At 35.8% G+C, this 131423-nt stretch overlaps 39 protein-coding genes across 39 annotated transcripts; 16 read left to right on the plus strand and 23 right to left on the minus strand.

Moving 5' to 3' along the window:
* Positions 1–1101: 1101 nt before the first annotated feature.
* Positions 1102–2862, minus strand: MONOS_13254 (uncharacterized protein; the record flags this gene model as incomplete). The annotated part of the gene is made up of 2 exons (XM_067865942.1): positions 1102–1661; positions 1773–2862. The coding sequence occupies 2 exons, from the start codon at positions 2860–2862 to the stop codon at positions 1102–1104; spliced, it is 1650 nt and encodes a 549-aa protein (XP_067719663.1).
* Positions 2863–4418: 1556 nt separating this feature from the next.
* Positions 4419–5321, plus strand: MONOS_13253 (uncharacterized protein; the record flags this gene model as incomplete). Its single annotated transcript, XM_067865941.1, has 1 exon — positions 4419–5321. One exon carries the CDS (start codon positions 4419–4421, stop codon positions 5319–5321), a length of 903 nt encoding a protein of 300 aa, XP_067719664.1.
* Positions 5322–11568: 6247 nt separating this feature from the next.
* On the plus strand, positions 11569–12532 carry MONOS_13252 (uncharacterized protein; the record flags this gene model as incomplete). Its single annotated transcript, XM_067865940.1, has 2 exons — positions 11569–11578; positions 11649–12532. 2 exons carry the CDS (start codon positions 11569–11571, stop codon positions 12530–12532), a joined length of 894 nt encoding a protein of 297 aa, XP_067719665.1.
* Positions 12533–13570: 1038 nt separating this feature from the next.
* MONOS_13251 (uncharacterized protein) lies at positions 13571–14947 on the minus strand (the record flags this gene model as incomplete). The annotated part of the gene is made up of 4 exons (XM_067865939.1): positions 13571–13968; positions 14146–14381; positions 14446–14634; positions 14730–14947. The coding sequence occupies 4 exons, from the start codon at positions 14945–14947 to the stop codon at positions 13571–13573; spliced, it is 1041 nt and encodes a 346-aa protein (XP_067719666.1).
* Positions 14948–15067: 120 nt separating this feature from the next.
* Positions 15068–15850, minus strand: MONOS_13250 (uncharacterized protein; the record flags this gene model as incomplete). The annotated part of the gene is made up of 1 exon (XM_067865938.1): positions 15068–15850. One exon carries the CDS (start codon positions 15848–15850, stop codon positions 15068–15070), a length of 783 nt encoding a protein of 260 aa, XP_067719667.1.
* Positions 15851–26720: 10870 nt separating this feature from the next.
* On the minus strand, positions 26721–27089 carry MONOS_18285 (uncharacterized protein; the record flags this gene model as incomplete). The annotated part of the gene is made up of 1 exon (XM_067871290.1): positions 26721–27089. The coding sequence occupies one exon, from the start codon at positions 27087–27089 to the stop codon at positions 26721–26723; it is 369 nt and encodes a 122-aa protein (XP_067719668.1).
* Positions 27090–28434: 1345 nt separating this feature from the next.
* Positions 28435–30870, plus strand: MONOS_15245 (uncharacterized protein; the record flags this gene model as incomplete). Its single annotated transcript, XM_067868110.1, has 1 exon — positions 28435–30870. The coding sequence occupies one exon, from the start codon at positions 28435–28437 to the stop codon at positions 30784–30786; it is 2352 nt and encodes a 783-aa protein (XP_067719669.1). The 3' UTR covers positions 30787–30870.
* Positions 30871–33608: 2738 nt separating this feature from the next.
* MONOS_15244 (uncharacterized protein) lies at positions 33609–34451 on the minus strand (the record flags this gene model as incomplete). The annotated part of the gene is made up of 3 exons (XM_067868109.1): positions 33609–33969; positions 34090–34138; positions 34331–34451. The coding sequence occupies 3 exons, from the start codon at positions 34449–34451 to the stop codon at positions 33609–33611; spliced, it is 531 nt and encodes a 176-aa protein (XP_067719670.1).
* A 482-nt stretch (positions 34452–34933) lies between these two features.
* On the minus strand, positions 34934–36728 carry MONOS_15243 (uncharacterized protein; the record flags this gene model as incomplete). Its single annotated transcript, XM_067868108.1, has 4 exons — positions 34934–35205; positions 35271–35868; positions 36195–36294; positions 36610–36728. 4 exons carry the CDS (start codon positions 36726–36728, stop codon positions 34934–34936), a joined length of 1089 nt encoding a protein of 362 aa, XP_067719671.1.
* Positions 36729–37149: 421 nt separating this feature from the next.
* On the minus strand, positions 37150–37832 carry MONOS_15242 (uncharacterized protein; the record flags this gene model as incomplete). Its single annotated transcript, XM_067868107.1, has 3 exons — positions 37150–37508; positions 37594–37602; positions 37784–37832. 3 exons carry the CDS (start codon positions 37830–37832, stop codon positions 37150–37152), a joined length of 417 nt encoding a protein of 138 aa, XP_067719672.1.
* A 1863-nt stretch (positions 37833–39695) lies between these two features.
* Positions 39696–41181, minus strand: MONOS_18286 (uncharacterized protein; the record flags this gene model as incomplete). Its single annotated transcript, XM_067871291.1, has 3 exons — positions 39696–40778; positions 40873–41012; positions 41112–41181. The coding sequence occupies 3 exons, from the start codon at positions 41179–41181 to the stop codon at positions 39696–39698; spliced, it is 1293 nt and encodes a 430-aa protein (XP_067719673.1).
* Positions 41182–42245: 1064 nt separating this feature from the next.
* MONOS_16728 (uncharacterized protein) lies at positions 42246–42701 on the plus strand (the record flags this gene model as incomplete). Its single annotated transcript, XM_067869608.1, has 2 exons — positions 42246–42411; positions 42514–42701. 2 exons carry the CDS (start codon positions 42246–42248, stop codon positions 42699–42701), a joined length of 354 nt encoding a protein of 117 aa, XP_067719674.1.
* Positions 42702–48045: 5344 nt separating this feature from the next.
* MONOS_18287 (uncharacterized protein) lies at positions 48046–48492 on the minus strand (the record flags this gene model as incomplete). Its single annotated transcript, XM_067871292.1, has 1 exon — positions 48046–48492. The coding sequence occupies one exon, from the start codon at positions 48490–48492 to the stop codon at positions 48046–48048; it is 447 nt and encodes a 148-aa protein (XP_067719675.1).
* A 701-nt stretch (positions 48493–49193) lies between these two features.
* On the plus strand, positions 49194–49619 carry MONOS_12960 (uncharacterized protein; the record flags this gene model as incomplete). Its single annotated transcript, XM_067865626.1, has 1 exon — positions 49194–49619. The coding sequence occupies one exon, from the start codon at positions 49194–49196 to the stop codon at positions 49617–49619; it is 426 nt and encodes a 141-aa protein (XP_067719676.1).
* Positions 49620–49873: 254 nt separating this feature from the next.
* On the minus strand, positions 49874–50092 carry MONOS_12959 (uncharacterized protein; the record flags this gene model as incomplete). Its single annotated transcript, XM_067865624.1, has 1 exon — positions 49874–50092. One exon carries the CDS (start codon positions 50090–50092, stop codon positions 49874–49876), a length of 219 nt encoding a protein of 72 aa, XP_067719677.1.
* Positions 50093–50550: 458 nt separating this feature from the next.
* On the plus strand, positions 50551–51310 carry MONOS_18288 (uncharacterized protein; the record flags this gene model as incomplete). The annotated part of the gene is made up of 2 exons (XM_067871293.1): positions 50551–50570; positions 50617–51310. The coding sequence occupies 2 exons, from the start codon at positions 50551–50553 to the stop codon at positions 51308–51310; spliced, it is 714 nt and encodes a 237-aa protein (XP_067719678.1).
* Positions 51311–53015: 1705 nt separating this feature from the next.
* Positions 53016–53300, minus strand: MONOS_18289 (uncharacterized protein; the record flags this gene model as incomplete). Its single annotated transcript, XM_067871294.1, has 1 exon — positions 53016–53300. One exon carries the CDS (start codon positions 53298–53300, stop codon positions 53016–53018), a length of 285 nt encoding a protein of 94 aa, XP_067719679.1.
* A 3315-nt stretch (positions 53301–56615) lies between these two features.
* On the plus strand, positions 56616–57020 carry MONOS_18290 (uncharacterized protein; the record flags this gene model as incomplete). Its single annotated transcript, XM_067871296.1, has 1 exon — positions 56616–57020. The coding sequence occupies one exon, from the start codon at positions 56616–56618 to the stop codon at positions 57018–57020; it is 405 nt and encodes a 134-aa protein (XP_067719680.1).
* Positions 57021–58715: 1695 nt separating this feature from the next.
* Positions 58716–59025, minus strand: MONOS_18291 (uncharacterized protein; the record flags this gene model as incomplete). Its single annotated transcript, XM_067871297.1, has 2 exons — positions 58716–58739; positions 58801–59025. The coding sequence occupies 2 exons, from the start codon at positions 59023–59025 to the stop codon at positions 58716–58718; spliced, it is 249 nt and encodes an 82-aa protein (XP_067719681.1).
* A 4307-nt stretch (positions 59026–63332) lies between these two features.
* On the plus strand, positions 63333–64752 carry MONOS_12958 (uncharacterized protein; the record flags this gene model as incomplete). Its single annotated transcript, XM_067865623.1, has 2 exons — positions 63333–64132; positions 64224–64752. 2 exons carry the CDS (start codon positions 63333–63335, stop codon positions 64750–64752), a joined length of 1329 nt encoding a protein of 442 aa, XP_067719682.1.
* Positions 64753–64882: 130 nt separating this feature from the next.
* On the plus strand, positions 64883–65818 carry MONOS_12957 (uncharacterized protein; the record flags this gene model as incomplete). Its single annotated transcript, XM_067865622.1, has 1 exon — positions 64883–65818. The coding sequence occupies one exon, from the start codon at positions 64883–64885 to the stop codon at positions 65816–65818; it is 936 nt and encodes a 311-aa protein (XP_067719683.1).
* A 128-nt stretch (positions 65819–65946) lies between these two features.
* MONOS_12956 (uncharacterized protein) lies at positions 65947–66210 on the plus strand (the record flags this gene model as incomplete). Its single annotated transcript, XM_067865621.1, has 1 exon — positions 65947–66210. The coding sequence occupies one exon, from the start codon at positions 65947–65949 to the stop codon at positions 66208–66210; it is 264 nt and encodes an 87-aa protein (XP_067719684.1).
* A 507-nt stretch (positions 66211–66717) lies between these two features.
* On the plus strand, positions 66718–67821 carry MONOS_12955 (uncharacterized protein; the record flags this gene model as incomplete). The annotated part of the gene is made up of 1 exon (XM_067865620.1): positions 66718–67821. The coding sequence occupies one exon, from the start codon at positions 66718–66720 to the stop codon at positions 67819–67821; it is 1104 nt and encodes a 367-aa protein (XP_067719685.1).
* A 12636-nt stretch (positions 67822–80457) lies between these two features.
* Positions 80458–82382, minus strand: MONOS_10264 (uncharacterized protein; the record flags this gene model as incomplete). Its single annotated transcript, XM_067862698.1, has 2 exons — positions 80458–80491; positions 80674–82382. 2 exons carry the CDS (start codon positions 82380–82382, stop codon positions 80458–80460), a joined length of 1743 nt encoding a protein of 580 aa, XP_067719686.1.
* A 1285-nt stretch (positions 82383–83667) lies between these two features.
* On the minus strand, positions 83668–83997 carry MONOS_10263 (uncharacterized protein; the record flags this gene model as incomplete). Its single annotated transcript, XM_067862697.1, has 2 exons — positions 83668–83673; positions 83725–83997. 2 exons carry the CDS (start codon positions 83995–83997, stop codon positions 83668–83670), a joined length of 279 nt encoding a protein of 92 aa, XP_067719687.1.
* A 3070-nt stretch (positions 83998–87067) lies between these two features.
* MONOS_10262 (uncharacterized protein) lies at positions 87068–87775 on the minus strand (the record flags this gene model as incomplete). Its single annotated transcript, XM_067862696.1, has 1 exon — positions 87068–87775. One exon carries the CDS (start codon positions 87773–87775, stop codon positions 87068–87070), a length of 708 nt encoding a protein of 235 aa, XP_067719688.1.
* A 350-nt stretch (positions 87776–88125) lies between these two features.
* MONOS_10261 (uncharacterized protein) lies at positions 88126–88983 on the minus strand (the record flags this gene model as incomplete). The annotated part of the gene is made up of 1 exon (XM_067862695.1): positions 88126–88983. The coding sequence occupies one exon, from the start codon at positions 88981–88983 to the stop codon at positions 88126–88128; it is 858 nt and encodes a 285-aa protein (XP_067719689.1).
* A 225-nt stretch (positions 88984–89208) lies between these two features.
* Positions 89209–89871, minus strand: MONOS_10260 (uncharacterized protein; the record flags this gene model as incomplete). The annotated part of the gene is made up of 1 exon (XM_067862694.1): positions 89209–89871. The coding sequence occupies one exon, from the start codon at positions 89869–89871 to the stop codon at positions 89209–89211; it is 663 nt and encodes a 220-aa protein (XP_067719690.1).
* Positions 89872–94724: 4853 nt separating this feature from the next.
* On the minus strand, positions 94725–95105 carry MONOS_10259 (uncharacterized protein; the record flags this gene model as incomplete). Its single annotated transcript, XM_067862692.1, has 1 exon — positions 94725–95105. The coding sequence occupies one exon, from the start codon at positions 95103–95105 to the stop codon at positions 94725–94727; it is 381 nt and encodes a 126-aa protein (XP_067719691.1).
* A 3902-nt stretch (positions 95106–99007) lies between these two features.
* Positions 99008–99575, plus strand: MONOS_10258 (uncharacterized protein; the record flags this gene model as incomplete). The annotated part of the gene is made up of 2 exons (XM_067862691.1): positions 99008–99180; positions 99281–99575. 2 exons carry the CDS (start codon positions 99008–99010, stop codon positions 99573–99575), a joined length of 468 nt encoding a protein of 155 aa, XP_067719692.1.
* Positions 99576–100715: 1140 nt separating this feature from the next.
* On the plus strand, positions 100716–101925 carry MONOS_10257 (uncharacterized protein; the record flags this gene model as incomplete). Its single annotated transcript, XM_067862690.1, has 5 exons — positions 100716–100776; positions 100842–101075; positions 101151–101249; positions 101340–101696; positions 101921–101925. 5 exons carry the CDS (start codon positions 100716–100718, stop codon positions 101923–101925), a joined length of 756 nt encoding a protein of 251 aa, XP_067719693.1.
* Positions 101926–105658: 3733 nt separating this feature from the next.
* MONOS_10256 (uncharacterized protein) lies at positions 105659–106794 on the plus strand (the record flags this gene model as incomplete). The annotated part of the gene is made up of 2 exons (XM_067862689.1): positions 105659–106399; positions 106486–106794. 2 exons carry the CDS (start codon positions 105659–105661, stop codon positions 106792–106794), a joined length of 1050 nt encoding a protein of 349 aa, XP_067719694.1.
* A 2734-nt stretch (positions 106795–109528) lies between these two features.
* Positions 109529–110092, minus strand: MONOS_10255 (uncharacterized protein; the record flags this gene model as incomplete). Its single annotated transcript, XM_067862688.1, has 1 exon — positions 109529–110092. The coding sequence occupies one exon, from the start codon at positions 110090–110092 to the stop codon at positions 109529–109531; it is 564 nt and encodes a 187-aa protein (XP_067719695.1).
* A 2192-nt stretch (positions 110093–112284) lies between these two features.
* Positions 112285–113136, plus strand: MONOS_16261 (uncharacterized protein; the record flags this gene model as incomplete). The annotated part of the gene is made up of 1 exon (XM_067869174.1): positions 112285–113136. One exon carries the CDS (start codon positions 112285–112287, stop codon positions 113134–113136), a length of 852 nt encoding a protein of 283 aa, XP_067719696.1.
* A 1607-nt stretch (positions 113137–114743) lies between these two features.
* Positions 114744–115400, plus strand: MONOS_16259 (uncharacterized protein; the record flags this gene model as incomplete). Its single annotated transcript, XM_067869171.1, has 1 exon — positions 114744–115400. One exon carries the CDS (start codon positions 114744–114746, stop codon positions 115398–115400), a length of 657 nt encoding a protein of 218 aa, XP_067719697.1.
* Positions 115401–117660: 2260 nt separating this feature from the next.
* Positions 117661–118767, minus strand: MONOS_16621 (putative Poxvirus D5 protein; the record flags this gene model as incomplete). The annotated part of the gene is made up of 1 exon (XM_067869516.1): positions 117661–118767. One exon carries the CDS (start codon positions 118765–118767, stop codon positions 117661–117663), a length of 1107 nt encoding a protein of 368 aa, XP_067719698.1.
* A 351-nt stretch (positions 118768–119118) lies between these two features.
* MONOS_16620 (uncharacterized protein) lies at positions 119119–119949 on the minus strand (the record flags this gene model as incomplete). Its single annotated transcript, XM_067869515.1, has 1 exon — positions 119119–119949. The coding sequence occupies one exon, from the start codon at positions 119947–119949 to the stop codon at positions 119119–119121; it is 831 nt and encodes a 276-aa protein (XP_067719699.1).
* Positions 119950–122799: 2850 nt separating this feature from the next.
* Positions 122800–123366, minus strand: MONOS_16260 (uncharacterized protein; the record flags this gene model as incomplete). The annotated part of the gene is made up of 1 exon (XM_067869173.1): positions 122800–123366. The coding sequence occupies one exon, from the start codon at positions 123364–123366 to the stop codon at positions 122800–122802; it is 567 nt and encodes a 188-aa protein (XP_067719700.1).
* Positions 123367–127219: 3853 nt separating this feature from the next.
* On the minus strand, positions 127220–128098 carry MONOS_16423 (uncharacterized protein; the record flags this gene model as incomplete). Its single annotated transcript, XM_067869328.1, has 2 exons — positions 127220–127584; positions 128014–128098. The coding sequence occupies 2 exons, from the start codon at positions 128096–128098 to the stop codon at positions 127220–127222; spliced, it is 450 nt and encodes a 149-aa protein (XP_067719701.1).
* Between the last annotated feature and the right edge of the window lie 3325 nt (positions 128099–131423).

The raw sequence follows: 131423 nt of genomic DNA on the forward strand, positions 1-131423 counted from the left end.
AACTGCAGATCAAAGATAAATGCGTTCATAAACAAAAAACAAAAAATGGAGTACGATCATGATATTATATATTGAAAGATGAATGTATGTCTTTGTGTCATCAAACAATAACTGCAGGAGATGAAATTGTAAATGCACTATCGATTTGAAGAATCTCTATTGCTTCAGGGGTATAAAGCTTATATGTTGGATAAATTTTTCAAATAATAATGTCACATATGTCCGAATGGCCACTGATTTTTGAAGAAGTGAAATAACCCTGTGCACTCGGTGCACTTGGTGCATTAACATATATTCATCATATAAATATTTATGAATCGTATATGTTTATTTAACAAAAATGAAAAAATATAACTAATATTGGAATAAATAATGAAAACAGTTTTGATATATTTTTTGATTTAATATTCCAACATGTATTTCATTACGAATTTAACATTAGACATATCCAAAGGAGTTTCATCAAAATTTTTGAACCAAACTCTGAAGTTATCTTGTTGAAAGAACTGTTGATATTTATCTCTTTCTTGAAATTCATTACAATATTTAACAAGAGAATCATTATCTTTATCTACATGAATGAAATCCCCATGTAATGAAATGTGTTTAGGCTCTTCAAGTGCAATAGTATTAATTAAACTTGAAGATTCAATGTTGTTTAATTCAATTTTTCGAATCAGTTTGCACCATAAAACATGAAAATATCTTTTTCGTTTTGAATTAATAAACGCTTTTGGAAGATTAGTGATTAAAGTTGATGTGTGATATCTTTTAACAGGAACACTTATATCATAATTTATATCTTTCCTCGACGAAATCGCTGGATGCACTTCATGCGCAGTCATTTACTGAAAATTATAATCACAAAGCATTTCAAAAATGAAATTTAACATGCATCGATTCAGGTGTTGGAAGTCTTGGAGGATCTACATTTTTTATTCCTGCTGTTAATAATAAACACTGAAATGTTTTGACAATTGTTGATATTATTAATGTTGTGCAAAGGACAATTTCAAATAACATTTATGAAAATCTAAAATGTATTACTCACTAATGTTTTATATTATAGATAAAAATAAAAAAAATATATAATTGGTTGGTTTATTCTTCTAATTCTCCAGTTGGAGTATATCCTAACGCTCTTAACACATCTTCTGCAGTATGATCTTTAACATATTGAACGTTTAATCCATCTTTAAGACTAAAAATCCAAAATGATTGTTGAACCATGTTGAATAGAGGAGCAGGAGGATGTCTTGCAGTTTGAGTGAGATCATCTCTAACGTTGTAATAAGTATCTGTTTCTCCACTGTATATGGGAGTTCCTCTGAGTTCAACAGAAACAGGAGTATTTCCAGTGTGAATTCCATCAAAACAGATTCCAGTTCCACCACTTCTCTCACACTGTGTAGTGAACATGAATGATGTATCATCAGTAGTTGGAAAGAAGATTTCTGAAGCATTATTTTTGACACTTGTGAGACTCTCTTCATACTCCTCAGTAGCAGGGTGTAAAGAATCAAGATCTGAAGCATTAAGCATCATCTGGAAAAACGTTGCATCTGTAGTATTTAAAAGCTTTTCAGGGAATCGTCTATCACCGATGAAGAGTTGGAGCTCTTTATATTGAGGGTTATCAAATGCAGTCCAATGACGAGTATCTTTTTATATTAGAGTAACTGTTGACATCACATGATTAAAGTATAAGTTGTCATGGCACTGTTGAAATCCTGAAGGAGAAGGAGCACTTCCTAATCTTTTTGTCTCAATACTTTGTGAAGGAACAACAAATGGATGAGAAGAGAAGTATTCAACAAGATTTGTTAAGCATTGAGAAGACACACTATATCCCGCAATAGAGATCTTACAGTCTTTCGTCTGGCAGAATGTGACTGTGGGAGTAAACTCAAAAATAATAGTTTCATAATTGAATCTATCAACAGTTCCTTCAGCAGTTAAGTCATCATTAAATACAAACTGACGTGAGGGACAGTTTATTTGTGTGAACTTCTTTGCATACTCAAAACATGAATCAGGAGTGGTAAGGATCATCTTCATTATGCTATAGTAGTTTTGTCCTTGTGAAGATTTGAAATTGTTTCTTCGTTTTCCTACAGTTTTGATCATGGACATTTTTGGAGATACTCGACAGTGAACAAGTGCTTCAGGTTTTATGGTGTATTTGAGTTTCAAATTTCCGAATAAACGATTTGGATAATCAATAAATCCTGAAAACAGTAGATTATCATCAAGAGGAATAGATATTGGAATATCAATATCAAGATAAGATCCTGCTTTAATTAGTGTTATCGGAACGTAGACTCCACAAGCAGAATTATCATATTTGTGCACGTTATCATATAAAGAGTGTATATGTTTTCGATTATCTTTCTCAGTTTTTGGCTTGATTGTGTTATATATAAATGATTCAATAGTTGCGTTGGGCTGACGAGTTGAATCAATAATCTTATCTTCTCCATGAACCACACAATAATCTGAGATAATATTTGATCCTGATCTCAATCCGATGAACATAAATTGAGACTCAAGCAGTTTCTTTCCTGCTTGTGAGATCACATTATCGCGTGTGACAAGATCATGAGAGAAATTAATTCTTGCAGAAATGACTGTTGTAATAAATGAATCGTGAATTTGTGTGACATCCACATTTGTGTTAGTCATCGATATGTTTATTTCATGAGTGTAATCCAATGGAAGTTTTTCATCAGGAATAGCTTCTGAAATAGAATAATAGTGTCTTCCATCGTTTATTGCAGTCATTTTTGAATAAGTTTTTACTGCAGCCTCTATATTTCCAACAGGCTGTAACCCAAATGCATTTGTAACATGCAGATTTGACATTTCGTATTTAATAGAAGATAAAAACTTGAAGAATATAATTTTTTATCGCTATCAAAATATGTCAGCTGGAATTTGGAATAAAATGAAAAACTTTTTCTCGAATACATTCAATTCTGTGAAAAATGGTATTAAATGGGAAACGATAAGATATTGAAGCTTCTTGTTCGACCTGTTTTGAATACTGTATCACCATTCCTTCCTGGCCCTGGAAAACTTATTAATAACGTTGTCAACACAGTCAGTGATTTTGCTGATAATGCTCTAGGAAACAGAAGCAGAAACAACTCTTACGATCTGCAAAATTCTAACAATTCAGGAACATTAAACAGATGAGGAGTAATTAATCGAGCAACATCGAGTACTTCAGATATTCGAAGGCAAGGATTGCTTAACAGAAGAGTTCAACAATAAAAATAAAACTATTAATAAAATCCACAAAAATATTTTTTACTTTATAAATGTAATTTTTTATTTTTGTATTTATTATTTGTTTAAAATTGATCTTCTTCGATATCCATCTTGTCAGAAATCGCTGTTGATTAAGAAGACGAAGAAGCTGACGATGAACTTGTGCCTTGATTAGATTTGATAAAAATTTCTATAAAAGGATTCTGAAGATCCGGATTTGTATTTATTAATGGCACAAAATTTGTCAAAGGATTTTGAGAAGTGAATATCATTTTTGCAATTGAATCGTTGTTGGAGAATATCTTTCAATGAGAACATCGAAATCGTCATCAGTTAATCGAGAGTAGAATGCTTTCCAATACTTCCTGTGCTTTGATATCACATTTTCTTTATCGATAAACATATTGTAAATACCGATATTTGGATTGATAGCCATCATCATATCATGAATCAAACACTGTCTGTATATTACTGAATTAATTCTTGTTTGATGCTGACTGTAGGTGAATTTTTTATTTTCACATAATTTTCTCACCTCATCACTTGTGTTGAAACTTAATTGAAACTTCTCAAGGATCTGTGAAACTACTCTCTTTTTGAAATCAATATCCATTCTGTCAACTTGTCCTTTATGAAGATTCTTCAAATAATCAACATATTTGTTCTCACGTCTGTCATTCAAGTTTGGATATTTATCAATATAATTACGCATAAGTTTTCTTCTCTTGCGCTCATTTCCTATTGTATATCCATCAACAGCATATACATCGTTATTAGGAGTTTTCCAAATGATCTTATCGGGAGTATCAGGATTGTTATCATGATCTATTGAATCGAAACTCCAATCTTTTCCTTCTTTCCAAAGTTTATTTCGTATCAGATAGTTTTTCCCTGACTGTTCACTCATCAGATCTTTAATATATCGTATTTCCTGTTGTTGATCAAGCACAATATGTTTCAATTCATCCATTCAAAGTTTTGCTTTTGGACCACCTGCATGTGCCTTTTTTCTATTGGTGGGATCTGATGAAAATAGTGAAATTCCTTTTTTTGGTAACTCAAGCAGATTTAGATTGTTAAACATCAATAGTTCTTTTATACAAGATAAAAATGTTTTTATCAGATTTAAATACAAAATAATTATCATTATGAAAAGTGGACTAATTCTAAAAGAAATCAACTCGAGATCCTTAGAGACAATCGTGAATAGAAGAAACAGGGAGGCAGAATTGGATATCACACATGAGATACAATCAGACATACATCCAGATCTGTTTTTCAAACGCAATTTTGTAAATTTGCTTGTCGGAGGAAGAGGAAGTGGAAAAACATATAGTGTATTGAAAGAATTAGCTAAAGTGAGTGCATTTGATGAATTATATCAAGAATATGATGTCACTCCTGAGTTACATTTTGGAGGCTATTCATTATTTGTGTATGTGTCTGACAAGAGCAGTGATCAGACATATGAAAGGATGAAGAAATTTTTTGAATTTCCAATTGTGCAAGTGAGATATAATGAAGCTTTAAAAACACTAACTGATATCAGTAATGCCAAAGAACTCTATCGTGATATACGCAATAGAAAACAACAGGAAGAAGCAGTTGTGAATGCTGTATTAGAGACACTGCATATAGAAGACTTTTCTCAACCTGTTCATCACACAGCAGTTTTATTTGATGATTGCATGGAGATGTTCAAAAAGAAAGATGGGATATTTAGGTTACTGTTTGAGAATAGACAGCCTATGATCACATACTTCTTATGCTTTCAAGATCCGAAAGGAATATGCTCAGAAGGGAAAGCTAATTTGGATACTCTGTGGATATATGGAGGATTCTCTAAATTGAAGTTCAATTATGTATATTTTCAGCTGCAGACTAATCAAGATCGTGACACTCTATGGGAAGGCTACAAAAATTTAAACAGAAGAGATATCATGCACTTCTCATATGATTACGATGGAACAAAAATAAAGACTATTATTGATGCTAAAAAGGATGAGAACAGAAGAACAGCGATCAACGTGAGATATGTTAGAAATCTTTAAAGCATTCTATTATTTTTCAAAGTTTCGACAACGATTTCCATTTGTTTAGATAAAATATTGATTGCATCAATTATCTCAGAATCGGTAGATATATTTTTCGACAAGTAATTATTTGTAGATTTCTAAAGAAATATCTTATTATTGAGCTTAGTGATTCTTTATCCTTCGATGTGATATTGCTTATTGAGTTTGCATGTGGATAGCTTATTCATCTCTTCTTCATTATCTGTTAGATATTCTTTAAACTCCTGAATTGTTTCAAAAATTTTTATATCAGGTGAAAAAGGTTCTATTATAGTTAAATCTGGTAATTCTTTTTTAATAGTTTTAGCTGTTTTTGACATCTTTTGAAAGAAGATAAAAATATATTTATTCATTTTGTTTTACACAATATTTTTAATAAGCCTCTTCAATAGAAATATATTTAGCATTATTGAGAATAGTTTGGACCTCTTTTAAAGTGTCTTCACTTTCGAACATGTGTTTTGAAAGCATTTTTGTGACAGTTTGTTGAATTGCGTGCAAATGCTATTTGAAGAACTCATTTTGTAATTTGAATCTTTCTTGACTTTATCTTATTTGCTGCAGTTGTTTTGCTTTTGCTTCTTCTTCTGATGCATATAACTTTTTTCTTCCCATTGAATTTTAAAATGAATTAAAAAATATATAAATTATTTTTTAAACTTATAATTTCTATTTTTTTTCCCATTTTTTGAACATATTTTAAATAACTTTCTTTTTTCATAGAAATTAAAAAATATTAAATTTTAAAAAATAAATTCGAAAAAGGGTCCTATTTAATTTTTTAGTAGAACCGAGAGTTTTGGAAATTTTTCAATATTTGGGATTTTGTTTTGTGATTGATTTGATTTCAATAATTATTATTATTGATTGATTAAATTATTTTTTTGTTTAATTTTGATTGTCATTGAGCGCTTTTCATTAAGCACTTTTCATTTATTATTGTGAATTAGATTTTGATTTTGAGTTCTAAATTCACTGCGAATTTGACTGCAGCGCAGCTATGAGCAACTCTGTCTCATATATCGCAAAGAGGCATGATTTATTTGATTTGACAAATGTTTGAAAATTTGTCGCCTCTAACGGGTATTGAACCCTTGACCTTAATTATGAAAGGCCATGGTATTACCCTTAAGTTATGAAAGTTTAATATAAATATGCGTGTTTCAAATTTGCTTTTATTTTAGATAGAAATTAAATGAACTGAAATAATTTAAACAGTTAATATTTTGATCACACTAAAGTATGTGAAAAAATACCTCATTTTTCAAATATTTATGATTAATTTAAGTTGAAATTTTTAAATTTTCTAATGAGATGAAATTTGGAGCCATAATGTGAGTGATTTGTGCCACATTTTTAAACGTGGGTTTAATCACTCGCATTATGTACTTCTGATCAAAACCACAACAGAAAACGAGTGCACAAAGGTTAAAAAACAACAGGAAAGTGACAAACTGAAGAATTGTGTGGAGAAAACAACAAACACAAAGAAGAATACAAAGAGGAATATGAAGAAAAAGGAGAAGAAGAGGTGGAGGAGCTGGCTGTTTGTGTGAAACATCACGAAAGAGAAGGGGAAGAGCACGAGGTGGTCCAACAACCGACGAATTGGATAAAGATTTTACTGGAGATGTGGAAAAATAATTGGAGAGAGAAGGCGAAAGATCTGAAATAGCAGGAGAAGAGAAAGAAGATGATACGCAAAAGGGAGGAGAGAAAGAGGAAAGCGAATAAGAGCCATTGGAATTCCTGTTTTGAGCAATCTCGTCATTCGGGGTTGAAGTTTTAAAGAAGAGAGAAAAGCCACAACTAGACAGATCAGGTGCTGCATTTAGAGAGTGAAGCGGGGTTGACACAAAAGGCAGCTGAAACGCACAGCCTTGGAATTCGACTGATGAATTGAGAAGAAACGAAGAAAAGGAAAAAGATGAAGTAGACTATGACAATGATGGCGATGACGATTTATCGCTCGAGTCATTCTGTGTTTCATTCCTATTTTTTCTCCAACACTTCCTTCTTCATCTGTTGTCGTGATTTCATCCGTTCCAATGGGAATGATGTCTGACGTGATGAGTGCTACCCTCAAAAGCGACAGGTCGTCCTTGCCGAGAGAGAAGCAGTCGTCGATGGTTAACAGCACATCCTGTTTCAGCTGAACGCAGGAAACGAGATGGATGACTTGCTGTGGGATGAAGGGAAATGTAGCAACGATCTGTGGAGTGGGTGTGGGAAAGGACAATAGCTCCGTTGGGGAAGAAGAAAGTTAAAAAGAAGAAGATAGTGAAGAAAGAAAAAATGTTGTAATAGAATAGTAAATATCTGTGAAGCGCTAACAAAAAATTGAAAAATCAACAAACAATTACGGAAATAAAGAAAGTGAAAAGATATCCACAAAGATGTGTGGAAAAGAGAATGCATGACAAAGAAGATATTTTGAAAGCTTTAAAGGCACTTCGGACATAATCATAGAAAAGAAGTGAGATTTTATTGTAAAGAGCAAGAAAAGCAAAATATATACTCCTTCTAGTTTTCTTCCATCACGAATATTGCTTTCAATTTCCTCATTCAGATGTTCTTCTTTTTATTTGCTCATTGATATTTACGCTTCACAAGAACTATTTTTAAATCTGCAGTATATTTATGAAAATATTGATTGATATTTTTGTGAAAATCAAAAAAGAAAACAGATTATTTATTGTGTTTTTTAAAAATTAATTGAAAGAATTGAGAAATGAAAATACTTTTGTCAAAAGGCTAAATAGTTTAAAGAGCATTTAGTGCTTCTGATGATAGGGAATGCCTTCTGACACCAGAGATCCTATTCATCCTTGAAAAGATTCGTTTGCAGCTTGCTTCGCTGCATTGAGACGAAACAAATGAAAAACAGATGTTTGAGTATATTGTTTGAATAGGTCCTTTCTTCGTGATCTCTGCGTAGAACTTTTGTGTATCATCTTCAAATATTAAGCTTGGTGCTTCATTCAAAAAATCCAGAAACAGTTTGAAACATAAATCCCTGATCTCTTTTGATTGATTTGATTATCCTGTTGCAAAGTGTCTTTCAAAACTTTGTCTAATTAGTGTATCCCAGCAAGATGATAAGGAGCACACCACTTGATCGCAAACTTCTTTCTCTTTTCTAGTTCCAGTTGGGAAGTCAAATTGATCTTCTAGTTTGAAAACAGCACCTCCACATCATCTCCTCCACATTCTATTTCATCAGTTCCGTCTTCCATTGCATCTTCAATTAAGTCATGAGAATTATCTCAGAAAAATGTGATGTGAGAATATGTCAAACATGTCGAAGAAAAACTATCAAAAGAAGAGCACGAGGAAGTTGTTGAAGGAAACGAAAAAGACTCATGAATGCTTTCATCTTTTTTCTTTTCGCTTAGTTTGAAGGATCCGGTCATAATAAATTCATCATCTTCTGAATAATCTTCAGCCATGCATAAGCCAAACAAGTCCTCTTCACTAGACTCTGTTTCACTTTCGTCACTTTTGCTTTCCTTTCTTGAAGCTTCAATGTTTTCAAATTCTGAACGCTTGAAATTGGAAACCATGATGATCATGCTGCAAATTTCTTCAATAATTTCTTTTGATTGATAACCTTCATCTTCCTCGATGCCATTTCTTACAACTTTGTCATAACAGCACAATTGTCCTTTATTTTATGTAGTTTATGTGACACATAGTTCAATGCTTCAAAAAAACAGTCATTTGTTAGAGAATAACAAACTGACAGATGTGGTTGTTCTGAAAGAGTTTGAGATGAAGGATTTGAAGCGCAAATGATAGGTGAATGTGTGAATGATGAATATTCCGAAGTTGAAGAGGATTGTTGAAATGAGATTGATTGCTTTGGCTCTGAATTCAACGGTGTGCAAGAAATAGATTTTTCTGCTTCAAAAAAAGAAATTGAAAATTTATTTCGAATGAAATTTTGAAGTCCTGTTGGAGACAACACATACGATAACGATATAAATTCACCAGTGTTCCCGGTTTATATGTAATTATGGAATATTATTATAAAATTTTCAAAAACATTTTTCCATTCTGTTTCTTTAATAAATGAAAGATTTTATTCCATATTGCAAACCGAATGCATTCAGCACCTTTGGAAAGACATTTCCCATCTTTGTTCTTTCATTTTCCATTTCTAAATGCAATTTTTGAATTGGAAAAAGGAGAAGTTCTGTGATCATAATGTTTCTTATTTGATCGAATTTTAATAATTTTTCGAAAAATATCTTTTCTCGGTTTTTTCTTATAAAGTGACAAATAGAATACAAGCACAGCCATCTCGTTTGAATAAATGTCGGACATTTCCGTTTCAAGGATTTTTTCACAGAAGAAGTGCGGGCATTTTTTGCAAATTCTGTAATAATTGTTTTCTGGTTCTTCAGAAAAGGGATTTCAGAAAACGCGTGTACAACAACCAAATTCAACAAATGATTCATACAGTAAACGAAAAATGGAGCAGCCTATAAATTTTTAATTAGTAACTTTTCCTTATTTTCCATTGGAATTGAAATATTTTCAATTGCTTTTTTTTGAGGACTTAAGCCATCCGAACAAAAACAGCGAACATGCGCATTGATTAGTTCCAGTTCCCGAATTACTGTCCAAGCTAGTTTTCTGTACTGCTTTGCATTGTTGCAGTTCGGATATGCTTTCCAAAACACTGATGATGTATTTGGTACCAATGGAGCTATCGTAACAACTATGCACTTCTGATTTCCCACAACACCTGAATCCAACGAAACACAAACGCCCATTCCCCTCAGTGGCAGCGTCACGCTTCTGTTTTGCAAACTCACTGTCATCAATAACCTTTCTTTGTATTTTCTTTCTTGTTAGGAATGGGAAAATGTTTGACGGAGACAATCCTGGATTCATTTGAGATAAATGAATTAAGGCTGTGATAAAATTATTAAATTCTTTTGAAGACGCTGATAAGAAAGATATGTTGCAATGGTTTATTATTTTCGTAAATAATGTCTGTAAATTGGTGGATGTGCTCTGAATCAGTGTTCTTTCTTTGCTTTCCCTAATACGATCGATTTTTTGAAGAGCTTTCTGCTCTTTGAAAGAAAACATAATGCGATTTTCTAATAAAAAACAACGATGATTTCTTATTGCAACGTAACTGCGACGACCACTTGTTCCACATATTTGATTTCCCCGAACATTTGGGCATAAATATTGTTTATGATATTCTTTTGTTGGAGAGCCATCAATGTTTGAAGGAAAAAATGACATCCATATTTGATTATTGATGACCTCTAAAGATATTCTGGTTAAATATTCATTGTTTTTCTTTGTGTGCTTGTAAACTTTTTTTAAATAATCAAAGCAAAAACATATTAAATATTTAGTAACATCAAACTTGCTCCTTTTTCATTTGATCCCACTTGCTCCAGTTTTAGAAAACAGCATCCGTGATTGTTCAATTCTTCCTTTTTTTTTGCAAAAGCCAGTTTCTGATTAAGTGAAACAAAAAATCATGCTTCAATTATCAAAACAAAAGAAGCAAGTTATTAAACGCACAAACTATTTGATTATCCACCAAGGCATTCTGAAATTCACTTAAAAGATTTTCACATTCAAGCATGTTGGGTGTTGACATAAAAATTTGTCAAAGTCAAAAAAAGATCGACCAGTCTGTGACTTGGGCAATTTCCAAAAAACTGATCCGATCAAAACCCATTAAAATGTGCTTTTTTTCTAAAAAAAAAATTATTGATCATTATATATTCAATAATTATTCTTTTGCTTTTTATCTTGATTTTTTTTTCATTTTGAAATAATAAAGTGTATGAAAAATGAACTGTTAAACTTATGAATTTTTAAAATTAATAAAAACTGTATATTGACTTCAATCATTTTCAAAGTCAGTCAATAGTATATTTTTTAAAGTCAAAAGTCTGAAGTCACCCAGGGTTATTTTCAAGTTTTGCATCTATTTATTAATTGGAAATTGATCTTTGCTATGCATTTTCATTCATTATTCTCATATTTATGGGTCATTTTTTAAAAAAAGTTTTTTCACGAGAAACAAAAAGTTATGCGAAAAATCGGTCCATTCAAAAGTTTTTAAATAATTTATGCTTTTCAAGCATCACAAAATTAATCTTTAAAAACAGGAATTGCAAAAGGAAGACAGTTTCACATATGTTCTCTTTTCCTTTTTCAATTGTATCGTCCATATAGCTCCGGAGAGATGCAGCCACGTTTGGCATCTAGCAATTTCTTCGATCAAATTTTCCACTCTTAAAAGCCAATGTACAACACTGCCCCAAGTGTGTGCTGTTCTGTCCAAAGGAAGCTGCTTCCCTCCTCTGCCGCTGTCTCCGCTGTCTTCGCTCATCTCCTTCTTTTCTGGCCTGTCGTCAGCCAAGTCGTATCAGGGCGGGCGATCAGCTGCTGCACGCGGGCTGGTCCCCTTTGCTCTCCGGGAAGCACGCACAACACTCCAAAACTCGTCTTTTACGGCATTTTCTTTGGGGCTGGAGGGAAGAGAAGCGAGAGATGCATACGGAGGAGGAGGAGGAGGAGGTGGTGGTGGTGGTGGAAGAAGCATTGGAGGAGGAAGAGAAAACAGAGAGAGCAAAGAAGAAGATGGAACCGCTGCTGAGACGGGATCGAAGGGGAAGATGAAACTGAAAAGGAAAAGGGAGATACGCCACATTGTGGACTCTGTTGTGCTGGGAAGAGGAAGAGTGGTGGGTTGTCTGGAGAAAGTGCTGCAGGATGAGAGGAAAGCGAATGAGAGAGAGCTGAACGGAGAGGAGTGGATGAAGAGAGAGGCGATGAAGGCAAGAAAGATGGAGGCAGAGGAAGAACACGAAGGCAAAAGGGAACGAAAGAGGAAGAAGGGAACAGAGGAGAAAGCGAAGGAGAAAACAAAGATTGAAGAAAAGGGCGAAAACAAAACGAAAGTTGAAGAAGAAGAAAACAAAGGAAGAAGAAACGAATTGATTGAAGTGTCGAGCGATGAAGAGGATGAGAAAGAGAGAAGCAAAAAAGAAGAGAAAAAAGATGAACATTTGAAAGAGAAAGGAAAAGAGAAAGATGAATTTGAGGAAGTTGAATTGAGCGAGGAAGAAGCAATGCTTGTTGAATCGATAAAACAGAACTGGGTTTTATTTAATCAGAATGCATCATTATATGCATCATTATTATAAGATGAATTGTGAATTGATTTTTTCCGAATGAATAAATTCAACTTATTTGAATGAACTGAGTTTTTCTTAAATGAAGTCATGTAATTTTAAATGGTTTAGGTGACACTTAAATTAAGTGCGAAACACTTAAATAAAGTTTTTATGAAAATGTGATGAACACTTATTATAATATTTTTATGTTTAATCTTTTTCATTATCAACAAAAAAATTGAAAAATTTAAAAAAACAAATATTTTTCTGTATTCTAAATCAATATTTAAAAAGTGTCTAAAAATGATTTTATTTAACAAAAAAGAGAGAGAAATGAATGCAAATATCATTTTGTCATCATTATTCTATTCCATTCCAACTTAAAAGTTCTTCAATCGATCTCTGTGTAATAAAATATCTTAAACAAAAATTTGTTTCTTTCGATGTTCTCAGAGAATTCAACAACAAACATAGCATATAAATTTTAAGCTCTCAGTCAAGTCGATAGGTTGAAGCTGCTTTCATCTTTGCCACTTTCTCCGTTGAATGGATATATTACATTTTCATTTAAAGATATTTTTCTCAAAGCTACTCAAATTTCTTCTTCATTGCATTCTTCTCCGCTCTCCACCATTACTGGTCTGTTGATTTCTTTGTAGGTCCCATTCAAATACCTTCGGATCCTTCGATATTATATCATAAACTATCTCCTTGTATTTTCTAGCTTCTTTTTTAACCCTTCTTATCGAATGGTTGCAATGATAAATGTAATCAGAACAATTAATAATGTCACAACGAATTAAATGATTTCAATCAATGCCCAAGATGATTTTCCTTCTTTCCCACTATAAGTTATTCTTTCATCTCATTTTGACTCAACCTCGCTTTCGTTCTTCAGAATAAAGGATTCAGTTGAAGCTGGAGATTCGACACTTCCAAATAAGATTTTCACAGACACTTCTGTTTCCTCAGATGCATTGAAACAATTGTTTCTAGAATGGCTGCATGAATCTCTGTTTTTCCTGCAAACTCTTCTGTTTGCAGCGGATCCACCTGGAGATTGTGAACCTAGCCATCGAAGGAATCAACCTGGAGGGATAAGCCACAGGGCAGGAGCAAGGAGCCAGCAAGATCAATCGCAAGGGTGTTGCCTTGCTGATGAGACTTCACTGAAGCCAGCTGCAGAATGAAGAACGGAGAGGCTCTTTCTGAAACAATTCCAGAAAGATTGCATCCCAAGTTCAATACCCAAAGTGATGAGTTTCCTTTTAAGCCATCTCCGCCTTTCAGACTTCGAATGTTCAGCAGCGCATGGTCTGAACAGACGATATTGTTCCTCATGGATGGATAGCTTGTGACATTCGGGCTGTTATTGTCAAACAATCCAAATTGAACGGAGATGCTTCTTCCTGACACAGATAACCCTCCTTTTAATGAATTGGCGATTGAGATGGCTTTCATTGCTCCTGAACAATTGGAAAGATCGATCATGAAGCCATTCCACTTGACCAAATCTTTGAATAAATTTGTGTTCGATCTGGGCTGTTGTGGGAAAGTTTTTCCATCGAATGCACACGATATCATTCTTGCATTGGATTAGCCAGACAAAGAGGAGATGCTCCTTTTGTCTGAGGAAGATATACGTTTGTGGCTTGAGCAGTTATCAAATTCCCGCAACATAGACGAAGACGAAGCAGCCAAGCAGCACGGGCCAAGCGAATTTCTTGTTATGTTTTGAAATGAAGACAGCTTCAAATGGAATGTCGAAGCATTCAATGTCACTCTCACTGCACACCCATCTACAAACACGATGTTTGAAACAGCGAAGAAATTCATCTCAACATCCGTTTCTTGGCATTCAACAGAAACCAACGATTCACTTGAAACGTGAGCATCATTGAATTCCAAATGAATGCCCTGGATGTTTGAATGCCCTCCCGAACCATCTGAGGAAAACACAATCACGCTTGATCCGCTCTGAGTTCCTCTCATCTAAATGTTCTGGAGCTGGCAGTCTTTGCAGTTGCGAAGAATGAGGCCTGATCCCTGAGCGCTGCAATTGGATGCATACACCTGCTGCATGAACAGCTTTGCCAGATCGTGGAAATCCATCAGCACTCCAGAAATAATATCTGTGAAATTCAGAAATGCACACGAGAAATATTCCCCACGACTTGCTGCCAGGCATGAAGAACTGAGACAGAGGCCAGCAAAAGTGCAGTCAGACATCGTCAATCTTCCACCGCTCATTTCAACAATCGAGCAATTCAGTTCAATTTCAGATCCTCCATCAGAAGCTTCTTGAGCAAAGATTGCGTCTGCAATCGACAAGTTGCTATCAGCAAGCGATATAAAGCTGGAATGAGAAGAAGAAAATGCGTTCCCAAACAAAAACGAAAGAAATTCCATTTTCACTCTCGACGAGCACGAAACGAGACTACCCATCTTTCTTTCAATGCTGCTGCTCAGCACAACATTCCCCCTGGCGCCTTCCGCATCCAGTGATTTGATTGTCACATCGCGTGCATTTTCTTCGCTTGATTCCATGGTGTTTTTATTAATGACCTAATTGCTGTAAACAGAAGGAATGATGTGAGTCAGCGCAACATTCAGCGAAATGCAAGGCCCGCTCATCCCACCGCACTTCCGCGAATCAAATGCGTTGCTGGCTGATGAAGACGCAAATATCGTCTCGCTCTGAGACACAACAACAAGCAGCAGCAGATCTTGCTCGTCATAATAATTCTGAGCTGTGCATACCCACATCGCAAACTCACAAACAAACGGATGCTTGAAGTTGAGCTGGAAGAGCACAATACTGATTTGAGATTTGATATATATGCATCTCACATGCAGCTCTCGTCCTGTGAATGCCTTGTAGTTCATGAAAGTTGTGTGTTCTGAGAGGAAAGGAAAATGACCATCGCTCGTGATTGATGAGCAATCCAGGAATATTGCTCCTCCTCTTCCACTTTCTGAGCAGAAACACTCCGAGATAGCAGAAAAACGGCACTCGAAAAAGCCTCCTTCGCTCAGGCTCATGATCATTCCTCCACCTTTCTCGCTTTGGCTGCTTCCACAGTTCTTGATCAACGTGTTTTGCACAGACACGCTGCAAGGCTCGCTGCCAGTGCAGCTGATGATGGAGGGCTCAGATGGAGCATTTTGGAGGAGCGAATGGAGTGTGCAGCATTTCAGTTGCACTGTTGGACTGCCACCTTCATTCAATCTCTGCGACTCGCCTCTCCACTCAGCCTGCGCAAATACTGCCACAATGCTTTTGCACATCGGTTCAATATTGCTCATCATAGCATTTATCATGTCAATGCTGCTTTCATGAGATGCCATCAAAATGTGACTTTTGCATTTGATCGATTGGAACGAGCAGAATGATATTTCGCATGTTCCAGACAAGCAGGAGACGATGCAACAAGGAATGTCTGCTCGAGAAGCGCAGACAAATAGTAATAGAAAGACGATTGAATTACGTTCATTATTCAATGAAATAATGAAGGCTATTTTTTTTTGTTTTTTATCTTTTTCAAAAAGAAATATCAATTTCAAAAATTGGCAGGTTTTTTTCCCAGTCTTTGAATGTAATCGAGCCAATCAAAGTGCAAAAGCTAGTTGTTTGTGTGTATATTGATTCAATCCAATTTGTCATTCAACATAATATCAATTAACTTTATTGAATCTAAATAATAAAACATCATTCATTTCAATATCCACTTTATACTACTTTTTATCCATATTAAACATATGAAAAAACATGTGGATTACATAATTGGAAAGTTCAACAATCGACGGATGAAATGTTGATATATTTTTAATCGTTTGTTGGTGCAAACAATTTTTTACGGTTTAATAAATATTTTTTTCCTTTCGATCTTCGAATGAATTTGTCGAAAACAATAAATATCATTAAAAAAACAACATTAACAATATACAATTCGCAATAGAGTGAATATCCGAACGCAAGGAGCAGGTTTGCTCCTCAATAATGAGTATTGTTCACGATTTATGGGCGGTTTAAGATCTAACTTCGCCAATACTCAAATTCAAAGTTGATCCTAATTGTCCGCAATGAAAATGAAGCAACAACCTGTAACAATAGAACACAGAGACGGCGATGGAAGAGAATAAGATCAATTTTTGAAACTGGAAAGAGGAAAAATTATTATTGAAGAATTTCCCAGTATCTGAGCATGTTTGACAACATCCGGAACAGAAGATAGTGCACAGCTGAAAGAGCCGTACAGAGAGCTGCACATATTGAAGAGATAATATCAATAACAGAAGCTGCAAAACAGAGTGAGATAATTATTTGAATTAGTAAAGCGTTGTGCCACAAGACAATTTCAGAAACTGAAACCACGAGAAATCGTGAGATATATAAACAAAATGAAGATATGATATTCTATAGGTTTTAAAAAAGAATACAACTTCACATTATTTTGTTTATTTATTAGGAATAAGAACAACGTATTGAAGCAAGATATCGATATATTAAGAAAGTGCTTGATATCGCAAGAATTTTTAGAGATAGATCCACAAATTGCAGAGAGATTATTTTGGAGAAAGAATTTCCTATCTAATGAAATTTCAAAATAATATTATATACATATACAATATAGAAGAGATATATTCATATAATGCTGTGGAATTCCAATTTAAACAAAACCAACGAGAAACAACAGAATATTGATAGAATTTGAAAGGAAGAAGATCCGCGCATAGCCGCGAGACAAAGAGAGAAGAGAGAGCCGCGCTTTGCCGCGAGACAGAGAGAGAAGAGAGAGCCGCGCTTTGCCGCGAGACAGAGAGAGAAGAGAGAGCCGCGCTTTACCGCGAGATCATGATTTGATTAAATGAAAGAGGTGCAGAGAATTGATGCGAGAGAGGGATAAATAGAGTATCTGCTTGATATGAAAAGAAGATTTATTGTGAAAAGAGCTGTGCAGTTACGCGAGATACCGATAAATACAATGACGAAATATTTATATTTATATAATGCAAGGATATTTGTAATAATCGATACATATATTACAGCAATGTTTTAATAAAAGGATAATTTCATCACAGTTACAAGATAATTATTTGAAATGAAGCTGTGCATATTCGGGAGAGAGTTACAAAGAATCAAACCGAGTTGGATCTTGAGATAATGAGAAAAGAGAGAGAATAGAAAGTCGTGCTTTACCACGAGATTAAGAGAGGAGAGAGAGACCGCGTTCAATACCAAGACTATGAGAGGAGAGATAGCAGAGAACCGCGCTTCGCAGCGAGATGATAATAGAGATAGAAATCTCTGAAAATCGATTGGCTTTGCAAAGGAAATATTGACAAGCTGTATTACGAAACAATATTAAAACTGAATAAGTGAAATATCATTAATTTATAATTCGAAATGATACGTTTCATTATAAGAGAAATTATCATATAAGGGAAACCGCTAAATATTACTGGACTGAGAAAAAAAAAAAAAAGAAATTTGTGGATTGTCGCGAGATAATAGTGGAGCAACAAAAAACTGATGATCGAAAGAGTTAATATGAAGAGAGAACCGAGTTTGCTGTGAGAAAAGGAGAGAAAGAAATTGAGAGAAATGGCGATTTGATAATACTATAAGAAACAGTGCATAATTACGAGATATGTGCAGATATAGAAACAGCGAAACTTTTCCAGAAGATTGAAGAAGTGAAATCCGCGAAGAATCTCGAGGAGAAGATAGAGCATGTGACCGCGGAAGACCGCGAGAGGCGGATACAGAAAAAAAGCTGAATAGTGCAGCTGAAATATATCAAAGAAGACTTCGCATATCTCAGCAAAAATGCCGATAGACGCACTCAGCCAGACTTAGAAGAAGCGGGACTATGCACTGAGAGTGTAAAAAGTCGCAGAGACATGTCAAACATTAGTACCGAGAAGACTAGATATTATTGAAGACACCATTGCTCCGGTTCCCAGCGGAATTATTTGTAAACTATCCTCTTTAAAAAGGAAGAGAAAGATAGAATTGTTTATTTACGAGATTGAACTAGTCCATTATTGAGAAACATCGGATTGATCTCTAAAGAGATGAGAAATGATGACTAGAATTTTCCCCCATGAAAAATAATTAGTGTTAGACTGGAGAGGAAAATATATAAGAAGGAAACCTTTTCAAGCATGGAGAGAATACGTTGGAGCGAAGGACATATCAGCAGTAATATTGAGTAACCCAAATAGTGAAAGAGATACAGGGAGAGCTCTGCGAAGATTTACAATTCTTGAACAAGCAAAGTTCTGGTGATACTGACCCCCTCATTGAAAAAGATGCCAAGTGAATTATGGCAGAATTTATTGGGAACCAATCGAATACGAATTTTTCAAGTGGAGAGATCAATAAAGCTGAACGAAAAGTATTCGAGTCTATTAACATTTTCAGAGAATTTGAGACGAATGAGAAAGATATTGATTCTTCTCCTAAACTCACGTTAGAGATATGCCGAGAAGTGGAAAACAATATTGATCAATGCAGGAATTAACAATTTTAACAAAATGTGGAAGACACCACATTTAACTCAATAGACACGCAAGCATCACAGAGGAGAGCCCCTATCCTCACAGAAATTTTGTAACGTTTGAGCCAGCTGAGCTGGAGAGATTGAGAAGGTAGTGTTCTATATTGAAAGAGAATGCAGCATTAATAGAAGTGCAGATAAAGATAACATTAAGGAAGACAATAAAAATCGATATTAACAAACATTCAAACTCACTCATCGATACAGAAGAAACGCTCCAACGTGAGTTGGATTTTTCCAGGATTATTTTAAAAAGATGAACACGTGCGGTTGATATTAAAGATGGTGAGCCTGCAAATATGCAGAGAATAAAAGAAGAGTTAGAAGCTATTCAAAAAGAGTATGAAATACACGATCATTTGACCGCGCTCTCGATTAGACATAAAGTTATAATACACATATCAAGAAGAAAATGTTGAGATTGGAAAGCGAGAAAGATACACGCAAGAGGGGAGCAAGGATCAAGAGTGGACAGAAAATTAAAAACATTTTTCTTGTTCAAGATATGAAATGGATCCTGTTGACGATCGACTTTCAAGAACCCCCTCGTGGAGAAGAAGAAAGGTTGGATATAAGTGGAGGAATGAAGGATATGTGAATCGAGAATGCAAATTCAGAGATGAAATATTGTATCAAATATGTATATATATATATACATATATCAGAAGCTGGGGGAGATGAAGATATGAGAAAAGGGAAGAATTTAAAGAGACAAGACTTCCTGAGCTAAGAAGAGAGAAAGTTGAGAGAAAGAACTCAATCACAACACAACTTATTCCGATCACTCGAGTGTCGGAGAACATCCCTCATAATTCCCAGCAGCGGAAGCGAACTGACTGGAAGCAGACACACTGCCTCACAGAGAAAGAAGGGCACAGACCGGAGGAAGAATGGAGAAAGAAGTCAAGGTTATATAATAAAGAACTCAAGAGGAACGAATTCCCGGTCGAGAACACCTCGGAAACACCTCAAGAAATAAAGGGAGTAGAGACAATGGCCGCACCTTCATCCGCAGGCTCTCAACACATCCGCCGCACGATGACGTGCTAGGCAGGAGGGTTTAAGATCATTATATATAAATAAATAAATATAAAATTAAGTAAGAATAAATATTTAAAAAGGGATTTCAAAACTCATTATTGAGGAGAAAACCTGCTCCTTGCGTTCGGATATTCGCTCTATTGCGAATTGATAGAACGCAGTGAGACAGGATTTGATCCGAAATTATACTAACGCGGATGGAGAGACTCAGAGCGGCTGGGTGCGTCAGAGAGAAACATATTTGGAGGAATATGACGAGAAAAAGGGCGAGATATAGAAGGATAGAGGAAAAGATCAACCGCCCGAAGATATTAATGTGCACCTAGAACCTTTTTTGAGAAACATGGAAACAAATAAAAAGTTCAAGCATGATCCTACTCCTTTATAAGATTATTATTGTTTTTACAGAGAAGAATTGAATATTTAATATGCAGTGTGTGATGATTGGTGTTACTCTGCTGATGCAGCAGAAGAGCGGGAGGCAGAGCGCATCACATGCAGTTTTCTTTTCCACGCCTCGCGGAAGCGAGAGTGGTTTTTCTTTCTGCTCCGACCAGAATACTCGCCTCACCGGATCCCTGCACTGACTGCAGGAGAAAGCTCCGAGGGGCAATGTCCCCTGCCCTCTGGTCTTCGTGACCAAGGCAAAAAGGCGAAGAAGGTGGTGAAGTGAAGCGGACAATTCAAAATACACTTATTTTTGTAACCCTGGGTGACGTGGTGACTTCTGACGTGACATTTTTTATTATTGACGGACGTAACAAAAAATACCACGTTACAAATCAAAACCATAATATCGATTAATTGTTTTAAAATAGTTAATGTTAAAAATATAATACATTTTATTTGATTTTTAAATCAGAAAAATACAGAAAAATGTTTTTCTCAAATCTTCCATAATTCATTTTTCACTGCCGTGTAAGCGGTGAACGGAATTTTGACACGTCACTAACGTCAGTGACTCCTGACTCCACTTCAAGTCAGTTTTTCAAAAAAATCAAAAAATGTGGAAGAAGAATAAATAAAACAAATCAAATCAAAGAATTCATATGATTACATTTTTGTCAAAGATGCAACCATAAATTTTTGCTTTTCTTTTCATATTGCAACTATTTTGATGGAAGAATAAATCATAACTCCAAAAAATGAAACCCTATAACACCAATTGAAGTTTATCACAATTGCATAAATATTTGAACTGGAATATTTACCAGGTAGAGACTTATTAAATATTAATCAAGAATTAATGTCTTATTCATTGTTAATCGAAATGAGAAAAGCTTCAAAAACCGTTTTTGAAGATCAAACATCTTTCAAGAATATGCTGAAACTTTAGAAACATTTTGAATCTCCCACTGGATTATTGATGAAAGTTTATTCTGTAAAAGGATTGCCGCAACTGCTTCTTATTTACAATGGATAACCCAAAAATAAACAAGAAAAAATAAGAGCATATATACACAAAAAAATCTGAATGCTATTAATTGTTGAGGTTTGTGATGTTTTAATTGAATTAACCTGTTGTTTGTTTTGACGAGCAATTCGAATTCTCATCAATAATAAAATAATTTCTTCTGCTTTTAAAGAACAAGGTTTTCAATTTTTGTGAACTTTTATTGCTTCTCGTTTTCTTTAATTTCAAATGGTCAGCAGTTACTCATCATCCGCTTCTCTTGGCTGAAATTGTTTGGAATTCACTGTTAAAGCAAAGTTAATGAAGAGACCAGATAAATACATAACGACAAGAAGAGGAGGAGATACAGCTCGGAGAAACGAGATAGCAAGATTCTTTCTATTTATTAAAAGAATATTATGCTCAAACCAGTTATTCACGGTCAATTTTCAAAGAAAAAATGAAAAAAATTAAAGGATGTGTCTTTTTTTAATTGTTTTTGTTTATTCGTTCTATCGAAATGAAGTGCAGTTAATAATTTTGTTCAAGAATAGAATCTGATTTCTGTTTATTTTTTTCCCCGTGAAATTGTGATAAATGCAATAATTTTCATGAATAAAAATTTATCTTTCTCCTTTTTTTGGAATTCACATAATAATCAGAAACCACTAACAACATTTCAGTATAAAAATTTCTGTCAAGAAAATCAAACATTTCACCTTTGCTTGTTTTGACATCTTCACATCCATCTTCTTCCATCCTTTCGAATGATCGTCATTTCAATCTCTTTCTTTTCGCTTCTTCCATTTCTTCTTTCTCCTCTTCTTTCAATCTCGTTGTAATAATTTGAAAGAATTCCAAGCTTTCTCATGTGATCCTGCAATTCAATGTTTGCCTCTGAATTTCCTCCTAAACAGCATAAACAACTCCTTCTTTCTGAAAAGCACCAATTTTTACAGTCCTGTTTTATGCTTCTCCTTTTAAATATTCGAGGCATCCGCCGAGAAAGTCTGGACAATTTTTCTTTGATGCTCGATGCACCTGAACAATGCTGTTGATAAGTTCAACGTATTCTTTATTCCAAAATGTGCATGAGTAAAAAAAATCGAAAATTGTTGTTAACCATCTCCTTAATATAAACTCTTCTTTCTCTTCTGTTACTCTTTTTTCTTCTTTTCCTCTCCCCCAATCAATACATCTCATCAACTCTTCCAATTCCCTTCTTGCCTCTCTCCAAAAGTGCAGCTCATTTTCAATCTCTCTCTCCTTGTTTTTGTTATTGCCCAATCTGTGGATCAAAAACGACTAAGCACATTGATAGGCGAGTAGTGAAAAATTGTGATGCTTCTGATGATATTTAATGATTTCTTTGATTTTTTTCTAAAAATGGTCTTTTTTCATTTCCTTAAAAAAAGTAAATTATATCAATTAAATGAAGAAACGACAATTCAAAATTTATCAATAAACAAATCAAACCGAACACATATTAGAATTGCTCAGAGCCAGCAAAGCCATTTCCACCTCATTTAATGTTTTCTCGTTTTCCTCTTTCCTCGATACAGCGTTCTGGTGCCATGGCATACAAATCGATTGTATTTCTGAAGAAGTCATAACTTATAAAAAAACAGCATCTACAAAGATTAATCAGCAGTTTTTCGTTCTTTCCTTCTTTCTTATAGTTTTCGTCAATTATCATCCTTTCAAATCTTTTCCTCATATAAATTTCTGAAAGGCTTGAGTGATTATTCTTTTCAGCTTATTGCAATATCTCAATTGCTCCAACAATAGAAAGATATTCACAATCGATATTATCATTTTTTCGTTCATCTTTCATATTTTTTCGATGGTTCAGCAGTGAAAATAGAGTAAATATTGAAGATATTCATATCCTTCATTACTTCATTCATTTCTTCGATTTTTTGTTTCTTCCCTTCCTCAATGCAATCACAAGTTTACAAAATAATTCTGACATTCAAAAAAAAATAAACAAATGCAATTATCATGACTTTTATGCTAAATTAAAATTTCGCACCCATGTATTTTTCTGTGTTGTTCAATTTATATCTTTAAGAAGGGAAATAAAATTAAGCATGCATTGCCATTTTGATTTAAAAAGAGAATTTGCATATTCTTTCACTAAATAAATCGTGCCATATTATTAACACAAAAAGCGCAAAAGCCATACCTGTGCCTACACAATTCTTTCGTACACATGCATTTTTTCACAACTATTAATGCAAAACATAGTTTCATTTTTTGTAAATTTACGTTGTAATGGGATTTTTGTGAAATCCAAAATTCTTTTGAAGACGTAGTTTAACATGCCATAATTAACAAAATATTTTTTCTCAAAAAGAAAAATGTTTTTTTTTTTTTTTTTTTTTTTTTTTTTTTTTTTTTTTTTTTTTTTTTGGAAAACTGGTGACGGACGTGACGATATTTTTTCTTCACGTCACCCAGGCTTATATTTTTGTCTAAATGTTTTTGTCTATATTTTCATCTCGCCCTTTTTCCCACGTCATTTTGGGAGGGCGAAGTTTTCACTTAAACCGCCCATAAATCGTGAACAATACTCATTATTTCGGAGCAAATCCTGTCTCACTGCGTTCTATCAAATAATGCATGTTTGTTTTTGCAATCAATTTTATAAACATTTAAGATATATGTTTTTTCAAATATTTTTCGTAACTTAAATGAACTCAGTCTATCTTAAATGAACTCAGTTTATTCAAATAAACCCGATCTATTCGAATAAACAAGAGTTCATTTGAATAAGCCTGGTTTATTTGAATAAAAAAAATCTATTCAAAATTTATCTAATGACAATGTTTTTGTCCTCTCTGAAACAACCCAATTTCTCCTTCCTCCTAAAATTATCCATTTACATCGATGAATATCTCAGAAATACATTAATAAAACAAAATAGCAGCAAACCATCAAGACATACTTGAAATCAGCCTTCAAAGTCACCTCGCGATGCAGCCAAATGTCTCCTCCTCCGAATCTCCACAAATCCACCATTTCCATTTGCTTCTTCAAAATCCAACAATTTTTGAGGTGAATTTGTCAATAATCAATTTCTGGAGTCTTCCCTCCAAAAAACACTTCAATTTTCCGAGTTTTCTGCAAAGAAAGTGAGGCGCATGCTTTCCTTTCAATTCTGTCCCTTTCGGCACAAAACAAAAACCATTTTTCAAAAATTCTGCCCACATCCAACACCTGCACAACGCCTTTATCCTGCACAGTCTGCAAAAGGAAATTGCTTCGATTCTGATCATTCCACTCAAAAAAAGCAGATGATTCTTGAATTATCTTCATTCGTTTCCTTTTTGATATCCAATGAAGAGGTTCAAATACTTTCCATTGCTCCATGCGCTTCTTCATTTCAAAGCCTCGGATCAATCAGCTCCTGTTTGCTAATCAACCAGAAGTTAAAAATAAATATATAAATTAAAAAATTAAATAGTTGAAGATGAAGAAAAAGAAAGAAAAAAAGAAAGAAAAAAAAAAAAGGATGAAAGAAGATTTTTTTCGAGCAGTTTTATTCGCAAATATGTACATATCAGAAGCAAGAACGCAAGGCATAGGAAACTGCAATTAAAGAAACTGGCCAAATGAAAACATAAAGCGGTGCTCGAAAATGTAAAAAAAATAATCAGACGCTTGTGTTTTTCGAACAAAAATAAAAAAAATAAAAAACAAATTAAAGGCAAAAAAATAAAACATGATTCTGCAGAACATGAAAATAAATCAGTTCATTCGAATGCCTCAACGGCTTCATCGAAAGTATTTCTTGTCTTCAAGCAACTCGCACCATTTGATATTTGAACGGTTTGCCTCCCGCCATCCTGGCAGTTCTGCTCCAGCAAATCTTCCCTGCTTTGCAGCCTTTGTCCGTCAATCCATCTGCATCCTTCGGCATGAAATCATCTATCACACGCTCCGAGCAGCTGCGCTTCAATCCAACGGATCCTGTGCGAGGGGCCATTGCCCTTCCGTTTTTGGCGCCAATTCAGGTGTCACATCCCTCCCTTTTGCATGTTCAACCCAATTCACAGCTGCTGCTCCTTTGCCCCTCTGCCCCTCTGCCCCTCTGCCCGCTTCCATTCTGCTTCCCCTCACGCTTGAGCATTTTTAAATGTTATGTCGGTTGTTTGCTGCCAACATCAACTTTTTTTTCCTTTCTTTCTATTTTTGCAAATAATTAATCAGATCAAATCTGGCTAAAAATTTTGATATGGGCGCTTATTTTGATCCTGAAATAAACTGCTCAGATAACATGCATGTTTGCCTCCCAATTGCTGATTTCTCGTGTGGGCAGATGAGCACCGAAAATGGAAGCGAAAAATCAAATGACATCGAAAACAATTGCAAAACACTTTGGAACAATGGAAGACTCTGATCAACAATTTGACAGACATAGCAAGGCGCCCCATTTGAATTTCTCTGAACTTGGAAGCAGACATTGTTTTGATTGGCCAATGAACGTTCGTCTCTTGGCTTTTGAAGATGATTACAGCACTTGTGCAAGCTTGCATGAGCAACGAGAATACAAGTGAGCGATTTGTATGAACACTTCTGATAACTGTTTGCTCCATTTCAATGAAAATTCCTTGAATGAACAAACAAATTTTGTTTTTGGACTGTCTTTCCTTCAATTAAAAATAGAAAACCAGAAAAATTAAAGAAAGATGCTTTGCCTTTGTTGCAGGGAACAACAATTCAGCCCCGAATTCTGTTTTTGCAAAAAGGCAATGGTGAAAACAAGGTCTGACTCGAGAAATTCTCCAAAATCCTCTGAATTCATCTCTTCAGCACGCATAATCCATTCGCAACAACATCTGCATGCCAGTTCAGACTTGTTTTTGTGTTCTCCACCCTTCCTTCTCTCGCTCATCATCCTCTTTTGCCGTCAAGTTCCGCGCCCACAGATGCCTCTCTTCTGCTTCAACCTCTATCAATTCCATCGAAATTTCTCATGCTTCCCTCTTCATGCTCCGAATTGCTGCGCTCTAGAGGACACTCTTTCCGAGCTCTGGTGCTGACGAAGAAGGCGATAAAGCGATGGACAAATCAGGCTAAGAAATCAATGGCTTTCAAACGATCATATTTTCTTTGATTTCTGTCATTGCGTTTTTTTGTCACATTGTTGCTTGTTTCGGGCTGTGAAAGAGGCATCAAGCGTATTAACGATTCCATCGCATGCGCCTCCCTCGGCATCTCATCTAATCGCTGCTTCTTCCAGTGACACTGGAAGTACACTCGGCGATGGGCTTCTTGTTGCTCCTCGATCGCTCTCCAGGTGCAGCGCATCAATCGGCCAGCACGACACGCCGAATAGTGTTACTGAAGACGAAGAAAGCGAGTTCGTCTCAATCATGCTCATCGTCCTTCCTCTCTCCACAACTTTCATCTTCTTCTCTCCCAGCACTAGCTGTTTTCTTCTTCGCCTCCGCGCCTCCTGCCGAGTATTGTAGTTATCGACGCCACCTGTTTCATGCTCGCCACTACCACTGCCACGCCCAGGCATGACCCTGACTCGCTCTTCAAACGAATCTCCTTCGTGGCATTCCCGTAATCCTCTGCTCATGCCGATCTCTCTTCTCCTTTATGCGCTATCTGCCCCTTCTTTTTGTATTTCCTGAAGAACTCTATTCCAATGAAAGCTTCGCTCCCATTTCATCGGAATCTGAGATGTGCTCCTTCTGGAACAAATCACTTTATTCAAAATGTTTGTACCTTTCATTCAGGTGCACACAACGATCGAAGGGATGGTTGGCCAACCATCGTCACTCGCAAAAGAAAATAGAATGTACACCAAGTCTGTCGCAGAGAGATGTTTGCTTATCTGGCTCCATATTCAATCCTCCTTGCCTTGCAGATGCTGAGCAATGAAAAAGGAGAAAGTGAATAGCCACAGCTGTGAATGCTGCTGGAACACTTTGGCAAATCATCTTTCTGGCGCCAGAATTTGTCATTGGACACAAAATGGGATTGCAGTTGAGCTGTCACTGATTATTGCCTTCTTTCTTTTCTGCTCCCACATGTCCTGATCGTGACGCTTCAAAATCATTCAGAGATGAAGATCCTCCAGCATTTCTTGCCTCATAATCATTGGGTTCGCATCACCTTATCTTCGCGCACAATGGAGTTATCTTGTCGGAATATCCCCTCCTTTATGTGTTCATTTCCCATTACAATTCGCCAACTGAAGACGATAAATCAACTGATAGATGTCACAACAAACAGAAAATGACTTCTTTGCCAGTGCACCAACGATTGAAATTGCAATTTGAAATCAATAGAGAGAATGATGACAAACCAGAAATGATTATTGCTCTTCCATTCAAGGCTCATTCTGTTAAAACATCATTTTCTTTTCATCTTTGGATTATATTTTTCTTTTGCTATTTATTTTTAAATACAAATTTCCACATCCTTTGTATTTCTTCAATACATTATAAAAGTGCATTTGTATCCATTATCTCCGTTGATGCTGCTCGTTTTTAATATTCACATAAACGTTATTCGCTAAATATTCACATGTCTGCATAAAGGAAGGATATCTCCTTTTTTTGTGTTAAAAGAGCAATGAATAACAGTTTTTTCTGTCTGATTGACAATAATTAAATGGACTTGATTTGTGGAACAGTCTTCTCAAGCTGATGATGGAGCTCAAAGAGTGCCGAAACATGTTCCATACTCGATCTTGCTCCAATTTCTGTGTTTCAACGAGCTTTCAAAAATGATACTTCTTCTCTCATTGAAATCAATGCGGGTGTTATGAACATGGCAAAATGCATATTATTTTACTGTTATTTTTGTTGTTTGAGACACAAATTTTGTTATGGGTTCAGATTATTTCTTAACGCCCTTTAATTGAAAATTTTTTTGATACTAAAATGGGTGTGTTTATTTTGTTTCACATTTGAATGATGTCTTTCATTGATCAAGTGGTGGGTGAAAAGGGTGAAGGAGGAAAGGTGAAGTTTTCTGATGAAGAGTTGTATTTTATTTTGAATGCTTTTCACGATGCGTGCGCATACTGTGGATCAGGCAAAAACATGGTGATCGTTCTTGGAAGATGTCATATTGGTAAAAGCACTTTAATCAACAAATTAAGAGGAATGGAAATGGGAGAGGATAGTTATGGTGACCTGGTTGTGAAATCTGATTTGAAAAAAATAACAAAAATTGGAAGTGGAATAATTGCAAAATCTATTTGGCCAGAAGCGTATGATTTCGATGAAGAAATCACTTTGTTAGATACCGAAGGATTTCTCGGAGCAGAATTGGAAGTCAAGGAAGAAGTTGTTTATTCACTGATATTACAGTTTTTCGTGAAACGCGCATCAAAAGTTATGGTTGCGTATCTTTCTCAATATGAAAATTACTATAATTTGACAAATGCATGTGATGATATGGTGTTCATAAACCAGATATGCAAAAACAAGGAGTTTCCCATTTTGTTCGTTGCCAACAAATGCAGTGATTTTTGGGTGCATAAAATGAAAATTCAACAGAAGGATTCATTAGAAATTACAGAAAAGGTTCAAGGAAGTTTGATTGGAAAATTTAATGAACTTGAAGTTGCAACTGTTGAGAAAGTCAAAAAGAAGTTTCCTGAAGTCAAAGCAGCACAATCCCTCGAACAAATTATTGGAATTCTTCTGCAAAAAGCGAAAGGAGCAACAGATGTGCAAGGAGAGGAAATCAGGAGAAGCTTGAATCAACTTCAGACACTTCTTGTGTGGAAGAAGGCCCACGCTAATGGCAGACTAATCTACTATGATCCAACACTCGATGGATCTGAGGAACCGATAAAGAAAATGATCAAAAATTTGGATAATTACAAAAGCCCTTATGATGTCAATCTTGATCGATACACACCATCTTATTATTGGTTTATGGATTCCGCCTCATCAATGGCAAAAAAATTGAATTGGCTTGTTCTGGCGATGAGAGGGAGGAAACAGATCCCGAACATTCTTCAAAAGACAATTAATGCATGCCTTGAACTGGCGAAAAGAATCAAAGATTCATATTCAAAGGTGCATGTCAATGTGAAGGAATTGGAGGATATGCTGAGAAGCATCACATTTGAATTTGAAGAATCAATCGTTGAACGAATGAAAAATGAAAATGAAACAATTGAACGATGCAACACAGATATTATTGAATATATGAGGAAGATCAATGAACTGGATCAGTCAGAATTGGTGATTTTAGACTCAATAGAGTTCTTTGAAGATGATAATTATGCTTCGAATGAGGTTTTCATTGAGAGACCAATCAATGTTCCAAATGCAACCTGCTTGTTTATTCCAGGAAATGAATACACATTCAACGATGAGGAAGAGCAGAAACTTTGTATTGAAGATGGAATATTGAGAGGTGCTTTCAAAGCACCAAAAGCGTTGAGGCGCATTGGAAACATTATTGGTGCTGTGATGGGATTGGGTATTCCAACATCATTTTCCAATGAATCGAGTGTCTGTGAAGGAAAAATTGAGATTCGTGCTCCAATGCGTGACATTCCTTCTAATTATCAGAAGATTCAAGAATATCAGATCAAAGTGAAAGAATGCGAAAACAAAATAAAGGAATGTGAAAGAAACATTGATACGTTCAAAAGAGAATTGGATATGATTCAAAAACGAAACGAAAAAACAGAAGGGGAGAAGAAAGAGAAAGAAAAGGAGAAAAGTGATTTGGAGGAACATATAAAGATAATGAAAAATGAGGAAGAGAAATGGATCAGCAGGAGTACAAGATTACAAAACTGTTTAGCTTTTTGCATTGAATGCGACGAACAACACGAGAGACATAAAGAATTTTTGACAAGAATGTATCAATTTGCAAAATGCTCAATATCGATAGTGCATGCAGTAAAAGCGAAAAGAGAGAATCTTGAATCGTTATCTCCATCATCATCTGTGACAACATATTCTTCAGCCACTCCATCATTTCTCAACGCATCTGCCAGTAGAATTGCTGGAATAACATCTTCTTTGATGAAAGGAGAGGCCAAAGGAGAAGGAAATCAACAGGATTACTTACCTTTGCCTCAGCGTGACGAGAACAAGATGACGCTTGCAAGATTTGCTGTAGCGATGGAGGAAATGGAGGCAGTTCCTCAACAACAGACGAACTTTGAACTGAAACGAGATGATGAATACGATCCAGAGCTTGTTTCCAAAGCTGTTAATGAAATTGATATGATTTGGAAAGACGTGTTTGAATGCAAAGGATTTTTGGAAAAGTTCAAAGAATGCGAAAAAATATAAAAGGAATAGCCATTTTCTATATAACACAATGATTTTCATTCTTCTTTTTATTTCTCTTTAAACAAAAAAAAAAAAAAACTAGTGTGATTTTTTTTGATCAAGTTTTACAAATAATATCCAAAAACTTATTAAATTAATCAAACAAACTAATCAAAAAGTGAAAAAAAAAGATACTTAAGCTGTTAAACAAAGCTTATAAAAGGGAAAAAATTTTTTAAAGAACTTCAAAAAATGCAACAAATTTCTTAAAATTAAATAATTATGCGTAAGATGAAATGAATGTTTAATTTCTTTGTCTTAAAGGCAAAAATCAAGTTTTCCATGCAGCTATGCAGCTTCACTGATTCAGAAACTGAGATTGTGTTGTACAGGAAACTACAATCAATGGGAACAACTGGTTCAATTTTGTCATTTCTCTTTTTATTCTTTATGTCAAATGCAGTTAAAGTTTGCTTCTCAATCCACCATATCTCTTTCTTTTATTTCTACTCAACATTTCTAAATTCTCTTTTCGAAAATGCTGCTAATGTTATCTTCATCCACATCCAACGCTTTCCCATCGTTTTTCTCGCAACAAAACACAAAACTTCAAAAATTCCTGCAAACCTCCTCTTGAAACGCATTTTCCTTTTCACAAAGTTCTGCCAGTTCTTTGTGATCTAGGTGGTGAGCGAAGGAGGAAGAAGAGGAAGAGATAGAAGAATAAGTGTCTTGTGTTAACGAATCCCTTGTCGTTTTTGAAAAGGAGCCCTTGTTCGCCTTCATGCAAAACAGCACCTAAAAAATCAACTCGGTTGTTGGACATGGCAGAACAAATGTATCCTTGTAGTATTTCGATAAGTTTATATTTCTCAGCTGATATTTCTCAAACATGTGGAGGATGAGGATTGGGTACTTAACATTAAGGTAATGTGTTGTGTGATGGAGCATCTGAAGAGGGAGAAGAATTCAGAGAATAGATTATTATGCGCACCAATGAGTCGACGAATTTTCTCTCGTGAAAGACAAAACTCATTGTGCGGAATAAATTCTACTCAAAAAGAAGGCACTTCTTTCTCTGGAAATTGCATGAGAGATGAAATGGTGATGAATGGAAGCAAAATTGAAGTGGAAATTCAATCGAAAACCGGAAAGGAGGAGCATTAAAAACAACGATAAAAGAAGGAGAAGGGATTTTTCTGGATTGAAGTTTTGATGCAGAAGAAATTCAGCTCTCTTTGATATTGTTTTCTGGATGCTCAGCAACAGTTGGGAAGAACATGTTTGTGACGAGCGAAAATACTGAGAATGTTGTGAATGCGGAGCGTTTTGCATTTGATTTGACAGAGAAAAGCTATTTCTAGTTCAAATAAGACAAAACGATGATCTTTTCAACGGCTGAAGAAGAAAAATCCATTGATAAAACAAACTCATTTGCTCTTCCACATCCGTTCCGCTGTTCTTCAGAGCTTTCTTTTTTTTCTTCCTCTTTTCCTCATAATCATTATCAGGCTACGTTGCGTCTTTTGACAAGCGCTAATTCAGTTTCTGCTCTCAGCTGAGATTCCTTACCATTTTCCATATCTTCTCGAAGATTCATGAACTTATTGTTTTTTCGACTTTCCTATATCTTCTGTATTTTTCTCTTCTACAAACACTGCCATCATATCACAAAAGCAACTAAATAATCTCCCATCAAAAGCTCGGATCTTTTCCACTTTTCTGTATCTCCACAACCTTATCCATGCTTGCTTCCATTAACACCCCTGTTGACTCTCTTCCTTTTCTTCCTTTTTTGCTTCCCTTTCATTTGATTCTCTCGTCGTCACTCTCATCTCTCCCTATGGCAACTACATCTTTCACTAAACAAGCTACTCATTTTTATGCACAAAACTGTTTTCCTTCCGATTTTCTTCAAATCTTCCCCATTTTCTATCTCTTTTGCTTTCGGCAGCATCAGCAGCAATTAAACAATGGCATGCACAGCTCTTCCCTCCCTTGAAAGTGAGACTCATTCTGAACACTTTATCTTTTCCCTTCTGATCCCACTGCTCTCTCTCATACTCTCTCTCAGAGTCGTTTGGAAGCGCTTCATCGAAGCTTTCTGAGAAATCTATAAGTTCTTTTTAATTTGTTGTTTTGTGAGCGCTGTATATGAGCAAGAGTTTAGATTGTGGAATAAGTTGCGGCTTGGGAGAAGAAGAAGAGGAAGGGAATGAAGGAGAAGGAGCAAATGGTTGAGGAATTGATTATTCCCTCTTTCAAATACGTTTCTGAAAGAAGAAAATTATTCTTGTTGTTGAGGAGCGCGCTCAGTGACTCAGATATGGCAGTTCTTCTCTTCTCATTGGACAATATTCCGCTGTGGCTGTTTTGCGCTGCCTTCTGCTGAAGTGGAGAAGCTGCGTGCGTTCTTCCGGCAGTAGGTGAAACATAAAATGGTGGGATCGGTTTGGCATAAAATTAGTTCTGAGATAATCGATGGAGTCAGTTGCGAAGGTGAGTACAGGAAAGAACGCAGTCGAGACAAAGTGGTCGAATGTCCTTGTGTGCAAGGAGAAGACGGACATGAACACCAATCTTCTTCTTCTTCTTTTTCATCTCTTTCGTAACACTCTTCTTTTCTTCATCCTCTTCATCATCATCCTCCTCAATATCTTCTCCTGTTCTTCTTTATCTCAACAGCTGCATTCAGATTAAGCAAAGCACCAGCAGCTCCCATTTTCGCTATGTCAGTTGCCGTTGGAGACGCCAGGACGCCAACAAGATTCGACCCAACACCCCAGCTCAGTAAACGACGCAGCAGCTCCTATTTCGTTACTGTTGGTTCCTTGTTCGCTTCATTATCCTTCTCGTTTCTCTTCTCCTTCTCCTTCTTCATCCAGCCCTCTTCCTTCAGTAAGCGCCTCGATGATTTCCGACGAGTTGTTCCGCACAATCGCCTGTGGCGAGTACATCAGCTCGGCCAGCTCGTTAAACAGCGCTTTGTCGAGAGAGCTGGCAAACAGCTTGAACGACTTGCTGGTAAGCGAGAGAAGGATGGAAGAAGCCTTGTCGATGTATTCAGCGCAACGCGAGTACAGCAAGCGGAGGATGAGCTGGAGAATCCGGTGGCGCAGGAACACTGAGTGGAACTTGGCACCGTTGGTGATGAACTTGTTGGTCACACAAAGAGAAGAAGAGACAAGAGGATACAAGCGAAAACTGGATGTGAATATAATTGTGTGTTTGTGAATAATTAAATGTATAAGCGAAAAAGTGGGTAAAAAGAAGAAAGAAAGAAAAACTTGTGAACAAAATCTCAATAAATATTTTCTGACAAACCCTATGAAACTGATCAATTGCTTTGCAACATCGTCATTCAGCAAATAACCTTTATTCACTTAGCAAGACAATTGAAAAATCACTGCTATTAGTCCACCATCATAACTATTCATCATTTGAGGGTGAACAAAAAATTTAAATAAAGATAAATAGTTGAAAAGCAAAATACAGATAAAAAAAAATAATTGAAACCATTAATCAAATATTTTTTATTTTACAGAAAAATTCAAAATTTCCATACAATTCTGGTTCGCCATGTGGGTCATTGCGTTTAGACCCCTCAGCTTGAAGATGTCGTCGAAGCCGCAGACCATTAACTGTTCAACAGGAAACGCACAGTGCAGCGAAGGTGGAACGTCCATCGACAGAAAAGCGCTACAAACGACACTGGAACACAGTTCAATCACATTCTGCCACTTCACTTTGAACGAACGCTCTAAGCTGTGCTTGATGGATGGCAGTGTTGGGGAGGGAGAGGAGGAGGAGAAAGAAGAAGAAGAAGAAGATGATGATGATGATGATTTGTTAGTGGATGCAATCGGCGAGAAAGTGATTGCGTTTCGATAAGTTGCTGCTGATTATATCTTGGATTTTTGATTTCTGGCTGATAAGCCGAGCAAAGCGTGATTTCAATTGACACGGGCTTATTCTTCCTTTTATCCCATTCTATTTTTTCTTTAGCTCCTCTTTCTTTCTGAGCCTTTCTAATATCTCTGCCAAATCCATATTCTTCTTCCTCCTTTTCATTTTTCTCATTATCGATGCATTTATCTGTCAGATACAACAATCCCTTTTCATCTTTATCACTCACAAACTCATTTGCACTCCTCTTCTCATCCTTCTTCTACTCCTTCTCCTTCTCCTTTTCACCACCCAGCAGAATCTCCTGGCTAGCCACATGCGCTGCATAGTTCAGAAGGATGCTCTGTGGCTCAAACACATCCCTCGTGTCTGAAACGCTCCTTCTCGCTAACACACCTGCATTGCCCAATCTGCTCTTCCCGAGAATCGCACGAGGGATGCGCAATAAGAAGGAGGAAATAGAAGAACAAGGAGAGGAAGAGGAGGAGCTTGGGTGAGTTGTGCCAAGAGATTTCTGTGTGAGTGAAGAGGAGTCTGTGACAGGAGATGAAGGAGTGAATGGCTTTGGCGGAGTACCAATAAGAACAGAATGGGCAGACAATTGTGCGTGTGGCAAGGGAGAAAAAGGAGCAGCAAATTTCTCAGAGGCTGTGACGTTTTGAGTGAACAGTGGGAAGATGAGAGTGTGCCGACGAGTGAGTAAAACGTCTGCTGATGTTCATCCATCATCGCTTCCTTCTTCTCTTCCCCAATCCCTCTCCTCCTTTCTGTTGTTGACTGCGCTAGCCTTGTGTTGAAAGCGTCAATTTGCGATGTGCAAAACTCGTTTTTCTTCTTCGTCTTCTTCTTCGCTTTTGGCTCTTCCTGCTTTCTTCCTTTCCTCTGCTCTGCGCTCAATTTGCTTCCGAAATCCGCCTTCTTTGCCTCTTCCATTTTAACATGCAGTGCTTTCTCTTCGCTTCTTGTCGATGTCATAAAGCGAGCAGATGAATGCAATGTGCCTCGAAGCTCCTTCCCTCTTCCACCGCCATTTCTCATGCGATGCCCATTCAGTCCATTCAGCGCAGCTTGCGCACCAAATCTATTCGAAGCTCCAAAATATTGCAGGGTGTGTGCTGCAGAAGAGAAGAGAAGTTCAAATGCACGTCCAGCAATCCTAAAGAAGGCATCTACAGCGATGATGTTGTTGAAGATAGCCTAACCAAATGAGATAATTTTTTGTATGGATTATTCAGTTATTGATTGAAAATCTTGCTCACATTCGAATGTTGCGGATCTGATCCAATATGAAGAGAGAGGACACGTCAAAGAAGAAGAAGAATGTGATGAAGAAGCAGGAAAAGAAGGAGAAGAGGAAGAGGACAAAGAGGAAGAGAATGAAGCCTTCTCATGAGACAGTTCAGGAAATGCATCAGAATGCAACGATGGCTGTACTTCTCTTTTCAAATCGCGTTGCGTTCTTGCATGCCTTCTCTCTCTGCCTGCACAGCTGCCTGAATGCATTCCATTCCTCTTGCAAAAACTGCCTTTGCTGGTGTCTGCACAACTGTCTGTCTCTTTGAAAATATATTTTGGCTGTCCTGCTCCTTTCTGATCTCTCTCCCAATCGCAGCAATGGTTGGCCTGATGACAACAGGATGCAAATGTTTTCAATTGTTCCATTAACTTTTTCTTCCACTGCTCAATGACGTGAAAACTGCTGTATCATCAGAAGAATGAGAAGAATAACAAGTCAACGAAGAAGAAGATGAAATATCCGATTAATTGTGATGTGCACAATAAAAATGTGTTGTATCAGAGGAAATGGAAGATAACATTAATAATTCCTCTTCGCTTTCACCTTCTCTCTCCTTCCTCTTTCTCTCCCCCTTCTTCATCTTATCTCCATCTTTATTTCCATCACTTCCCTTCTCTCTGTACGCACGCCTACTCCAAAACCCCTCTTCCATCAGCGCTTCTGTCTCTTCGCTCTGTACAACCCACTCCTCACACAGCTTCCTGCTTTCCACATGATACTTCGGTGAGGCCTCTGCTTCCACTTCGTTCAAAAATGTCATTCAAACAGACAATACAATACGATCACATTGGCACTCCCCTCCCCTTCTTCTTCAATTTTCCCCTTTCCCAACACTCTTTCGTGCACTGCTGTCACAACATCTCTTCTTCTCGCTCTTCTCTGGAATCTTCATTACAATCAGCCTTCCCATTGCCTCCTCTTCATCTCTCTTCCATCTTCCTTATCATCATCTCCTCGATATGCTCTTTTCGGTTGTTTCATCGCAATCTCCAAAATGCACCTGAACTTCATCAGCTTCTCATAGAGCTAGTCGCCACACGCCTCTCCAACGAAATACACCGCCAGCGCAGACAGAACACATGGCATCACCACATTCGGCATATACATCACATTCACAAAAAAAAAAGAGCAGATAATATTATGTACTTCACAGCCTCCAGATGCTCTGCTGCCACATGAGCTCAAAAGATCGTGGTGCAATGTAATTGACCAGATGCTGCAGGGTGCAGCGCCTCTCCACATACACGCCCCATCAGCGACCCTGTAGCAAGCAAAGGTATCATTATACCTGCTGGCACATTTAGTGGCATCGACAGCGGCTGGAATACATGATTCACAACCAGGCACGCGCACGTACTCCGCAGCTCAGTCCCACATGCCTGCAGCCCAACATCAGTCGGTATATCTTCCTGTGGTAGTGCCTTTAGCTGCGCTGTGTCGTCTGTCCCAATGACTATCCCTGTAGAGAACACAAACGAAGAAGTCGAAGAAGAGGCAGAAGTGTGCGCAAATGTTTCTATTCGTCGGGCTTCGATAATGACTAAAAAAAAAAGAAGATGCATAATTTCACAATAAAATCAAAAGAAAATACTAAAAAAAATTATTGAAAATATATTAATTCATGCCTTTGAATGCTTCAGAGCCAACGTTTTGAATTGAAACAAATTTATTATGATCGATTCAATTTTCTTTCTTCGCTTCCTCTTTCTATTCGGTTGAGTCACAATCATTAAATCCCAAGACAACTTCCCTGATCAACTTCCTTCCTTCATTCTTCCCCCCCTCCTCCTCCTCCTCTCTCTCTCTCATTCACACTTCTCACTCTTCCCAATGAGCTGCAACAAATATCTGCTTGTGAATACATTCACAAAATGAAAAGAAAGCAGCTGCTTCGAGGCAAGCTGTTACAATACAAAGTGGAGGAACATGCAATCAATGAGGGGAAAAATGTGAGAAGGAAGAGAGAAGGAAGGATAATGGAAGAGTGATGACAGAAGAGAAACATGCTGAACGTGCTCTGATTCCATGCAGCAGCCTCAAATGAAAAGAATGGAGGCATCTCATTCGCCAGGCAGTGCAGCTCGAAACTGCAATTGAAGAGATGGGCAAACAACAGAGAAGATGCAGATATCCGGAAAGAAGAAGAGGAGGAGGAATTGCAGCAGAAGATGTGCTTGATAGCCATATGTGTGCTACACAAACAGAAACACCAAATTGTCAATACAAAGTTTGCTGTTTGCAACAATTACAAGATCTTTCAGCAGTAAAATCCAGTTGCAGTTGGGCAGAATGTTGTTTGATATCCGAAAAGGATTCAATAATTGAATGTCTCGTTGTTGGCGTTTCTCCACTCTTTTGAAACAAAAGCGGAATCAGAAATTGAATATCGTCGCTTTCTATGTTTGCCTGGCGCAGTCTGAGCAACAGGAAAACCTTATAAATAAAACCGATATTTTGGTAGTCTCATTTTTTTCATTGAATTGTTTCCATTTTTTGTGATAAATATCCTTCCCTTGATATTGCCAGCCACTTTCCTTGCCAAAAAACTGCTCCTCCTGCCTAACATTCCAAAATGCTACATAATATTGTGCAGATTTTGTCCTTCACAGAATTCCATCCACTTTTTGTCTTCATTCAACAAAACATCAGTAGAATTTGTTTTCACATCTTGTTCAAATAAAAATCATATATCTTGCGTAACTTCATTTATTTCCCAATGGCTATACAATAATCTGCTCCATTCTCATCGTATTGCTCTCCAAAGCGGAGATTTGCTATTTGACAGACAAGAAAAGTTCCTTTTCTTTGAAAAGGAAGCAAACAGAGCAGTTTTCCAATATAATGAAAAAATTGTAATATTACAATAAAAATTAAATTATAAAAAGTATTAGCAAACTGGTAAAAAGTTGGAAAAGTGAGTGGTTTTAAAAAAATGAAAGAAACAAAACTCCAGCTTCAATCAGAACCATATCTTTTTGAATTTTTGAATATTTATTAAAAAAAAAACAAATATCAGAAAAATTTTGATTTTTTGTTTAATAGTTATGTATGTGATAAGAGTTAGAAAAATGTTTTTTCTGAATTTTAAAAACTTGTATTCATGGAAAAAACTTCTGTTTTCCGCTTCAAACAATGAAGATGACAGAAGGATCAGAATCTCGATGCCACTTTTTTTTTGTTCAAAATGGTTTATTTCATCGATTTAACTTCATATATTACTAAAAAACTGCTTTTTGAAATCTGCAATTTTCGCCCTTTAGCGCGTAATTTTTTGATCTTTTTGCCCTCGAAAAAAATAAAATATAGGGTCGGATCCTTTTTTTCATTCAAAATTGACAATGTTGAGAATAGTCGAATTTTTGAAATTTGTGATTTAAAAATCGTATACGGACAGGTATCATATAAATTTTCTGAAAATAAATTTTATTTGTTTTTTTAATAGCAATGTTAATGTTACTGATGTTTTCATATTTTTCATTTTTTATTTTTTATTTTTAATTATGATACGTTTTTTTGTAATTTTGAAGGATTTGTCATTTCAGAAGAAATTCATTATTCAAATAAAAAATATTTCATTCATTTTAAATGATTTCTTGAGAAAACTGTTAAAAATCAAACTGAAAACATCAAGAGAGGAAGTGAGAAAATTGAAAAAAGAAAAATTCGAAAATAAAAATCGCAAGGAAAAAAAAGTAAAAATTAAAGCAAAAATAGACAAAGAACAAAATCATTCAATCATTTGGTTTATTCTATAAAAACAAATTGCACCATTCCATCCTTCATTTGCCATTGCTTTCCAATATGCTTCATTGAAATGGGAATTCACCTGAGATATAACTCCATCATTGCACTCCAGTAGACTAAGCTCCCCAGTCGATTCATCTCTTCCATCAACAACAACTGCTATAAAATGACCAATAGGCATAGGTTTCATCGAATGAAGGACATATCCAAAGAAATTGTAATCAATCCTCGGAAAGAAAGAAAACTCATGTTTCAGTTGATTTGTTGCATGTGACGTCACCACCATCGATTTCGGAGTGGATCCACTTCCATGAAATGTGATAGTTTTGGGCGGTTGCATAACAGGGGAGTTTTCCTTTGAGCTATGATAAATTGCAAGGATTTTTGGGAACCTGTCAATTTGTGTCCAATACAAAAATGAAGTCTTGCACCCACAATAAGCATCAACACACGGTTCCTCAGTTGATAACTGATCGGTTGCAGACAATGACAAATTCAACCCCTTCACAATCGATGGATGCATGATGGTGAAATAAAACGAAGGATTTTGGTTATGAACACGAACATGAGAACACTTCGCACACAGTTTGAATGAAGATTGCTTCACTGTGAAGTCTTTCTTGATATTGCACCCCTCCAAAAATGCATCGTTCAGAATTGCTTCATATGCTGTTGTGATCCCTAATGGATCAGATTTGCTCCCACCATGTTTTTGCACAAAATTCATAAATGCTGGAGTTCCCCACACTTTGTTTGTCACAGTTCTCCCTCTGATTGCACTGAAAAGTCTTCTGAAAATATACACTCCTCCACGTCTTTTTTTGATATCACATTGCACTCCAAACGATGCCAGACATTGACAAATAGAAGCTAAAGCACATGATGATCCAAAATTTATCAACTCCCTCCCACAATTCACCAACACCTGAACATATGAACGTGATTCTTTTGGTAAAGGATGAGCTGGAAATAGAAACGAAGGAGGAAATTGAAAAAAGCTACTCATTTGTGGAACTGTTGAAAGAACAGAATAAGGATTTCCTAATGCTTCCATTGAAGACTGTTGCTTCAAAGCAACAAACAAAAAAATAAACAAATAATTATTGATTTGCCTGTCAAATTGAATCAGGCAATTTTTGAAAAAAAATAAAAAACCAAACCTCTATTTCCATTTTCATTCCTCCTCCTTTAATATCTGAACATTTTTTATCTTTGCTCATTTTTAAACATTCATCGCTCTCCGTTTCTTCATCGTCGCTTTCTTCTTTTTCAGACATTTGATCAACCGCTTCATCTTCGTCTGAAGATATTACACTGTAACTTGATGAAGAAGATTGCTTCCGAAAAATTGATTGAATTGAATTCTCTTCCTTTTTATCCTTCAAACATTCACCCAAACAGTTGATCTTGTAATTGAAATCTTGTATCAGTTCTTGCTGAGAAAACCACTCAGTCAGACACAGCAGCATTTTTTCTTGGATATACGGGTTCGATTCATTGAACGGGAGCTTCAATTTTTGGACAATCTTATGTAATGGTGCTTTTTTATAAACAAATAATAAAAAAATTAAAACATAATAAATATCAAAATAAAATATTATTAATTACAAAATACAAAGAAAACAAAGGAAAAACTAAAAGCAAACATCCATAATTTTTCATCAGATTATTCATTAGCGAGTTTCCGGGGATCAATTTGATAAAAAATTCGAAGAGGACTTTATTTGCATGATCAACTGACATATTTCTGAAAAAGTTCGATAGCATATCCACATCGTTCATTATGCTTTGCTTTCTCATGCTTGTGTGCGCACGGGAAAATCGAGAACCAGACAACCTCCCACTTGACATTATGAATTTCCTTTTATTGGGTTTCATTAGATTTTCACTAAAAATTTCAATTTGAAATATTTAATTCACATTTATATTTAAAAAAAATAATAAACTCTCTGGATTTGGAAAAAAATCCAAAATCCTTTCATTCATCGAGAAAAAAATAAATTCAATTTTTTCTGTTTGAAAATTAAAAACAATGACGATCACAAAATGACAATATTATCATGTGTCTGATTTATGCCGGAAATGATAAATAACGACATATGTACTTTATTTATTGGAAAAAAACTGTTTTCTGCTCCTTGCACTTTCCCCCCTTTAGCACTTTTTTTTTGATCTTTTTGACTCCTTCGAATTTTGAATTATGGATCTGATTCTTTTTTCATTGAAAAACAATATTATTTATATTTTGAAGAACTTTATATATGAGAATGATATATTTCATAAGACAAGTTCATTTATGTAATGAATTTTTCAATAAACCTTCAATTTAAGAATTCTTTAATTTTTTCAAATTTTTTTCTGATAAGAAATTTTTAAAAATTTTTTCTATAATTCAAATCACGTTAAAAAAATTTTTTAACAATTTTGGAAATAGTCAAATAATGAAAAAATAACAATACATATTTTTTTAAATAAAAAAAATTTTTTTTAGAATAATTGTGATTTTCCATAAGAAAATATTAATTAGAGAAAAATGTCGTTTTCAAAACGCGAATCGACATTAAATTCTCGATGCAATGTTATGTGGCAAGAAATCAAGCGCATCGGTGGAGATGACGTGGATTCGTTGCTTGTCTATCTGTTTTACAACTATAGGCAATCATCTTCAGTAATTGATGATTTACTGAAGTCTTTGAATGGTTTGGTTTTATATTTTTTTGAATTGTGTTGAAAATATTATTTTCACTCTCTGTTATTTTTTTCTTTTTGATTTGTTAATTATTTATTTTTTTTTAAAACAGAATATCACACAAAGCTACTGGTAGACCTGTCTGTAGTGTACAACAACGCTCCGTTGCACACTCAGACAACAATGCTACAAGCGCTTTCCCGCAACACATCATTATCCGATTTACAGGACTATGGATATGATGTCACAGAGGGAAAATTTATTTACGCGAAGCAAACGCTAAAAAAAACCAAGGATTAATCATTACGCCTCAGAAACCTCACCTTCCGTCTTGCAAAAGTGGTTTGTATTTATTTTAATTTTTTTTTGAATAATTTTCTCTGTTTATTATAGGCTTAAATGAACAGGAATGGGAAAAGGGCAATAACTGGATGTTGGCTCATTCAACTGAAGCCTCAACTTCTCTTCAGTCAGCAAAGAAAAAGCAGCGAGCTGAACCAGATTACGCCAGATTTATTGACGAAGCAGCTTGGGATGAAGAAATTATTACAGAAAATTCTTCTACAAATAAAAAACAATCTTCTTCTTCTTCAACATCATCTCAACTCAATAAAAATTTAAAAATTATTTCAGAAAAAAATTCTCCTTCTTCAAATTCTTCTTCTTCTCAAGCTGTTGATGCTCCAATCAACACTCCAATAAGGAGAGAAAGGGGTTTTACAAATAATCTAAATAAAAATACAAATCACAAACGACACTCTTATCCATCATTAATTCCCATTCACAAAATATTCAAATCAAAAACTTCTTCTTCACAAATTTCAATAACAAAAAAATTAAAGGATGAAATAAATATTTCATCATTTTAAAATGATAATGTGTTTGTAAGTGAGCAATTAGTTGATTATGCCACTTCACCCACATTAATTCCACCTCAAGCATTTCAAAATCTCTTTTCTTCATTTTCAAAAGAGAATGACACTTCAACACTTCAACAACAAAGCATTCAATCTTCAAAAAATGAAATATCTATTCAAAATAATTCTTCAAAAAATACTTCAAAAAAGAATGCAAAAGAAAATTCAATAAAAAATCATTCTCATTCTCAATCTTTCTCAAATTCATTAAATTCTTCAAATAAATCATCACAAACAGCAAAAGGATTGCCTAACTTAGGCAACACATGCTATTTGGCTTCTCTTCTTCAATGCTTATCTTCAATCATGACACGCAAACCATCTTTTCTCAAAAAACAAACAGCTATGAAGAACACATCTTCGCGTGTTATTAGTGTTTGTCAACAATTGGCTAAAGATGGAACGGCAGTGCGTTCGTGTGTCCCATCTCTTATTGACAAATGGGAAGATTTCTGAGACCACGGCAAAAGGCAACAGTGAAATGTTACAGAGGCATTTGACAATCTTCACCGACTTCTTCAAAAAAATGAGTTGATAAATAAGGACACCTTCAATCCTGTTTTAATCACTCATTTCAAATGCCAAAAATGCCAAAAAATTTCATCACGTTTCAACGAAGTTTGTAACAATGTTGTTATTAATTCTTCCTCGACTCATAATGGATTATCTTCTCTCTTTGCAACTGAAGTTTTGGAAGGAAAGAATAGTGTCTATTGTGATGCATGCAAGGAAAAATGCTGTGCTGCTCGATGGGAGGAAATGGCTGCATTTCCAGATGTGCTAGCCCTCTGTCACGAATGCACTGACTCTGCAAGCTCTGCTCCTTCAAGAACATAACTGATGGAAACAGATCGCGTTAACCAGCGCACTTTCTGCAAAGTGTTTTCAACAGAAAGTCTTCAACATCTTCAAAAAGATAATCAAGAAACCATCATATATCATCTCGTTGGGCAAATTCTTTTCAAGCGTTTGGATCTACAGAATGGACATTACATCGCTGTGATCAAAAGAAAGAGCGTTAACAACTGCATATGGAATATCTGTAACGACGCTGATGTGACAGAATTGAACATCGAAAATTGGACAAAGGCATGGAAGGATCTTTATGCTCAAGGTTTCACTCCGTCACTTTCATTCTATATCAAAGAAAAAGCCAAACCAACTTTTTCATCAATTCAATTTGGTGGTTCTTCTTCTTCAGAAACATCAAATTTGAACAATTTAAATCACATATCAACAACAACAGCAGCACTAACTTCGACAACAACAACAGCAACTTCATCATCATCATCATCATCATCATCATCGTTTATCACACCACTACATCAAACTTCTTCCATTCCACAACTGTCATCATCAATAACAACTAACTATGGATTGGAAAAACTTAAAGAAAGAAGAAAGAAAACGGGCATCTTTTCTCCCAACGAGAAAAGAGTGATCTTCAAGCCCAAGACTAAATTGTGGAAAGAGTTTTCAGAAGAAACAAATATTAAAGTTTCTCTTTCCCATTTCTACAAACTCACCACCAACTTCTCTAAAGCTAAAAGGCGCACAGATCTCTGTGGCATGTGTGAGAAGTTGGACTATTTGGAAAACAAATTGATATCATCTCAAAACAAAAATGGACTTTCTTCTGCAGAGTTTCAAACACTCAAACTTCTTCGACAACATCGACTTGTTGCAGAAATGCAACGAAAACATTATCAATCAACTGTTAACAATCTCAAAGAGGGAGAAGCAGTCTTCGTCTTCGACTTCAAAGAGAAGTGGAAACTGCCAATCCGAAAGAACCAACTTCAACAAGAATTCTTTAATTATCAACAGGTTTCTCAATTCACAATCATCTCCCTTCAAAAAATAAACAATCAACTAATTAAAAGAACTTTCAACTTCTTCTCCGACTGCCTTTCAAATGATCACAGATTTGTTATTGAGTGTCTGGAATCTGTGATCAAAAGACACTTCTTCACAGACACTCACACTTTTAAGTTCTTCTGCGATTCAGGTCCACACAACCGTAATCGCTTCCTTCTTCACTTCATCCTTTCAAAACAATCAAAACTTCTTAAAAAGAAAAATACTCAACTCAATTTCTTCGCTGAGCATCATGGAAAAAATATCTGTGATAGTGAATTTGGTACGTTAGTGAATGCAATCGACAACAATCTTTCGACTGAACACATTACCACCCTTCATGATTTGATCAACTTCTTCGAAAACAATATGAACACTTCGACATCAGCTTCTTCAACTTCACAATCAAACATTTTCTCAACATCATCATCAAACTCTTCACCATCTTCAACATCTGTCAATAACTTTGAGCATGAGAGGTACTTTGAAGAATATGTACCATCTCAGCAAATTTCATGGCCATCTCTGTCAGTCCCTCACATGAAGGACTATTTACACTTTGAGCGCAAAGGCTCATTTGTCTGTGCTTCAGCTGTTGGATATCTTCCTCAACGCTCTCTGGTTGCCCTCGAATCTTCGACAATTAAAGAAAAGGTTCAACGTTCAAGAAAGTCATTTCACTCTGATATCACATCATCAAACTCTTCTCTTCTTTCTCAATCTTCTCAAGATCTTCTTTCAAGGAGATTTGAGCTTCTTCTTGAATCTTCTTCTATTTGTGAATCTCAAAATTGTTCTATTGGTGTCCCCTATTAAGAAACTAGTTGTTGTGTGTGCTTAGCTGGTCCTCTATCGGAAGGGTGCTGGACATGACTGTTCGTATTAGATATTGCAGCCTTCGGGCTGCTTTATCCGGACCTGGATACGACGAACAGCCTCCCAGGTGCACAACAGTTAGAATCCGATTGTTTTCTTGTGCTTTTTGTCCCTATATTGTCCCAATAATTAAATTGGTTATTTTCCCGCTTATATTTGTATTTATCAAGATTCATTAATGTAGAGAGGTGTGAGGGAATTCATTGATCTTTGAGTGAGGTTTTTGGAAGGGAGAGTTGTTGAGAGTGTGAAATGTTGTTTTATCATTGTGTCTGTCTTTTTTCTTTGTTGGATTTGATCTTTTTGAGTCAAAGAGAGAGAAATATCAGAAAGGGGTGAGTGGATGGAAAACAGAGGGAAAATAGACAAGTTAGTTTTTGAACTTTTTATATAAGAATTCTTTTTTGTTTGGAATTGTCTTTGATACCATGAATTTGTTGAAATAGTGCTATTTCTTCTTATATTTTTCATTGTTCAAAATTGTTGATATTTAGTTGATATTTGGTGATTGTTTTATGATTATGTGATGGAATTATGTTTTTTGAAAGTTATTGAATTTGATTAGAAAATTTCTAACTGTTTTCAATTTTTTAAATGATTAATATCATGAAGTTCTTTTTGTTTTTTTATGTCATTTTGATTGGTGGATGATTGTTATTTTTTGACGTATTTTTTTTAATTTCACTCATTTTTCTACAATTTTCAGAAAAACTCAATAACAAAAAATAAACACATTTTTGTAACGACCACTCATCTAATCATTCAGTAATGCATGAAAAATGAAAAAATATGATACATACACAACAACATTTTTGAATGAAAAAAAGGATCCGACCCTATATTTTATTTTTTTCGAGGGCAAAAAGATCAAAAAATTACGCGCTAAAGGGCGAAAATTGCAGATTTCAAAAAGCAGTTTTTTAGTAATATATGAAGTTAAATCGATGAAATAAACCATTTTGAACAAAAAAAAAGTGGCATCGAGATTCTGATCCTTCTGTCATCTTCATTGTTTGAAGCGGAAAACAGAAGTTTTTTCCATGAATACAAGTTTTTAAAATTCAGAAAAAACATTTTTCTAACTCTTATCACATACATAACTATTAAACAAAAAATCAAAATTTTTCTGATATTTGTTTTTTTTTTAATAAATATTCAAAAATTCAAAAAGATATGGTTCTGATTGAAGCTGGAGTTTTGTTTCTTTCATTTTTTTAAAACCACTCACTTTTCCAACTTTTTACCAGTTTGCTAATACTTTTTATAATTTAATGTTTGTAGTAATGCTATTATTTCTCAAATATATTTTTAATTTACGGCTTTATTTAAAAAATATGTCAAAATACATTCAAAATCTTTATATTTCATGTTTGTTTGTTCAATAGTATCTAATAGTTATACTGTTGGCCTGCATTTATCTTGTGTTACAACTTCAATTTGATAAGATTTTTTTTATTGGGGAATTCTTAAGATTCTGCTTTCAACCGAACCTATTTTCTGGCGCTGATTGAGTTCACTCTGTTGCTCGTGCGCCAACAAGAAGAATGAAGTATCATTCATTCATTCATCTTCTTGGCGAGTTGCAGCTATTATTGAAGAAGTGACATATTTTTTATGTGAAAGTGCTTTCACAGCGCTAAGTTACAAACGCAATGAGACGGGGAATTCAATTGTTTGTTGGCGGAAGACAGCTGCGAAAGAGCAAGAAAGGTAAAAGAATGCTCATGTTTTATGCAGGACAAGGGAGATTTGTTTTGCAGAAACAGAACTGCAGAGAAAGGAAACGAACGAGAACAAAAGATGGAGGTAAGATAAAGGAATGAGAACCAAGAGAGGTAGAATGGAAAATTAGAAAGGTTATTTTGTTCAATCTATTTAATTCAATCTTCTTTTTTTTTTTCAATTTTGAACTTAATAATTATAATTTCAAGATCCTTGCATGATTTTTTATTATTTTTTCTCTGATTCAGATACAGATAACATTAAAACATGGCTTATTTTGATGAAGCAGACGCGTCTGTTGAATATGCTAGTCTCAGCATTGCGAGCAGAAAACAGATGGTGCGGCGTTGGTGTGCGTCCATTTGGTTGGTGATGGGCTGAAACATGGCATGCCGAGAGTTGATAGTCGAAGAACAAAATGCAGGAGTTGATTTGGCCGTTTGAGTGGAAGATGCAGGAGCATCGGCAGAACCTGGCGCGAATGCGGGAGTTTGATAAGCCACGAAAGACATAGCGGACAGCTGGAGCAGAAGAAGTGGTGTCGCCGACGCTGCTACTGCTGAAGCCGCGGGGGGAGTTCTATAAGGAATCGGAGCTTTCGTGAGTGACTGCGGTGCATAAGAAGAAAATTGTCTGGGAAGATAACAAAGTGTTAGTGATGCTGCTTGAGTGCAAGAAGTGTGAGCCTTGTGAAGTTGTGTTAAAGATACGGGAGACATGACGGGAGCTGAACTGAAAGATGGGAGATAAGAATGTGAAGAGGATGGAGGTGGAGATGAGCAAGAAGATGCTTGCGAGTCAGTAGATGGAAGAGAGAAAGTGGAAGAGAGAGAAGAAAAAGAAGGAGATGAAGACAATGAGAACTGCAAAAAGATGGAGGATGAGAGAGAAGAACGAAATTTTGTTCAGCGGAGATAACATAGAAGGGAAATTGACGTCGCCAATTGAGAGAGAAAGAGAAAGAGGAAATAGAGTTGAGCACGAGGGTTCTTTATAGACAGAGAAAGATGGCATTTCCACAAGCAAAGTCGATAGAATGATGCATTTGGAGTTATTTGATCAAGGCAGAACATCTCTTGTTATTCCTTCCTGCGAAGAATGGCTGCTGTCAGGAAAATTAGTGGAACACAAGGACTACTTGGGTTTTATTTCGCAATGAAGATAAGCAGAGGTGGGCAATACGAACTCAATGAGAAGGTGCTAAAGAGGAGATGGACTATTTTCTGTGGAGGACGAAGAGAACGAAGAGAGAAGGAAAAGCGAGCTGAGAGTGCTATATGGCAGCCCGTCAGAAGCATCGAAGTCTGCTTCGAAGAAAAGCAGACGTGCTTGTGATACGTCTTCAGTGATTTTATCATTATCATCTTCCTCTTCTCGGAGCAGCAAGACGTTTTTCCGCGATCCAAAGGATGAATCCAAAATGACAACGAAAGGGAAGAAATGCAGCAAAGATGACATGGTTCTATTCCAAGAAGACGAAGATTATTTCTTTTGGTTTAAGAAAACTACTTCAAACAAAGCTTTGACCTCATCAATTTCTCAATCATCATCCTCTGCTTTGTCTATCTCTCATGTTTCTTTATTGATCCCTCCACAATGTTTCAACAAATACGCAAAGGATCCACGAAGCAGCATTCATGCTTCATTGGAAGGGATGAAGAGGAGGAAAGAGGAGAAGAAGAATACAGATTTTCTCTCGCTGTATTCGTCGCTGACAAGCGAAAGGATGCTGACTCTGAAATCGGAGGGTGACATTGCGTCTACTGATGACAAGTTGTTTGAGGAGGAAATGAAAGATGTTGATGTGGTGAAAGGAGCAATGAATGAAGGTGAGACTGAAATTTGACGAAAGATTGAGGCGAATAAAAGAAAGGAAGCTGAGAGAAGAAAGAGAAAGAGAAGCAGAAAGAATGAAAAACTTGCCTTTTAACCAGCAAAATGCAATTAACACAACGTTAAATGGACCAAATCAGACTCTTCAGTCAACGCTCCAATCAACTTGATCAGCATCCTTCTCTTCTTCTCCTTCCTCCTCTTCCTTATTTTCATCATCTCCTTCTTCGTCATCCACACAAATTTCATCTGATAACAATCAGATTGTCAATGCTTTGCCTTCTTCACCATCATCACTTTCGCCTCCTCTTTCAATATGCTCTTTATCTCCTTCTTCCACCAGCACCCCATCTCCCACCAATCAAATGTGGCATCCTGTTCCTTCTTCCTCTCTTCCATCTTCGCTTTCTTCTGCCTCACAGCGTCCGTTCCCACTTCGTCACTTTGCTTTCCTGAGCCAAAATCGACGGCTAATCCAAACCACATCGAACAAATTGAGTTGGAGAAAGCGATATAGCCGAAGATGGAGAAGATGCAGAAGAAAGAGGCAGAGAAGGAGACAAAGGAGCCACTGGAGGAAGAGAAAGGAGTTTGTCTTAAATCTGAAAAAGATGAAGATTGAAAGAAGTGAATCGAACTTCAAAAGCGAAGCGAACAAGAGGAAGGTGTTGATGAAGGAGCATTTCGAATAGCCTATTGTTGTTTGTGTAATGAAGATTCAGTTAATTTGAGATGATCTATCTTTTGATCGGCAGGCAGTTTATTTTGGAAGCTGTGCAGATGTGTTTCCCAATAAAAGCTCATTTTTGACTGTGGAAGAAGGAGATGATGACATTTCAGAAAACTTGTTATTTTCAAAAGAACAACAAAAGAAAAAGAAAAAGAACAAGAAGAAAATTATGCTCCAAAAGAACATACACATTCGGAGCAAAAGCGAAGTGAAAATGCAAATATGCTTTAAGATGTTTGATTCAAAAACTTATTCTTTTTCTTCTTCTGATCCTTATCAGAAAAACTTACAATTTGTTAGTTTTCTTTGTATTTCACAAGATAATCGTCAAACACAGCAAAAAAAGCGTGAAAGAAGCTTCTTCTTCTCCTTCTTTAATTTCTTCTGCTAATAGTGGTGAAGCTGAAGTTTCGCAGCCTTATTTGCCATTTCCAAGCACATCTGCTTCTTCTTCTTCTTCAAAGCCTCACTCACATTCTCATTCCTCAAAGTCATCTCATTCAAAACCCAGCTCATCAACAACTACCTTATCACCTTCCTCAACAGCTGTACCAACTGCTTCATCATCATCACCTTCTTCTTCAACTTCTTCTATTTCATCTTCTTCATCAGCATCTCAAAATACATCTGTTATCAAACAATTTTTTCATCCCCTCCAGCTACTTGCACAGACACACAAGAAGCACAGCGATCACACCCTCAAACCGATCTCTATTGCGCATCCACGCTCAACCCTCTCGCAAAATGCTGCGGAAATTAAAAGACAAAAGAGGAAGCCAGCAGCAAGTCAGAAGCGAAATTCATCTCTTTCGTCTTCTTCTGCAAAGACTCAACTGACTATTTCAACATTTTCTGCGCATTCATACGCAGTTACATATTCTTCTTCTTTGTTTTCTTCCTCTTCCTCTTCTTCTGTTTCTCAAGAACCACCTTGTTCGCCCCGCCCCACCTTTCCTTCTTTTCTCCACCACTGAGTCGGCTGTGCTGAGACTTGCGGGCAGAGAAGCACGATGGAAGACAGCGTGTTGCTGCTGCCCATTGATGGATGAGGCGTAGAGAAGCTTGTGTGCGATGGAGAAGAGGGGATTTTGGCTCGCATACTGAAATATCCGCAGGAGCTGAGGTTTGGTGAGAAAGGAATGAAGGCACTGGAAGACAGAGAGGATGAGATCTGGGCAAGGATGATGAGAGAGAAAGAGAAAAGGAAGAAGGAAAGAATGGAAAAGGAAAAGAGAGGAAGAAAAGAGAAAGAAAAGAAGAAGAGGATGATAAATCCATAAATAAGCTCAATACAAACATAGAAGCAAGTAATGTTGAGATTAACTTACAAACGTTGCCTTCATCTTCTCTTTCGTAGTCATCATCTTCTTCTTCATATTCTTCAACAGAAAGTATTAAAGAACAGAATGTGAATGCACACACAACAAATGCAGCTGATGATGCTTTTCTTCAACCTCCTCTGAATATTCCTCCTCCTCCTCCTCTTTCCACTCAAGCTCAATTCAATGCCTCTGCTCTCTTCTCAACTACTTCTTCCATACTCCCCTATGCACCTCTTCTTCTTCTTCTTTTTCTTCTTCTTATCCTTCCTCTTCCTCTTCTTCGTATTCCCTTTTTCTGCTTTCTCTTCCCCATCCTCTTATTTTCCCTTCACAACTCGATTCATCTTCATCGTCTCCTTCTCCTTCTTCCCCTTCTTATCTCTCTTTCTCTCAGAGTTAAGAATGACAGATTTCGAGGAGTGTCATTTCATCTGTTTCTTCCTTAACACGAAAGCCTGAAAGCATCGATACGAAAGGCAGAGGAGAGAGATGATTCTTTATGCAGCGCAGAGTGAATTAACAGTTGAGGAGCCACCAAGATGCGCCTGGAAAGATGCCGCCACCTCCTCATTTGAACGAGGCGATCTTGAGTGCTCTAACAGATCAAGCAGATGAGGTTGCAGCTGGCAGTGAGGGAAAATAAACAAATGGAAAGGCTTTAACTGGTGAGCTGGAAGCTGTCGGCATGCACACTCCAACAGAGCTGAGCGAGCGAGATGGCAGTGAAGACGAAATGAATCGTGCTGAAGAAGCTTATTGACTGATAAAACACAGCGAGATGAGAATGACAACACTGAAACCTCCAAAGGCGAGATTCGTGTCGATGAGATGCTCGATGGAGCAGCTGGAGCCATCGTCGAGCAGGAGCAGAGGCTGGCAGCACTGAGGACGGAGAGGTTGGTGTCGGAGGGGAAGAGGGAGGAAGCGGGGAGAGCACGAAGAGCAGGGCATGTGAAGTGGAAGGAATAAACAGATATGTTGGAGGGGCGAAGGGTTCTTCAACAAGAACAAATGAGGGTGGGGTTGAGGCGGACGAGCTGGTCAGCCGCGGAAAAGAGGAAGGAGTACACAGCTAGTTATCCGTCGAGGAGGGAGAAGAGGGAAGAGTGGGCTGATCCAGAGGGAGTTTTCTATTGAGCGGCAGATGCAGAGTACAACAGTGGAAAGGGAGATGCAGGTCTCAAGCAGGTAGCTGCACTGGCAGGCAGAGGTTCAGGTGTCCTGCTCGACGAACATTTAGTAGGCGCGTAAGAATGTGATTAAGGGGAGGAGTCGACATCGATGTTGGGGTCTGTGGGAGGAGTGGAAGGCGAAGTGGAGGTTGAAAATGAGAGTGGGAGGTGGGGGCCGGCTGTGGTCAGCACGAATCCGCTGAGCTCATCGATGGCAAACACCACGCAACCCAAGCCATGTGTCTGTGCCTGGACTCGCTAGCCTCCTCTGGACTCGCTGCGATTTTTACACATCCCCCGTCTCCGCTCCCCTTCTCCTTACCCCCAATCATACACACACTGCACTCCACCACGCTGCTGCTTCCGGTGCACTCGATCTGAGAAAACATTGCGATCGACACTTCGCCCAGTGTTTCGAACTCGCATAGAACAACCCTCCAAAAGCTGATTGTTGTCAGCAAGAAAAACATCCTCTCCACTTTCTTAAATCACCATTGCATCCTCATTCAGGGTTGAAACTGAACCAAGCGGGGCTGTTGAAAAATGCAAAGAAACTTATTCACATATTTGTCCAGCTTTTAAAGTGATTTGCTAAGAGAAAGAAATAGCGCAGAGAAGTATATTTAGAAAAATTGTTGAATGGAATGTTCACCAAGCAAATTAGGCAATGCAAAAAAAGAAAAACAGATGATAAAAAAGATGTGTTCATAATAGTTGTGAGCTTTTTTAGTGAAAAAAGTGAAATTTTTCTTATTTCTTTTAAATTTTTTTTTTTTTTGATTCGAACTTTGCAATTTTCAAAAATAACTTTGATCAATCTATTTAAATAACTTCTTTAAAGTATTATTAACTTCCAAGCCAATATCAACTTCTAATTGTTGTATATCTGATAAATATCGAGTTTAACTATTATATTTTTCATTTGTGTTTTTGAAAATTGTTAATTTTCAACAAAAGTTTTATGATCTTCAAAATTAATTTTAAAATTTCTTTTCAATAATGTTATTAAACTGTTTTTTTCTTTAGAAATAGTTTAATAGCGTATTATTATCATGTTATATTAATGATTAAAATAATGTTTTGTTCTGTTCATTGAAGTTTCTATATTTTTTGAATAATTTTTTATATTATTTTCTAAATATGGAATAAAAACAATTGGAAACAAATAAATATCAACAAATAAATAATAATAATAATATATTGATCTATATTTTCGCATTATTTGACAAAATTATTATCTTATCAACCCCACCCTTAATGAAAATTTTTTATGATCAAACGTCGGAATTTTTTATGATATCAAAAAAAATCACCCATATTGCTTTTTTTCCTATATGTGTTGCATCTGTTTTTTGAAAAAGATTCATAAAAATTCGGTTACGTTTTTCCAGAATTACTTAAGACATGTGGTAGATATTACACAATTACTCAAAACAGGAATTTTTATTGCAAAACATGGACGAAATGTGTCACAGATTTATATATTGATTTCTACAACACGTTTTAAACATGCAAAAGAGGAGATATGATTGCTCTTGCTTTTTCTTTAACTCCATTTGGTTTGAATCAATTTAGGAATGAGCAATTTGCAAGCAGCTATTTCTTGGAAATAAAAAACATGAGTTATCGTTCATTGGGAAAAACTCATTCATATGCAAGTGATCTTCGCTTAATTAATGAAGAATCAATTTCTTCAGGTTCCTTTTGTTTATCAAATTCATGTTCATTTTTCTTTTCTGGAAAGTCAAAAAGATCATCATTATCTATCAACGAAGATAATTTTTCAAGCATTCCTTCTTTTTCTTCCTTGACAACAGCAAACGGTTCAATTGAATCACTAGATCAAATAGTTGATGAAACAAGTTTTGCAGAAAATCAATCCTTGTCAATTTCTGATCATTCAGATGAAAGTTTATGTTCATTCACAAGTATTCATTCACAACTTTCATTACGATCTTTTGAAAAAGCGATATCTGCTGCAACGAAGCCTGCACCAGCAAGTTTTATCTTTAACGATGTTTCTAAGGAATGTCCAAGGGATCCAACAACAAGAACAGAAAGAAGTGTTTCAACCTTTCAAAAAGAAACTGTATTTCTTCATTACTTTCATTGTTGGATGTTCTGGAATCAATTGAGATGGAAAATGCAAAAAATAATAAATAAGATAAGCAATCAACTGAAGAAATTGTTTTTGAAGAAATCTTTGGATTAACAACAGCAGAACTGGAAGCCGAAGATGACCAATTTACAGATTATTCTCAAGTTTGCAAGAATCAAGACAAAAGCACGGATGCGTTATCTTTGCTATCTCATTCATCAGGAAGAGATGATGCTTCAAATACAGCAAACCAAACGGATGAAGAAGAAACGTGTGAAAACAGCTTTGTTGAAGAAGATGAAGAAGCTGATGTGTTAATAGTTGGATCAAATGGAAAAATTACTCAAAAAGCAACTGACATAGTTTCAAAAAACAACGAAATTATGAAAATTTTAAATTCCAATTTTCCATCTTCTTGGGATTTAAGATTGGTTAACGCTTTTAATTTATTTGTAAATCAGTCTTTGAAAAGATTTGATGAAGAAATCAAAAGCAATTGCAAAAGGCTATCCGGAGAGTTCCTTTATCCTATTTGCAGTTGTGACTTGTTTCAAAATCCTCATTTGTTTTATTCTGTTATTGGTACAAAAGGAACGTTTGACACTATATTTGCCAAGATTTGCATGTCCCTCATTTCGTTCCCATGCAGCGAAGCATCATGTGAACGTGTTATTTCCCGAATACGAAAAATAACAGGCGACAAAAGACATTCCATTCATCTGGAGACACTGAATTCTCTTTTTTAATATAGCTTAAGATAAATGAGTCAGAAACTTTTCTTATTAATTAAGAATCATATAAAAATCTTAACTTCATTTTTTTGTTCTTTCAATAATGAAATGTCGTTTCAAAGAAAATGACAAACGGATTGTTCACAATCAATGTCTTGATACTGAAATGAAACACTGAAGCTGTTTTCTTGCCGAGAATGAATAAGTTTCTCACCCACGGCTTTCGTTAATAAGGTTCAATATCAATTCTTAGGAAAACTCTGTGAGATACTAATTTCTTATTCTCAGCCAATGCATATAAAAAGAAAATGCAACAAGGGAAGATATATTTTGTGACATATTAACTTAAATAAATCAAACTTTAAGTATTCTTCGATTGGATCTTAAGTTATCATAAAATTGCTGTGTTCATTGCTTCTTTGTGGATTGCATCATTATGGATCAAAGTTAATTATTCTGAAAATTGACTGTTTTTCAATATTAATATCCAATGTTTTCCTTATGATAATCACATTTCTTTTGATCAGCATCTTTCTTTTTGAGCGTTATTTCAACGAACAAATTTTTTCTTTGATAAAGCCATTTACAACAAACAAACAACGACAACCAATTCTCTTTCTCTTTTGAACTTCCACTTTTTTTATTTACGTTCATCTTATCTTCTCACTCATTCAAATTCAGGTCAATATTCTCTCCTTTCGTTTTTTCATCTTGAATTTGATGTTGCTTCTCCTTTCATAAAAGAACAACTCAATTTTTCCAATTTAATCAAAAGAGAACAAGCTTCATTTCAACATGAAGAACTTTTTCTCATCAAAGTTCATGAAACAGCAAACCAATTCAAATGAGTTGCCTTTCATTTTTCAAAATATTTCATTTTGAAAAATCTTGTATTTTGAAATCACTGGAAAGTTAATCTGAATAATAATGAATGTGAGAATACTGAGAATTATATAATGTCGAAGTTGAAAACAACACAAAAGATGAACAAGAAAGGAAGAAAGGAAGAAAGGAAGAAAGGAAGAAAGGAAGAAAGGAAGAAAGGAAGAAAGGAAGAAAGGAAGAAAGGAAGAAAGGAAGAAAGGAAGAAAGGAAGAAAGGAAGAAAGGAAGAAAGGAAGAAAGGAAGAAAGGAAGAAAGGAAGAAAGGAAGAAAGGAAGAAAGGAAGAAAGGAAGAAAGGAAGAAAGGAAGAAAGGAAGAAAGGAAGAAAGGAAGAAAGGAAGAAAGGAAGAAAGGAAGAAAGGAAGAAAGGAAGAAAGGAAGAAAGGAAGAAAGGAAGAAAGGAAGAAAGGAAGAAAGGAAGAAAGGAAGAAAGGAAGAAAGGAAGAAAGGAAGAAAGGAAGAAAGAAGAAGAAGATGATGAAAAAGAAAAAGTGAAAAATGAAAGAAACCTGAATGGAGAAGCTGAAATGGATATGACTGATAAAGTGGGAGCGAGAATGACAGCAATTGGAGGAGGAGGATTTGAAGATTTGTCTATTTCAGAAAATTGAAGAGGAAGAAAAGAAAAAAGACACAAATGAAACGCAATATGAAAAATAAGATGCATTTTTTATCATGCAGTTAACGATGTGCCTACGTCATCTGCATTTCTGTTTTCAAAGGAGAAATATGAACAGATAATGATGACTTCAACTATCTCTTAACTCATCTATTCATCTTCTTCTTCCCCTTCTTCTTTTTCACCTTCTTTTTCACCTTCCTCTTTCTCTTCATCATCATACTCATCATCTTCCTCTTCTTTGCCCTCTTCTTTGCCTTTCTCTTATGCGGACCACTTACCAGCACCATTGCTCAAGCTGATGCTGAAGATGAAACATGGACTATTTTTCCTCACCATTTTGTTGAACCGACAAGCAAATTAAAACTTTCTTTTTAACTCCTTTTTTTTTCAAAACTGTCATCTCTCCTTGTGCAACATAAGTCACTTGCATCTATCGAAGAAGGATGAAACTGCTGAGAAGAGGAAATTCAGAAGAAGGAAAGAGGAGGAGGAAGAAGAAGGGAATGAGAGAGAAGGGGGAGAAGGGGGAGGAGATGGAAATAAGAGGAATCGGAAGATTAGAAAAAGACGAAAGTGAAGATGGCTTTGATGAAGAAAATAAGAAATGTTCCAAGAAAGAAGATTTAAATAATGATTTTTTCATGAAACAGAAAAAAGCAACAGCGAAATCTCACCTGAATTTAGTGTATGTTTGAATGAAAAAAGTGAATTCGCTAGAGAACGTCATCGAAGCACTCATATAAGATCATTGGTGAAACAAGCGAAAAAGTCCACATTAAAAAAGCTGAGGTTAGCTAACAGTGCTTGTGGAAGAGGAAGTGATGATGATGATAACGATGAAGAAGATGATGAAGGCGATGAAGGTGATTATGTGATGAGGAGGAAGAAGATGAAAAAGAAAGCAGTGAACGCTCTGGAGATTAACAGTCATTCAGTTCGTATATTAACGACTTTGTGACGAGACAGTTCAACAAGGAGTGGTTTCCTTCACACGTAAACCTTTCATTACAAACAGGTTTTACTCAGACGATGTGATGAATGAACTTTCCACATCTTCTTCGATGGCTCCGGTTGACATCAGCTTCATAATGGATTGCGGGATTGCGAACGGAAAGCGGCGGAGTGGTTTTGTTTGGGCGGACAGAACTGGCACACAAAATTGAGGAGAAAAACAACATAATGATTATTTAGCCTGAATGCATTGATATGAGTGTGAGTATTTCAAGGAGCAAGAAAGCAATGAAAATGAAAACGCTGAAAAAGATGTAGTTGAAAGAATACAAATTAAATAATTTTGTTTATCTTTCAATTAAAATGCAGCCTTCAAAAACATATAATTATTTCAACATTTTTTTTATGAATGATTGATTATTCCTTCACAATAAAAAATATATAGACGTATGATATGAGATGCAATTCATTCACAACCACTTCTTCTAAGCTGTTATCATCTCCAAATCTGTTGATTAAAAACAGCCTAGCAGAATGATTGGCAAGTCGCGTGAGGTTGTGACGATCCTGATGATATTGGTAAAAATCTTTAATTTCATTTTAATACAGTTTTTGCTCAATTTCCTTTTTCAAAAAATCGAAAAAATATGCAAGAATATCTAAAAGTGAATTGAAATTCTCATACGAAACACTCACTGTTGGTCAAAGCTGACAATGCAATTTCCACTTCTTTTTGAATTTCCTCGTTTTCTTCTTTCTTCAAGGCAACTTTCAGAAGACATGGTATAAAGACTGTCAGTATTTCATCTGAAAAGGTTCCATCATTCAGTTGAGGAAAACATTCACAAAGAACAGTCAAAAGTTTTTCATCTTTTTTCTTTTTGTCTTCATCAATCATCATCTCTTTCATTCTTTTTCCCAATAATGATTCTTCAAAAGAACATCATATAAAACATTTCAATTCCTTGCTATTATCCAGGAACTTTAAAAATTCAATTGCATTTCCGTACGTAATTTTCTCTTCTTTAATCATATCATCAATTTTTTCTACAGTTCTTCTGTGAAAAATGATTTAAATACTTCTTTATTCATTTCATTAATCATTTCATTCATTTCCGTCTTTTTGACTTTCTGTTCATCGCTTGTACTATCTTCAAGCACAGTTAACAATTCTTCAAAAAATTTGAAGAATAATAATCGATTTCTAAGAATTCAAATTCAATAATAACATCAACCCATTGAAATTCTAAATGGAAATACTTCTTGAATAGCAAAATGAAAACTGTTGTAAAAAAACAATACCATTGAAAATCTTTAATATAGTTTTCGAATATGTTCTAATAGCAAACATCTGCAAAAATCAAAGCTTGCATAGTTAATTTATAATCGATCTTAATACCGTGTTTCTTTGTTTTTGTCTAACAAACAGTGCATTACAAAGAAAAAACAGTTTTTTATTTTCATTTTTTGTAATTATGGATTTCTCAATCTAAAGTTGACTTTTATTCAAAAGAAAAATATATGTGCATTTAAATTATTATTCCATATAATTCATGTGCATTTGATTTAAATATAAAAATAAAGAGTTTAATAATTATAATAATTATAATTAAACTCTTTATTTTTTAGTGACAGACAGCAACATAAATTCGCTTGTCGTGTCACACTAATCTATATTTTTATTTGTTTATTTTTATTCATTTTTATTTATTCATTTTTATTCATTTATTTTTTTTTAAATTTTTTTAAACTTCCATTTTCTTTTGTCATCAAACTTTCTTCATTTAACTTAACCCTGGGTGACTAACTGACTTTTATTTGTTAATTTGTGATATTTGACTGACTCAAAAGAAAAAAATCACACCATTTCATAATGTGATTTTTTGTATTGAATAAATGCATATTAAAATAATAACATTTTTCCGTTTCTATTTATTTCATTTTAATAAACTAATTTTGAAAAAAGTTTATAAACATAGATTTTTGACTTACAACTATGGGGAACTGACGGCACTGCCGGAGATGGATAATTTCGATCAAAAAAATGTCAATGATGTTAGTGACCGGTGGCGCCTTGGAAGAAAGCACTATAGGTGAAGAATTCATTTCACTTGAAGAAGGATTGAAAAATATCTTTTCAAATATTTTCATCGTTTGATATTCTTTTTCGAATCACTTTGAAAGTTAAATTTTTTCTGAAGGCAAATGCTTTCGAAAAAAAGATGGAAGAGTCGAAAAAAGCTCATTGTCAATTAGTAAAACTCGTTAAATGTGGAAACTCAAAATCCGGTCCAGGTTTTGTTTTGTGTTTGACCAATTTTTAATCATTTTTTGATTTCATTTATTCTGAGTGTTTAAGAATTCAAAAAAAATGACGAATATTTATCAAAAATATCCTTTGAAATTGTGAATAATAATTTATGGATTTCTCACTTTAAAGTTGACGAACATGGAGATGCAAAGAATGATTGTTACAGGTATTACATGTGCCCAAATTCAAAAGACGGTTTTCCTTTGTGGTGTATCAGGAAGAAAATCATATCCAAATATCATCAAATATTATTGTCAGTTATTTAAACATCAGCTAATATCAACATTATTAAAGCAGCGACAACAACTTGTAATTCACAGCGAAATGGAATAATCAAGTTGTGAAAAAGCAACAATTACAAGTTAACTTGAAGATCAATCTGTCAAAATGATTAGCAAATGCAACGTTTCATTTTCATCAGCATCGTCAGATGAAATGAATACATTTTTATCTTCATTAATGCGAATCAGTCAAGAAAATTCATCTTTATCACAAACTTCGATTTTCCCATTTCTTTCAAGAAAAAATGTTTTACAGATGGTTTTGAAAAGCAAAACACCAACAAAGCTTGAAAGAATCAAATCAATAACGAATAAAAGCGTTTGCGTTTTACTGGACAGTGGATCAGCTGGAAATGTTTCTTCCACTGTTGTTTCTGTTGCTTCTCTAACATCACAGTCATCTCCATTTTTCTGGGGCCTTTATCCTTGTTGTTATTCAACTGATAAATACTCTTTTATTCAAAAATTTCATCTCAGAATTCCAGTCGTTTGATGTGACAAAAAGAAGTTTTTGTGCAGACGTGTTTTCTGCACAAAAAAGGCAATAGAAAAATTATCAAACGCTCATTCTGAAGAAAGCACATTTGTCGAACATCATTTTGTTATTAAACCTGTACACATCCATTGTTGCAGCCATTTAACTAATCTTGTCATTTGTTTCTGTTTCAGCAAAGTGCCTTTTCTTCTAAAAATCAAAAAGAAAATTTTGCAATTTGCTCAATTAGCCCATAGTAAATCCGTCAGACTTTTATTGAAAAAAACAGCTCCTTCGTTCATTGTTATAATGTAGTGCAGTTTGTTCAATTTATGTTCCTTCATTCGAGAAAAGCACCAAATTATTGAGAAAGAAAAACGGATTTCAAAAGAAGACTAAATTGACATCATAAAAGCTGAACTTTTTCTTATTTCTTTGGTTTTGTTTCATATTCATTTGGAAAGCAATAAAACAAAACTTTGTCACGTTTTCCCGTTTAAACAATGAATTATAGGAATTTACATTGGAATGACAAGGCATCCATTATTTCCTGAAAAGAAATGGAATAATGCAATTTCTAATTTTCTTATCCATATACATAATTATTTTAATAGGCTCTCGAGGTGAATTCATTTCTTCATCGTTTTCTGTGACTCCAATTGGAATGGAATTATGCAGAACATAACAGTTTTCGAATGAATTCATCAACTATTCAAGATTTTTCGATAGATTTTCTTCAGCTATTCAATCAACAAATAAAGCACCAAAAGATAATAAGATCGTTCACGAACGTCAATTTGAAACTCATTCTTTGGACATTTCTGCTGATTCATTGTAGCGGTCTCATTATTCAACATTTTTTGCTGTATCTGAACCTTTCGAATTTCCAAAGGATAAATCAATTTTGTGCAGTGAAGCGCAAATTCATGTCATTCAAAATTTCTGCGAAGACAAATATTCAAAAAAAATGGGGTTCACGAATGTCTTGAATTTATTCTCAAAACGAATAACAAAAGATTTAAACAAAAACGAACGATTATTTTCTGATGAATTCGAACATTTAATAAATGATTTTTATAATTCCACAGAAATTAAGGATTCTTCTGAATGGATTCATGAAGCCCAAATGTTAGAGACAGAATTAGAGAATGAATCGGAAGACGAGTTCGGTTTGCAAGAGGGTGAAGACGAAGCAGTGAACGATTTGTTTGAATTATTTCCCCACAGCAATCATCAACTTTCGGAAGTTCCACAATTAATATTTTTTTACTTTTCTTTTTATTCATCGTATTCATCTTCGTCTCCATATCACTCTTCTTCTTCGGATTATTTCACAATGATTGATGATGCAATTTCAACTGAAACTCGAACAAAAAAAGAACGAAAACAGAACTCAATGGACATGGATGAAGACACAGAATGGCATGCATACATGAATGAAGATGATCATGATGACTTTTCTGACAGATGCAATTTTGATAATGATAAAAATGATGTGGAAATTCTTTTTTCGACAAAAAAGAAAACAAAAATTGTGAAATATTCGTATATTAAAGAGAGAGAGTCAAATCAGATGATTGAAAGCATGATATTGACGTATTTTCTTTCTCGATTGTCATCAAAATTTTTTTTATACTGCCATGAGACCGTTGGAAATTTTGACAAAAAAATAGAAGAATGTCGCAAAATGTTATTTCAACGAATCATGAAAAGAAGCTCATCAAAAGTTGTTGAGGAAAATGCAGAATTATTTTTCAACGCTTTTTTTTCAAATGGAGATCTGCAAACCGTCTATTCTGGGCATTGTCTTGCACAAATAACTTCGCCTTTTAGCGAAGCTTGCTAAGAAAGAGCCATTTAATAAATAAAAAACATTATTGTAGAAAAGAGATGTTTTTTAAGCATGCATACGTTGGAAACACTTCTACAAGTTTGTTTCTTTTTTGCAATCAACTTTTTCATGTTTTCATATTCGCAAAATTTGTTTGCTGAAAAGAATGATGAATACAATGTATATTACTCTTTCGATTTATTTTTAATTAAAAAGCATTAGCTTCTTAATTCTCGAGAACTAATGAAAATACAACTCCTCTTTCTATTTGGGGATAGAGCTCCGTTTTATGGGCTCAGCCGATCAATAATTATAAACAATGAGCGTACTTCAGCCTGGACTCGAGTCGAGTCTGAATTCCTTATCTCAGGATATCAGCGGACCTCCGAGCAGCGTGGGATTTACGCAATCCACCTCCAGCATATTTTCCTCATCAGCCGCGACTATTCCAACACAAAATATTGCAATGAGCCTTGAAAACACATCAAGCCGAGAAGATCACAACGTTACAAACTTGCTCCATCCACCTTTCCAACAATCTTCAAGCTCTTCTCAGCTCCAAATATTTCCAAGTCCAACAACACTTGAGCAAAACCCAATCCATTCTCCGCAAACGACGCAGCAGCAGAATATTCTTCAAACGATAGACACTTCGCAAGAAAACCTGATGGAGAAAGACAATTATCAATCGAACTTCAAATACATTTGTTTCTCGCTTTTCGGAGATAAAACAAAGGATTCAATATTCGAAATGCATTTTCCTGAACAAGCAGGCTCAAATTCCACAATTTACTCGAATTTATCAGCACATCCGTTCATTCCAGAGGCTATCCACCCAATTCAAAGAACATCAAATTGGTGCTACGACGCTCTAGAACAAAATGGATTCAAAATCGAAGAAAAATTGATATTGGCAATAAAAGCGCTTATAATTGGAAAAGATGTGGTAGATAAGGGATTGGACCCAAGTGCAGTTTTGGCTGATTCTTTCTTAATGATGGTTAAAACACTCCAGGAAGCGAGAACACAAAGGATCCAAGCAGTTTATGGGTTCAGAGCCGCAAGGACATTAAAAGAAGAAGATGGAGACCAATTGCTTTCCAAGAGGCAACTTGAAACGTTGAAGATCGCTGAGCCGAAACAAAAATTGCTTCCTCGATCGCAGGGATGGATCAGACCGTACACAAATACATTCTCACTTAAAAACCAGTTTTTTCGGACAAGAAGGATCCCATTTACAAGAAGAAAATTCAGTTCAGTCAGCAGCAGAAGCTCCCAGAGAACCAGCAGAACTTGTAGCTCCAACCAATGGGATCCTCGAAGAAAGTTGGAGGAAGAACAAGACTCTTTCTCAAGAACTGGTCCGAAATAGGGACCAGGAGAATTATAGAGAAGGGAGCTTGTCCTGTTTGGAGAAGTGGAGAGGCACGAGACAAGCTGAAAAAGGAAGTCAAAGCAGGAAATGGTTTTATTGGATCCCAGGAGCAGGAGAGGGAGTGCGAGAAGTGGATAACGGAAGCACTGGATTGTGGAATATTGAAGAGGATCAAGTTCAAAGATGCAAAATACCTGAGCAAACTGTTTTTCGTAAAGAAGAAGAACGGGAAATGGTGACAAATATTGGACTGCAGACCTCTGAACAAAACCCTGAATTAAATCAAGTTCAAGCTGGAGGATCACAGAACTGTGGAAAAGTTGATGGAAAAGGGAGATTTTGCAACCTCATTGGATCTCTCTAAAGCATATTTCTTAATCCCTGTTCGCGAAGATTTCATCCCGTTTTTGGCTTTCAAATTTCATCAAGAAACAATAGCGTTTCAATGCCTTCCATTTGGAATGAAGGATGCCCCAAGAATCTTTACGAAGATCATGCGTTCAATTATAAAGCTGGTGAGAATGAAATGGAAAGTTCGTTGCATCTCTTATCTGGACGATGTCCTCTTTCTTCACAAGGACAAACAGAAGCTGGAGCAAATAACAAAGGAGGTTATGGATTGGTTCTTCAAACTTGGTCTGATGGTCAACAAGGAGAAAAGCGAACTTCAGGCAAAACAAAGATTCAACTTTCTGGGATGGAAATGGGATTCGATTCAGTCGACAGTGGCTCTGAACGAAGAGAGAATTGCCTCCATTGTTCAGAAGTGTCACATGGTACTGATAAACACAATGAAGAGGCGTCCAATCTCAGTCAAAAAATTTGCTTCAATTGTGGGACAAATAAGCGCTGCCAGATTTGTCCACACAGACGCATCATTACACATGACGAACCTTTATCAATGCCTAATGAAGAATGTTAACATCAATGGATGGAACGGACTATGTCGACTTCATTATGGAATCATTCCAGAATTGACATTCTGGATAAGCGAAGTCAGGAAGAGAAAACAAAGAACGCTTCAATCCTTTGGCTCCCCTCAGGTGACGATCACAACAGATGCCTCGCCATGGGCATGCGGAGGAAGTGTAAAGATATCAGGACAACTCAAGAAGATTTTTCACGTCCCTTTGAACAGAGTTGCTCAAAACCAAACGTCAAACTTCAGGGAATTACTTGCAGTCAAAATTGCGCTAGCAAGGTTTTCTCAGGATATCGCAAAACTGTCGGAAAGGAAGGTGTTGATACGCTCGGACAACACATCGGTAGTTTACAACATAAACAGATGGGGAGCAGGAAAGAATCTGCGACCTCTATTGAAAGAGATCAGGAAACTTGTGGAGAGTCAGGGAATCCAGGTCAAAGCAGTTCATATTGCAGGAAAAAGAAATGTGGAGGCAGATGCCCTGTCAAGACTCGAGCAGTCGTGAGATTACGAAATCAAAAATCAGGCTCTTCAGATGGCATTCAACTACTTCAGGATCAAACCGACTCTTGATGCGTTTGCCAGTGCAAAGAACAGAAAGCTTCAACGGTGGTGCGGGCCAGGCAGCAGATTATGTCAGGACTGTCTGAGCTATCCGTGGAAGGGCGAGGTGGTTCTTGCCCATCCGCCAATTCCATTGATCCTACAGACGATGAGGAAAGCGTTGAAGGAGAGAGCGAAGATGATTCTTCTGATACCGGATTGGACGAATCAGATTTGGAGCCAGACCCTACAACTGTGGAAAAGACAATTCATGAAATGGAGATGTTCACGAATGATATTACTTCCAGGGCAGGGTTTGAAGGCGAGAGGAGCAGCGCTTCCTCCGGGAGGTAACCTGGCAATAAGCTTTCCCTAGTCAAGAAGGCGGGTGAACAGTGGTTTGAGCAGGGCCTACGAAAACTTAATGTTCCGGACAGCATGATAATACACATTAAAAACAGTGTTGCCACGTCAACATGTACAACATACACATTTGGATTCGCACATTAAACAAACGCTTGGATCAAGGGGAATATGGGGGAGTTACCGTCAGATCCTGTGATTTGGGTGAGGAAGTGCTTGGACACTTTCATATGCTTAGATAATGAGGGTTTTCCTCCTCAGTGCTTAAAGCAAACAAGGTCCGCAGTGTCGCTATTCACTAGAAGTGCTTTCTCTTTCGATTTAGAAACAATGCCGATAATAAAGACAATCTTTCGCTCAATCATGAGAAAGGAAAAAAAAAGAGCTCCGTAAGAAGAGATATGGGATCCACAGGTCCTTTTTAATTATCTCCGAACTCTGTAGCCCAACGAGACTTTGAGCGTATACTCTCTGACATTGAAATCTATTACTCTGTGTATGTTATTCACTGCGTGCAGGTTTTCAGAACTGGCGAGCATTTCAATGAACGATTCGATAATCTCTGAGAATGCAATTCATCTTTCAGTCCAATTGAAGACAAGACTTGCAAGATCGTTCATCACAGTCCCCAAACTGATGGAGATCCTGTCAGATGTTTGTCCAGTGCGTGCTATATTGGAACTTTGGAACCAAATAAAAGTTTTGCATCCAGGAAGAGACACGTTCATAATAAACACGAGAACCGGATCAAGAATGTCAAAGGATGGAATTCGTAAACTCGCAAAGGAGGCAATGAAGCAGGCAGGAATCAACCCCTCGTTTTGGCCTTACACTATAAAGCATGCAGCTTTGTCTGCTCTCCTTGCCGCTGGAGTTCCGGAGGTTATGGTAGCACACTTTGCCAGATTGTCTCCCACAGCTCACACACCAACTAATTCTAACTTCAAAACAAACACTGCTCAAGTGATGGCCCAGGTTCTGACAGAGCACCAACCATTCCCACAAACGGGGTCTCAAATACAACCTTGGAGTGCACAAATAACTCAAGGATCTTCTTTTGCAAACATCCAAGCTCCAATCCAATCTGCAATAAACGTGTTTCCTGTTCAACATGATACTGTCCTCTCACCTCAACCACATCCTTCGCAACTGCATCAACAACAACCTCAGACGTTTAATTTTCAGCCCTCCTCTCAGTATTTTCAAAGCCTGCAACCTTCAAATTCAATTGGATTATCGCTGGCGCAACCACAAACATTCAATTCCCCACAACTATCTTTACAGGCAAATTGTTCCATTCCAACACAACAGCTCCCCTCTCTCACAGAACAGAGTATTGACATGGACATCGAAGAGTCGCAATCATCGCAGACCGTTGGAGAGGAGAAGGATATTAATAAGGAAAATGAAGAAGTCAAAGAAGTTGAAGATAAACTGCACAATAAGGAAAATATTTGTATAGATCAGGAAGAGGATTCTGAGCGATCATGTTCCCATTCAACTGTCAAGAAATCAAGAAATATTTGCACACGAACAGAGAGAGTAGTAACAAGAGCCTACGCAATATTAATGGAACAAGAGACACAAAACATGCCCAATTAATGATATCCCAAATAGAAAGAGGAGTTGTATTTTCATTAGTTCTCGAGAATTAAGAAGCTAATGCTTTTTAATTCGTTAGAGAACTAATTAATATACAACCCCTCTTTTCCCTCCACAAAGCGAAGCTTTTCCCACCCATGGAACTTACAGTTAATAAAACCTTTTCTTGCATTTTGAAGGTCTTCGTGTTTTGTCGTTATAAAAGAAAGATATAACTCCTCAGTGCAAATTTGCACAGCCTGTTATTGGACGCAAACTTTTTAATTCTTTTTAACTTTTTCATCACATCAGCAAACACCACAAATTTCACGTCACATTGATCGGCTGAGCCCATAAAACGGAGCTCTATCCCAAATAGAAAGAGGAGTTGTATATTAATTAGTTCTCTAACGAATGAATAAGAACATAGAACATTCATTCTCTCCTGGCTTTTAAACAATTAAATTGTGAATAGGCAAAAAATCAGAATACCGATTATTATTTAAAAATACACATGAATGTTTAATTTTTTCACAAAGTATTTTCACATCTTGCTTTTTTGTACTTCGTTCTTTGAAATTTTTATTCATTTCTTCTTTCTTCATTTAGCTAACAGGTCATTGATTACAAAAACTTCGTTCGATTGAAAATCTTTTGAAAAAGCAAAAATGAAAATTTATTTTTTTCTATTTCATCATTTTTTCATTGGTTTTTCAAAGGATGTTGATGTTTTTCAGCTTTGAATAACATTCTTTGAATCTTCGAAACAGTAAAAGAATTGATCCGATCGATTCAATCTCTTCCAATAATTCACTGCATTTCCGTCAGACTTCCCTTTTCCTTCAACTTCATGCAACTTATCATAAACTGTTTTTTTGATCAGCTTAGGCTTTGAGTTTTCCTTGCAAATGCAGAAAATATAAGACGATTCGACTGATTTGAGGGATGAGCCTTTCCATTTGTCAAAAAAATTTTCCATTGTTTCTGAAATCTGTACGACAGAAGCATCCTCGGTAGCCTCCTTCGACACATCTGTTACTAAGATCTATAATAATTGGAAGAGATTAAAGATTGTTCCATTAAGTGCGGCTGCAGTGTCTGTCACGTGCATTCAGCAGTAGCTGTTGCTATCGCGGGCGCAGAAAACGCTGTGGAGATTTGTTGTGGCGGGGCAGGCGGTGCTGTGTGAGAGTGTTGTATGTGCAAACGATGTGGTGCTTTCAGCAATGCTATCGGTTCCGCTGGTTGCGCAGCTTCTGTAGCTTACCACATCGAAGGTGATCACGAAGTCGGGGAGCAAGCGGATCTTTGCTGCAGCAGATGTGAACGAATTTCTGTGGATCTTCGATCAATTTGACCCATCGCCGCAAATATTGCGATCACCACAGTCGAGGCATGGGGAGATGAAGTTGGATAACGAAGTGATGGGACGAGGAGTTGCGGCATGTGAAGTTGGAGATGTTGTGGGGAAGGAATAGGAAAAAACTGTGTTGAAAATTGAAGATGTGATTCTTTTGTTGGATGTGTTAAAGGAGCGCGAAGAGGCAAATGAATGATAAGGGGATGAGATGAAAGGCAGTTCTCCGACAGCACACAAAGAGTTTGTGGAGATATCATAGATAACCAGGGGAAGCTGGGAGAAGCGATGGTGCTGCTTGTTGTGGAGGCGGATGAACTAGATTAGCTGGGGTTTGTGAAGATGGAGGTGAAGGTGGGTGCGGACAAGTAATATTTTGTGGTGCATGAGGAGTTTTGTTCTTTAAAAGCTAATGACATGCAATAGGAGATTTCAAGAGAAGATAAAATAGGATTTCAAAAGTTAACAAATTTGCGACAGAGCAGCCGTTCAACTAACCAGAGCTGTTATTAATGTTTCAGATAGAGTTATCAATATTGATTTTTGGAGCAAAACATAACTTTTGAGTTAATGCAGAAAATAGGGGTACTAAAATTTTTTCATTGTTTTATAGTTTTTTGTAATAAAAATCTAACTAACATTTATTCATGTGTTGCACATGAGTGACACATCAAATTATTAATAATTATGCAGGAAAAATGAAACAAACAATTTTATATTCCAATTTATTTTCTAGTTTTTTTATGTTTTGTTCCATTTATTAATTTAGATATTAAAAGGAAAAATGAAATAACAATAATCAAATACCAAGAAACAGTACGTAATATCATGATTTTCAATGACGTTTCATTTAAAGACTATTTTTGTGTCGTGAATAGCAGTGATGCTTCAAAATTATTTTTTTCGTTAATATTTTGGGTTTCTTTTTTCCATGATTTATTCATTGATACAGTCTAAATTTTCTTCAAACATTAAAAATTGTTATTATTAATCTTATAAATAGCATATGGTTTGATTATTATGAAGAATGAATGATTAGCTTTAAGATTTTTAGGTACCACCATCTTCTGTTCAAACCTCCTTTTGACTGGGAAAGAAAGTTGTAAAATTCAGATTATAAAAAAGCACATCTTATCGCGTCGGTTGATGGATTCATTGAATGATATCAGTCTTCAGAAAAATATAAACTGGTAAGTTTCAATTTTCACGTTTTATTGAATGTGAATCAATGAGGCAAGCAGGAAAAGTCCCTGAATGTGAGGCGTTAATTGTAAAGAAATGATTGTCTCAGATGAGCACGATTCTGAAGATATTAAAGAATAAAAAGAAACAATAGATAATAAAAGTGAATAGAGGTTAAAATATGATTTTTGAGCAATTGTGAAACAGATCAATGGAATTGAAAATGAAATCAAATGAAGAGAAAACTGAAACCAATACTCGACTGAGATGAATTTAGTTGTTTCAAAACACAGTTTTATTGAAAGGAAGTTTGGCATTTGCAAGAGAAGACATCATTTAATTTGACATTGTTGAATATATACAAATATTTCAAATTATAAAAAATTTTTTTAATAATTCAAAAATATAAATATAATTGTTCAAATTGAGTTTTTCATAGTGAATACATAATTTTGACATTTATCTTTAATTACCAGTTTTGTCTCATTTTCGAATTTTTTCTCAATTATATATTTAATATAACAAATATAAGAATGTTATTATATTATTCCAAAAGAAATCCTTTCAATCCATTAAAGACTTTTATTTCCAAATTGAATATGTTGCATTGAAAATTCTTGATTTGGTAAAAATGAAAATAATCAATTACAAAAGAATATATATATATATTTATATTATTTCTTTTGTTGTTTTTTCAATCTATCATTCAAGTTATTCAATAATCTTTCTTTCTTCTTTTCTCAGTTGTTTCCTTTGATCGTTTCTTGAATTCCACTTTCAACAAAAATTTCATATCCAAATATTATCTTCTTTTTATTCAATAAAAAATCTTATCAATTCTTTCAATCCTATTTTCATTCCTATTCTCCTCTCTAAACACGCTCTTTATTCTCTTTCTCTTTTTCATTTATTCTTTTTTCAATCTTCTGATTCTTTTTTTATTAATGCAAATTTCCTTCGGTTGTATAATTTCTCTGTTTCCTTCTTTATTTATCTCTTGATCTCTGATGCCAACGCAGAATGTGAAGAAATTCAATCAGATGAAGTGAATGAAGAAGAAGAAGAAGAAATAGTGTGAAATGTCAATGATGTATTAAATGAAGATGTTGAGTATGGTGTGTGAATTAAATGAAAAGATTGGCTGTTGAAAATTGTTAGAATGAGATCCAATGAATGCCAACGGAGAAATTCATTGATATGGGTGATTATTTTAAAAATCATAACTTTTTTCGGGGTGTTATTTTTTCAAATGTTGTTTGAAATAGGGAAGACCTTTTGTGATCAAATGCAATAATTGTTACAATCGTTTCACAAACATATGTGTTATCTGAAATAAAGATGAATATGTCTTGAATATGCCTGTGCACTTTTCAGTATTCATTGATTAATGTCATAGTGAATTTTTCGAACCGAAAATTTTGAATGAAAAAATATGATTTCAAAAATAACTACACAAATTCTCATTTTTAGGCAATAATCTTTTGCTTCTATATTCTGCTGGGTTGAAACTTCCAAATCCTTCACACAATTCACTTGAACAAATTCTTCATACCATCTCTAAATGAGAAACACATATGATCCCTTTTATGTTCTATCTCTTCAGCTTTCAATATGCTTTTCTCACAGAAATGTTTCTTTCTTCAAAAATAATCCACGCCAAAGCCAAATGAGTTCATCTACAAAATATCTTGAATTTCTTCGATTTGTCATTTTCTTTGAGCATTTTTCTTCCGAAATTTTTATTAATCTCCTGCACCCTCAGTGACTGAATGAATCATAGAAATAATAAATTCTTCAAAAAAACTTCGAACCTCAAACAAATTTATTTTGAGAATTATATCAATGCTTTGTTTCAAAAGGAACGGATTACTCAACAAAAATTCATAATCACTTCCTTTTTCAAGTGTTTTTATATTGATTCTTCAATTTCACATCCAAATCTCTTTTTTTTGCTAAGTCTCTATTTGAATTCGCTTTTCTCATTCGAAGTTTATTCTGGATAAAAAAAATATTCCACTCAGAACTTGTTTTCTTCAATTTCCGCATGCTGCTTAGAAAGAAAAACATACACATTTATTATGTTAGACAACAATATACAAACCGAACAACTATCATTCAATGTGAACGTGAAACTGAAATTAAATCATTTTTAAAATTTGTGTTATTATTATGGTTCATGATCTTTTCTTAAATAGATAAATGATGAAAGTAAAAAAATCATTATTGAGGACAGCTGAATAAATTTATTGAAATGAACATTATGTCGAATTGTCTTCAAAATAAAGAGTAAAATGATTATTTAACACTGACGAGAAAAAAATCTGCTGACTGACGTTGCCATCAATTTTTCAATCCGTCACCCAAGCTAATTAAAAAACAAAACATCTCAAATATAACAATAAAATCTTTTATTTATCTAAAATCAGTGAAATGGAAAAAATAACAAAAAAATGAAGTGTTTTGAATCAAAAAATAACCAAAACCATAAAAAAGTTCAGTTTATTAACAATGATATAACTCAAAACACTCATTACAAAAAGCTCGTTTAAATATGAGCAAGTCTTTGATCTGAAAAATCAAACGAAATATTCGTCATCGACACAATTTTTAATTCGAAATTTGTAAACTTCTTATTCAAAATTAAAAAAATTCAGTATTTGTTAAAAAAATTGTTTTTGATATAATATTATCACTGCCAGAGTGTCAGAAAGTGATTAAAATGCTTTGTTTTTTCATTATCCTAATGAAGGATGAAAAATTCAACCTCTAATATTATTATTTGTTGAAAAACATAATATTTTTTGTTTTTTCAGAAAATAATCATCACCATGGAAATCGGATAATTTTTTAATGAATCTTTCACTGTTGGATTGCAATGAATCGTGATTTGTACAATATTATCATGAAGCGATATTACACTTCCATCTGATGGTGTGTTATGTTGAGACGAATAAGTGTTATTCTCTTTTGAAAATGATGAAAGTTAAATTTAGAAATGCTTGAAGTGGATTTGGAGTCTGTGAAGTAAATATTCAATTAATTGATCATTAGTCCACACATAGTCGTTGAAAAAGAAAGTTGAAAATTCTTCAATGTTAATGGTTCTTTCATTTTCCATTTGTCTATTTTTTAAGGATGAGGAAGACGAGGAAGATGAAGAAGTTTAAATTGAAGAAGGCGAATAAACGATGTGACAAACAATTCTTTTGGCAATTCAATCACATTTCACAGGATATTGAACATTTCCAAAAACATCCCATTTCCACAGTTCACTTAAAACTCTTCACAAAATCTCATTCCAAAATGTTGAACCTGATCCTTTCATCCAAATCACCATACCCGGCCATCCACTGCTCATTCCTCTGCCTTTTCTTCTCCATCGCCCTCCCCTTTCCCCTCACAATTCCAGAGTGATGGCTGCTCTCAGTTTCTTATCTTTGCTATTGTCCTCCTCCATCCACCTCACAAAATTCTCCGAAAACAACATCCTTCTCCTTTAATTCTTCTTTCTCACCCTCATCCAAAAATTCCTTCCCCTCCTCTTTCCCTTCTCATCCTCCACACAGCCTTTCCTCTTCACTTCTCTGTTTTATCGCCTCTCTGGCGAATGGCTTCTCCCATCAAAGCAGTCTTCTCCTGAAAGCCCTCTCGCTCTTTCAAGACATGCCAAACAAAGTGGCTGTGCTGCCAACACACAGCCCGATGTTCCATCGCCTGACAAGATGGAGGGCAATGAGCAGCTGCACGATGCCATCGTGACGAGAGATAACGCGGCAGAGGAGGCGAACATCACGTCGGAGATGCTTGGCCAGTCTCTCCTGCGGAAAGCGCTCCACAGTTACCCCATGCATAATCTGCCACTGTTGCAGATGTGCTGTCATCGCTTGGCAAAGGGGAGCTCCCCGTATTCTTCAGATACCACTTGATGGATGTGACTGTTGTGTTGGCGTGGCGTCAGTGTTTCAGAGGAGAAGAGAAGAGAAGAGAAAAGAAGAGATGATGTGTATCTTCACTCAATTTGCTGACTGCTCAATGATGAAAGAGGAAGGCAGATGCTGATCAGCAAATGGTTGACCACATCGGAAAAGAAAAGACAGAAACAAACATCACTTTCTTCCCCTCTGCTTCTTCCTCTGCTTCTTCCTCTTCTTTTCCTTCTCTTCCTTCTCTTCTCTCTCTTCTCTCTCATTCATCTCGCTCTCTGCTCCAAGCAACGCAAACTGCTATTTCCATCTCTGACTCCACCAATGCCATGCGTTGCTCACCTCTTTCATCTCCATTCCTCAAAAATGTCTCATTACCCACAGGCTGCAGACAGAAGCAAAAGAAGAAGATGATGAAGATGGTTGAACAGCTGACAAAAAGGAAAGCGATGATGTGAATGCAATCTGTCTCTTGCCTTTTCCCTCCCATATCTGTGCAGCCTCCAACATCCTCGCCTTATCATCCCTCTCTTCTCCTCTCTTACAAAAAAGTGGTTGTGAGCGGCTGCTAACACCAAATAAAACATGCTCCACACTCTACGCCAAATCCACTGGCTGTGAGGCAGTGCTTCAGACAATCCCAGAACTGACACCTTCATTCATATGAACATTTCGTTTAATCGGCTCGCCAAATGAGAAGATTAAGATGAAGAATATAGAGAATTGATTAATGGTTTGCGGAAAGGGAAAGAAAAAGAGAAGGAGAAAGGGAAGGAAAAAAATAGCTTAAAGAAAGATGCTCAATTTAAATGCCTTTTGCAGTTGTTGAAAGAAATGCTCCAAACATATATCGTTCTCGATGTTAAATCTCTTTTTTGAATAATGTTTCCTTTTGAAAACTCCACTTCATCAGCCTCAATAGAAATAAATGCCACTTCTTTGCATTGTCCAATCTCAAATCCATTTGATGTTGAATGAATCAGTTTCAGTTCAATGTTTGTGAAATTGACATAATCTCTTTAAAGTAAAAATGAAAAATCTCTGAATGAAAAGAACGTTATTGTGCAATTGTTAACATATTGAATTCCATTTTCGATGCTCAGCAATGATGAGTTGAGAACAGCAGGTTGAATGCTGTTTGACTCACAAACAGAAGAAAAAACAACGAATGAAAGAGATAGCTTCCTTTAAGTTTCATGGATGAAAGAACTTCCCGAATAAGAAAATGAATGGCTGATGTTGAATTTTAATCTTTCAATCCGAACTTTCTCTGAGGTTATAACAACACTTCTCTCATCATAAGATATGGTTGAGTCCAGATGAACCAAAGCAGTCGAGGGAGATTGCAATGAGCGGATGGTCTCATCATGTACATCACATTCCCCATTGATGATCGTCTCCTCTGAGATCAGCAGCTGAGAATAAGATGATGGAATAATATGTGTCATTCCCTCATTCATTGATTGACATGGCGCATTGAACTCTCTGCATTGCTTGCTGTCTTCATAATTGCATGCAACTGAAGACACAAAATTCGTCTCTCTCTGGCATTTTACAACCTTCAACAGATGCATTTTTCATCTACTTATGAATGTGTTGTGCATTTTCATATCCCAAGTTCATTGTCGAAAGGAACTCAAAAATCTGCCACATATTTGATAAGCTCAAAACAAAATGTTTTTTATAATTAATTAGACTAAAAGAAAAACAAATTGAAAACCATCAAATTTTGATGATTTTTTTGTTCATTCCAACTTGAACAAACTATGCCCGCTTCCAGGAAAAGTTGCCATTCATTTTTTGTGTGGAAAAATTCAAATTAAATTTTTCTTAAACAATTATCAGTGTTTTCCATAACTCAAAAAATGAATTAAAAAAATACAATGCACAATTCTTGAAGCATAAATTGCAAAATGGTTTTTTTAAAAAACCATTTTTCATTAAAAAACTTTTTGTTTTATTTTGATAAGATAAAAAAATATATATTTGTTTGTCTCAAAATATTTTCTTTCAAAAATAAGTTTGTAATTCACAAACATTCTCATGGTAGTTACAAAATTTCATCAAAATTATGGTCACTGAATGAAAACAAAAAATTCCCATCAATCAAATTTTTGATCTGATGTCACTTTATTATAATGGAAATGCAATATATTTTTTCATTAAATCGAAAAAGTGATATTTTTGATCTTCAGTTCAACATTTCATGAAAAAGTTTTTTATAAACTAATAATTGTGATTAGTCTGACTTTATAGCTTGGTTATTTAATTCAGAAAAAAACAATCAAAAAGTCGATAAATACTCCTGATATCAAATTGAAACAATATAAAGATATGATTTAATTCGATATGGAAATATCCGATTTGAACTTTATAAATGCCACTTTGTAAAAAAACACTGGAAAACATGGATAACACGAAAAATTTTCTTTATGATCATCTCCTTTATGTGTCGACATGAAAGAAAATAACAAGAGAAATTCAACTTTATTTATTTGCATTTTTTCATTCATTGGCTATATAAATTAAGTTGTTTTTAAGTCAGTCCAGAATCTTTATCGTTATTTAAAATAAAAGCTCCAGAGAGATTGTTGTTTTCTATGTAGTTTTAATTCAAAAAGTGCATCAAAAAGTTAGTGAAAAAATACAGAATATGAAATTGTGATAATAAAAGGGAGAACTATGAAAATCAAAAAGATGTTTTTTGTTTGAATATTTTTGCAAACATATAAAGGTTTTCACTATTATAAAGTGACAAAGGAAAAACAATGCACGAAGTCAATGTGAATTTTTTAGCTACAAATGTTAAAATGTGGTTTTTTGTCAATGGTTCAGTTTTCGAAATTATTGATAATAGAATTGAAGAAAAATTGAAAAGGCTGCTTATTAAAAAAATTGGTATGTTCTTTCATCTCTTATAAAAATTGATCCTTAAAAAAGTCAAAAAAGCTTCAAATGAAAAAAATTGGACAGTCCACAATGCTCGTTTTTTGTATATTTTAAATGAATTTGAAGAACTATTTAAAAACTCAAATAAATACCACAATTTGTATATCATTTTTTGAAAAACATATCACATGGGATTCGACAGATTCAATAAAGATTATTTCTCAGCCTGATTGCACCAATCAAATCTCACAAAAAATACCCTTTCCTTTTTCAATTTTTTAACATTAACTCATTTCTTCAGACGAAAAACATTTCAAGTCTTCAATGAACAGATGTTCTATTTTTCTCCCAAAGGAAAATGTGGAGCCCTATTTTAATAATTTAATTTTTTAGCTGCATCAAAGAGAGGAATGGATTTATCTTTGTTTTTGAAACTTGCATCCAGATGTTTATATGAAAAATTTAAATGAAACATCTTCAACTTAAAACAAATATTCTTGGAACAATTTTATTCCATCACTTATTTGTTCAGTGTGCTGATTTTTCGTTTCAATACATATTTTCTTTATTGTTTGAAACATTTCGTTTCATCTTTATTTACCATATTTTTTTTTCTTCATATCAAAATTTAACATTTTTTTCATTCAATGAACAAAAATAAAGAGGTGCAAAAACATTCATTTTGAAAAATTTTATGAGATAATATTTTCTTCAATGAGTCTCATCTAATAACAAAAGATTCAATACTTAAGTTCAAAAAAGAGACTCATTTTGTTTAAAGCTTCCTTGTTATTCGAATGGCACGTAAAATAATAGACATATGTCTCCACAAGTCACTTATCTCTTAAATATTTCCAGTTAAAATGTGAACGACATAGGGTAATTATTTAACACCAACCAATTTTTTCATTCTTATCCAAATTTTTGAATGAAAAATTTCGAAAAATTCAAAAAAAAAAATACAAAAGAAGAATTAATTCTTCGAATAATCTTTATTTTTTGTCGTATTCTTTGCTTTTTTTCATTTTCCTCTTATTTTGGATTATCAAAAATAACTTCAAAACGTTTTCTTTTGATTTTTTGTTTGAATTCAAATATTTCATCTATTTTATTTTCTTTCTCTTGTTTCTGTATTTTTCCTTTTCCTTTTCTTCATTTCTCTTTAAAAATCTTTCACAATCGTTGAGAAGTTCTTTTTTTGTAATTAACTTTCCAAAATAATCGAAACGGTTACGATGGGAAGGAAGAGGGTATTTTGATGATTCAGATAGTGCGAAAAACCGAACCGAACGTGTTATGAAGGACTCCGCTTTGTTTAAAAGCTTTTTTAATGACAGAAGGAGTGAAAGAGAACAAAATTGTTTGAGAAAGCACGTCGACAAGTGCTTTTCTCGAAGCCGACGATGATGTTGATGATGGAACATCAAATGAAAAAGAAAAAAAAGTTTTGAAAGTTGCAAATACTCATCTATCGAGTGGCTGAGGCAAATGAGTATTGTGGGGGATGAATGTTACGATGTCCATGTTATTATCTGAAAAAGATTTCCTAATTGAAGGATCACCACGTGAAGGATGAGAATAGATGAAAAGAAGACATTTCTATGTTTCTAGTTACACGCTTTTTCTTCTTTCAATAATGGAAAGGAGAAGAACTGTTTCTGTATATTTTTTGAAGTTTTTCATGTTCATCCAGCCACTTTTATTAGGCCAGATGTCCAGAGCTGGAGAGAGAAGAGGCTTCAGTTCGTCCGGTTGTTTAACACTTGGACAGAGAATGATGCAAGGCAATGAATAACCATCTGCAGCCACGGCAGCAACAAGTGTTGCATTGTCCATTCTTTGCGTTTCCTTTCAGAACACAGCGCTTTAGTTTGATTGATGAATAACGCTTATACTACCAGAAGAAGGAATACGCTAAGATGATTCGTCTAATTCAAACGTTAATGAAAGTTTGAAGTTATTTTTTTTTGTATAATTCTGTAATCATGTTATACCGGGGCTTCATCACACTTTAACATGACACAGCCAGCCAATTTATGTCTAAACATTTTGGTTTCCCCTTTATAAGATCGGGACCCCGATTTTAAATTTATAAGCAGCTGAATTTGAAACCTTTATGAAAGGCTCGTTTTCGTCTATTGTCTCTTTAAAACATTTTCCATCTAAAGAAAAAATGTAATTGTTGCAATAAAAAACTTGAACAAACCAATTCTCTTGTTTTCTTCATTGTTAAACTGCTCCCACAAATAGAATCAATTTTGATCACATCCAGAACTGTTTCTTCCTTTTCTTTGCTGATTGCCTGCTGTCTCCCTGGTTTTCCAACTTCACTTTTAGCTCACAACGTCCGAACTGCGTTTTTAATACTGCTATGGCTGACTTGCTTAGAATTGATGGTGTCTGTATTCCTGACGACGCCATCATACACAATATGTTCCATTTGTTCAAGTTTGTTCTTGTATTTTCTGTGTAAAAAAGATAACATGGCATGCTATAATTTAGTCTGCACTGCTTTTCTTTTTTCTTCAACAAGTATTTTTATTGTTTTTTTTTAGGGTTTTGATCTAATTTTCTATTTTTTTTCTAAAAAAATTAAATTTCAAAAAAAATATATTAAAAAATATAATTTGAATGAACAAAATGGCTTAACACCCCTTGAAACCAACCAATTTCCGTGGAAGCTTGATGGAAAGTTTTCAACAACTCCATTCACCCCCATGAGAAATAGGCTTCATTTCAAAATACATTTTAAAAATTCAATATAGATTCCTTTTATACAAAAAATTAAGTTATTATTTCAAAATGTGGGATATGAAACTTTTGAAATAAAAAAAAAGGTCAGAGTTAAAAAAAGGTGGGGGTTAAATAATAACCCAAAGAAAAATCATCTTATTGAACCATGACGATACCAAATTTAAAATCATTGAAATAGAAAATGTGAATGATAATTTGATCTGGAAATAAATAGAAAAAGTTAAAAACAATATGCAATTTTTAAAAATAGCGATCCAAATATAAATCGGAGGAATTATCAAACATCCATAAATATTATTTGCTTTCATAATAATTCTTCAAATAATATTAATAGAAAAAAACATTTGAAAAAAACTTTGGATCATTTAACAATCTCTATTCTGTTCAAAGTTTAAATATTTCAAAAGAATTCCATCTGTTTCATTCATCGCAACAACGAATCTCGCAAGCATCCTCTTATTCTCATCATTTTGACTCAAATGCAAGAAATTCTGTTGTTTTTCTTGCCATTTGGCTTCGCTCCTCGACAATGAAGACTCCATCCCTGCTTGTCTACTCGCTGATGCGCTGAGTGCAGATGGAGTCGCTGAAGACGATTGAAACATTGAAGAAGATGGAGAAAATTGTTCAAAATTTCCTTTTCTAACTTCTTCGACATATTCTTTTGGAATATGAAAACAAGAGAAGAGATACATTTGTTCGATGATTTTATTATTATTTTCCCATTGTTCATCGCATTCCCTGCAAAACTCTAAACATTTTTGCAACCTTGAACTCCTGTTGATCCATTTCTCCTCCTCATTTTTCAAATATTCTATCCGCTCCTCCATATCCCTCTTCTTTTTTTCATTTGTGTTTATCTCATCCTTTTTCCTGTCGTTACGTTTTTGGACCATATCTAATTCTCTTTTCAATGTATCAATACTTATTCCACATTCCTCTTTTCTGTTTTCGCACTCTTTCACTTTGATCTGATATTCTTGTATCTTCTGTCTATTTGAAGGAATATCACGCTTTGGGGCAAACAGATCAATTTTCCCTTCACAGACACTTGAATCGTTTAAAAATGCTGTTGGAATTCCTAATCCCACCACAGCTCCAACAACATTAAGAGCATGCCTTAATGCTTTTGGTGCTTTGAAAACTCCTCTCAAGACCCCATCTTTGATGCAAACTTCTTGTTCTTCCTTGTCGTTGTATGTGTATTTATTTCCAGCAGTGAAAAAGCAAGTGGCATTTGGAACATTGATTGGTCTCTCTATGACAACTTCATTTGATGCATAATTGTCAAATTCACAGAATTCAATTGTGTCAAATTTCACGGTTTCAGGTTGATCTAGTTCATTGATCCTTTTTTGATATTCGACAACATCATCATTGCATTGCCTGATAGTGTTTTCTTGATTTTTGATTTTTGTTTCGATTGATTCTTCTGATTCAAAAGTGATGTTTCTCAGCTTATCCTCCAATTCCTCAACATCGTCGCTCACTTCTGAATACAACTTTTCCGAATCTTTTGCAAAATCCTTGCACGCCTCTATTATCTCTTGAAGCATATTCGGCACTTGAACTCTCCCCCTCTTGGCTAATACAAGCCAATATAGCTTGCTCGCCATCGATGATGCAGAGTCCATAAACCAGTAATAAGATGGTGTGCATCGGTCAATATTGACATCATTGGGACTCTTATAGTTATTTAAATTTTTAATCTCGTCTTTAATTGGTTCCTCAGATCCGTCGAGTGTCGGATCATAGTATATTAGTCTGCCATTAGCGTGAGCCTTCTTCCACACAAGAAGTGTCTGAAGTTGATTCAAGCTTCTCCTGATTTCCTCTCCTTGCACACCTGTTGCTCCTTTCGCTTTTTGCAGAAGAATTCCAATTATTTGTTCGAGAGATTGTGCTGCTTTAATTTCCGGAAACTTCTTTTCGATTTTATCCACTGTTGTTTTTTCCAGTTCTGTAAATTTTCCAATCAAACTTCCTTGAACCTTCTCTATAATTTCTGATGTTTCCTTTTGCTGAATTTTCATTTTATGCAGCCAAAGTTCCTTGCATTTGTTGGCAACGAACACAACTGGAAACTCCTTGTTTTTGCATATCTGGTTAATGAACATCATATCATCATATGCATTTGTCAAATTGTAGTAGTTTTCATATTGAGAAATATACGCAATCATCACTTTTGATGCATTTCTCTGGAAAAACTGTAATAAAAGCATACTGACAACTTCTTCTTTGACATCCACCTCTGATCCAAGAAAGCCTCGAGTATCTAACAAGATAACCTTTTCATTTAATCCATATGATTCTGGAATGATGGTCTCTGGCTCAATTCCTTTTCCCATTTTAGCCATATCCTCCACTTTTGTTTTCACTACCAAATCTCCATTGTCATCCTCTTCCATTTCCACTCCGCGTAATTTGTTTATCATGGTACTTTTTCCAACCTGGCTCCTTCCAAGAACGATCGCCATGTTTTTGCCTGATCCGCAATTGCAACATCTCTTGTAAAACTCTTTCAAAATATACAAGAAGTCTTCTTGTGAGAATTTCACCTTCCCTCCATTTGTTTTCTGATCCTCCAGTTGACTTTCAAAGATCATCCTTCGGATATTAAACACCTTGAAAATTCAAAATGTATTGCGAATATTTTTTAAAACAGTCATATTTCTTTTTCTGCTTTGATTAATCTGAAATATTTTCTACTACAAAAATTTGACATTCCAGTTTTCATGCACTTGTCAAGACAACATCTTTTTATCCAGAGAGAGATGTTTTATTCAAAAGGAAATAAGAAATGGGTTATTCTTTTTGAAAAGTCGCAAATGTTTAATATCGAAGAAACAAAAAAATGAACGTTCTATGTTCATTTTTACAGTTCATCTAAATAATTTCTTCAATTTGTAAATATGAACATTTTGTCATATTTGATGAAAGAAAATGTGCATTGTTGAAAAACTTGATGGATAGAGTTCAAAAATGATCAAATAAGGTTCAAATTTATTTATCAAAGATTATTAAAAAGTGCAATTTTAAGAAAAGAATAAGCATAATAATAAATATTGTTAAATCATGAGTATGCAGAGTTCAAAAATGCAATATATGTTTTCTTTCACTATGTTTTCTAATAATCATACCATTTTGATTCTTTTTGTGAATGAAATTCGTGATCAATTATCAAAAAATATTAATTTAACGAAAAAAAGTTACAAAAAAACGATGTGAACAACTTTATCAAATAACAAACAATCAATTATTTATTACTAACGTTTAAAGAACAAATAGTTTTGGAATAGATGTGAGATTTTTTTTTGAAGGATGAAAATAGTTTGTTTTTAAAGTATTTCTTCATCATTTGTGTTGCATAATCTTTGTTCTTTCCAATTAGCTCAATAGATTCAGCAAATATATAATGAAATGTTTTTGTATCTTTCAATTATGATTTCAATTAACTCTTTTTTATCTCTTCTCTTTAAATTCAATAAATGGATTTATTTTCGAACATCCTTCTCCATTTTCAGCTTCGATACCATTTGTTTCATCTTTTCTACATTTTCTCCTCCTTGAAATAATGTGTTTATCATTGCAAGCTTCTGTCTTTAGTGCTTTCGAAGTTAATCATTTCTCAGCATCCCTCGTTTACTCTTCAATAACATTAAGATTTCACATCGCTTTTTGAATTTTCACTCTATATTTTTGATCTTAGCGATTAGCATTATCTTTCTCATAAATGCATAAATCTTCGGATTCGCTCTTGATTTATATCTTTTGTAACATAATGACCAATATCATCTCAGGTCCACAAAACCAACAGACTTCCACAGATGGCGGGTGCATCTCATTTGCCTCGTATGCCCCTGTCAACACATTTTCTGTGAGTGACACCACCTTCTCCACCTGTTGTGTGAGAGAGGATACAAGTTCTGGAGGAAGAGGCGGTGCTCTCATGATCGAGTTCAATGAAGGCTCACAAGTGTCATCCACAACCTTTTCCATAACCAATATCGTGTTTTCAGCCAACAAGGCCAGCGTCGGAAGAGATGTGTATTTTGTGTGCGAATCATTTTCCGCTTCTGTGAAAAAGCCCATGTTCGCCTTTATGAGAAGCACCACTCAGAAAGACACCTCGGTTGTTGGACATTATAGAACAGAAACATTTGGCAACTGGAATGTCGATTTGTTAATATATCTCTATGGGAATGAAGCTAACATTTAATATTTAGAAGGCATGCTTTGAATCTAGTGGGTGAATTGCGAGATTCCAAAGATGTGATTGAAGAGTGGGCACAATTCGATAAGACTTCTTTTGAAAACAAAGAATATAAGAAAAATATTAACACATGCTCTGTTTGAAGAGAATTTAATGAAATAAGAATTCAATCAATATCTTTGTTCATAGAAGAATGTATCGGAGAAGAAAAATGAATAGAATAAAATGATGCAAAAGCTGTGATGAAGTTTTAAAATTTATTTCCAGTTCATCTGATTAGTTCAATTCAATCTTTTCTGTCGTTTCTGTCATTTCAATCACTTTCAACTGTTTTTTTCAGAACATTATTTGTTTTGATTGAACGCAGAAAGACATGTTTTCTCCGAGATAATGAGTATTGAATCCATTTTGTGTATTGTTTGAGTGAAAACTTCACCTTTTTAAAATGATGTAAAAAAAAGGGGAAGATGAAAATATAGACAAAAACATTTTCTCTATTGAAAAGTGTATTATGAATTGTCCGCTCCACTTCACCACCGACTTCGCCTTTTGCCATGGTCTCGAAGACCAGAGGGCAGGGGGCATACCCCTCGGAGCTGTCTCCTGCAGTCCGTGCAGGGATCGGGTGAGGCAAGTGTTCTGTTCGGAGCAGAAAGAAAAACCACTCTCGCTTTCGCTAGGCGTGGAAAAGAAAACTGCGTGCACACTGCTCTGCCTCCCGCTCTTCTACTGATCCAGCAGAGCAAATCCGCTCGCCACACGCTGTATGGACCAGTCTGACTCTTCTCTTTGCACTTCCTTGCCATGAATTAAAGGAGAAAGGTTCTTCTTAACGGTTTCACTAACTTTCCTGTTTATCAATACAGGTTATGGATGCACTTGATATCTCTAGACGGTTTCTATCTTTCTATTTCCCCTGCTATCTCGCAACTTTTTTCTCGTCCTATTCTTCACCACATGTTTCTCTCTCGTTCTCTCACCCAGAAGCTCTGAGTCTCTCCATCCGCGTTCGTATTATTTCGGAGCAAATCCTATCTCACTGCGTTTTTATAAATTCGCAATAGAGCGAATCTACGAATGCAAGAAGCAGGTTTGCTCCTCAATAATGAGTCCTGAAACACCTCGCTCCCTTTTCTCCACTGATCTTAAACCCTCCTGCCTAGCACAATGTTGTGCGGCGGATGAATAGAGGGACTGCGGATGAAGGTGCGGCACCTATCTCTACTCCTTCCCTCTTTTGGAATGTTTTCGTGGTGTTCTTGATCTGGTCTTCTGCGCTTTCACAGTCATTACAATTTGCCCTATGCTTCTCTCTCCGCATTTTCTCCAATTAGTCTCAAATTTTTTCTGTGAGGCAGTCTGTCTGCCCTCAGTCAGCTCCATGAAGATGCGGGGAATTACGCCGTGCGTCTTCCTTCATTAGGGGAGTTGAGTTAATCTATTCTTTTAACGACTCTTTTCATCTTGAATGAAGCCTCGTTTCTTCGATCTCTTCCTCTTGCTCTGCTCCTTTCACCCCGCTTTTGATATCTCTTTAGTGTATTCATTTGTTCCTGATTCCGTATTCTCATTTCTTACATCTTTTCTATCTCCATTCTTCTCCGACTTGTCTCACTCTCCTGCGAGATGTACTGGTCATGTGATTGTTTCCAGGATCCACCTAGTGTCTTAAACCGTGAACATTATGTAAAAATCATAAGCTACTCTAGAACCTGATGCCCATCTCACGTACGCATTGATTGCTTTCCAATCTGCATCTTGCTGTCTAACTGAGTGTGTGATCACTTCGAGTCTTATCGAGTATGCGGTGAATGTTTCCGGTATTCCGTTTTCTCTCAGGACAGCCACTAATTCTTCATTGATCCTCTGCAAATTTGCAGGTTGCCTCTCACTGATATCAAACCACACATGTTCATTCTGAAAGGTCGTCATTGAGTAGTTCATCCAACGTTGGAGCGCTGCAACAGCATCGATACGTGGATTGGTGTGTTTGTTTATGATAACCTTAACCGTCTCCCCTCCCGACGTCTTGGCTCATACTTGTGTCTGGACAAAATTATCTCTTTATATTGTTGTCTCTCTTCTCATTCTTTCCAGCTCTGCTGGCCTTATCGCTCCAAAAATCATGATGAGGATGAGGGCTCTCCTCTGGAGTGTTCGTATATTTTTTGCGTTGTAGGTGGTTTCGGACCATTTGGTGATGACTGTCAAGTCCAACATTGATTTGTATCTTTTGCCATTTCTCGGCTTCTCTCCCACATAGGTCTTTAGGAATATTTCAATGTCTTTCACATCAATCTTAGTCTCCCTGAATAGATTAATAGAATCCAGTTCTTTCTGAACTGTCTGATAAATCACTCCACTTGAGAGGTTCGTGTTCGAAAGCGTTTCAGTGAACTCTGCCATAATTAATTTTGCTTCATTTTTTGTGAGGGGGTCAGTATCATCAATACTTTCTTTATCCAAAAATTGCTTGAATCTTCGCAGGGCTCTCCACGTATCTCTTTAACTTTTCTGATTTTTCAGTATTGATGCTGCTATGTCTGTTGCTCCAACGAATTCTCCCCATGTCAGGAAGAGGTCCCTTCCTGGGATATTTTCCTCTCCAGTTTAACGCTTATAACCTCTCCTGGGGGTAGTTTTCAGCCTTCCCTTCTCATCTTCGCTCCAGGGATCATGCACTCTTGAAAGGTCCCCAGTGTCTTTATCAAATACCCAGGCTGCAGCAGCGGGGTCCAGGTCTGCCCCCGCCAGGCTGGTAGAATCAGAATCGTCAGATCCCTCTGGGCTTCCTTCATCTTCTCTTTCATCACTCGTCCAATGTTTCTCAGGAACGGGTGGACTAGCACTATGTCGTCTTCTGGTGTTTCTCTCTCTCTCCTCCTTCTCAAAGAGGATAGTCTCTAAGTACTTCCTCAGAGCACCGGAGCAATCGTGTCTGCAATTATATCAAGAGTTCTCAGTGCGACTATTTGCAATACCTCTGCGACTTCCTCCTCCCTCAGTGCATAGTCCATCTTTCTCGCCATTCGGCTGAGTGTGTGTGCTTCCTTGTTTTGTTCTCCCGTGAGATTTTCCGTTTGAATCGTAATGTCCAGGCTGTTCAGTTTCTTCTCCAATGCTCTCAGTGTTGGAATGAGCGATGGCGCTCCCCTCTTCTTCCGTATTGTCCATCTCGTGGACATGTTGTCTGTCCTCAGACGAATATGGTCTATCCTCTGTTGTTGCAGCCATGCTCCTTTTCTCTCTCGTGTCCTCAACACTGCTCTGAACTCCTTCTCGTTTATCGCTAACGCACACTCCCGGGGTGTCCATCTTCCGTGAAAGAAAATCTTCTCTTCTTTGTTCTCTTTCGGTTCTGTTAACACTGCGCCCCAATCCCGCTCTGAAGCATCCGTTGTTAGTTCTGCTGGACTCGTTCTCCTCCTCAGACTCCTTGGTCTGTACTCTAGCAGGGTCTTCTTCCAATGTGAAAATTATCCCAACATCATTGGTTTGACTATCACAGTTCCCTTCCAGCCCCCGCGGGCTATTGCCTGCTTCAGCATGTGTTGCATGCGCTTCATCCACACGCTCGCTGGTGGGTGTTGCAACCTCACAAAATTCAGTCTCCCGAGGAGTGCTGCTAGGTCTCTTGTATTTTGAATCCTTCTTCATCTTGCAAGTGCTATCCATCTTCGCACATTCTCCAGGAGCAGCACTCTCTTCCTCTCTTTAGTGTCACTTCCATCTTCTCTGAATTCCACAACCATCCCAGAAACTCCACGCTCCATGCGGGTTCCAACCTCAGTTTTTCCTCCGACAAAATCCAGCCCAGATTCCTCAGGAACTGGGCTACCTCCTGTGAAATCAATCTCAATGCATCCCTGTCTGGATGCATGAGGAGAATGTCGTCCAGGTATATCACTAGCTTCACTCTCCACTTTTCTCTGATATATGACGCTGCCCGTCTCATTATCTTCGTAAAAACTCTGGGCGCATCCTTTGCCCCAAACGGCATCCCTACGTTAGCGTAACATTGTCTTTGAAAGCTTTAGCACAGATAGGTACTGAATTGATCGTCCACCTTGACATGCTGATATGCACTCGATATATCCAGGGTGGTCATCCAATCGCACTTCTCCAGGAGTTTCACCACTGTCTTCTGGGTATCCATCTTGAAGTGTTTTCCCTGTTCTTCCTCGTCTAACGCCCTGAAATCCAGTATCTTTCTCCACTTTCCGTTCTTCTTTCGCACAATGAATGTCGGGTTGAGCCACTTCACCTCCGACTCCTGAATGGGCTTCACCACTCCGTCCTTCAATTCCTCCTCCAAGAGGAATAAATAATTGTTCATCATCTCCGTTGTTCCCCGAAATTCTTGTCTGTGTTTTCTCTCCTCGAGTGAGATTGGGGATTGGGGACTCTTCCATCGAGCTCTTATACCGCGGCTCACGACTTTGTATCCCCCAATTTCCTTCCACTTGTTCAGTCTGTTCACTACTCTCCCCGGAAGTGGTTCCCTCAGTGGTCCAATCTCTACCCTCCTCCTCACTTCTGGAATCCTGCAGCCATGCTGCCTCTGTGTATTCCCTTCTCCTTCGAGAGTATCTACAATAGCTATCTTCGAGCACACCTCCCGGGCGCTCCCAATTGGGGACTCGATAACATTCCAAGAAGCTCTCATGACTCCAATCTCGTTCCTCATCTCGCTCGTCTGTCTCGTCACTCGGGGATATGCGGAGTCTTCTTCTGTTCTCGTTGTCTCGTGTCGCACATCTTCTATCGATATCTCTCTCGCCGAATCCCCCGTGGTTTCTCGTTCTCTCCTTTCTTTGGTCTGACGAGTTCAGAGTCCCTCTGACGTTCACCTGTTGTTTCTGCATTTCCGTCCCTGATCGCGTCTCGCTCGGAGCTACGGTTGCTCGTCGTTTATTCGTCTCGCTGAAATTTGCATCTCTCTCTTCTCTCGGTCTAGCGGCAAAGTGCGGATCTCTCTTCTATCCCAACTCTTACGACCACTTGTTGGCTCCGATTGTTTGTTCCATCGCTGTCCCTGCTTGGGTCCTTGGGGGAGCCGGTGGCAATGATCTCGTAATAGGGCCTGGCCTTCAAGCGATGGTTGGGACGAACTGTGCCTGAAACTTGGGCGTTCTCTTCTTTCCCCTGAAATCTGTGAAGCTCCTGCTGTATCCCCTTCTCTGGAGCTGTCTGTATACAAATCCCTGAGTGCTCTTTCCCGAACTGCATCTTCTCAAAGGTCCACTTCTGGCCGTTGAGGGACCGAAACCTGCTGAGGAATCGGGAGATGCACAGTACCCTGCGGCATCTCCCTCTGCTTGAAAAAAACTGGTGCTCTCTACCAGCTTCTTCAGGTTCTCCGGAACCTCTTCGGACATTCCTCCTTCAAGAAACCCTTTCGCGCTTTCCCAACCCGATTGGGGTGTAACCTTAAGAAGGTTAATTCTGCTAATACAGTCAGCAATAAGTGCATAGGCGCAAAACAGTCCTCTCAATCGTTCTTTCTCTTCTTCCATGAGGTGCGCCTTCTCTTGTTCCTTCACTGTTGGTGATGCGATTGCTTTGGCTGCTTCAAAGCCCGATTCTAGGTCCGGCTGGAGGAGTTCAATTGCTCGTCTCGCTTCTAGTGAATCTCTTCTCCCCTTTGTTGTGATGGCTGTTCTGGCTAGAGCATTCCAATTTGTGTCTGTGTATCCCGTGAAAAATTCCTTTTCTCTCTCTGGAATAAATGTATTCAAGATATCTTCACTCATTCAAATTGAGCCATTTTTACAAAACTCCATGAACTTCTTCAGCTCACCCACCTGTCTCCGGGGTATCAGACATTCATCCGGAAAATTTCCAAAAAAGTCTTGTGAGTTTTCTTCTTCTTCCCTCTCTTATGCACTTCCGGAGTCACCTTCGGGCATAGGTACATTTTGTACCAGTTTGGAAAAGAGTTATTAATAAATATAATAAATATTATATTAATGCATATAATTATTGCAGAAAAACTGTGGATGGAAAAAGTCGAAATTCTTCCATCATAAAATAAAAATTTTCTGGATTTTTCACAACCCATAATATTTTTCTTCAGATCATAAAGAATTATAAATTTAATATTTCAAAGAATAACGTTTCGATATGAATTACATATGATTTATTTTTGTTCAAATCATTTATATTTTTAAAATGTTAACTGATAATGTCAAAAAACCAATCGAATGCTGTTCTTTTCACAAAATAACTTTATTCGTGCATTTATTGTTTTCGGAAAAATCGAAAATGAAATCATGTGATAAATAATATATAATACAACAATTTATTGATGATTTATGAGCGTTTGTTCAAAATTGGTTTTAATATTCTCTCAAACGGTTTTTAATTTATTTTAAATTTTTATTGATTTGACTGAATAAGAAATGACACTTTTAGTGGAGGAAGAGCTTTCTTGTTTGAGTACTCATTCTCAATATGCTCTCTTTCAGATCAATAATGTGGAGGGATGCGATGTTTTGGAGTTCCGGCTTCATTCAAAATGAGAAGAGTCCAATTTATTTCGTGCTCAGCAGTGTCATATGGCGGAGGATTGCGCTTTAATCCTGATCAATCAGCATCCCCAAGCAACAATCATTGTTTTTATTTCTTCTTCTTCCACGATTGCATGAGTACTAATTCCACTCCATATGGTCATGATGTGTTTTTTCAAGATCTACACAATCACTTTTCATCAAACAATCCGTTCAAAGAATCATGCACAACGAATACAAATGAGAAGAGAGTGTGCTATTATTATAATAGTTATCAGCATACAGAAAAGAAGGATTGGCTGAAGGAAGGGGTGAAAGATAGATATGTTGGGGTGAGTGGAAGTGACTCGAGCAATCTGTGTGGGATGAGCGAGGCAGCACCTTGCAAGACGGTGGGGCATGCAGTGTGGTTGAGCATAACACAGCTGAGCTCGACAATCACGTTGCTGGGTGGGAGGCATGTGAGCGAAGAGAAGACAATCAGTGTTGGGGAAAAGAAGATAATAATAACAGGGAAAGGGAAGACGGTGAGTGTGATTGGGACGAATTCTCTTTCTTCGACTTCGACAGCGCTCTTCAATGTGACGAGTGGACAGTTGGAGTCGAAATAATTATGCTGGCCAAGATAACAGAAAATCCCAGGTCTGAAGGAGAGCATCCAATAAAGGCATCCGTATTTGTGCTGTCTCAGCCACAGCTGCCAGAACTGCCGTTGAGATGAAAAAACAAAATTCTGCTGCAGCCCCTCTTCTCCACGCTGCACTCCTCCCAATCTCCGTTTTCATTGCTTCCATCTTTTTCCCCGCTGTTTTGGCACACACAGAAACCCGGATCATCGAAAAATTCTTCTGTTGCGAAACATCCCCAGATGCACCCTGTTGAGAAAAAAAATAAAGAAAAAAGAACATTAAAAAGGTGTAACACTTGAACGGGTTCCTCGAGAGGCAAATAAAATAGAACACATCCACCAGTATGGCTGAAAAGATAACTTAGCGAAAAGAAACAACGCCACCCACCAACATCAATCTACCCCACAAGCCCGCTCATCGGGCAAACTCACAACAATTTGCAGACACTAAGCATTGAATGAGGCACACAAATATTCTATATGCAAGTCAGTCCTTGGACCAACAAAATGCAGGCTAAGTTCGAAGGCAGCCCAGCATCCGTGCAGCCACGACCTTTGGAAAACCGTATGAATATTACGAATGATTCAGTGCGCATTGTATTAAACAAACATTTGTGTTATATAATGTTTGGTTTTAAAGTTTATAAAAACAATTTGAGTTACGAAGGATTCATTGGACTTTATTTTAATTTTTTTTTAACAACTGCTTCAAAAGCAGTGAAATGTTGATTTTTTTTAGGTCAAACAAAATATATACACAATTCATTTATCAAAATTTCTGTGAACGCTAAGTCAAATACAGAATTAAACTGATTACGTACCAAACAAAAAATGTTTTCAATTGAACTGAATAAAATAGGAAAAATGGAAAGAAAAGAAAAATATAATGTGAAAGAAAAAACAGAGAAAATTGAGAAAACAGGAAAAAAAACAAGGATAGTCACCGCCAAATAGACAAGACAATTTTTGTGAATTTTCGAAGACATTTTTATTTTCTCTCTGAATTACATCAATCTCATGTGTCGACGCATTTCTTTTTCTTCTTCTTCCTCCATCACTTTTTCCAACATACTCCACACCCTCCAATGTTCCATATTTCATATTTTTTTCTTGCCCTTTCATTCGTCAGCTCACTCCACTATCTCTCGTCCAACTTGTCTGAACCTTCCGCTGATAACTCAAAGAACTGACTCTTCCGTTAGTGCTCCTCTTTTTCAACTCGATTTATTAAGGCTCAATCAGGACCCGGTTTCTGCCCCATAGCTCACCACTGCTCTTTCATTTTTTATTCCTCTATCCGCCTTTTCCGCTATCATATCTCCGAAAAACGAATCTGCTGTTGTCTCCATCATCATTGCTAACAATCTCAACAAGAATAGATATATCTCCATCAAGCACGTTTTTGCCCTTTTCATTTTTCCAGCTCCATATCTTCAATGCACATTCTCATTTCTTTCTCACTTCTTCTTTCGATCTTCCATTCAATCCTAAACAAAGATTTCGCATTCCAATAAAGCTCTGTTCAATACGCTTTGCATTTTTCACTCTATCCATCGGACCATGCTCAAGTTCACATTCATACACATGTTCCTATTCTTTTCTTCTTTCCAATTTCCTTCAACACCACAAAAAGCTTATTACCAACTGCCCATTTCCTCTTTGTAATCTTTGCCTTCAATTATTTTATCCGTCACGCATTCGAGTCAATTGCTTGTCATAGAACTTAAAAATCAAAATGAAGAATTTGCGAATAACAATATCATAACGATTAACAACTGGCAAAAATATAAATTCTTGAACTTAAGAAAATTATCGCCAAGGAATATTAATTCAATTCAACAGTTATATTTAGGATTTGTATGTTCCTGCTTCAAACGTTAAATATGTAAAATAATATCAATAAAACGAATTAAAAAAAAATCTCTCAGACAAACATTGTCCATTGAATTTTTTCAGCTACAACAGCAATGTGAAGTTTCCTTGAACTCTTCAAAGTTAACAAATTATATATTAAATTCTTTATGATCTGAAGAAAAATATTATGGGTTGTGAAAAATCCAGAAAATTTTTATTTTATGATGGAAGAATTTCGACTTTTTCCATCCACAGTTTGTCTGCAATAATTATATGCATTAATATGGGTGATTTTTTTTGAAAGCATAATTTTTGAATGAAAATTTTCGAAGTGGAAAAAATAACATTGAAATGATTAAAAAACACATGTATTTTGCATTAAGATATTATTTTCGATAATATATTCATATAAGTCATTATTTTTCTTATCATAACTTAGTTCGAAGAAAGATCATTTTTTTTGATAATTGTGGAAAAAGAGAAAAAACAAAAATAAATATTTTTAAATGAATAATCAAAGAATTGTGATTGAATATTAAAAAACAAAGTTGATTTGAGAAAATTCTGAGAAATCCATAATTTAATTTTGTTTTCAGTTATATCTAATATTTGAATTATTTGGAATTATGAAGGTTAAAAAGCTCAATAATTTCTTATTGAAGATTACAATTTGAGCATGATTGATTTATATTGCTTTTTTGAAATGATTGACATGAACTATCATCAAAAAATGTGTGAATTGTTGATTTATTAAATTTTATTCGAAATTAAAGAATTTATTATTTTGTGCAATATTTTTTTAATTTTATTTATGTTATGAACGATCATAATACAATATAGGTCGATTCGAGTCGTTGAAGAGAAGCAATATATTTAATAAAATAATTGTATTGTTTTTTTGAATTATGAAACGAATAATTGAAAAATAATAATGTCAAATCATGTAAATTGTATGTAATCATTTCGAACATTTTGGATAAAATGTGAAAAGTTACCGCAATGTTTTATTTTGCTATTATATTATTTTTCATTGTTTTTTGTTTTTTCTTCATTTCAAACATTGCACTTTGTAATTTTTATTGAAAAGTTTATTATTTTTGAAATTTACACTTTGTTTATCACTGAAAAAACATTAATTTGTTAAAACTTAAATGAGACCTAATTTTTTTGATAAATTCGATAGAAGAACTAGTCAAACATAACACATCAATTTGATTTCTCATTAAACATATAATTAACTTTAACAATTACAAAATATTTATTTCAATTTACCAGTGTACAGGTGAAATGAAGAAAAAAGATAAAACTTTAAAAAAAAGTGAAGAAAAATTCGTTTCATAAATGATAGCCAAAAAAAAACCTGTCCAATTGCAAAGCTTCATTTTTTCCAAACTTAAGGCAAATTAATTGTTCCAATTCAGTTTGCTTCAGAAACATGAAAAGCTGAAATAAAAAAATTTCCTCCAAGACTATTTGCTTTTCATTTCTGAAATTCGAAGAAGCTTATCCTATCTCTTTGAGAAACACGCAATAAATACATCCAACCTCCATAACACTTTTGAGAAATACAAGAATTAAACGAATTATTCTCAGTCTTGACTGAACTGATCGAATTTCAAAAAATCACTCCCCCAGCATAATATGCTGTGCAGTTGTTGAACGAACAAAATTTCACTGAAAGTGTTCCTGATGCCTTGTTGTACATGAAAATAGCTCCACCATTTGAAGTTCCATTACTAATGGATGTCGATGTTCCATTTGCTTTTGACTCATTCCATACACACCAAGTGAATGAATTCGCCCCATTGTCTGTAATCTGCTGTCTCGCTGGCTTCGACGGATTATCTTCACTCCCGCTGACTGCAACATTCTCAGACCGATAGCATCTGATAAATGAGGTGTTCGAGGCAGCCAATGAAGATGAGGGGCTGTTAAGTGAAGGGACAATGCCCCCATCATACACATCCCACACCGATGAAAACTCACACCCACTCATCAGAAACACTCTTTGGCTCAGCCCTTCACCCAGATGTGATATTTTTTGTGGATTTGTGGAGATGTTGAAGAAGGTCAGCTGTGTGAGTGTCACAATGGGTGTCAAAGGCGGTGCAAGAAACGGGGCTGATGAAACACAAAAAGATGAGAAATCTGACTCGCTCACCAGAACACTCCCTCCTCCTTCTCTTTCTTCGTCTCTTCCTTCTCCACCTCTTCCTTCACCACCTCCTCCTTCACCTCTTTCTCTTCCTCTCAATAAAATATTTCTTATAACCCCAAAAATCTTACAACCCTTTTCTTATCTCTTTCTGCTGAAAATCTAATGAATCTCATAAAAAAATATAACAGACCTTCGCTGTCAATGCATTTTTTTAATTAATAATCCTATAAAGCTCTTTCCCAAGTTGAATCCACCGATTGCCCTTCAGTCTCCATCTTCTGATGTTGTTCTGCTTTTCCTCGCTGTTTTAGAAAACGCAAGCAAAAACAATTTTGTCCAAGCAGGTGAAAAGAAAAAATCAATAAATCATATAAAAAATTGTCAAATAATATAATTAATAAAAATATCATACCTTTTTTATCCTTCAATCTCGCCAACTTTTGTCAAAGAATCGCTGCATTCCTCGTTTACTCATCCATTCCGTAATCTCCGGCAAAAACAAAACATTTTACAACCTCCGTCCGTAAAGATGTTCCTTTTGGTTAATATTCCGAGGAGCATTCCCATCTCCTTTTTTGAATAATTCTTTGTTGAACTGACTTTCCTCTATTTTTCTCCAAAATCCCTTTTCTCTTTTTTCTTCTTCATGCCCTCCCTCAATTCATATTACCATCTCATTCCCTTCTTTCTGCTCTTCTTCCAATGCTCCAAAAAAATTCATTCTTCTATTTCCTCTTGTTTTCCTTCTTCATCTCTTTTTCTTTTCCCTATCTTCTGCTTCAATTTCCGCTTCTTTTTCTTCCTCCTCTGTATCATTAATTCCTTGATCTCATTTTTCGCTTAAAATAAGATTCGTCCTATATGTCTTCCAAAACCTTCTTAAAATTTTTAATCTTCTTTTCCATTTCATTCATTTGCATTTCGCCCCAGCTCATTTCACTCAACGTTCTGCAATTGTCATATCCTGACTTCTTTTAATGCATCCAATATCCTCTTTTTCCGCATTCCTTGTTCATTCATTGTCGTTGAACACTCATTCAAAAAATCTAGTTTCATAAAAAAAATAATATAGGAAAATTTATAATTAAAAAATATAAATACACACCGTTATAATGATCATTCTTCACTGATTTTCTTCTCCTCCTCCAAATATTTCTCCGTTTTGCCAACAAAACCCATCTGTCTCGTCTTCGTTTCCTTTCTGCTTCCTCAAAAAAAAATCAGCCAAAACCCAATTCTGTATTCTGCTTCCACTCAAATAACTCAGCCAGCTACATTCTATAAAAAAAACTAGCAATGAAGAATATTTCATCTGATAAGCGCTTCTCACCCCTTTTCGCTGTATCGACTTTTTCTTCTCCACATTCCCTCCAAAATATCAACGCCCTTCCACCAAATATCGCAACCCCTTCGCACAAATCTATTCCCCTTCACTCCCTGTCACTTCTTTTCACAGCATCTTTCTTCTAATCAAAATTAAATATCTCCATATTTTGCCTCTCTTTGGTGCAAAACATCCTCTCGTCGTCGGCCCCTCATCTTCCTCTGTCTCCATACCACCAATGCAAAGTGCCAGCGCTGATGTTCCTTCTTCCTGTCTTCCTCAGCCTCCACCTCCATCCCTTGCCCTGCAAATGTGAGGCGCGACAAAACGGTTCACAAAATAAATTATATAAAAATATGAAGAAAAATTTTCTTCATTTTTTTTTTCTTCAACCCCATTTCCCCCTCTACTTGTACATCCACAAAAACTTCTCCCCCTTGCTCTGCCTCATATGAACCTTCCTCTCTCTCCCTGCATTTGAAAAAAAACCATCCCTTTTCCATTTCTTCTCCATTTCCTTTCCAATTCTTGTCCTCTCCTCCAAAGATAATATATTCCATTCACTCCACTCATCTTCAGCCCTTCTTCTCTTCCCTTTTATTCCACCTCCTCCACATCAAAATCCTTTTCACAAATAATAAACGCAATTCCCACACCTTCCAACTCACAAAAATCTCAGAAACAACCCCTCCCAACCTCATCCCAATCCATCTCCTACACATCTATTTTGCCTCTTAAACCTCCAAAAAATACGTCTTTCTCCCTCCAAAAAAATATTCCTTTATCGCTCCTTTCACCCTCTCAAAACCCTGTTCATTCTCAATTGCACAAATCCATCACCCCATTCCATAAATCCATCCTTTTACAACCACATTGTCTTCATATGCCCATTCAGCCACAGTGCATCGAGTTGTGCCCCTTTTCTTGTGTGACTCTTATTCGTTATGGAAAATGATCAAACAAATCTCAAATGCTCAAGAAATATCTACAGAATGAAAATTTCATGTGACCAAAAATGCAGCTGGGCTAAATGAAATATTTCTAGTGATGAAAAAGCAGCATCAACAACTCTTTTTTTATTGATGGAAGATGAAATTGTTCATTTTGATTGTTGGATGGCTGTGGGGCTATGACATTTTCAATGGAAATGAGAAAATTTTAATGTATGCAATTTTTATTGTTCTATTTGTTGTGAATATATTTACATCTGTAACCTCTCCAAAGTCGTGATTCAAACAATTTATAAAAAATGGACAATTTATTCCATGCAGAGCAGAACAGCGGAAGGGGGCCAAATGTTATCTTACAAATATATCATTGGAGCATGATATTAATTTATCATAAATGTTTATGCAACTTTTTTTGGACTCAACATGCGTGATGGATAGAAATACGACGAAAAATGAATTTTGATGGAGCAGAAATCAACGAGGTTGGAAGATGTCCAAGACAAAAAGGAAGAATGTCCAATTTCTATGAAAAGTGAGCGTTTTTTAAAAAGAGGAAGAGGACGTTTACAAAAATATTTTGTTGGAAAGATTGGGACAGATGACTGAAACAGGACTTTGGAGGCAGCTAGAGCCGAGCAAGGTGCCTTTCTTGGGATAAGAAGGACAAGACATTGATTTTATAAACAGAAGAGAGCGATGAAACTGGTTTTCATTGGTTGGATTGAGAGCCGTTAATACGAGAAAAACAGACAATTTGGTGTTATACAAGCAGCTGGAGGCAAATGATAGGCAAAATGGATTTGAGTCATTTTGCTATCGCCTTTGGAATTGCATCATCGAGATTTCTATGCTGGGGACATCATACAACAGAAAGTACTGAAGACTGAACTCGACATCATTATCTTTTTCTTCTTTCTCTTCAACTTTTTTATCTTTTCTTCTTCTTTGTAGTCGTCTTCAACACCGAGAAATACGAAATTAATTTTCCCCCACATTTTTGTTCATCATTTTCTTCACCTTCTTTGCCATATTCAGTCTAGTCTTCTTCATCCACTTCTATTTTATTTTCTATCATCATCTTCATCTTCCGATTCTTCTGCTCCCAGCAGCTTCACCAACACCACCACATCCTTCTCCTTCTCCTTCTTTATCAGCGAGCCGACTGAGCGACATGTTCGTCTGAATGAGGGTGCCAGTTCTGGGAGTATTTGCAGGCCTGTTTCACAGGCAGTCGATTTGGTGCTGAATGCGGAGCATGTTTCATTTAGTGTCAGCAGCCGTTCATAGCAGCTTTTTGGGATGGGATGGTGAGGACGTTGGAGGCTGCACAGATGTGGGAGGGATAAGGAAAGAGACCGATTGCATTCACATCATCGCTTTCCTTTTTGTCAGCTGTTCAACCATCTTCATCATCTTCTTCTTTTGCTTCTGTCTGCAGCCTCTGGGCAATGAGGCATTTTTAAGGAATGGAGATGAAAAAGGCGAGCAACACAGGGCATTGGTGGAGCCAGAGATGGAAATGGCAGTTTGTGTTGCTTGGAGCAGAGAGCGAGAAGAATGAGAGAGAAGAGGAAGAAGCAGAGAAGGAAGCAGAGAGAAAAGAAGTGATGTACATTCCTGTCTACTCCTTTCCGATGAGGTTAGCCACCCGCTGTGCAGCATCTACCTTTCTCGTTAAGCATTGAGCACTCAGCAAATCGAGTGAAGATGCACATTATCTCATATCCTCTTCCACACAGACGCCACACCGACTCCACAGTCACATCCATCGGGTGGTGTCTGAAGGGCATGGGCAGCTGCCATATACCCAGCGATGACAGCACAGCAGCTGCGGAGGCTGCGGCAGATTGTGCATGGTGCAGCTGTAAAGCGCTTTCCGCAGGAGCGACTGGCCAAGCATCTCCGGCACGATGTTCGCCTCCTCTGCCGCGTTATCTCTTGTCAGGATGGCCTCGCGCAGCTGATCATTGCCCTCGATCTTGCCGGGGGATGGAACATTGGGCTGTGTGCTGGCAGCACAGCCACTTTGTTTGATGTGTCTTGAAAGGGCGAAAGGACTTCAGGAGAAGACTGCTGCGATGGGAGAAGTCATTCATCAGAGAAGCGACGGAGCGGAGAAGCGATGGAACAGAGGAGTGGAGAGGACGAGTTGTGTGGAGGATGAGTGGGGAAAGAGGAGGGGAAGGAATTTTTTGGAAGTGGGTGAGAAAGATGAATGAAAGGTGCGGGGTGTTGTTTTCAGAGAATTTTGTGAGGTGGATGGAGGAGGAGAATAACAAAGTCAAGAAACTGAGAGCAGCCATCACTCTGGAATTGTGAGGGGAAAGGGGAGGGCGATGGAGAAGAAAAGGCAGAGGAATGAGCAGTGGATGGCCGGGTATGGTGATTTGGATGAAAGGATCAGGTTCAACATTTTGGAATGAGATTTTGTGAAGAGTTTTAAGTGAACTGTGGAAATGGGATGTTTTTGGAAATGTTCAATATCCTGTGAAATGTGATTGAATTGCCAAAAGAATTGTTTGTCACATCGTTTATTCGCCTTCTTCAATTTAAACTTCTTCATCTTCCTCGTCTTCCTCATCGTCATTGTTTTCGTTTGTTCTGTCTCAGCAAACGAAATTATATGTAATTTTTATGCTTCTTGATCATTATCTTCTTTCTCTTCACCGAATCATTTTTATGGATTTTTGTTATTTGAGTCACTCGAGAGGAAGCAGTTACGAAAATTGGGCTTTATTTTATTATGGAGAGCAGAAGCGAAACAAATTTATTGACGTTGCGATAATCAGCGAAGATGAAGAAAATTTGCTTTATTGGAAGAAAGAAACTATTTTCAAGAAAGAGAAGATGTGAAAGAAGAACTGTGAGAAAAAATATTGAATAAAATAGTTTTTAATTATTCGTGATATCGTGTTATTCAGTATTTGTTGAGTAATTATTTATTAAATTCACAAATAGTTGCGATATGTTAATTTTCAGAAAATAATTGAAATATTTGAATAACCATTATTCAAATTATCAAATTCGTCAATAACTTTTCAGATTTTTTCTGAAAAAATGGAGCAAAGGAAATTCAGCAACCTATCATATTCTCGGAAGAGTGAAAAATGCTCTTTCATATGGAACGAATTGAACGAAAAATCTGGAAATGATGCTGTCAGTATGCTGCAATTCATGTTCACTCACACAAACATTGGGAAAAAACTAAGTGCAAAGATTCAAGAAATATTTGCTGGTATACAACTCTATTTTCCTTTTTTAATTGTGAGAGTTACTTACATTTTTACTTTTATTTGGTAGAAAAAGCCAATTATACAATTCTTCGCTTGGCTTCTGCTTTCAACAGCGAAACCAATGTTCATACTAAAGTCACTTTGCTGAAATGTGTCTGCCATGAGTACAGTCTTTCCCAATTGCAGGATTATGGATTTGAATGCACAAAAGGCAGTTACAATCACGCCAAGCAAAACAGTTCAAGCACTTCATTTGATATTACTCCACCAAGAAAGCCTCCTCAACCACCTTCGAAACGCAGTGTGTTTTTTATTTTTTGAATTTTGTTTTGATTTTCGTCTTATGATTAATGATTTTTTGTTCTTTTATTTTAAGAATTATGTTATGAGGACGAACAAGCGTTTTCTAACTTCATCAACGAAAATACCACAGAATCGTGTGAAAATATTTATATATCAAAATGTGTACGTAAAGGTTTAATTCTATTTCTGTTTTGTTCATATATATTGATATTAAATTATTTTTAAATTATATTTGTTTCCTTTTTTTCTAATAAAATAATAGATTCAACAACAATTATTGATGATAATTTTTCCATTATTAACGGTGAGGAAGGAATGGAAATTGACGTTGACCCACTTGAAAATTACTTTCAGGAAAGTCATGTGTCAGATTTTTCAACAATTGATTTTCAAAATGATGACGGCATGGATATCACTACCGAAACTCATGAAGTTTCTTCTATAAACTCTGCAATGGATATAGAAGAACCAGAGTTAATCTCTGTATCAGGATTATCCCATCAAAACCAGGAAGATGAAAGCGTTATGAATTTCACAAATCAACAAACCATTCTTCCGGAATCCAACGATGAATCCTTGTTCATAGTGATCGAAGACGATTCAGAAGAAAATACGGAAGGTTTACAAGAAGATTCATATATATATGAGAGAGTGTTGAATCAATCTTCTTCTTTTAAACAAACAATGAATAAAAAGAACTGCGATTATACTATCCCTCAATTTTATCCTTTACCCAATAAAGGAAATTCATGTTTCTTTGCTGCAACAATTCAGCTGTTTCGTTCAATTTTTTTCCACTCCGATAAATGCAAAATGCGGAAAGGTCGTTTGTCAATTATACAGAATAGTTTATCTTTCTTGGTGAATCCTCAGCACACAAAACCAAAGAATAATCAATCTAATCACACATCGAAATGGACTGCGAATTTTGTCAAAAAATGGGAAAGTTTGCATAATCTTCGAACTGGTATTCAGCACGAGTTCTATGAAACATTTCTGAGCCTTTTTGATGATATATCATCAATTTATCCTTCATTTCGAAGTCAAATGGAACAGAAATTATGTTTTCCTCGGATATGCATCGATTGTTTTCATCGGAATGATGGTGTTGTCGAAACAACTCCTATACTGAGGCTGAATGGTAATGATCTATTGAAGTCTTTCAACGAATCGTTTGAAATAAGTGAGGATAATATAAATAATAGAGATGCATTCTGCGAGTGTTGTTCAAAAAACACTCATCAATTGACAACTTTATCAATCAGTCAATTTCCTCGTATTTTATCAATTTCATTTGAAACACTATCTGATTCAATTACATGTCCAACGAATGTGTACACAGTTTTATCATTTCAAAATATCAATGGAAAAACAGTTGCATCCTCAAATTATGACTCAAATGCAATTAATTATAATTTGATTGCAGTGTTATTTCATAAAGGAGAAAAAGAAAATGGTCATTTTTATTCTATCTGCCATTCAGGAAGCTATGAAGAGTCATCAACATTTCAAAACAACAGTTGGTTCTTGTGCAATGATGAAATGATTTCTATTATCAACAAGAATGTGGAAGATGAAATCAAAAGTCATTTGAAAAAAGACTCTCGGCCTGTGATGTGGATATACGTTCAAGTGAAAATAAAAGAAAATACTCACATTACTGAAATTCTATCTCCACCATTGATTCCATCTTTTCAAAAGAAGAATCCACATCAAGTTTTACACATAAACAATGAACCTTTTCAATATGGAACTTTATCAAATTCACATCAACATGTTAATGCAGCTGCAAAACAACCATTTTCAAACGCAAATATCAATGAAACCCATGGAGAAAAAATATCATTAGGAAATGATTCCAGTCACTCTTCTTCTTTTTCTCACTTCACTGATTCTGAGTCAAATCAATATCAATGTGCAAAGAATTGCTCTTCAATGCAAAAAGAAAAAGAAAACTGCCAGGAAACAAATAATTCATCTTATTCAACATCTCATTTTTCATCTTCACTTCACTTTCCACTTCACAATCAATTATGCTGCGAAGAATACTTGAACAACAATCACATCATTTCTTCTCCAAACACTTCATTCAATCAATTTGACTTTCCATCCTCATCAAATTCTTCAATCAACATATCAAATTCATTTCATTCTAATATCAGTGATTTCAATTTGAACTCTCTCTCACTTCTTCCACATCAACCTTGTGTTTTCACTACAAATAAAATTGCAGAAAAAAATATGAAAGATGTTCAGAATGACAAATCGATATCTCATAGCATTTTTGAGGTTTCAATCTCTCCAGAACCTGGAACAACATGTTCAAGCAATCAACAAGTTTTTATTGAAAACATTTCATCTTTCTCATCCAACCTTCCAGATCAGAATACTCAAACGACAATCAACTCATCAAAAAATTCATCTTCGAATTCAACGAATGAACAAAACGGCAATTCGCACTCTTTGCTTCCACAATCAACTGTTTCAACAAATACTTCCTCAACAATGATGAATTCAATATCAATGTCTTCTGATGACATCATTCACAGATTCGACTCCCTAAACAACAACACTTCACAACATCAAAAAACAACAAAAACGAATCCAATTCGACTCATTAACACTTCTAAATTACAGTTGTTCCAAAAAATGAAAGAAACAACAAATATAAAAATGTCTCGAAGCACGTTTTACAAAAGAACTTCCCACCTGAAGCGAGCGGCTCGGAGGACGGACTTGTGCAATCTTTGCGAAAAATACAATCATATGAAAAAGAAAGAAGAATTCTTGAGAACGAAATCCGAACAGCTTTCAGAAAAAGACAAAGAAATATTGAAGGGAATAGAGGATCACAGAAAACTTGCAACGAACCAACAACGTTATTATCGTCAAATGAAGGAAAATCTATCAATTGATGATGCACTCGTGCTTTTCGATTTCAAAGAAAATTGGTCCCTTCCTCTCAGGAGAAACCAGATCAGCAAGGACTATTACGACAAGTATGAGGTGTCTCATCTCTGCATAATTGTCTATACAGTGGACGAAAACAAAAACAAGATGAAGCATATTTTCAACTTCTTTTCAAGCATTCTCTCACATGACTATCGTTTCGTTATTGAATGCTTGAACCAAGTGCTTAATAAACCGATGCTATCACAAAAGAAAAACTTGCATTTTGTTTGTGACACAGGACCACACTTTAGGAATTCACAAGTTATGCATTTTCTTCTGTCTGATAATTCAGCAGTGGTTCATGGAAAGTCTTCGACATTATCATTTTTCTGTGAAAAACACGGAAAATGTGAATGTGACGGAGAATTTGGATGCCTTGCAAACATAATGAACATTCATCTGGATAGTGAAACTGTTATCCAAAACATCGATGATCTCATCAAGTTTTTTGAAGAACATCCTCATGATAGTGTGATTCAGGAAAAATCAATGTCAAACAATTCTCACAAAATCATTCGTCATTTTCTTAAGTTTGTTATTTCTTGCGGTTAATATTGTTTCTTATTAATAATGACAATTAATTTCAAAACTCTTATTGCTTATTCTTTATAGATATAATCCAACAAATAAAATTTTGTGGAAAAAATTGGAAATCAATTCGATAAAGACATTTCTGTTCTACGAGAAAAGAGGGAATCAAATATATAGATCAGTTGCTTCGCCAGATAACTGTGAAGGATCTTTTTTGGTGAATTTCAAGGAAAAAAGAGTGAGAGATGAGAGAGTTAAAAAAATATTTCAAAAGAGTTCAACCAATTCAGCAGAAGAGAGAATAGGAAATTACACCGAGAAATTATTGAAAGATAGAAGATTATTTGATATTAATCATTTCTTTGATAAACCTTGAGTTTCTGTTTTGTTGTTTCTATTCCTTAAGTAATTCGAAAAAGAGAAGAGTTTTTTTGTGGTCTGTTGCTCAAGCTTTGTGCTTTTGTTTTGAACAAATGCTACGAAGTACCTCACATTTTTTTCATTTGAATGGAAAAAATTGGGGCTAGGCTGATTCCGTCCTGAAACTGTGCTGTGACCGGTCCAGCACAGTTTCTTGCAGGATTTGGGTCCAGAATCAGCCTCCCAGGACAGACCCTTCACATTCTTCTTTCCTATTTTGAATTACTTTAGAAATTTGTATTTTGTGTGTTTTTTTATTCAAATATGTCGACATATTTGTTTTTATGATCCAAGATAATTATTTATATTCATGTTTAAGATATTGAAAAAGGTTTCATTGTCTTATTGAGTTTTAATATTAAAAAATTGGATATATTTTATACTCATTGCATGAAGAGACACTTTGATTTGTTGCTCAGTTTGTGAAATCTCAAAAATTCATGTTTTTAAAACATGATAAGGCAGGGGGATGGATGTGAAATGATTTTCAACAATTACAAAATAGCTCATATTTGAATTGTTGAAAATCTTATTCAAGAATAATTCTAAATATATTCAAGATGAAATCAATATTCGTTGTGCTTCTTTGTCAAAGTGCAGATTGCATATTAATAATTCTTTCAGGGATTCAGAGCTTTATCAGTGAATGAAGTTGCGATAGGGGGATGCACTTCAGACATGTATCTGGACGAAGAAGAGCTGCTGAAGAGAACTGTGAAGGACCAGTACGAGACAGTGTTTATATCTTTTGCCTGGGACAATCACGAGGACAGCAAGCAGTGCGGAGGTTTAGACGGGCCGTGCAGCACGCTGAGTGAAGGACTGCTGCACATCATTCCGTCGTTGTTCTCCCAGCAGCTGATCTCCAGCCGCACCGCCATCTTGAGCAGATGCTATGTACTGAATGTCACCATCCACTCGCTTGAATCGCCTTCTCCAGCGCATGTGTTCCTCAACTCAGCAATCCCACATAGCAGCAGCATTATTGCAACCTCGGAGAAAGTTCGGATCGAGAGCTTGTCGTTCTCTGTTGGCTCCTCCTTTTCGTTTTCAGGAGGAGCACTCATCAGCGAGACAAATGGGCAGCTTTATCTTTCGTCAGTCCTTTTTGCATCTGGCATGCTTTCAAATAGCATCCACCACATGGCCCTCAACTCGTCGCTGCTCAGAGTTGCAAGTGGGCTTCTGTTCATCGATAATTGCACCGTGTCTGAAATTTCATTTGAACAACCATTGTTCCTTCTGATTCGCAGCAACAATGTGTCTCTGGCAAGTCTGAATCGAAAGCATATTGAGCTGTCATCCAATCTATTTGAAGTTGGAGAGTGCAAGAGTGTGGTGATTGATGACGTGGTTGTGGATGGAGTGAAGTCTCGCAATGGCAGTGTCAATTCCATTTGCGAAGATATGCCGGGAGTTGTTTCCTTTTGCAGTTCTTCCATCAGAAACTTCAGTTGTAACTCTTTTAGTGCGTGTGCCCTTTCCGCATCTTTTCCTTCTGCCAGGATAAACCTGTCAAACTGCTCGTGCTCAAATTGTGTGCCGTTGTGGAAAAGGTGATCATCGTGGATGTCAGCAGTGCACTTGACATTTCGATGCGCATGTGCGAGTTTGTGGGGAGGCAAGTAATTTCCAGCAGTGAAGAGAGTGTCTGCAAATGGAATGGATCGCTCATCAATTTGTCGCATTTGGCAGCATTGATGAAGGACGCTACAATATCGAATTCGTCATCAGGCGGATTGTCGTTGGCATCAGGCAACATGACAATCGAGAAAGGCGAGTTTTATGATAACAGCCCCTCGATGCCGAAATAACTGTCACTCCGCCGGAACATCTTCTGCTGCGATTCGGCTTCGTTGGCAATTGGCAGCTTGAAAGGCGAGGATGGCGTGAAGGACAGCACTTCGTTGTGGATCATGAGCGAAGATTGCAGTACTGAGGGCTCTGCACAGGAATGACCTTCTCCGTTTTTCATTCCTCATCTGGAATCAGCATGTCTGGCTGAATCTGGGAGAGTGGCCAAATAAAAATTTAAGGAATCATTTATCTTAGAATGCGATCAATCTTTCAAATTGATATGAACAACAAAAGATGAACAGTGAATCGAGTGGTAGCCATTTGATGATAATAGCTATTTTTTCTGAAGCCGAAATTGCAGGAGCTGTATCATATTTATTTATTGCATTTCTTTTTGGATTTTCATTCCCACTAAATAATCAACCAAATAATTGAATGAATTGTCACAGATTGTCATGATTTGACAGAATTTTTCGAACTTTTCGGCAAGCATTAAAATTATTAATATTTTCAGTCATTATTTCTCACATTTGTTTTCAGTTTCGAAATTCTTCAAAAAAGAAAATTGATGTACCATATTAATCATTCTTTTTTTTTGAAATAACAATCTGTTTCAAAAAAAGAAATGAATAAATATCTTTGAAGTGTTCATAATTAAATAGATAGGAAAAAAGTCATTCATCTCAAAAACTTCTTTCAATAAGATGCTATTTGCTCTGTGAAAGTTTCTGCATGTCAAAAAAATTCATTTATCAAAAGAAAAGAAGATATCATAGATTTGTGTCATTTTCATTTTATTTGGCTTTTATTATCAATATATATTATCTAAAATATATCAAATTAAAAAACATGATTGAATTTAATACCTTTTACACATTTTTAAAAACACAATGACATTATCAAAGCATGCACAGAATTAAATTATGGTGTCGATGATCTTGTTGATTTATTGAACAATGAAATCACAGGTTTGGAGATTTTTTAAAATAAAATAATAATCGAGATATAAATATGACAGTTTTTATGGATTCAAAAATTAAGTTTTGAAAGATATTTTTGAATTAATTTATCACCCCGAAAAAAAGTATGTTTTCGAAAAGAATCACCCATATAATATTTATTATATTTATTAATAACTCTTTTCCAAACTGGTACAAAATGTACCTATGACCACCTTCGCTATCTTTTTCTTTGTCCCAACTCTTCATTGGATTCTATGTGCTTCTGCCATTAACAACCATCTATGTTTCTTTTTTGTGATCATATCTGAAAGATCTGATTCCGACTCCGATTCACTTGATCTCGACCAAGATCTTCACCTTTATCTTTCTCTCTTTTCCTTTCTCATTTATATTTTCTTCGTATCAACTGACTGTTTTGACCATGTTCAACTTCTTGAAAGTTCTTCTATCATCTTTTCTACTCTCATATGTCAATGTGCAAGATCAGATTCCTTCTCTTCGCTATTAATTCGTTCGATTCTTCAACTTTCTTGATCCATTTCAACAACGTACGATAAGATTGAAAACAAATTTGAAAATTTACTATGTGTGATCTTTAACCACCCAAAAATGGATCCAATTCTCATTATCGAAGAGCAAATCTGCTCCTCTTGTTTGCGTATTAGCTCTATTGAGAATTGAGATGGTTGGAGAAACGAATGAAATAATGAACATAAAAACACACACAATTATATAAGTAATTTCTATGAATGGCGAATGTATCTGAGGATGGAAATGATCTGTTTGTCAAATTGTCAAACTTGACAAAGAGCGTCACAAATATTTATCTTCCATTTGTGTCTGGACATCAGGAAAAATTTCATTAAATTTATTGAGCGGCTTTGCTGGGAATGATAAAGAAAATGCAATTCCACTTGTTTATTTCTGGTAACCATTTGGTTTGGAAACATCAATATGAAGGGAAGAAAGAGAAACTTAAACTTAATTCTCTCATTATCCTTGCTTGTCAATTGAACATTCATTGGATCAATTGACCTAAGGAAATGAAAAAAACTAAAACATCATTTGAAAAGGAATTCTCAAAAAAAGTGTTGATCTTGGTTGAATTTTGATTAGCTCAAATAGGGTTATTATTTCATCCTAACACTTTTTTTTATTCTGACTTTAAAAAATAAAGTGTAAAAATTCAAAAAAAACACAGTTATAAGAAAACAAAATCAGAATTAATTCTTCTGATAACTTTCCTTTTTCCTTCAGCTCGGTTTTATGCATGATCTTTCTTTTCATAATTTGAATCATCGTTTTCACCGTAAAGAATTTTTCTTTCTATTTTTTTCTTATTATCCACAACAGTCTTCACTTCATCTTTCCACTTTTCATCCATTTCATTTTTCCTTTCAGTATTCATTTTCAAATGATTTTCCCATTTCTCTGAAATATTTTCGTTGGTGATAACAGTTCCATAAAAGTTGAATCCATTTCTGCGAGTTGGAAGAGTATTAATCGAAGATTCAGGCAGTTTCAAAAGAACTGGCCCAGAAGAATTGTGTAGCACACCACTTCAAACGAAAGCTTTCTGAATTACAGTAGGAGATAATGCAGTGTGGATGGCTTGAGGCAGAACGTCGGAAATAGTTGCTTGTTTTGAAAAAAAAAGAAGAAGATGGAACTTCATATCAATTTGATAACTCAGACTGGAAACAGCAAGCGCTCCTTTGTCAAGCTGTTGATAGAGGAGTGTACTGAGTGGCACGAAGGTTTAAACGTCGATTTGTTGTTTTTGGAATTCTCACCAGATCGATGGATCTGCGTAAGATGCATGCGAATCAAGAAGGAGAAGAATGTGTTCGTTTTGAAGTGACATGCACTTTCTTCTTTCGATGATGGAAGGTAGAAGAACGGTGAGAGCATACCTTTTAAAGCACTCGTAATCCATCCAGCCGCTTCCATTTGCCCATATCGCAAGCGTTGGAGATAACAGGCTTTTCAGCTCATCTGGCAGGTTGAAACTTGGCCACAAAATGACAGAAGGAAAGGCATATCCGTCCGATACAACAGTTGCCACGAATGTTGAATTAATCATTCTCGGTGGTTCTTGTGTGAAACCTGCTTTTGTGTCTGTTGTATGCACTACAAGCTGTTTTGGGACTGTGGGAACGCGCGTTAAAGATTCATCGATGTTTATAATTAAAGCTGGGTTGTAATGGTATTTTTCGTGCAGCTCGTCGAGTGTTTTGAACCAGGGTTTTAAAACACTTCTGCACGAAACAGCCAGTCTGTTAATGTCCAGATTCTTCGGCGTTCCAGTCTTCAGCTCCGGATGACGCTTGACAAAGCCGTAAGTTGCAGTCATTGAAATTTCTGAAAATGGTGAGTCTTCATCGTTGTCGTTTATAACATTTTCAATCTGAAAAACAAATGATTAAAACATATAAATAAAAATTAAACAAACCAATTCTCTTGTTTTTTCAAAGTTAAACATATTCCAGACTTTGCTTCAATATGAATAATGTTTAAAACTCTTTGTTCCTTTTCGCCCAATACTGCTGCAGGTCTGCCAACTTTTCCAACTAGCCTTCCTTTTCTCAGTGCTAGAACTGCATTCTTAATCCCTGTGCGGCTGAATTCCTTGGAAGTGATAGCATCCGTAATGCGAACTACTCAATCAACAACGATATGAGCCATTCGATCCAGCCGACTGTGATAATTCCTGAACTTGTTCGAAGACATTGCCCACTGCAGTTTTTTCTTACCTTCTTTTAATTTTATTTATGTTGATATTTTCATTTTTTAATGATATTTTTTTTGTCATAATTATTTTTTGTTTTTTAAAATTTAAATGAAATAAAAAAAATTGAAAAAAATAACATTTTAAACAAACCATAGGTTTTATGCCCCATGTCACACTCCACTTCCACACAGAAGTTCAATGAAGGGGCTTAACACTCCTATCTCCCCCTTTTGCGAAATTGGGTTTGTATCAAAATGTATTTATTTATTTCTATGAAATTCATATATATACCAAAATTTTTTTTGAAGAATGAAATTGTGGGAAAAGTCAATGAATAATTAAAAAATAAAAAGGTCTTGATAAAAAAAAGATCAAGAAAAAATTGTAACACTAAATGAAATTTCCAAAGGAAAATAGAGCATAGGTTCAAACGCGTTCCTTTTGCAATTTGCGCCTTTGAACCCTCAAATTGTAACGAATTAATAGATAATAATTATTTAAAAACTTTTTATGGACCGATTTTTCGAAAAAAAATTTATTTGTTGAAAAAAATGATTTTTGAAAAATGACCCATAAAAACATGAATTTCATTGAAAAATATTCAAATAAAAAAGAAAATGTGATTTTTGGACATCCAATGTGCTTTTATTTTAATTTAAATTAATTTTATTAATTAATTTTCATCATAAAAAATATAAATCATTTATAAAAAATTTTATTAAATATCTTTGATCTAACCCACAATAAAATATTTGATATTTGGTAAACTTTATTATACCGTTTTGGTTAAAATAGAGCATAAAAGTGTGTAATTCGTTCACTTTTATATGTTAATATAAGTATATTATTATATGCGAACTTGTATAATATTGAAAACAGATTTTATTCACAGTTACATTAAAGTGTGCTTTTTGACTTTTATTTTCATTAGCGTGCAGATGTTAATTTCAAAATTGGTTTTAATGGAACGCAAAAGGTATTATATGATTCATTCTATCAAATAAATGTTCATATTGTTTTTTTCTTTCAAATAGTATCTTTTCCTTTGATATGTTAATGTATTTTTATATGTCTAAATTTTAATGAAAAGTTCCTTTTGTTAAATTTTCAAATAAAGAAAAATTTTCATATTTCGATCAAATTTCTGTTCCTGCTCACCAAATTTCACTGTCATGAAAACAAAATCTTGACAATGTTAAAATTAACATACTGGTGAAAGTAGGTGAGTTGGAATAAAATTTAAATGAAAATATAAAATTTTTGTTTTATTTGAAAATTAAACAAACGGAACTTTTCAAAAAAATTAAGCCATATTAGACTCGATCAAAACATGTATTAATGAATAAATCTTGTAAAAATAAACAATAATCACACAAAACAATTCAATATTGTATTATAAAAACAATGAACAAATAAAAGTTTGTCATTTTTATGTTATTTTAAAAAATAAAACGAAAAAATAAATTGATTTGACTTTTTTGTAGATTTGATGTTGTGCATTGTGGAAGTGAAGAAGAAACATGTTTCACAATTTGGAAGGAGATGGAAAACATGAAAAAGGAGATTGTGAACAAAACAATTCAGATAAAAGGATCAACAATTATCCGAGATTCATTCAACTTGTATAATTATCAAATCAAAAAAGCATCATCGATGGGAGAAGAAGAAACAAAAGCTTCATTAAGTGTTGAAATGGAAATCAAAAGTCAACTGAATTATATCATTTTAAATGATATTTGTCTTGAATTAACAAATATCCAGCTCCAATTAACATCTGATTTTGACAACTCGGCCAAAACAATCATTTCAAACAGATGTGGAGATTTGGTGATAACTGGATGTTCCTCCATTCAGAAGCAGGAATGAACAATGGATTTGATTGTGCATTTGTGGATATGATTGGAGGAAATGTGGAAGTGAATGATGAAGGATCATTCACACAAGAATGGCTTGTTGGATGTTCGAGTTCGCTGACAATGAGCAGACTTTCATTTGTTATGAAAGGTCAGTTGAATTCAAGGAGAAGTGCATTCATTCACTCAACAACAACACTCAGTGTAACGAACTGTTCAGTCTCATTTGAGAGTGGGGCATTAACAAGTGGAAAGATAGGATACACCATCATTTACATGACAGGAGGGAATCTGATTGTTGATGGATTTGTGATGGAATGTTCAGTGATAATGAATGGGAAATCTCCAATAACTATGAGAAATGGAGCTCAATTGGAGATTTTGAACAGCAGAGTGAGTGGACTGGAGGTGGAAGGTGGGAGTAGACAGGGAGGATATTTGAATGTGGAGATGAAGGAAGGTGGAAGTGTTAATATTGAAGAAAGCAATATATCCTCGATATGCTCAGGTGGAAGTGGAATGAAAGGGGGAAAGATGAAGACACTAATGGGGAAGAGAGGAACATTGAAAGTGAAAGGAGTGAAATTATTACGATGTGCTGTGCCATCAGAGGATATTGAGAATGGAGGGAGAGGAATGGGAGAAGGGATGAATGTGAAGCTGCCAGAGGAGACAGTATCATTTGTGATGGAAGGAATGGAATTTGAGGGATGCAATGCCTGGAAAGAAAAGAACATGTTTGTTTCAGGATGGAATCTGAGCAAGATTGTGAACAAGGAGCACTTGAAATGGGAGATGAGTGAAGTGGAGTAAGGATCACTGGATGAATTGTGTGGGTGGGAAAAAAGACGAAAGGAGAGGAGGGATGTGTGATTCTATTTGTTGTGTATTTGTGGAGGAACTGGAGTGGGTATGGGTTTGTTTCGAAGGATGGAGGAGGAGATTTCATTGGATGTGGATATTCAGAAGCGCCATGTTCATCGATTGACCACTTGATATCACTGAGATATGAACCACTTGGAGAAGGGTTATCACACATCAACATTGTGGGATCAGGATTGCTCCAGAAAGCAATATCATTTTTGTTATCATCATCTTCAAACACTACAGTTGTATCAATTGAGGGAGAAAAAGAAGGAACAAATCTGAAAGTGAGTGAAGGAGGAAGAAATGAAGGCGAAGAAGAAGAAGGAAGGGGAATGATATCATCGAATGTTCATCTTTCTTTCACGAATCTGTCATTTTCTCTGCCAAATGAATTGGAGAGACATTTGTCACTCATTCACTCAACTTCATTCTCAGCAACGTCAATTTCAATCAAGAGGTGCTCATTTGTTTGTGGGGGTTCAGCAAAGGAAACTAAATATTGTCTGATAAAAGCAGTGGTGGGAGTGTGGTGATTGAGGATTTTGCACTTTCTCGGTTCAATCTGGCAAAAGGGTTTGTTGAATTCTCAACAGATGTGAAGAGTATTGATGTGATGAATGTGTCTGTTTCAAACACAACAATCTCAGGAAGCAGTCTGATATCGCTGAGTCAGGCATCCCCAACAAATGTGTTGATCAACAAAGCAAGAGAAAACGCCAAACAAATTGTGAGGGCGAACAGCTCCTCGTTTGCTAACATCACATGTTCAAAGAACAGAGCATGTGTGATGAGTGTGGGATCATTTTCATCTGAAATGGAATGTGAGATCGAAGGGTGTGTTCTGACGAAGTGCATGAGTGAGAGGAGCAAAGAAGGAGGAGGGATGAAGGCGTGTTTGAAGAGAGGGGAATCAGAATTGAAAGTGAGAGGATGCTCGTTTGTGATGTGAATGTGCTCAACTGAAGATGGGAGAGGAGGAGGAGCGATGATTGATGCAATTGATCCGAATGCTGAATCAGTTGAAAAGGAAATGCTAGCTCTTGGGGTGAAACTGGAAAACATAAGATTTGTGATGAATGAAGCCTTTGTTGGGAAGGATGTGTTCATTAAGTGCAATTCGATTGAGAGGCAGGTGAATGAGTCACTGTTTTCGCTGGACTTCAGCCAGGATGCTTTGAAGTCGAAGAACTCGATTTGTGGGAGCAATGGAGAAGAGAATATTGATGTTGATCTGATTCCACTGATCACATTCTATTATTCAGCACAGGTGTTTGTGTGTGTGAATGGGAGCGACAGCGTGCAATGTGGAAGACAGGATGCGCCATGTGAGAGCATCAGCAATGGAGTGCAACACATTCAAGAAAGCACTGCGAGAATGATAATTATTGATGGAGAATGTTTGATTGGAGGAGAATGTGTGATTGGGGATGTGAGGATGGTGCCAGTGAAGAAAACAAAGGGGAAGATCCATTTTGATGGGAAGATAAAAAACATCAGAGGAGGACAGCATCATGAAGTTTGTGAATGAGAGTATGATGGAGAGGTGTTTGTTTATGTTTGGAGATGCATTTGAAGGGGTTGAGGAGAGTGTTTTGAAAGAGAAGGATGGGAAATTGGAGATTTTAGATTGCTTTTTCAGCTCGTCAGCAATGGATCTTGTGATGAAGAGCATGATTCTTCATGTCGAAAGTGGAGAGCTGAAGATGAGCGAAACGTTGTTCAGTGGAATTCATTCATCTGTGCCACTTCTGTCATTCCGTGGAGAATCGGGTGCGTCAATTGTTGAAACCAGAATGTTGAATATCGAGTGTGAGGGGGAAATTGTGAGAGTTGGGGAAAAAGCGAAGGTAGAGATGAAGGAAGTGAAGTTTGAGTATATTTCAGTGGCTATTGAAGGAAGCGTGATGAAGATGGATGGAGCTGAAAGGGGATTGAGTGTGCTGAACTGTTCCTTTGTGAAATGTCGGAGCACAAAAGAGAAGGGAAGAATGATGGAGATTTGTGAATGCTTGGATGTGAAAATAGACAATTGCCTTTTTAATGGGAGTTCAAAGGAAAGAAAAGAATATCATTTGAATGAAGAAGAGGAGATGTGCAAATGGGATGAATCTCTTGTGGATGTCGTGAAGAGTTCTGTTTTGATGAAAGACACAGCAATCTCTAATTCACCAGAAGGTGGAATAACAATGAGTGAGAAAACATATGGGTAATTCTTTTTGAAAAGTCGCAAATGTTTAATTCTCAAATAAATAAAAATATTCATATTTTTATGAAAATTTTGTTAACGTATACTAAACTTCACCAATATGGAATCAAATTCTGGATAATGCCATTTCAAACGTTCTAAATAAGATTCGTGAGTGGAAACAGAAATTTGAGCAAATTATGAAAAAAAATTTTTTTTGAAAATTAAACGTTTGCGACTTTTCAAAAAGAATAACCCATATATATAAAAGTCATAAACTTTTAACATTATTTACTGAGACTTTTTCACTTTGCAGAAATTACAATTAACATTTATTCTTATTGTTTATCGCAATGCAGTAACTATTTATGATTATTTAAATGATTTCACATTTAATCTTGTTGTATTTTAAAAACATGTATATTTTTTTATTCATTATGTTGAGAAAATATAAATTGAAAATAAATATTTTCAATTAAAAATTAAAAATTTCAAAGCAGTTTCGATATTTTTACAAAAAATATTCCCATAACTTGACTATCATAATTTAAATTGAAAAATATATCTTCCAATTTCTGTCACATGGAGACTCAATATAACAAAGAAGATATTCAAAAATTAACTTTTTTTGAATTTATTGTTATGTCAAATGGAAATAACAAATTAGCTCTAGAAATTTTGTTATTGATGGGATGCATTAAAAAGTCCTTTAAATGCTGGAAATGCGAAAAAGAGATGAATCTGACGATGAAAAAAACCCGAATGCGACTATTACACTTTTAAATGTTCGTTGTGTGGAAAACTATACAGTTGGAATCATGAATCTTTGTTTATGGATTTCAATTTATCGCCTTACTACGTCATGACACTGTTTTGTCACTTTTGGTACAAACATTCTGTGAATAAGGTTGTGAAAGAAACAAAACTATCAAAGAACACAGTCTTGAGCTTTTTCAAAAGATTACGTAATATCTGCTGTTATCTTAAAGCGCTTGACACCGAAAAAATTTGAAAAAACAGAAAAGTTGAAATGGATGAAACACTGATTCACAAAAGAAAAAATGGGGTGGAAAGAGTTAAAGAACAGCAGTGGCTGTGGGGAGCAGTTGAAAGAAAAGTGGAAGGAAGAGATATGGTATGTCAGCTATAGATCCATCTCGATTAAGATCTATCAATATTATCTATTTATGAATATCTGATGGTTATTATCATCTTGTATAATAAGTTGGAAGGCGATGGTAATATGATGGAGATCGTTTTATGAATATCTGATGGTAGTTGTCATTTAGTGTAATAAGCTGGAATAGGTGATGATAATAAGATAGAGATCATGAGGAGATTGCTGATACTCTTAGAGGTTTCTCATGATTAGATATTCAGTGATGTTCTATAAAGATGGAGTTATTGATAGGTGTAATCGATATGGATCCATAGCTGATATACCATATCTCCTAGGAGGAGAATTAGCTAAAAGATTAACTGGAAGATTAACTAAAGTTGTTCGCAACGAAGTTGCTCAGGAGACTTTGTCTCCGTGTTCAAGTTGGAAATTAATGGTGAAATTGTGTGAAAATTGGTGTTATCGTTGATGAAATTGTTGATGAATAACATGAGTTGAACATGTGTCGAACGTTGATGAAATCGTTGGTGTGATGGTTGGTGAAGTCGCAAATAAAAATAATTGATTAAATTTTTTGTTTTATAGTAAATGGGTCGGAAAAAGATATACGCAACTGTGGAAGAAGCTAAAGAGGCTCAACAGAAACAAATTAAACAGTTTCAGGAAAAACGCAAGGAAGAAACTAAGTATTACAACGAACATGTATCTGAAAAACAGAAGAAATTGATTAAGATATTGAAAAGAAAGCTTATCGAAAATGATGAGTTGTTAGATGAGATGATGGAAAAAGTTAATGGTTAAGTTTGGAGACGATTATATTTTTAGCTGAATGAGTTAACTGTTTTGCCTGCACAGGGTGGACTGGGCAGTTAATGAGTGTGCTGTGGAGTGGAAATATTGGGTTAAATCTCAATGCTGGAAGCGTGGACCGGTGGACCGGATGTCCGGTCAATTTTCATTTCATTTGAAAATAGGTTCCAACATGCCATTTCTTCCACATGAGTGTTTTTCCCTTAATTTTGGCATGATTTAAAGGGTTTTTATTTAATTTCGATTGTGTTATCATTTTGCCACATTGCCACATGGTATCGATGGTGGTATAGAACAAGTGGCACACACTTTTTGTATTGTTTGTGTGTAAATGATTCCAAATATACGAATATGTTCAATTAATATCCACAGAACAGTCAATATCATCTTCATCTTCTCGTCGTTTGAGGAGTTGTTCATACTCTGGTTTAAGCTTATAACACCACACTTGATTTCCTCTTCCACCTATTCGTATTTTCTCACATCTGTCTTTAATTGCAAGTTGGAATGAGCGATCGTTCTTGTATTCAACTGGTCTGAAACATAGTGCATCAGAACATCTCCACACTTCTTTGAGTTTATTGTAATGCTCCTGACAGAACACATCGATGACAGAGAGTGGTGCTGCAATGATATCTTCCTTTGCTTCCGTTGAAGGAATAGCCCTTGTGTTGAAATTGGAGAGATCTTTGCTGACGAAATAACAGAGAAGTTGTTCACAGAATTCATTGTCGAAAGAGCTTATGAAATCCTTGAAGAATGTGAGATTGTTCTTATATTTTGAGTTACAATCACAAACAACATATCTTCTGTCATTAATCTCAATCTTCACCGGGTATATGTGATTTGTCACAAATATGAAATCAGCGACGTTCTCAGCTGTTCTTCTTGCCTGATTCTTCTCATTGATTCTGATTGTTGAATCCATGATTATACTCTTCAATGTGTCAAAGTTAGCTGTTCGATCATCTCCAACATTCTTCAATTCGTTAAATTCAATAAGCATTTTCCCTTCGACGATGGAGTTGAACTGTCTTGTCAGTTCTGCAATCTCTGTGACATTTGGACATGAGTGTCCTGCCAACAGTTCGGCAAGCACATTTCTCCAGACATTCTTTCCAAAACCTTGCAAACCTTTGAGAACAAGTGATGTTTCTGCTTTTTTACCAGGATTATGAACAATTGAAGCAATCCAACAGAGGATGTATTGAAAGAGTTCTTCGTTATTGTTGTCAATAACTTCTCGTGTGAAATCAAGAAATGGTTTGATGATTTCGTTGTTTGGCTCGTTTGCCATTTGGTATTTGAACCCATGGAACAGAGAGAATATTCGAGGGCTATCTGAGAAGTACTTCATCTCATTGATCGATGGAACATGTGAGTATTTTACATAAGCTGTCTCAAATGTGAGAGTCTTTTTATCATCATGCCAGAGTTTTATTGTTTTGGACAGTTCGTTCATTGCTGATTTAGTCTTGAATGTCATCGAATAACAAGAGGAGTGAATGTCAAACTCTTTCACAATGAATTCCATCCTTGCTTCAACAAAGCTTAGAACTTTTGTGAGATCTTCTGCAACTTCCGACAGTGAGGAGTATTGTTTTCGACAAACTTTATCCCTGACTTCAGAGAACGAGAACGATGAGTTGAGATTTATTTCACGAACAGTAATCTCTCGTGGAGGTTCTTCCTTTTGCTCATTCTCTTTTCTGAGGAGTGGAATGATCACATCATTGTTATATGTTGGATTCCATCTCTTGAAAATATTTTGAAGAACAAATGGATGTGACTTGTTGTCTCTGTTCCTGTTTCTTTACTCTTCACAGTGAGTGATTGCATTTGCTGCAAGAGCAGTTGTCGCTTTGATTTGAGTGTTAAGAAAATCTTTCGATTCGTTGTCGAAACAGTTAATGTTGACGAGAGAGTTGAGAGCTGTAAACAACAGCAAAAGAGTTAACTCAGAATCAAGTGACAAAGAACCTGTGTCGTTATGTATTTCAACATCTTTGAGTCCATCAACAAGAGCAAGAGCGACAGTTGGAGACATATCAACAATTCCATCTTTTGTGAGAAGATTGTGTGGTTCAGCTGCAATTATCGCTGATGTATTCTCTGTTTTGAGGTTCATACCGAATATGTCAAAAACACTCTCAAGTGATGAAAGATTTCTGAGCTCTCTGTTATTGTTGAGGGTGATGTATTTGGTGATAATTCTCTTGCCATCTTTCATCTCTCTGTATGAAGAGTCAGCTCGAATAACAAGCCTCTGTTTTCCATCTCCAATACCTGCAAAAATGTCGATATCGTTCTCTGGACTCGTGAACACTTTGGTTTGTGACGAACATTTGAGGGGATAACAACACAGCTCACAATAAATGTGAAGACCACCATGAGCTGTTTGTACAAGTCCGACATTTCGGGGGAGTTTGTCGAGAATGGAATTCCTGATGGTTTTCGTTTGTTCAGCTTGAAGGGATTTGTTGATATCAACATCAACTGCACAAAGATTCTCACATTTTCTGATATCGACAGCTGTTCCAGTGTGTCGTTGACCCTGCTTCTTGTCAGAGTATTTCTTGAAGTCGAACAAGTTTACAAGGTGATCTTTCATTCGTTCTCCCATTGTGTGCTGTTCTGTTAACATTGAATCAATTTATTGTTGGATTACGTTGTCAGAGTCTGTTTGGGGGTTTTCCATTTCATTCAAATAAAAAAATCTCTTTTCAAAACAAATACATTTCAAAAAACGTAAATTAACGGTGAAGATGATGTTGGTGTAAATATCGAAAATGAACGACAATTGAATATTTTCACATTAAATGTATTTTGCCCAATTTGCTCACTTTGACAGTTTGCCCGCATATTTTAATGAATGTAATTGACCAGGTCCACCAGTTGTTGGCAAATAACCATTAACTTTTTCCATCAACTCATCTAACAACTCATCATTTTCGATAAGCTTTCTTTTCAATATCTTAATCAATTTCTTCTGTTTTTCAGATACATGTTCGTTGTAATACTTAGTTTCTTCCTTGCGTTTTTCCTGAAACTGTTTAATTTGTTTCTGTTGAGCCTCTTTAGCTTCTTCCACAGTTGCGTATATCTTTTTCCGACCCATTTACTATAAAACAAAAAATTTAATCAATTATTTTTATTTGCGACTTCACCAACCATCACACCAACGATTTCATCAACGTTCGACACATGTTCAACTCATGTTATTCATCAACAATTTCATCAACGATAACACCAATTTTCACACAATTTCACCATTAATTTCCAACTTGAACACGGAGACAAAGTCTCCTGAGCAACTTCGTTGCGAACAACTTTAGTTAATCTTCCAGTTAATCTTTTAGCTAATTCTCCTCCTAGGAGATATGGTATATCAGCTATGGATCCATATCGATTACACCTATCAATAACTCCATCTTTATAGAACATCACTGAATATCTAATCATGAGAAACCTCTAAGAGTATCAGCAATCTCCTCATGATCTCTATCTTATTATCATCACCTATTCCAGCTTATTACACTAAATGACAACTACCATCAGATATTCATAAAACGATCTCCATCATATTACCATCGCCTTCCAACTTATTATACAAGATGATAATAACCATCAGATATTCATAAATAGATAATATTGATAGATCTTAATCGAGATGGATCTATAGCTGACATACCATATCTCTTCCTTCCACTTTTCTTTCAACTGCTCCCCACAGCCACTGCTGTTCTTTAACTCTTTCCACCCCATTTTTTCTTTTTGTGAATCAGTGTTTCATCCATTTCAACTTTTCTGTTTTTTCAAATTTTTTCGGTGTCAAGCGCTTTAAGATAACAGCAGATATTACGTAATCTTTTGAAAAAGCTCAAGACTGTGTTCTTTGATAGTTTTGTTTCTTTCACAACCTTATTCACAGAATGTTTGTACCAAAAGTGACAAAACAGTGTCATGACGTAGTAAGGCGATAAATTGAAATCCATAAACAAAGATTCATGATTCCAACTGTATAGTTTTCCACACAACGAACATTTAAAAGTGTAATAGTCGCATTCGGGTTTTTTTCATCGTCAGATTCATCTCTTTTTCGCATTTCCAGCATTTAAAGGACTTTTTAATGCATCCCATCAATAACAAAATTTCTAGAGCTAATTTGTTATTTCCATTTGACATAACAATAAATTCAAAAAAAGTTAATTTTTGAATATCTTCTTTGTTATATTGAGTCTCCATGTGACAGAAATTGGAAGATATATTTTTCAATTTAAATTATGATAGTCAAGTTATGGGAATATTTTTTGTAAAAATATCGAAACTGCTTTGAAATTTTTAATTTTTAATTGAAAATATTTATTTTCAATTTATATTTTCTCAACATAATGAATAAAAAAATATACATGTTTTTAAAATACAACAAGATTAAATGTGAAATCATTTAAATAATCATAAATAGTTACTGCATTGCGATAAACAATAAGAATAAATGTTAATTGTAATTTCTGCAAAGTGAAAAAGTCTCAGTAAATAATGTTAAAAGTTTATGACTTTTATATATATGGGTTATTCTTTTGAAAAGTCGCAAACGTTTAATTTTCAAAAAAATTTTTTTCATAATTTGCTCAAATTTCTGTTTCCACTCACGAATCTTATTTAGAACGTTTGAAATGGCATTATCCAGAATTTGATTCCATATTGGTGAAGTTTAGTATACGTTAACAAAATTTTCATAAAAATATGAATATTTTTATTTATTTGAGAATTAAACATTTGCGACTTTTCAAAAAGAATTACCCATATGTTTTCTCACTCATTGTTATTCCACCTTCTGGTGAATTAGAGATTGCTGTGTCTTTCATCAAAACAGAACTCTTCACGACATCCACAAGAGATTCATCCCATTTGCACATCTCCTCTTCTTCATTCAAATGATATTCTTTTCTTTCCTTTGAACTCCCATTAAAAAGGCAATTGTCTATTTTCACATCCAAGCATTCACAAATCTCCATCATTCTTCCCTTCTCTTTTGTGCTCCGACATTTCACAAAGGAACAGTTCAGCACACTCAATCCCCTTTCAGCTCCATCCATCTTCATCACGCTTCCTTCAATAGCCACTGAAATATACTCAAACTTCACTTCCTTCATCTCTACCTTCGCTTTTTCCCCAACTCTCACAATTTCCCCCTCACACTCGATATTCAACATTCTGGTTTCAACAATTGACGCACCCGATTCTCCACGGAATGACAGAAGTGGCACAGATGAATGAATTCCACTGAACAACGTTTCGCTCATCTTCAGCTCTCCACTTTCGACATGAAGAATCATGCTCTTCATCACAAGATCCATTGCTGACGAGCTGAAAAAGCAATCTAAAATCTCCAATTTCCCATCCTTCTCTTTCAAAACACTCTCCTCAACCCCTTCAAATGCATCTCCAAACATAAACAAACACCTCTCCATCATACTCTCATTCACAAACTTCATGATGCTGTCCTCCTCTGATGTTTTTTTATCTTCCCATCAAAATGGATCTTCCCCTTTGTTTTCTTCACTGGCACCATCCTCACATCCCCAATCACACATTCTCCTCCAATCAAACATTCTCCATCAATAATTATCATTCTCGCAGTGCTTTCTTGAATGTGTTGCACTCCATTGCTGATGCTCTCACATGGCGCATCCTGTCTTCCACATTGCACGCTGTCGCTCCCATTCACACACACAAACACCTGTGCTGAATAATAGAATGTGATCAGTGGAATCAGATCAACATCAATATTCTCTTCTCCATTGCTCCCACAAATCGAGTTCTTCGACTTCAAAGCATCCTGGCTGAAGTCCAGCGAAAACAGTGACTCATTCACCTGCCTCTCAATCGAATTGCACTTAATGAACACATCCTTCCCAACAAAGGCTTCATTCATCACAAATCTTATGTTTTCCAGTTTCACCCCAAGAGCTAGCATTTCCTTTTCAACTGATTCAGCATTCGGATCAATTGCATCAATCATCGCTCCTCCTCCTCTCCCATCTTCAGTTGAGCACATTCACATCACAAACGAGCATCCTCTCACTTTCAATTCTGATTCCCCTCTCTTCAAACACGCCTTCATCCCTCCTCCTTCTTTGCTCCTCTCACTCATGCACTTCGTCAGAACACACCCTTCGATCTCACATTCCATTTCAGATGAAAATGATCCCACACTCATCACACATGCTCTGTTCTTTGAACATGTGATGTTAGCAAACGAGGAGCTGTTCGCCCTCACAATTTGTTTGGCGTTTTCTCTTGCTTTGTTGATCAACACATTTGTTGGGGATGCCTGACTCAGCGATATCAGACTGCTTCCTGAGATTGTTGTGTTTGAAACAGACACATTCATCACATCAATACTCTTCACATCTGTTGAGAATTCAACAAACCCTTTTGCCAGATTGAACCGAGAAAGTGCAAAATCCTCAATCACCACACTCCCACCACTGCTTTTATCAGACAATATTTAGTTTCCTTTGCTGAACCCCCCACAAACAAATGAGCACCTCTTGATTGAAATTGACGTTGCTGAGAATGAAGTTGAGTGAATGAGTGACAAATGTCTCTCCAATTCATTTGGCAGAGAAAATGACAGATTCGTGAAAGAAAGATGAACATTCGATGATATCATTCCCCTTCCTTCTTCTTCTTCGCCTTCATTTCTTCCTCCTTCACTCACTTTCAGATTTGTTCCTTCTTTTTCTCCCTCAATTGATACAACTGTAGTGTTTGAAGATGATGATAACAAAAATGATATTGCTTTCTGGAGCAATCCTGATCCCACAATGTTGATGTGTGATAACCCTTCTCCAAGTGGTTCATATCTCAGTGATATCAAGTGGTCAATCGATGAACATGGCGCTTCTGAATATCCACATCCAATGAAATCTCCTCCTCCATCCTTCGAAACAAACCCATACCCACTCCAGTTCCTCCACAAATACACAACAAATAGAATCACACATCCCTCCTCTCCTTTCGTCTTTTTTCCCACCCACACAATTCATCCAGTGATCCTTACTCCACTTCACTCATCTCCCATTTCAAGTGCTCCTTGTTCACAATCTTGCTCAGATTCCATCCTGAAACAAACATGTTCTTTTCTTTCCAGGCATTGCATCCCTCAAATTCCATTCCTTCCATCACAAATGATACTGTCTCCTCTGGCAGCTTCACATTCATCCCTTCTCCCATTCCTCTCCCTCCATTCTCAATATCCTCTGATGGCACAGCACATCGTAATAATTTCACTCCTTTCACTTTCAATGTTCCTCTCTTCCCCATTAGTGTCTTCATCTTTCCCCCTTTCATTCCACTTCCACCTGAGCATATCGAGGATATATTGCTTTCTTCAATATTAACACTTCCACCTTCCTTCATCTCCACATTCAAATATCCTCCCTGTCTACTCCCACCTTCCACCTCCAGTCCACTCACTCTGCTGTTCAAAATCTCCAATTGAGCTCCATTTCTCATAGTTATTGGAGATTTCCCATTCATTATCACTGAACATTCCATCACAAATCCATCAACAATCAGATTCCCTCCTGTCATGTAAATGATGGTGTATCCTATCTTTCCACTTGTTAATGCCCCACTCTCAAATGAGACTGAACAGTTCGTTACACTGAGTGTTGTTGTTGAGTGAATGAATGCACTTCTCCTTGAATTCAACTGACCTTTCATAACAAATGAAAGTCTGCTCATTGTCAGCGAACTCGAACATCCAACAAGCCATTCTTGTGTGAATGATCCTTCATCATTCACTTCCACATTTCCTCCAATCATATCCACAAATGCACAATCAAATCCATTGTTCATTCCTGCTTCTGAATGGAGGAACATCCAGTTATCACCAAATCTCCACATCTGTTTGAAATGATTGTTTTGGCCGAGTTGTCAAAATCAGATGTTAATTGGAGCTGGATATTTGTTAATTCAAGACAAATATCATTTAAAATGATATAATTCAGTTGACTTTTGATTTCCATTTCAACACTTAATGAAGCTTTTGTTTCTTCTTCTCCCATCGATGATGCTTTTTTGATTTGATAATTATACAAGTTGAATGAATCTCGGATAATTGTTGATCCTTTTATCTGAATTGTTTTGTTCACAATCTCCTTTTTCATGTTTTCCATCTCCTTCCAAATTGTGAAACATGTTTCTTCTTCACTTCCACAATGCACAACATCAAATCTACAAAAAAGTCAAATCAATTTATTTTTTCGTTTTATTTTTTAAAATAACATAAAAATGACAAACTTTTATTTGTTCATTGTTTTTATAATACAATATTGAATTGTTTTGTGTGATTATTGTTTATTTTTACAAGATTTATTCATTAATACATGTTTTGATCGAGTCTAATATGGCTTAATTTTTTTGAAAAGTTCCGTTTGTTTAATTTTCAAATAAAACAAAAATTTTATATTTTCATTTAAATTTTATTCCAACTCACCTACTTTCACCAGTATGTTAATTTTAACATTGTCAAGATTTTGTTTTCATGACAGTGAAATTTGGTGAGCAGGAACAGAAATTTGATCGAAATATGAAAATTTTTCTTTATTTGAAAATTTAACAAAAGGAACTTTTCATTAAAATTTAGACATATAAAAATACATTAACATATCAAAGGAAAAGATACTATTTGAAAGAAAAAAACAATATGAACATTTATTTGATAGAATGAATCATATAATACCTTTTGCGTTCCATTGAAACCAATTTTGAAATTAACATCTGCACGCTAATGAAAATAAAAGTCAAAAAGCACACTTTAATGTAACTGTGAATAAAATCTGTTTTCAATATTATACAAGTTCGCATATAATAATATACTTATATTAACATATAAAAGTGAACGAATTACACACTTTTATGCTCTATTTTAACCAAAACGGTATAATAAAGTTTACCAAATATCAAATATTTTATTGTGGGTTAGATCAAAGATATTTAATAAAATTTTTTATAAATGATTTATATTTTTTATGATGAAAATTAATTAATAAAATTAATTTAAATTAAAATAAAAGCACATTGGATGTCCAAAAATCACATTTTCTTTTTTATTTGAATATTTTTCAATGAAATTCATGTTTTTATGGGTCATTTTTCAAAAATCATTTTTTTCAACAAATAAATTTTTTTTCGAAAAATCGGTCCATAAAAAGTTTTTAAATAATTATTATCTATTAATTCGTTACAATTTGAGGGTTCAAAGGCGCAAATTGCAAAAGGAACGCGTTTCAACCTATGTCCAACTGTCTGTTCAAATAAATATTTTCCCAGATTGTTATTTTTGCTTTCTGTGAATTTTTTCATCTTTTAATGAAGAAAGTTAGAGGCAGTCTCTATTTTTTGTTGAGTGACATTTTCTCAGCTTTTCTTTGTCCATCAAAATTTTTCTTCAATTTTCATAAGCGAAAGATAATGTACAGTGATTGAAAAAGTTTTCATTTTTTACATCCAAATTGCAACGATAGATGATGTCTAACCTGAATTCGATGATTCTTGAATGAAAAAAAAGTGGAAGAAGAAACGATATGAAGTGAAAGTGGTGGAAGTGAGCCAGGAGCAGCAGGATTAGCAGAAGATAGAAGTTGAGTTTGGGATTGCAGTGAATAAGACAAAGATGTTCTGAGAGAAGGAGAAGATTGTTGTTGGATGTTCATTAACAAGGTCGAATTGACAAGCGAAGAAGAGCAGTTAGAGAGAGGATGAAGAACATTTTTTGAATATGAAGAAAAATCAGCAGTTGAATCAAAAGGCGCAACCAAATTTTGGGCAGAATATTTTTGCATCAAATCCATTGCCATTGAATTCTTCTTCAACGTGAAGAAAGACGCTAATAATGAGAACTACAGCAAATCTCCTTTCCCAGGCACTCTGCTTTGACTGAATGCTCTTATCCCTTTCTCCTTTTGAAACAGCAGCGGTGATCCTTTTCCTGCTCCTTTCCTTCCCTTCCTGAGTGTCGCCTCTGCTTCCTCTTTGAATGGCAGCCAGCCACTCCACTTTATCTCTCTTCCTCTTCTAAACTCCGCTCGGCTCTTACTCAGTCCGCTCTTCAGCGCACTCATCAGATCCAGCCGCGTTCTCGTTTGCCTCGCTTCGACCGCTGCACACACAGGCATCTTATGCATCTTCCACACAAATTGCCAGTTAACCTCGCTTTTGATACGCACATAACGGCAAGGCACATCCAGTTCATTGTCCAAATCTTCTAAGTCAGAATTGGCTTAATCATTCAGCATGCAGTCCAATTTCCGCTCTCTTGTCAAAAATGGCGTTTGGCTTTCTTTCGCCTCTTGCTGGGCCTCGCTTGTCATTTTGTTCTCTTTCTGGTTGGTTGGAGTGCCTGTCTCAAGGTGTGGTTGTAGTATTCCTTGGATGCTGCTAAACAGATTCCTGTCTTTTTCCTCTATCTTCTTCGCCATTTTCTCCATTTTCCTGCGCTCTCACTTTCCTTTCTCCTTCTTCTGTATCTCCTGCTGTTTCATCAGCCGAAGCAGTTTTTCTCTCTGATCATCTGATTCCAATGAATTAAACGTGATTTTCACCTCTTCATCATCCACTTTCCCTTTCTCATCCTGAAACTCATCTTGTATCGCTCTTGTCACTTCTTTGTTCAAATCTTTCATCCCCATCACACTCAACATCACTCCTCCTCCTCCTCCTCCAACAGCAGGTAATGGCTGAGTTGTAGGTGCACCAACTGCTCCTCTTCCCATCTCCATCCGCCTTCCTTTCGCTTCCCTCGTGCAAAGTGTATCATTGCAAAGTCGCCTCTTCCTGAAGAATGTTGTTTAGGTTGAGGAGAATGTGAAGGTGAAGGTGGGGGAAAGGGAGTTGTTTTTGCTGCTTTTCCTATGAAAAAGGCTCTCATTAAGGCTCTTCGGAATGTGTTTCTTCTTTTTTGTTTGTTTTAAACTCTTTTGCATTAGTTTTCTTTTCTGCTTCCGTTTTATTTTCATTGCTTTAGTAACAGCTTCTTTGGTGTTGTTCATGGAATCCTCCAATTTCACTTCTTCGTTTTCATCGTTGTTTGAATCATCATATCCTTTTTCGTCGCATCTTTATTGTTTTCTTCATATCCTTTCTCTTCTTCCTTGTTTCCATCTGCATTCACAGGATTATTGAATTCTTTCTCTTTTTTCTCATCTTCTTTATCATCACCCTCACTTTTTGCAGCATTTTCATTAATTCCTGGTCTTTTTATCGAGTCGTCAATCGGTGCTGGAGAAATCGGCTTGTTTTGTCTGAACATCAAAAGCACTTCATTCACAACAGAATCACGTTGAAACTCAAGTGCCTGGAAACACTTTCGCATCAATCTCTTTTTTTCTCTCTGTTTGTGTCTCTTCTCTCTTCGCTCTTCTTCATCACTGATGATGGAGCTGTCGGAAAGGCATTCAGTTTCTTACTTTTTCTTCGATTCCTTCAAAGAATTTCTTCTCATCAATGATAAACTCTCGTTTTCTTCTGCTTTTGTTTTATTATCATTTTCTTCATCATTGTTATTTTCATCATTTACAGGCTTCAATACCTTCCTCAACTTAATTAATAATCTTGTTCTTTTTTCCTCTCTTCTCTTGTTCCTTGCTCCTCTCTCTCTTTCCTTCGCTCTCTCTCTTTCTCCCTTCCTCTTCTTCAGATTCTCAGCATACCGCTCCACCATCCGAAATTCTGCATACAGCGGCAGCGCCTCAAACACATCTGGTGGGAAAACAAAATATTGCCTTTTCCTTCTTCCTCTGAGCTGTTGCTTCATCCTCTTTATCTGCTGCTCTTTGCCTGTCGGAATTCTGTTTCTGGAAGAGCGAAGAAACGAGGAGGAAGAAGTAGATTAAGAAGAGCACGGTGAACATGAAGCAGAAGCAACTTGCGCGCAGCGGTTGAGATAGCGTCGGCGGAGGAGAGGATGCATTGCTCTTATGCGGCGAGCCATAGCAATCTCAGAACGATGCGGTGGTTTATGGTGGAGAAAGAAGTCAGTTACTGCAGGAGAAGATGAGGAAGAGGAAGATAAGATTTATTTTTCATTGAAGAAGGAGATGTTCCTCTTCCTGTGCCGATGCCAGCAATCGAATGTGTCAAAAATGTTTGTGTTGAATTTTGATTGCTTTTTCTTTGTCTTTGTCTTCGTGACACACAAGACGGATTCTGAAGAGTTGCTTCTTGAGGCGGAAGGATCACAGGAAGAGGTAGACGTGGTGCATGTTTTCTTTTGAAGCCTTCGATGATTTCATCAATTTCTGCTTTTTTCTGCTATTTCTTGTGATGAACTCACTTCTGACTGTTCGGATGAAGAGGAAGATGAAGAAGAAGATGAATCGTTTTCTATTTTTTTCTTTCTTGAAGAATTCGACTTCTGCTGTTTTTGATGACGATGTTGAAGAATCAAAAGAAGAAGAAGAAGAAGAAGAAGAAGTAGAGATAAAACAATCATCTTCTTATTCATTTCCTTCTTCGCCATTTTCACCATCTTCTTTTTCACAACCGCTTCCTTCTGTTCTATCTTCATGAGACGTTGTCCGTTCAATCGAATAAAGAAAAGACAGTTCTGAGTCAAATTCTGTATCTATATATCTGCCAGTATCTGAATCCATTCCAGTGAGTGAGATAGAACAATAAAAAAGAGAAGGAAAAGAAGATAAAACAGAAATAGATATAGAAATAGAAGAAGAAAATGGTATTTTATCTGCATTGATTCGTAAACATCTCTTTGTCTTCATCTTCAGTCTTTTCAACTACTCTTCCTTCTTTTTCACTTTTTCTCTCTTTCTCTGACATTATCTTTCATTATCTAACCTCTTAGTCAATAATGAATTTCTCATATGGAACAACAATTTCTTCAACTTATCATCCGACGCTGCTGTTAGTAATAGAAGAAAAATGATGCCAAAGACTCCATTTTTCTGTCTGTTGTATTTTTGTTAATAAATACATGAACTTGAAATGCACAGCAGTGGTGGTGCAAAGCTTGGAGAGAGGAATGAAGAGACAACGTTATTGATTGAGGAATGCGCTTCATGCGTGAAAGCATATGAATACGATGCGCAGAATTGAGCGATCTGTTTATTGATGTCCCATTCTGCAGGAGGAGGACATCAAAAAAGAAGAAGAACGTTGTGATGAGTTGGAAGATGTTGAAGATCTGTTATAGAATGTGATGTGCGAACATTTGGCAGCTTTGGTTGTTGTTGCGATGAAGTCCATGAAAGAGATGCCATAAAAAGAGTTGTTATATGAAAGAGAGCATTTTGTGGGAGCTAATACGAAGTGTCGATACCAAATGGAACTATTGAGAGGAAGATTAGAAGAAGTTCAGAAGAATCTGAATGGAGTGTTATTAACAAAAGAAATGGAGTGTCAGTGAAAAGAGGAGGTCTTTTGTTTGAATGAGGAGAGAATTTCTGCTATTTGCGATGTGAATTTGACTTTTTCGATCATAAAAACTATAAAGCGGTTTGTGGACGACAGATATGAAAGGAAGAAGAAGAAGAAGAATACATTGACGACAAAAAGAAGAAATGTTTTGTGGTTTGTGAGAAGAGGAAGTCTGGATGTTTAGGGGATGAACAGTCAGCTGTATCACAGAGATTACAGTGGTAGCAGAAAAGGCGGGGTATTTGGTTCCCAGTTCAATCTTTTTTATCTGCTCTATTTCCAATGGCAACAGAAATGCTGGAAAGAGCACATTGAAAAGATACATTGCACATTCTTCTCAATCAAAACTGATTGAAAAAATTATAAGATGAGGAATTGACTTTTGTTTTGAAACTAATTGATTGTATTTATTGAAATATAATATTGAAAAAGATCAATTTGATTAACAAGAAATGAGATAAAAGCGATATTATCAAAAAAATAAAAAATCAACAAACAGCATCAAATGAAAAATCGCTCTTTCATAACATTTTATGTAGAGATTATTGGTAATTTTATTGAATGGGTTCAAATGAACAAAAAACTTAATTATTCTCACTTATTAAAGCCTATGTTGTTCGACAGGCGATTCGCTGCAGATCACCAATGAAGACACAAACAAAATTGTCGTTG

This window comes from Monocercomonoides exilis (genome assembly GCF_001643675.1).
Source record: "Monocercomonoides exilis strain PA203 chromosome Unknown scaffold60-472593, whole genome shotgun sequence".
In the NCBI taxonomy this organism is placed as follows: Eukaryota; Preaxostyla; order Oxymonadida; family Polymastigidae; genus Monocercomonoides; species Monocercomonoides exilis.